The sequence below is a fragment of the Leucoraja erinacea genome, chromosome 4 (assembly GCF_028641065.1).
Source record: "Leucoraja erinacea ecotype New England chromosome 4, Leri_hhj_1, whole genome shotgun sequence".
In the NCBI taxonomy this organism is placed as follows: Eukaryota; Metazoa; Chordata; class Chondrichthyes; order Rajiformes; family Rajidae; genus Leucoraja; species Leucoraja erinaceus.
Window position 1 is genome coordinate 93932271 of NC_073380.1, and position 144179 is coordinate 94076449.

The following is a 144179-nucleotide window of genomic DNA, read 5'->3' on the forward strand; positions in this document are numbered from 1 at the left end:
ACTGGTTGTAGAAGGGAATGGGAGAAAGTTATAAGACAGGTGGGGGCAGGACAAAGTTTCTGGGTGTGTCTCAAGTCTCCAATATCTCCACGTTTACGGATGACACTAAGCTGGGGGGCAGTGTTAGCTGTGAGGTGGATGCTAGGAGACTGCAAGGTGACTTGGATAGGCTGGGTGAGTGGGCAAATGTTTGGCAGATGCAGTATAATGTGGATAAATGTGAGGTTATCCATTTTGGTGGCAAAAACAGGAAAACAGACTATTATCTAAATGGTGGCCGTCTAGGAAAAGGGGAGATGCAGCGAGACCTGGGTGTCATGGTACACCAGTCATTGAAAGTAGGCATGCAGGTGCAGCAGGCAGTGAAGAAAGCGAATGGTACGTTAGCTTTCATAGCAAAAGGATTTGAGTATAGGAGCACGGAGGTTCTACTGCAGTTGTACAGGGTCTTGGTGAGACCACACCTGGAGTATTGCGTACAGTTTTGGTCTCCAAATCTGAGGAAGGACATAATTGCCATAGAGGGAGTGCAGAGAAGGTTCACCAGACTGATTCCTGGGATGTCAGGACTGTCTTATGAAGAAAGACTGGATAGACTTGGTTTATACTCTCTAGAATTTAGGAGATTGAGAGGGGATCTTATAGAAACTTACAACATTCTTAAGGGGTTGGACAGGCTAGATGCAGGAAGATTGCTTCCGATGTTGGGGAAGTCCAGGACAAGGGGGTCACAGCTTAAGGATAAGGGGGAAATCCTTTAAAACCGAGATGAGGCAGGGGGGTGTAAAATGAGGGTAGAAGAAAGAGGTGGCAAGGTGAAAAGTAAAAGTGGCAGGCAGACAAAACCAGGGCAAAAATCAAAAATGGCCACTTCTCAACATAATTGTATAAGGGGTAAGAGAGTTGTAAAAACAAGCCTGAAGGCTTTGTGTCTCAATGCAAGGAGCATTCGTAATAAGGTGGATGAGTTGAATGTGCAGATAGTTATTAATGACTATGATATAGTTGGGATCACGGAGACATGGCTCCAGGGTGACCAAGGCTGGGAGCTGAACATCCAGGGATATTCAATATTCAGGAGGGATAGACAGAAAGGAAAAGGAGGTGGGGTAGCGTTACTGATTAGAGAGGGGATTAATGCAATGGAAAGGAAGGACATTAGTTTGGAGGATGTGGAATCGGTATGGGTAGAGCTGCAAAACACTAAGGGGCAGAAAACGCTGGTGGGTGTTGTGTACAGGCCACCTAACAGTAGTAGTGAAGTTGGGGATGGCATCAAACAGGAAATTAGAAATGCGTGCGACAAAGGCAAAGCAGTTATAATGGGTGACTTCAATCTACATATAGATTGGGTGAATCAAATTGGCAGGGGTGCCGAGGAAGAGGATTTTTTGGAATGTATGCGGGATAGTTATCTAAATCAACATATAGAGGAACCAACGAGAGAGCAGGCTATTTTAGACTGGGTATTGAGTAATGAGGAAGGGTTAGTTAGCAGTCTTGTTGTGCGTGGCCCCTTGGGCAAGAGTGACCATAATATGGTTGAGTTCTTCATTAGGATGGAGAGTGACATTGTTAATTCAGAAACAATGGTTCTGAACTTAAAGAAAGGTAACTTTGAGGGTATGAGACGTGAATTGGCCAAGATTGACTGGCAATTAATTCTAAAAGGGTTGACGGTGGATATGCAATGGAAGTCATTTAAAGACTGCATGGATGAACTACAAAAATTGTTCATCCCAGTTTGGCAAAAGAATAAATCAGGGAAGGTAGTGCATCCGTGGATAACAAGGGAAATCAGGGACAGTATCAAAGCGAAGGATGATGCGTACAAATTAGCCAAAAAAAGCAGAATACCGGATGACTGGGAGAAATTTAGAGACCAGCAGAGGAGGACAAAGGGCTTAATTAGGAAAGGAAAAATGGATTATGAAAGAAAACTGGCAGGGAACATAAAAATTGACTGCAAAAGCTTTTATAGATATGTGAAAAGAAAGAGATTAGTTAAAACAAATGTAGGTCCCTTGCAGTCAGAAACAGGTGAGTTGATCATTGGGAACAAGGATATGGCGAACCAATTGAATAACTACTTTGGTTCCGTCTTCACAAAGGAAGACACAAATAATCTGCCGGAAATAGCAGGGGACCGCGGGTCAAAGTAGTTGGAGGAATTGAGTGAAATCCAGGTTAATCGGGAAGTGGTGTTGGGTAAATTGAATGGATTAAACGCCGATAAATCCCCAGGGCCAGATAGGCTGCATCCCAGAGTACTTAAGGAAGTAGCTCCAGAAATAGTGGATGCATTAGTAATAATCTTTCAAAACTCTTTAGATTCTGGAGTAGTTCAAGAGGATTGGCGGGTAGCAAACGTAACCCCACTTTTTAAGAAGGGAGGGAGAGAGAAAACGGGGAATTACAGACCAGTTAGTCTAACATCGGTAGTGGGGAAACTGCTAGAGTCGGTTATTAAAGATGGGATAGCAGCACATTTGGAAAGTGGTGAAATCATTGGACAAAGTTAGCATGGATTTACAAAAGGTAAATCATGTCTGACGAATCTTATAGAATTTTTCGAGGATGTAACTAGTAGTGTGGATAGGGGAGAACCAGTGGATGTGGTGTATCTGGACTTCCAGAAGGCTTTCGACAAGGTCCCACACAAGAGATTAGTATACAAACGTAAAGCACACTGCATTGGGAGTTCAGTGTTGATGTGGATAGAGAACTGGCTGGCAAACAGGAAGCAAAGAGTAGGAGTAAACGGGTCCTTTTCACAATGGCAGGCAGTGACTAGTGGGGTACCGCAAGGCTCAGTGCTGGGACCCCAGCTATTTACAATATATATTAATGATCTGGATGAGGGAATTGAAGGCAATATCTCCAAGTTTGCGGATGACACTAAGCTGGGGGGCAGTGTGTTAGCTGTGAGGAGGATGCTAGGAGACTGCAAGGTGACTTGGATAGGCTGGGTGAGTGGGCAAATGTTTGGCAGATGCAGTATAATGTGGATAAATGTGAGGTTATCCATTTTGGTGGCAAAAACGGGAAAGCAGACTCTTATCTAAATGGTGGCCGATTGGGAAAGGGGGAGATGCAGCGAGACCTGGGTGTCATGGAACACCAGTCATTTAAGGTAGGCTTGCAGGTGCAGCAGGCAGTAAAGAAAGCGAATGGTATGTTGGCTTTCATAGCAAAAAGATTTGAGTATAGGAGCACGGAGATTCTACTGCAGTTGTACAGGGTCTTGGTGAGACCACGCCTGGAGTATTGCGTACAGTTTTGGTCTCCAAATCTGAGGAAGGACATTCTTGCCATAGAGGGAGTGCAGAGAAAGTTCACCAGACTGATTCCTGGGATGTCAGGACTTTGATATGAAGAAAGACTGGATAGACTTGGTTTATACTCTCTAGAATTTAGGAGATTGAGAGGGGATCTTATAGAAACTTACAAAATTCTTAAGGGGTTGGACAGGCTAGATGCAGGAAGATTGTTCCCGATGTTGGGGAAGTCCAGGACAAGGGGTCACAGCTTAAGGATAAGGGGGAAATCCTTTAAAACCGAGATGAGAAGAACTTTTTTTCACACAGAGAGTGGTGAATCTCTGGAACTCTCTGCCACAGAGGGTAGTCGAGGCCAGTTCATTGGCTATATTTAAGAGGGAGTTAGAAGTGGCCCTTGTGGCTAAGGGGATCAGAGGGTATAGAGAGAAGGCAGGTACGGGATACTGAGTTGGATGATCAGCCATGATCACATTGAATGGCGGTGCAGGCTCGAAGGGCCGAATGGCCTACTCCTGCACCTAGTTTCTATGTTTCTATGTTTCTGTCGAGTGATAGGTGGATATGGTTGAGGGGGGTGGTTGATTGGCAGATGGTTGGACAAAGGCCAGAGATGAACAGATAAAAAGTGTGAGATCAGGATAGAAGAGGTGCAGCATGTGAGGCCAGAGGAAGAGGCAATGAAGATGTTGGTGCACATCCAGGTGGGGCACTGGATAAAGATGTGGGAAGGGGGTTGGGTTTTGTAGCTTGGTTACCTAACATTGGAGATTTCAATTTTCTCTAATATATATGTTACACTATTGTCACACATACTGTACTTCTGCATCTTCTTGCATATGGCGTGCACAGCCTAAAGTTGTCGGTCAACTTGTTCTATTTGATCTTTTGTTTGTGCACGTCGGGTTGATTGCATTTGTTGGAACGGGGTGGACCACGTGAAGGTTGCAAACTCCCACCCCACATACTGTACTGTATATAAGTGAATATAGCACATTTTTCTCATACAGGTGGGACATTTGAAAATTGGGATATATGAGCAAATCAGCAAACCAACAATATTCAAAATTCTTTGATCGTGTTTGATCAGATGCTGAAGAAGGTGGTATCCTGTGAGAGCTATCTCAACTTTCACTTCCAGTAGAGAGATTAAAATGTCCGGTAATATTTGTAATGGTTTCATTGATTCCCATTTCTCTATCTTTCTATCGCTGGTACATTGTACTGCCTGCCTATTGATGTTTTTCATTTTTCTCAGTTGCTAAACTTAGAACTTTAATTGCCCGCTTTTCCTATTTTAAATGGGTAGGTCTTTGCCCTTTTTTGAGTTGTTGTTTTATGTAATTCTGATTTTTGTTTACCTTTCCTTCAGACATTGTATGGCTAAGAGAACAAAGAGGTTGACGGTTCATTCAACCATGTCATTTTATGATGGAGAAGGCTCAATGAAGAAGACGAGGTGAAAAAAAGTGCCCATTTTGGGAAAAAAAGTAAATCTAGTGTTCTTTATAGGTTTGCTGTGGGATTGCAGGACAAGGACAAGAGAATTATTGAGGAATGTGATGTCGAAGATTAGAATACATACAAAAGGATTAGTAAGTATTTTCAATTTAAATTCAGGAGGCCCCCTAAAATTCAGAGTGAGTTAAATGTTTCATTGCGGAACTTTGGGTGGGGTATGATGCAAGAATAAATGTTACTTCTAAATAATTTCCCTTGGTGTCATAGTTTCTTTATTCTGATAGCCAAATCAAACAAGTAACTCTGGACCATAAGTATCAACTAAAGTAAAATGAGGCACAATATGGAAGGAAGCTGCCTCTCACTTGCTGTTGGGGTTTGACATTTAGTTCTGACCTCTAAGACAATTCCATACATCATGCACTACATGATGCAAAACTCATAACAATAGCTAAATGACCTTGCATCACCCTGGCCTTGCATCACATAGATCAAGTTTTTCTCCACACAAAAGTAAGTCAGAGTAACACACCGTCAAGAGTCAAGACTCCAGAGTGTTCAATTGTCATTCAAAGGGGATCAGAGGGTATGGAGAGAAGGCAGGTACGGGATACTGAGTTGGATGATCAGCCATGATCATTTTGAATGGCGGTGCAGGCTCGAAGGGCCGAATGGCCTACTCCTGCACCTAATTTCTATGTTTCTATGTTTCTGTTGTCAAATGTACTGGTATCAGAACTAATAAATTCTTACTTGTTGCAGCTTTTCATGCACCTTAGCCCAATTACAAATCTGTTAATATACAATAATAAATAATACAAACATTTAATTATCAATAATTCAGAGAAACCCAGTCATACTAGTGCAAAATCAAAATATGTATCTGACGGTTGCTGGGAAGAAGCTGTTCTTGAACCTTCAGATCATGGTTTTCAGGCTCCCATACCTTCTCCCCGGTGGCAGCAAGATGACTGCAGGCAGGCTGGTGTGTGTCTTTAATGATATTATCATAGCTTTTGTACCGAGACGGACAAAGAGATCTGTCCATTTTTCGAAAGGAAGGACAAAGGGAAGAGAAAGCATCAACACCAGAAAATCTTTTCGCTTTCAAAATAATGATTTCCCCCTGTTGCTCAATGCACACATGTACTTCAGAATGATCTTTAAGGAAAGTGAAAGGACACATTTTTAAACAGGATATTTTAAGGTTGGGTGGCGCATGTTTTTGGTATCGCAAAAAGTACATCCCATTTAAAAATAGCAAGGGAATTAGTTGGTGTGGTAGACTATATTTGGTTCACATACTTAGCTAAGTTCCAGGATTTGTTGCCCATATATTATTATAACCACAACGTTGTTAATTTACATACAATATATTCCTTTCTGTGTTTTGCCTTTATTGGATATTTATTCATACAGTAGTAAGGAAAAATAGATTACAATCAGATCAGAAGCAATTGGAGGAGTTGCAAAGATAAGGAATGGGAAGTGAGGTGAGCGAGCTTCAAAGACATTTAGATATCTTAAAGATGAAAGGTAATGAAACAGCACAGAGAATGGAAAGTAGGGTCTACAGGTTTACCTTGGATTATCCTAGACTCCACAAATTTGAGATTAGTTTAGTGACTTGAACATTGCCAATAGGAGCAAAAGTATGGAGGCATATTTTTAAAAGTATTTTACAGTTTCCTCAAACATGTTTATAAAGTATTAAGTTATTAGAGATGGGAGGGAATAGAGTACAACTGGATTGGGCAGGTGGAGGGAAAAGCACCTTTGTTTTGGGTTTTATTTGCTATAGCAGACTATAGCTGCAGCATACTCGTTTTGGGGAGTGCATATTTAGAGGGATGGTCAATGATACTTTATTGTCATGTGTACCAATGTACCTTGGGGTGTCAGGTGGTAGATCTCTGCAGGTAACCCATTCTCTGCTAGCCATTGTATTTGTGGCAAGTCAAATTATGTTTATGGACAATGTTTGGCTCTCCCACGCATCAAACTTCAGAATATTTGTGTTTTTGATGATGGCAATGCCATTTAAGGTGTTTGGGTGATGAATAATATTCTCCTTACTTCAGCTAATCAATATCGACCATTCTGAACGAGCAGTGTTGGTGCTGGAGGAACTTAGCGACTCAAGCACGATCTGTGGAGGGAATGGACAGGGGACATTTCAGGTCAGGACCCGTCTTCAGGCATAATGCTTATCAGTGCAAAGTTGATATCATTTGGGTCGTCAGTTTCAATTTAGTTTAGTTTATTGTCACTTGTACCGAGGTACAGTGAAACGCTTTTATTGCATGCTATCCAGTCAGCAGAAAGGCAATACCTGATTGCAACTGAGCCATTTACAGTGTATCAAAGCATTCAATTCAATTCAATTCAACTTTATTGTCATTGCACAAATACGAGTGCAGGTACAACGAAATGCAGTTTAGCGTCTGGTCATAGTGCAAGATAGTAGAAATAAAAATACTGGTTAACAGTGTGTGGACTGTGGATGAATTAAACTGGTACATAGGCAAATAAATGTATACAAATGGGAGAGTATAAAAGATAGCTAGCGACGGGACTGTGAGTTCAGCAGTGTAATGGTGTTATTGAAAAAGCTGTTCCTCAGCCTGCTTGTGCGAGACCTGAGGCTCCTGTACCGCCTCCCTGATGGGAGGAGGGCAAATAGTCCATGGTTAGGGTGAGAGGGGTCCTTGATGATTTTCCCGGCCAGTCTCAGACACCGTTTGCGGTGGAGGGCATTCATGGCAGGGAGCGGGGCACCGATGATGTGCTGCGCGGTTTTCTCCACCCGTTGCAGTGCCTTCCTGTCAGCTGTGGTGCAGCTGCTGTACCATACCGTGAAGCAGGTGGTCAGGATGCTTTCGATGGTACAGCGGTAGAAGTTGGACAGGATCTGGGGGGACAGGTGAGCTTTCTTAAGCCTCCTCAGAAAGTAGAGGCGCTGCTGCGCCTTTTTGATCAGCTTGGAGGTGTTGAGGGACCAGGACAGATCCTCTGAGATGTGTACCCCGAGGAATTTGTAGTTGGAGACGCGCTCCACCTCAGTCCCGTTTATGTGGATGGGGGTATGTCTGCCACCTCTGGTCTTCCTGAAGTCAACGATGATTTCCTTCGTCTTCTTTGAATTGAGGACGAGATTATTATTGGTACACCAGGCTGCCAGGTTCTGGACCTCCTCCCTATAGGCTGATTCGGTGTTGTCCCTGATCAGTCCTACCACCGTGGTGTCATCGGCAAATTTTATGATGGCGTTGGAGCCATACCATATAACCATATAACCATATAACAATTACAGCACGGAAACAGGCCATCTCGACCCTTCTAGTCCGTGCCGAACACATAATCTCCCCTAGTCCCATATACCTGCACTCAGACCATAACCCTCCATTCCCTTCCCATCCATATAACTATCCAATTTATTTTTAAATGATAAAAACGAACCTGCCTCCACCACCTTCACTGGAAGCTCATTCCATACCGCTACCACTCTCTGAGTAAAGAAGTTCCCCCTCATGTTACCCCTAAACTTCAGTCCCTTAATTCTCATGTCATGTCCCCTTGTTTGAATCTTCCCTACTCTCAGTGGGAAAAGCATACTTAGGGACGCAGTCATGGGTGAAGAGGGAGTAGAGGAGAGGGCTGATAAAGGAGAGGGCATGATAAAGCAATATCATTTCCTGCACTGTAAAGCCAGCAAAAGTCCGATCAAGGATATCTGAGGGTCACCAATGAGGTATAGTAGTTCACCACTGCTCTCTGATTGTGGGAGGATGATTCAGTTGCCTAATAACAGCTGGGAAGAAGCTGTCCCTGAATCTGTAGGTGTGCGTTTTCACACTTCTATACCTTTTGCCTGTTGGGAGAGGGGAGAAGCGGAAATGGCCAGGGTGCGACTCATCCGTGATTATGCTGCTGGCCTTGCCAAGGCAGCGTGAGGTACAAATGCTATCAATAGAAGGGAAGTTTGGGTGATGGTCTGAGCTGTGTCCACAAATCACTGCAATTTCTGTATACATTGCCTGGACTCAATATCTAATGCCCCTGTCCCACTTAGAAAACCTGAACGGCAACCTCTGGAGACTTTGCGCCCCACCCAAGGTTTCCGTGCGGTTCCCGGAGGTTTTTGTCAGTCTCCCTAATGGTCAAAAGTGGTTTCCGCTTCTTCTATGTTCTGGTGATTATTACAAAAAAATTCAAAACCAGCCACGACTAAAAATAGGTTGCCGTTTTAGCCGGCTGCGCTGCTAGTTGAAGGTGGTTGCCGGAGGTTGCAGGTGGTGGAAGGTAAGACGTTCAGGTTTCCTATGTGGGACAGGGGCATAAGGTTTTGCAAACGGAACTAAACACAGTCATCATCCATCTGGATCTTACCATGGAGTATCAATCTTTAATGAGGCAGTTGAAGATGGCTGGGTCTTGGACTAAAATGATTCAATATTTCAGCAACAGTCAGCTGTGTTCACCCAGCCAGTGAATAGCTTTACCTCTTGATTCCAAATGTCAATTTTGCTTAAGATCCTCGATACCACACTCATTCAAATACTTTCTTGATATCAAAGGCAGTTTCTCTGACCTCAATACGGAAAATCAACAACTCGTTTGCGTGAGGCTATAATGAGGACTGGAGAGGGTAGTCAGAACCCGACTGCAGAGTGAACAGATTATTAGTGAGGAAATCCACCAAATGTCATTGCGCATGAAATGTAATATTACTTCACTGATTCTCATGAGTGGGTGTAATTGGTGATAATTGAGGCTTTTTGAGGATAGGGTGTACTGTAGCACAATTCCACTTTGTCAGATAGTAGCGAATGTTGCAGCTATACTGGAACGGTTTAGTTAGGTGCAGAGATAGATCTTCAGCAATATATCATTATGCCAAATTGTATGGTAAAAGAGTTAAAACAAGGGTTAAAAGGAAACCAATTACAACCCAGTAAAGGTAGCTTCTTTTTCTTTAAGCGTGGAACAATTATGGTGCTTCCATTTCCATTGTTGACGGATGTCTCTCACCATTGGAATAAGCTGCGAGCTGAGAATTCTCTTCAAGGCATGTAAATGTCTCTGACTTTGGTTGATAAAAATAATATCCAGGTAATCCCAGTATGCTCATTCTCTAGCCACCTTATAAAACCTGCTGCTACTCTCCTTTGGAGACTGAGTTGAAAGCAGGCGTTAGAGAATCACCAAACACCCACTGCAAGCTACTTATAAACACAGCTTTATTTGTGCAGAAATATGCAAAAAGACAGACATTTTATGTGGTACATTTATCAGAAGCAGCAAGTTTGATGATACAACAATATTTAGACATTTTGGTATAAGCATTTTTTCCAGCCGATTTATCAAATATGTAGGACCCTGAATGACAGGAATCCTATTCTGAAACACAGCCACTAGACTGCTGGGTAGAAGCAATTAGCTAAGCTGTATTATCATTGAATGGTAGTGATACCAAGATAACAGCTACAGTATTTTCTCCTCCAACTGAGATTGCACTTGCTTTGCATAAGCATGGAAGATAATTCCCTATTGATCTGAAGGCATATTTCCATTTTAAACCCAACTCAGCAGTATTTTAGCATTAAAGATTCATCGGTGGCTATTTGGAAAGATTATTTTTGAATATCTATTACAAAATATAAAGTGCTGGAAAAACTCAGAGGGTTAGGATGCATCTGTAGAGGGAATAGATAGTCAACGTTCGACCCTATTTTAGATTCAAGAATCCAACATCCTTATGTCTCCATTTGAAAATCTATAATTTAATTTAATTTTGTAAAGAATTCCAATTATAGATATCTTGACACAAATGAAAGTAAAGATTGCACAAGGTAGCTCACGAGCCAACTATTATCACCTGCTCTATTCTTTTACATGAAGTTATGCCAAACTCTTTCAAAGCTGCAATTCCATTGCAAAAATGTAACTAATTCATTTGATGCCTTTGATAACAAAGTCCCGTTGTTTAATTAAAGATGCTTATAAACGTGACGGTAACAGTATAAGATAAAAGTACAGGTATTCCACCAATTTTCCAGCACCCCTGGGTTTCAGAGCCTTTCTGGATTTTCCGTTGTGCCGGACGGACCAACAGAGGTCACATAATGTTCTCCCTCCCTCTCTTTTTCTCTCTGCTCTCGGCCGTTCCCACAGCTTCAGAAACTCGCCACAAAACTAATGGCGGAGAAAGTGACAGCGGTACGGAATGCACATTGAAAGGAACAAGGGTGACAAGGGTTTTTGCAGGATAGATTTGTAATCCTTTATCCTGTCACGAGAAAACCAAGGAGAGAGAGAGAGAGAGAGAGGGAGAGAGAGAGAGAGAGAGGGAGATTGGAAATCTCCAGCTCCAGAAAGGAATTAACCTCAACCTTTCTAGTTTGTGTCTTATTGAATTGTTTAATTGTTTTTCCTGCAACCACCATTTTAAAAGCTCTCTGCATATGTTTAGTAGCGTATGAGGTAAAATAAGCAAAAAGGATCAACGTAGAGATTGAGAGACAAGCAGGATGCACGTGGAGAACTCAAACTGCTGCCACTTGGTGAGTCTTGGAGATGAAGCGAAGAGAGTGGTTAATGCATTTTTGAGGTACTGAGAATTGCTGTGATGCCTATTTGGAAATATTGTTTTTATTTCTAATTTTATTACCCACAAAGTGTATATGTGGTGATTTGGATTACTTTGATAATTAAAATGTCTTGCCTGCAGTCATCATAACAGACAATTTGCTTTAGACTTTGGACATACAGCGTGGCAACAGGGCCACCGAGTCCGATCAGTGATCACCCCGCACAGTAACACTATTCTACACACTACAGACAAATTTCAATTTTTACCAAAGCCGGCAAACCTACAAACCTGTACGTCTTTGGAGTGTGGGAGGAAACCGGAGAACTCAAGAGAAAACCCACGCAGTCACAGGGTGAACATACATACTCCGTGCAGACAAGATGCAGTCAGGCCAGAACCCGGTCACTGACCCTGTGAGGCAGCAACTCTAACGCTACATCAATGTGCTGCCCTGTGATATCTTCCTGTAAAACCCTTATCGGAATCTTTTCAATAAACTCATTTTGTATTGGCAAAGCACTGTAAACGCATTGGGCAACTTTAGCAATCAGGAACCTAGTCCTTCGCGATGCTCATCTCAGTAAACCCAGTAGTTACTTTTCATATAAATACAAGTGCTCTCTTGTAATTGTGTCCAGATTAAAGGAAGTGCTGGACCATCAGCTGCTGGAAAATCAGTGGTACACCTATATTAAGTCATGATTGTGTAGTTAGTATATTTTTTATCTTCAATTTTTGTCAACAATATCCACATTTTCAGCCATTCTTTAACTCGAATGCCTGCTGTGAAATATGAGTATAGCATGAATTGATGTTGGCATTTCTTCTGCAGTCAACTTTTGATCACCATTCTCACTCGGTTTCCACTTTGAATAGAAAGCCACAGTGCTCACTTCATGTCATCTTGAGTAATTAATCACTTACTAGTTGAAGAATCTCTAGGGAAAAGAAGAAAATGCAATCAGTCACACAAAATGGACAGGTACCCCAGGTCAAATATTAACCTATGCACAGAGACAGTTGAGCATTAATAAAAATCAAATACAAATTATAATTAGATTGCTTCAAAAAGGATGTAAAACAGATAATAGATTAATTATTCCCTCTAATATTTTGCCGCATTATGTGCATCAGTAATAATACTGTCCTACCAAAACACCCGCAAACAGTGTAACGCATCCAATCCTGAAAACAGTTCTCTTGTCATCTATTCGACAAATATTTCCATTTTGTGCCTTATCTAGCATTAAAGTCACATGTCTCTGTGGTCGTGAACCCACAGAAAGCAATGTTTTGAGGTACCTGCTATAGGTAGAGCAGGTCCCAGAAGCAAACACTAGGCCAGGAGATGCTGCCAATAACCTGTTTGTCTTTTCATCAATCCACCATGGTGCAGGTGCATTGAATACAGTGGTGAATTTCATCTTAATGGTCTGCCTTCACCAAGAGGTGGCTTCTAAAATATGCTTAAAGGTCTACATTTTCCAGAGTCTTGTTGTGAACCTTTATTGAGAGCGCAGTGTGATTCAGCAGTGGAGAAATGTGTATAATTATAAGCCTCCCCCAACTGATCCGCAATTCCGTGTCCCTCACCATCTTCCAGTCCCCCCTCAAGACCCATCTCTTCACCTCTGCCTATCCTTAGCCCCACGTCCCCCTCCCTTTTCATCTGTGCATGAATTGCCTCACATTGTGTTTTTAATTGAATTATGTCTTTAATTTGTGTACTAGTCATGTCTCTACTATTTATTTCATTCCCCTCACATGTTTTTCCTCTACCTGCTAAATTTTTGTAAGGTGTCCTTGAGACTCTTGAAAGGCGCCCATAAATAAAATTTATTATTATTATTATTATTAACTGCATTTTGCTGCTTGCTTACCGAGGTTTGGTTGGCCTTGGCTATAAAATGTAGTCACAACAGATTAAATAGTTTCCCATGAATTTAGAATTTTGTTGAGGGTGGAATGGAACATTGTGGAAGGACACTTTCCTCAATGACATAGTCTTTCTTGACTCCACTGAAATTTCCTCCATTAATAACACACACAGGTTAGTTTCATAGTATGCATTCCATCATGGAGGAAGCAGGAACTGAACCTTTGTCGGCAGCCAAATGCAGGAGTGTATTCCACATGTCCTATTGATTGATGGCGTCGAACGCTTTGGCAAGTCAAAGCAGACCACATATGATGGATGGTGTGCTCCGTACATTTTTCGTTGTGTTTGTGTGGTAAACATCATGTCCATTATGTTTCCAGATAGACAGAGTCCACATTGTGATTTGGAGAGCAGTGCATCAGCCACTGGGAGAACAGCTTTGCGAAGGACCCAGGTAACTCTGTCCCTAGGAGGAGCTTTCCCAGCAGGAGTCTTCACAATCATCCCCACAGTTGGACTCCTGGAGATCCCATCCATATCCTCCTCTTCCCAGATATAGACAATGAGATTGTAGATTTGCAACTGAAATCCTTCACTGCTGAGGTTTAGGAATTCAACATGCAGGGTATCTGCCCCAAGACTGTTGTTATCTTCTAGTTGGAATGTGGTATTTCAACATCAAATATGACGGCAATTCTGCCCAAATAAGTTGCTGGGAAAGGAAGTCAAGAGCTAGTCGCAGGAGGTCTTTGAAATGTTTCTTCCAGAGGGCTTAGATTGCCTCTATGCCTTGAGTGTGCTGCATCCTTGGATCTCATTGAGGTGGGGTCTTGAGTGTTTGGGCCACTGATGTTCATTTTTGCATCACCAAAGAACCCATGCTTGTCATGGCAGTCACTGAGTTATACACTTGGTGTGGCCCATCATAGTCGACAATAGCATGGTTGTGCAGTGTCATGTCTTGTGGGTTCGAATGTGGTTCACGAGTCCGATGCTCGAGCCACACACACAGGAGCAGTGGGGGCACATGAAGGCCACGGTGGGAAGATTTATGGTTGCAGCCTTCCTGATTTAGGGTTGCAGCCTCTCTGACACAAACGTATCAGCTTTGGCGCTTATCTTTGGAACTGCTGACCACCTTCCTAGTGTTTGTATGCCAGCCAGTCCTATCACTGGCACGGGTGTCCAGTTATTTTGGAGCTAGGCTTGCGTGCTGGCGGTGATTCTTGATACAGTCTTTGAACTATTTCTTATGGTGACCTTGGTTCCTTTGACCCTGTGACAGAACTCCATGCAGGAGTTGACGAGGCATTCATCCATCCGGATCTCATGGCCTGTCTATCGAAGCAGGGCCTTTATGATCATTGTTTCGATGCTTGTGAAGCCAGAACTTCCACGTTGGTCACCCTGTCTTGCCAGCGAATGCCTATGATAGACCGCAGAGAGAGCATGTGGAATTTCTTAAGCTGGTGGATGTGTCTCCTGTACAAGGTCCATGTTTCACACCCATACAGCAAGCTGGAAAGTACTACAGCGTTGTAGACTTTCAGCCAAATTGGCAGCTTGATGTCGTGATGGTTTAACACTCGTGCTCAGAGTCGACCAAGTTCTTGACTGGCCCTGCTGATTCTGGTCTATGTTTCCTTGTCCAGTGAGCCATCTGAAGATATCACGCTGCCCAAGTACTTGTAAGCGTCAACTGTTTTCAGCTGTGTGTTGTCAATGTGTACAGTTGGTGGTGGTGCTGAAGAGCCTGGGACTAGGTTGGTGGAGGACTTCTGTCTTCCAGAGACTGATATTGACCAAACAGCTGTGTCGTTTCTGCAAATCTGGACACGTTAAATTGGAGGTCAGATTCCTTGTGTGCCTTGAGGGCGCCATCATCCACAAAGAGCGCTTCGGTGACAAGGCGTTCAATAGTTTTGGTCTTGACGTTCAGTTGACTTACATCAAAACGAGAGCCGTCGAGTCAGTACTTGATGAAGACCCTGCAATTGAGATCTTGGAGGGCATGATGCAGAACACAGCTGCAAAAGAGGTTGAATAGTACTGGGACGAGAATGCAGCCTTGTTTGACTCCATTGGAGACGTTGAAGGGTGCAGAGAGATCACCGTTTACCAGTACTGATCCCGTCATGCCATCAAAGAAAAGGCAGATAGGATGGGTGAGTTCTCGAGAGCAACCGAGCTTGGCAAGTATGGTCCACAGAGCCTCACGATTGTCCGTGTCAAAGGCATAGAGGTCCATCTTCTGCTCGATGCATTTTTCCTGGACTTGTTTTACCGTGAAGACCATGTCAAAAGTGCTGTGGCCAGGTCCAAAGCCACAATGTACCCCCGGCACGCTTTCTACTGAGACACTGCTGATCAGGCGGTTGAGGATTACTCTGGCCTGTATCATCCCAGCAATGGACAGTGGGGAGATGCCTCGGTACTTGCCACAATCTACTTTGTTGCCTATTACTTTGAACAATGAAACAATGGTAGCGTCCCGAAATTCTCTAGGCATAATTTCAGTCTCCCATATGCTGGTCAGGATGTCGTGAAAGGCATTCAGAGTAACACATTAGGTACTCTCATGGCAAAGAACATAGAGGTGCAACTGAGATTTGGAAGGTGTATTAGGACATAATGATGCTGAACCATTACTTTGGTTTTTGGAAATGGGTTGTCATTTCCCAGACAGAATTTAATAATGAAATAATTAAAATTTCAACTATAAATTAAGATGTGATTTTTTTAGTTTGAGCATAATCCCATTTCTTCACCTTTTTTTAATTTTAAGTCCTGTCATAAAATGTTATAAATTGTTAGTTGGAGGTCTTTTATGTGGTGGGTTGGGGACGGGGGGGGGGTGAAAGGGGGAAACTTTATTTCTTAGTCCCCTACCTGGTCGGAGAGGCAGCATCCCTCCGAGCTGCTTCTTCGCCCCATCCACGCGGCCTACCATCGAGAATGGAGCGGCTACGAGTGGCTACAAGTGCCCCGCGGTCTCCGGGGAGGAGGCGCCGCTCCAGACTTTCCAAGCGGGGGGGGGGTGTGGGGTGGGGTGGGGGGGTTGTGTGGTTTGGTGTTGGGGGGGGGGGGGGGGGGTGGGGGTGGGGGGTGTGGGGGGGGGGGGGGGGGGGGGGTTGGGGGGGGGGGGTGGGGTGGATGGGGGGGGGGGGGTGGTTGGGGGTGGTGTGGGGTTTGGGGGTTGGTTGGGGTGGGGGGGTGGTGGGTGGGGTGTGGGTGGGGGGGGGGGTGGGGGGGGGGAGTTGGGGGTGGGGGGGTGGTGGGTGTGTTGGGGTGGGGGGTGGGGGGGGTGGGGGGGGGGCGGGGGGTTGGGGGGGGGGGGTGGGGGGGGGGGGGGGTGTGGGGGTGGGGTTGGGGGGGGGGGGGGGGGGGGGGGGGGGGGGGGGGGGGGGGGGGGGGGGGGGGGGGGGGGGGGGGAGTGGGTGGGGTGGGGGGTGGGGGGGGGGGGGGGGGGGTGGGGGGGGGGGGGTGGTGGGGGGGGGGGTGGGGGTGGGGGGGGGGGGGGGGGGGGGTGGGGTGGGGGGGGGGGGGGGGGTGGGGGTGGGGGGGGGGGGTGGGGGGGGGGGGGGGGGGGGGGGGGGGGGGGGGGGGGGGGGGGGGGGGGGGGTGGTGGGGGGGGGGGGTGGGGGTGGTTGGGGGGGGTGGGGTGGGTGTGGGGGGGGGGGGGGTGGGGTTGGGGGGGGGGTTGGTGGGGGGGTGGGTGGGTGTGTGCGCTGAGGAATGTTTCACCCGACGCCGAAGTTCCATCTTCACGGCAAGAGGCCCTGAAAATCATCGGACTGGCTGCAAGGCCACAAATGGGCCCCGACCTCGGGTGTTTCACAGAGGAAGAGGACTTAACTTTCTGGTGCCTTTCCCCACAGTGGAACTGTTTGATTCTGCTGTGGGGGGACGTTTGTGTTGAATCTCTATAATGTGTTGTGTCCATTTTATTTTATTTTTTAACCCTTTTCTATGGTTTGTATGGAAACTTATTATCTATTTTATGTAAAGCACTTTTGGTGTCAATGCGAATTGACTTAAAACGTGCTATATAAATAAAACTTACTTACTTACTTACTATCTTTAAATATGTTACAGAAAGTAAATAGATAAAGCTTTTAATTTAGTCTTATTTAGCTTGAATAATTTTTTTGTCCTATGGGTCGTTGGATGACATCTGTTACTGGATGTTACTGTAATAACCCTGACTGAACGTTTCCAACTAAAAAATGCATTAGGAAAGGGGAAGATTTATTCAAGATCAGCACTGGGCAGTTTTGTTCAAGATCAACATTGTTGCTGACTGCAAAAAAACACAGGAAGCATAAGACAGGAGGGCAAGAACTTGTAGTCTTATGCACGAGACTTATATTGGAATGGCGGTAGTAACCAATAGCTTTAAATAGACCTAAACAGTATAAAAAGCCAACTGAACAAAATTTACCATCCATGACTGCTTTCCTGAACATCTTAAGTTGATTCAGGAGGTGATTGAGACACACTGCCACCTAAAATTGATTCAGAAAAGAGAGCACAAAATTAAGTTTTCAATAGTTGGTTACATTTTCTTTCAAACTATTATGCACATCATTAAAATTGAATATTATTTGTAAAATAATCAATACTATTTTAATTACTTATTTCGTCTGCACGAAAAGCTTTTTTTTTTTCTGTGCCAACCAGCATAGATGTATTACGGTGCAGTTTTAGTTGGATGATACTCTCTTCATTAAAGATCCAAGTAGTTGCATTACATCTGATGTGTTATGGACATAATTGCTTATTTCTATATCTTCTACTGCAACTATAAAAAGCCCCAGAAAACAGCAGTTATATCTGCTTCTACTCTTGCTCTTCGCCTACTGCCAGAGATATGATGGGAAATGGAAGAACTCCAGTGGCACTCGAAACGTCACCAATTCCTTCTCTCCAGAGGTGCTGCCTGTCCCCCTGAGTTACTCCAGCATTTTGTGTCTACCCCCGAGTCTATGAGGTTCAAAGCTTGTTTGAAGGTTGTAGTGTTTAATAACTTGATGGTTGTTGGGAAGAAGCTGCTGCTGATCAGCCATGATCATATTGAATGGCGGTGTTGGCCTACTCCTGCACCTAATTTCTATGTGTTCATAGTGGTATCAATGAAACCCTTTCAAAAACACCAATTTCTAAAATTCTTGATGGTTCTTTCAGTCACTGGTTGCAACATTGTGAATGTGGTTAGAGCACAGGAAAAGTGAAAACTTCGGGCTATTTATTCTATTCCTCCAAGTGACTGCCAGTACCCTGTCAGAAGTTTCAAAGGAAGTTTGGGCAGCCATTTGAATATGCAGCCAATCTATTTGTTAGCGATCAGCCAAAACACAATGAAAATGTGTAATGAGAACCTTGAAGGAGTTGGGGGTCGGGGAGGGGGGGGGGGGGGGGGGGGGGGGGGGGGGGGGGGGGGGGAGATCTTATAGAAACGTACAAAATTATACAAGGGCTGGACAAACTAGATGCAGGAAAAATGTTCCCAATGTTTGGGGAGTCCAGAACCAGGGGCCACAGTCTAAGACTAAAGGGGAGGCCATTTAAAACTGAGATGAGAAAAAAAAAGCACCCAGAGAGTTGTGAATTTGTGTAATTCTCCGCCACAGAAGGCAGTGGAGGCCTATTCACTGGATGAATTTAAAAGAGGGTTAGATAGAGCTCTAGGGGCTAGCGGAATCAAGGGATATGTGGAGAAGGCAAGCACGGGTTACTGACTGTGGATGATCAGCCATGATCACAATGAATGGCGGTGCTGGCTCGAAGGGCCAAATGGCCTCCTCCTGCACCTATTGTCTATGTTTCTATCAAGGCTGTCAGTGGTGGCAACAATAGCATATTTTAACTTTTTGCTGCAAAACCACTTTGAAGGTGGAATATAGCACATCACTCTTCCTCCTTCCTCCCCCACTCCACCACCTTTCCACATTGACATTGCTCTGTTTATGTGAATACTGTCATCCTGCTGATATGTTCTAGACAGCTATTTCCCTGTGCCGTTACCTCAGCTAATAATCTGCTGGAGGATTGCTTACAGGACCACTGATACCTAGCAACCCACGAATGCTAATTTTGCGTCATAGTAATAGCATCTTATGCTTCCACAGCAAATGAGCTCTGAAATAAAAACAGAGTGCTTCCTGGCATTTCTCCAATTCTGATGAAATGTTAACTCTGTTACTTTCTCCACAGAATGCTGCCTAACCTGCTGAGTGCTTCCAGCACTTCCTATTTTTATTTGAACTTACACAACCCCAATCTCAACTTCTGCTACAGCAAGTAATCTTTTTGGGGAAGCTGATGCGTTGCAGTGGAAACAAACTCATCAGCAAAAAATGTAGGAAACATTTAGTGGGTTAGTTAGCTTCTGTGGAAAGAGAAACAGTTAATATTTCAGGTTTTAGTTTTAGAGATATTTAGAGATCTATTTAATTCAAATGGAAAGACTCCAACCCTCCGACCACACTCCAGTGGTACTCTGAAACGATATTATGTTTAAATTTAGAAAAAATCAGGAGTGACATTGTGGAACCCTTTGGTTAAATTTGAAAAGACTTGGTGAAAATTTATTCAACACTTTCATACAACATAAATTGCTCCCTCTTTAACCGTTATAAAAATGATTTTACCGTTGTATGGTGGACTTGATGACAAACAGACTTAAATTCTCAGCTCAGATTCTGTTTTGCTTTGCTTTGTTTTTGTTTATTTTGTTTTTATTTTTATTTTATTTTTTTTTCCTTTATTTTTTTTCCTTTAGTTTAGGGGGGTTTTGTTTTTCCTTTTTTCCTTTTCTTTTTGTCTTTTTATCTTGGTGTTTTTTTTCTACATTTATAAGTTTTTTTTTAAAGACTTAACTATATTTAGGTCTATATTCAATGTGTATTTTGACACTGGTCTCATATTAGGTTATACCTGTACCTGTTATTAATGTAATCCTGATCCCTATGTATCAATATCATTGTTATGTTGATCATTATTCTTTTTGCTCTGTTTTTTATGTTTTGTCTCTGTTTTTTGGGGAAAGACAGACAGACAGACAGACAGACAGACAGACAGACAGACAGACAGACAGACAGACAGACAGACAGACAGATAGAGCTAGCTTTTGTCCCTTAATTCTCAAGTCATGTCCCCTTGTTTGAATCTTCCCTACTCTCAGTGGGAAAAGCTTATCCACGTCAACTCTGTCTATCCCTCTCATCATTTTAAAGACCTCTATCAAGTCCCCCCTTAACCTTCTGCGCTCCAAAGAATAAAGCCCTAACTTGTTCAACCTTTCTCTGTAAGTTAGCTGCTGAAACCCAAGCAACATTCTAGTAAATCTCCTCTGTACTCTCTCTATTTTGTTGACATCCTTCCTATAATTAGGCGACCAAAATTGTACACCATACTCCAGAATTGGCCTCACCAATGCCTTGTACAATGTTAACATTACATCCCAACTTCTATGCTCAATGCTCTGATTTATAAAGGCCAGCACACCAAAAGCTTTCTTTACCACTCTATCTACATGAGATTCCAACTTCAGGGAACTGTGCACAGTTATTCCCAGATCCCTCTGTTCAACTGCATTAATCAATTCCCTACCATTTACCATATACGTCCTATTTTGATTTGTCCTGCCAAGATGTAGCACCTCACACTTATCAGCATTAAACTCCCATCTGCCATCTTTCAGCCCACTCTTCCAACTGGCATAAATCTCTCTGTAGACTTTGAAAATCTACTTCATTATCCACAACACCACCTATCTTAGTATCATCTGCATACTTACTAATCCAATTTACCACACCATCATCCAGATCATTGATGTACATGACAAACAACAGTGGACCCAATACCGATCCCTGTGGCACCCCAGTAGTCACTGGCCTCCAACCTGACAAACAGCCATCCACCGTTACTCTCTGGCATCTCCCATTCAGCCACTGTTGAATCCATCTTGCTACTACACCATTAATACCCAACAATTGAACCTTCTTAACCAACCTTCCATGAGGAACCTTGTCAAAGGCCTTACTGAAGTCCATATATACAACCCACTGCTTTACCCTCATCAATTTCCCGAGTAACCTCTTCAAAAAATTCAGAAGATTAGTCAAACATGACCTTCCAGGCACAAATCCATGTTGACTGTTCCTAATCAGACCCTGTTTATCCAGATGCTTATATATATTATCTCTAAGTATCTTTTCCATTAATTTGCCCACCACTGACATCAAACTAACAGGTCTATAATTGCTAGGTTTACTCTTAGAACCTTTTTTAAACAATGGAACAACATGCGCAGTACACCAATCCTCCGGCACTATTCCCGTTTCTAATGACATTTGAAATATTTCTGTCATAGCCCCTGCTATTTCTACACTAACTTCCCTCAATATCCTAGGGGATATCTTGTCCGGACCTGGAGACTTATCCACTTTTATATTTCTCAAAAGTGTCAGTACTTCCTCTTCTTTGAATCTCATAGTTTCCATAGCTACTCTACTTGTTTCCCTTACCTCACATAATTCAATATCCTTCTCCTTGGTGAAGACCGAAGAAAATAAATTGTTCAATATCTCCCCCATCTCTTTTGGCTCTGCAGATAGCTGAACACTCTGACTCTCTAATGGACCAATTTTATCCCTCGTTATCCTTTTGCTATTAATATAGCTGTAAAAACCCTTTGGATTTACTTTCACCTTGCTTGCCAAAGCAACCTCATATCTTCTTTTAGCTTTTCTAATTCCTTTCTTAAGATTCTTTTTACATTCTTTATACTCCTCAAGCACCTCATTTACTCCATGCTGCCTATAATTATTGTAGATCTCTCTCTTTTTCCGAACCATCCAATTTCCCTTGAAAACCATGGCTCTTTCCAATTTTTACTATTTCCTTTCAACCGAACAGGGACATAAAGATTCTGTACTCTTAAAATTTCACCTTTAAATGTCCTCCATTTCTCTTCCACATCTTTTCCATAAAACAAAATGTCCCAATTTACTCCTTTTAAATCCTTTCGCATCTCCTCAAAGTTAGCCTTTCTCCAATCAAAAATCTCAAACCTTAGGTCCAGTTCTGACCCTCTCCATAATTATATTGAAACTAATGGTATTGTGATCACTGGACACGAACTGTTCCCCAACGCATACCTCTGCCACCTGACCCGTCTCATTTCCTAACAGGAGGTCCAGCACCGCCCCTTCTCTAGTAGGTACCTCTATGTATTGCTGCAAAAAACTATCCTGCACACATTTTACAAACTCCAAACCTTCCAGCCCATTCACAGAATGTGTTTCCCAGTCTATGTGTGGAAAATTGAAATCTTCCACAATCACTACCTTGTGCTTACTACTAATATCTGCGATCTCCTTACATATTTGCTCTTCCAATTCTCACTCCCCATTTGGCGGTCTATAATACACCCCTACAAGTGTTGCTACCCCTTTCCCATTTCTCAGTTCCACCCAAATAGCCTCCCTAGACGAGCCCTCTAATCTATCCAGACAAAGCACCGCTGTAATATCTTCCCTGACTAGCAATTCAACACCTCCACCTCTTGCCCCTCCAATTCTATCACACCTGAAGCAACAAAATCCTGGAATATTTAGTTTCCAATCACAGCCCTCCTGCAACCACGTTTCACTGATCGCCACAACATCATACTTCCAGGTGTCAATCCAGGCTCTAAGTTCATCCACCTTTCTTACAATGCTCCTAGCATTAAAATATACACATTTAAGAAACCCACCCTCTCGTATTCTCTGTTTATTGTCTTTTTCTTCTTTCTCCCCTACATTTTGGGTCAGAGTGCTACCCTTCTCTGCCTCCTGCCTCACACACTGACTGCTAGCTTTCCCAATTTGAGTCCCTCCCTTGCATAGCATCTCCCATACACATAGTCTCTACCAACAAAGAGAATAAAAGAAGTTAATGAATAGCAACACCACTATGCACAGGACACTTTCCGAGTCACAGATTTCTTCATTGTATAAATATAATCTCTGGCCCTTTCTCATCATTCATCCTAAATCCTAGAACTCCTTCCTCATCAGCACACTGCAGCCTTTCAAGGTGGTCACACTTCACCACCTTCTCAAGAACCAGTAGGAATGGTCAATAATTGTTTGCCTTGTTGGCTTTGCCCAAATTCCATAAAAATGAAGATAGAAAGCACTTGCATGTTAACATTCTGCTGTTCATATACGAGGCCACCTAAATCTCTCTGATGTGTAGCATTTACAGTGCCCTCCATAATGTTTGGGACAAAGACTCATCATTTATTTATTTTCCTCTGTACTCCACATTTTGAAATTTGTAGTAGAAACAAAAATCACGTGGTTAAAATGCACATTGTCAAATCATTGTAGTAAAGGACATTTTTATACGTTTTGGATTCACCATGTAGAAATCACCAGAGAAGACACCCAGCAACTGGTGATGTCCAAGAATCGCAGACTTCTGTCATTGCATGCAAAGTATATGCAACAAATACTAAACATGACTACTTTCATTTTCATGACATTGCTGTGTCCCAAACATTATGGTGCCCTGAAATGGGGGGGCTTTGTATAAACACTGCTGTAATTTCTACATGGTGAAAGCAAAATGTATAAAAATGGCCTTTATTAAAATCTGACAATGTGCACTTTAACCACGTGATTTTTTTCTATTACAAATCTTAAATTGTGGAGTACAGAGGCAAATAAATAAATGATGGGCCTTTGGCCCAAACATTATGGAGGCACTGTAAAACTCGCTCTCTATTTAAAAGATTTATATTCTCTCGTTTTCTATTCTCAGTTAAATGAATAACTTTACAATTACTAACTTTATAGTTTTTTCCATCTTCTTGCCTGCTCACTTAAATCATCTTTTACAACCTCTGCAAGCTCCTTACACCACACAATCTGAATTATTAAATGAATAACATAGCATGTTTGTTGCAAATCATTTTTCCTAATGATGCCAACTTATTACCAGATCCAATATGCTTGAGGATTTCATTGATCAAATCTTGTGTTCTCCGCATCTCATTGGTCAGTGTCAAAGTTGTACTTTCCTGCTGCTGATAAATATCTGAAACCTTCGACTGTAGCCTTTCAATCTCATCATGTAGTTCCATACTTGAAATGCTTCTGGAAAGAAACGAAAAAATGCTATGAGTTTCTTTAAATCCATGTGTTTTAAATAACAAACCTGATTTTCCAGAGTGCACAATAATTTAAATGAGGCATTGTAAGTTAATGATACATTGTAATGTTAGTGAAAGGTTGTAAAGTAAATAAGACCAGCCTAGCATGGATTATAAAGTAAATGAGTGGGTGAATATAAGATTGCCTTAAAGTGTTGTAGCCTAAAAGAGGTACTGAATTGTTAATAGGGTCGTGCCATGCAAATAGGATTGTGCATGTGTGTTTGAGTAGAAAATTAAAAATGTCACTGGAAAATTAATTGCAAATACAACCTGCACACATTTTGTTGATTGTAGCCAAGGCGGAAACTCTGCCTTTTAAAAAACATTGGGCCTAACTATGCAGTCCTACATCAGGAACCAGGAGATCACCTCCACCTAAGTACTGGAGGAAGTGCTTCATATAAATTTCATGTTAGAATGTGGGCACATTCAGTTAGAGTGTATTCATGATGTGTTGTATGGAAACCGCTGTCAAAACATGGGGGGGGGGGACACAATTTCTTTACGGCCGCACGCGCATGTGCAGACACGCGAGGTTTTGCCGTGGGCCCTATGGCCAGTAACATCCGCAACCGACCTGGCTGGCAATCGATTCAGCAACTTCTCTGACACACAGCAATGTTGGCCTGAGATAGCCTAGATAGCCATTCAGTTCAAGGCCAACGACAACGCACAGGCCTGCCTGCGCAGTGCTGACAGAGGCTGGGCTTCACAACGACCGCTTTGTTTCATGTTTGAACTCAATCTGGAGCCCACCGAGTCCACAGTCAGTACAGTACACATTCAAGGCCGTTAAGAACCATCGGCACCTTAAGAGCTCACAGTGGGACAGGCCCGGGATGGAGAGGGGGTGGCAGCGATAAGCGGCGGTGGCGCGGGCAGTCGCCCTGTTGCTGCCCACTGGAGCAACATAGAAACGACGATGCCCATTGCCTTGCTTCTAGTAATAAACGGGAGCCGGCAGTTCACTACCCACCCCACCCCCTCCTGCCCCAAACCGACCGGTTAGTTATTTAAGTTTGAACTTTAACTTTGCCGTTTGCTTGCAAGTTCTTCAGCTTCGTAACATTTGCTTGGTACGAAAACACTTTGAGCGGGATAGAAAATAATTGAGAATGTTCTGAATAATTCTTGTTTAATCCATGTACCATCCCTAACCCTAATGTACGAATAGGGACAGAAAGTTTCATAGTAGAAAATTTAAAACAAACTATGCACAAATGCAGCAGGACGGCGAGAATTCAGACGGCATTGCTGAACATTTCCCAGAAAATAGAGGTTTTAGAAACAATCCTCAAGATACTTGGATAACATTTTAGGTTATGAGTTACTGATAGAGTGGAACTGTATTAAATTAAACCCTGCGCTGTGCTGTATTTGTGAGGAAAAGCATTACTTTGGAGAATGTCTCTGTCCCCAGTCCAATTTAGACTGCAGACAGATTATTCATTACCTTCGTCTGCCCCGAATGGTGGGGCTTCAATCGGCCTGTTCGTGGGGATTTTCATCACCCGTTCGCGGGAGCTTCAACATCGCTTCGACGCAGCAATTTGACCGCGGGGCGGTGGAAGATCCCGCGGTCGATTTTAAGCTGCGCCGGGCCGGGCGATGAAAAGCCCCGCGAACGGGCCAATTCAAGCTCCGCTCTGATCTTTGCTCCACCAGGACGTCTCCCTCCTCCAATCACCGTGCTCTATCCTCAATCCCACCCTCCTACTTCTGCCTCTGACTGACACCTCCCTCCTCCAATCATCGCGCTGAATCATCATGCACCCCCCCCCCCCCCCCCCCCACCCCACTGCCTGCAGACCAACGTCTCTCCCGTCCAATCGGAGTCCTCGATCATCAGCAGAGATTTATTATTGGGTTTTTTTTCATGGATTTTAAAATCCAGATTACAAAAAATGGGGGGGGGGGTCGTCCCCCACCTCTCAAAACAGGAGGGAGATATGTCTCCCCCACCCTTCGAGCCAGCACCGTGATCAATGTGATCATGGCTGATCATACCCAATCAGTACCCCGTTCCTGCCTTCTCCCCATATCCCCTGACTCCGCTATTTTTAAGAGCCCTATCTAGCTCTCTTGAAAGCATCCAGAGAACCTGCCTCCACCGCCCTCTGAGGCAGAGAATTCCACAGACTCACCACTCTCTGTGAGAAAAAGTGTTTCTTCGTCTCCGTTCTAAATGGCTTACTCCTTATTCTTAAACTGTGGCCCTTGGTTCTGGACTCCCCCAACATTGGGAACATGTTTCCTGCCTCTAGCGTGTCCAAACCCCTTAACAATCTTATATGTTTCAATGAGATCCCCTCTCATCCTTCTAAACTCCAGAGTGTACAAGCCTAGCCGCTCCATTCTCTCAGCATTTCCTCCCTTTTGCTCCCCACTTTGCTGTTGTACCAATGAGGCTATTCTGCAGCTTACAAAAGAGAGATACCTACGACTCTATAAAAGTAATAAAATCAAACATTTAAAAGTCACAAATATTCAGCCATTCATGGAATTATCAGTTTGAAGTGCTATAATAATATTTGAAATCAAATTGTAAAGGAAACAATACTCGTGCATTGTAGAACACTGTTAAATTTGGGGATGAGGGAAAATTTAAGTGAACCTACTCTTCATCAAGATTTTCGCTATGGCCTCTGCCAAAAAATATTTTGCCTCGTCTGGGTCCAGGACTCTGTTCAGGCATTTCCCATTCTTCCTTTTGTAACAAACTTGCAAGATTATCAATATCTTCCTGGAGAGAGAAAGGTCAGAATTAGTTGCCATTGAGAATCATGATTCTGAAACTCAGGTTTAGTTTTGTTTTGAAAGAACCAAGATTGGTTAAATGGGCAGTGGAAGAAACTTGTACTTTTACTTGAATCTGTGCTCTCACAGCCCAGAGACCAGCTAAGCAATTTGGAATAAAGAGTATCCTTCTCTCTTGTGAGATTAAAGACCAAATCTGGAACAGGAAGAGGGGAAGAGAGATTCTGGAGGTGTGCGTTTACACAGTCCTTTCAGGCAAAAGGTACAGAAGTGTGAACTAACACACCTCCAGATTCAGGGACAGCTTCTTCCAGGCTATTATCAGGCAACTGAATCATTCTACCACAGCCAGGGGACAGTGCTGAACTACTATCTACCTCTTTGTTGACCATTGTACTGTGATCGGACTTTGCTGGCTTTACCTTGCAATATACGTTATTCCCTTATCATGTATTTACACACTGCAAATGGCACGATTGTAATCATGTATTGTTTTTCTGCTGACTGGATAGCACGCAGCAAAAACCTTTTCCCTGGATCTCGGAATACGTGACAAAAAACAAAAATAACTCACTTCACTCTCCATTAAATAATGGAACAATTTTGAGAGCATTAATTGTAACTGAGAGCTACATAGAAAATAATTAATTCTGGAGCATCAAAATATCTCATGCAGCTGAACATACAAAGGGTAAAATTTGAGCTTGGAAAGGAAAGGTTTAGAGGGATATGCGCCAAATACAGGCAAATGGGACTAGCTTAGATGGGGCATCTTGGACGGCAGGGCTGAAGAGCCTGTTTCCGTGCTATACGACTCCATGACTTTGGTGGCAATACAAAATAGTTAGAAGCAGATGGATAGCAATCTCTTAGCCTCTCCACTTTCCATCCTCACTAAAGGCAATGCAAAGGATTTTAGGATAAAGTTCCTATCTTACTGTTTAGTATCAGTACGATTTACTATAGATCACATACAGATCAGATGTTTGTTCCCTCTGCATTGTACCAGTAATGAATATTAAACCCAACATAAGAACATGTCCAATTGGACTAATATGACGTGTGTTACTTCCTACGGAAGCTGTTCTTTCAGTTTTTGGGTAAGATTGCCAACATATGTTCACGATATTGCACTGTGGACCACTGCTTAACATAAACTGGTTTGGCATTAGCATAAGAATTATAATAATAATAATAATAACAACTTTATTTATAAAGCACTTTAAACAACTGCAGTTGCCACAAAGTGCTGTACATGAGAACTCATGGACAAGAAGTTATTACAAACCATTAAAAACCGTAAAACAAGGGACTATAAAACAGTAAAAATTAAAAGACATTAAAAGCACTAAAAACAGGAGCAATGTCTCAGCCAGAGAATAAAAATGAGTTTTTAGGGTGGATTTGAAGAAGGACAGTGAGGGGGCCTGTCTGATGTGCAACTATAAACCAACATAATCAATGGTTTCAGTAAGGATTTTTCTTTTTGTCACTGAACACAGACATATTTAGTTACCTTCATATCCCTGAAATATATCACTCTCCAAAAGCATGTTTAGTTGTTCAGGTTATAATCGGGGTAATTGTTTCTCAGAAATGCTGGCACAACTGCATGCAGCTGCTAGCAATTCCTGTATCAGGAATCTCGGGACTTCTGCACAATTGTTCATTCATGGTGAAGTATCAAACATGTTGACAGCTGGTCTTTGGCCAATTCTCCAGTAATGTTAACAATATTAATGATTTAGATGAGAATATAAGTGGCATTATTAATAAGTTTGCACATTAGTGGTGCTGACAGTGAAGAGGGTTGTCTCATGTTGTAACAGATCAACTGGGAAATTGGGCAAAGGAACAGCAGATGCGATGCAGTTTGGTAAGTTAAACCAGGGCACGACTTACATAGTATGTGACAACAAGCACCCTGGGAAGTTTTTCAGAATAGAAAGATCGAGGGATACAAGTAGTGCTTTTTGTTTGTAAGCAAATAAGTGGTGGTGGATACAATTTATAAACACTAGACCAAGTGGGTCCCATTGGGCCCTGTTCACCTAACATAATATTCCACCGCTCACCCCTTCCCTCAACGCAACCCGTTTCCACCACTCACCCGTTCCACCAACATAACCCGTTCCCCCAATGCAATATTCCACCACTCACCCATAGCACCCAACTGCACAATTTCCCCTCATCCCCCAACACTCCCTCCCCCCCGCCCTCCCTTCTCTCTCCCCTCTCCTCCCCCCCCCCTCCCTCACCTCTCCCTCCCTCTACTTTCCCCTACCCTCAATCACTCCCTACCCTCAGTCACACCTCCCCTACCTCCCTCCATAACCCCTCTCCCCTCCCTATTCCCGACCCATTGGCCCCCATTCCCCCAACGCAATATTCCACCACTCACCCGTTCCCCCAATGCAATATTCCACTACTCACCCATAGCCCCCAACTGCGCAGGTGCGGTTCATTTCCCCTCTTTCCCCAACACTCCCTCCCCCTCCTCTTCACCTTCCTTCTTCTCTCCCCGCTCCTCTTCCACTCCCTCCCTTCCTGTCATTCAGTCACTCCCTACCCTCAGTCACTCCCTCCCTCCCTCCATAACCTCTCTCCCCTCCCGATCCCCCTTGATGTCATAGTGAGGTGGAAGCTGATGTTTTTTTTTTAATGGAATTGATGATGCCATTGTGGGGTTGATCACTGCTGACAGGCAGTTCATGTAAATGAGATCCCATTGTGACATCATAGCTGCTAACTGCCACTGCAACTTAAAGTGATTTTTCTCAAAGTGGGGTTTTGTAAAGTTAAAAATGGGAATAACTTGTAAAATATAACATCAATCTTAACGAAACTTGACAAAAACACACCACAGGACAATTGTAAGGTGGTCCCAAATTTGTAACGCTATCATGTTCCGTTTTGGCATAGTTCCGACAGACACGCACACAGAAACACAAACAAGATGACAGTTTTAGTAATATACTAGACCAAGTGCAGACCCGTTGGGTCTGTTCCCCCAACGTGCGGTTGTGAGAGGGGAGGCGGCATGCAGCGTCACACACTAACTATCCCCCCCTCCCCCACCCCCCGCACTCACGCTAATTACCCCCCTTGATCTTATATTAATATTATTAATTTGCTTCTTTTATTCCATAACCACCCTATCTACTGACGCATAGCCCGCAACTTGCAGTCACATCTAGAGAGGGTGGGGGGGGGGGGGGGGGGGTAGTGAGAGTGAGGGCAGAGAGGGAAGGGGCAGAGACAGAGAGAGAGACAGAGAGAGAGGCAAGAGGGATAGGGGGGTGGAGGAGGAGGAGAGAGAGGGAGGGTGGGTGAGGGGGGAAAGGGGGGGAGGAGAGAGAGAGGGAGAGAGAGGGGGGACAGAGAGGGGGTGAGGGGAGAGGGGGGTGAGGGGGGTGAGGAGGGGGAGAGGGGGGGAGCAGGCAGGGGGAGGGAGTGTAAATGGTGGAGGGAAGAGGGTAGGTGGTGTGGAGGGGAGGGGTTTAGGGGAGGGAGGGGGGGGAGTGGATGGAGGGGAGATGGGGCGGAGGAGAGAGGCAGGAGAGAGAGTGAGGGGGGAGGGGGAGGGGGAGGGGGGAGGAGAGAGGGGGAGGGGGGAGGAGGGGGGGGGAGGGGAGAGGAGAGAGGGGGGAGGGGGAGGAGAGAGGGGAGGGGGGGGAGGGGGGAGAGAGCAGGGAGGGGGAGGGAGGGGAGGGGGAGGGAGAAGGGGGAAGAGAGAAGAGGGGAGAGGGAAAAGAGGGGCGAAAAAGAGAGGGGGGGAGGGGGGGGAGGGAAGAGAGGGGGGGGGAAGAAGAGAGGGAGAGGAAGAGGGGGAGGGGGGGGAGGAGAGGAGGGGAGGGGAGGGGGAAGGGGAGAGAGGGAGGGGGAGAGGGGTTGGGGCAGCGGGTGGGGGGAGAGAGGGAGGGGGGGGGGCGGGGGGGGGAAGGGAGGGGAGAGGAGAGGGGGAGGGGAGAAGAGGAGGGGGGAGGGGAGGGGGGAGGGGGGAGGGGGAGGGGGAGGGGGAGGGGGGAGAGGGGGGGGAGAGGAGGGGGGAGAGGAGAGGGGGGAGAGGAGGAGAGGGGGGGAGAGGAGGAGGAGGGGGGAGGGAGGGGGGAGAGGGGGGAGAGGAGAGGGGGGAGAGGAGAGGGGGGAGGAGGAGAGGGGGGAGAGAGGAGGAGAGGGGGGGAGGGGAGAGGGGAGGGGAGAGGAGGGGGGGAGGGGAGAGGAGGGGGGAGGAGAGGGGGGAGGGAGAGGAGGGGGGGAGGGAGAGGGGGGAGGAGGGAGAGGAGAGGGAGAGAGGAGGGGAGGGAGAAGAGGGAGAGAGGGATAGGGAGAGACAGGTGGAGAGAGAGAGAGTGCCTTTTTTACTCAACCCAAACCCAAACAACCATTTGCAGGCAGTGCTATTTTACTTCAAACTATCTATATTTTCATTTTCAAACCAAATTAAGGGTACTCACTGTGCTGTAGACATTTGTTCAGTGTCATTCAGAGCTCAGAATGACAGAGACTAATTGACAGAGCTCCAGCTTGCAGAGATTAATTGAGGCACACCACTTCCTGGTTTTATAGTCCCTCCCCCTCCCACCAGCAGGAGCAGCAGAGAGAATGGGGAATTTTGTAAAAACATTAATATATCTGTCATTTTTCATCGACGGGAAAAATCCTCGGCACACATATGGCGAAGGGGGGCTCTGAGCGAGGTGGCCAAAAATGACGGCCGTAGGTAGCGGCGTTCTCTCGGAAATCGCAGCACAGATGGCCAAAATCCGGTCAAGAAAAAACTCTTAGTAATATAGATAGATAGATGCTTGGCATGTTGCCAGAAACCAAAATAATAATATTCAAGTTTTTAGAGGTACCAGTACGCCGTACCAGTATGTACCATCACAAAATGTTTCCGTGCTGTAATTGTTATATGGTTATATGGTTAAAATGAGCACTGGGTATAAGTACTAATTTGCTGAAGATGGCAAGTTAGGCAAAGTCGTGAAGTAGTATGGCAAGTCTGCCTTCATTGGACAGGGCATTCATTGCAGGTACAAGAATGGAAACATCTTTTTACAGCTGCATGGATGTTGCTGAGTCCACTTGGAATATTGTTTATGGTTCTGGTTGCCATACTATGGAACAGATGCAATTAAGATGGAGAGGGTGCAGAAAAGATTCACATGCATGTTGCCATATTGGATAGTTTGGGTTAAGAGGAAAGAATGGATAAACTGTGACTGTTTTCCCTGGTTCAAAGGATGCCGAGGGGTGGTATCATAAGATTTATAACATCATGATGGGCATAGATAGGGTAGATAGTCAGAGTTTGTTCCCAGGGTAGTGGAGTCTAAAACTAGAGAGTATAGGTTTAAGAAGAGAGGGGAAAGATTTAAAGAAGACTCAAGTGACAAGAGTGGTGGGTATATGGAATGAGCTGCCAAGGAAATTATAGAGGTGGGTCCAATTACAATGTTTAAAAGAGATTTGGAAAGGTACATTGAACTGAAGAGTGATACAGTCCAAATGCATTCAAATGGGACTAACACAAGAAGGCACCTTGGTCAGCATGGATGTTGGGCCAAAGAGCCTGTTTTTGAGTCATATAATTCTATGACTCCATGAGTTGCATCGTCTACTTGCTGAACCTGTACTTGGCTACATGTAGCCCATGTTCAGTGACCGTTCTTTTCAATGAAGAGAAAAAAGTGTGAAGAAGGTAGTAAGCTTCAGGAGTAATTTACAATTCTTTTGAACTAATTGAACTATCTTAAACAAAACTAAGCATATTTAAGTGTTTTCATTTTATTTTAACTACCATTTTAATACAAAATATTTGTATTAATCTGAAAGAGTTTGAATACATACAAGAACTATTTTGATTGCTGACAAAGCCTGGGATCATGGCATAGCTGGCTGTCTACTTTTTTTTCAGCAAACTCTGGGTGATATTGTTTACACCTCGAAGGACTTGTACTGTATAATGCTCTGTCAATTATTTGTCACCAGCTTCATCAAGGAACATGCTGCTTTAAGAGCTGTTCGGTTAAAGTATGGACTTAACAGATGGTTAGAAGGGCTGCAAGTACAAACCAAAGAACTATGAGCCTAACATCGGTGGTAGGACAGATATTGAAGGGGATTCTGAGAGACAGGATCTATATGCATTTGGAAAGGCATGGACAGAATTAGTATAAGAATAGCCAGCATGGCTTTGTGCATGGGAAATTGTGTCATACATTTGATTGAGTTTTTTGGACACCAAAATGAGTGATGAGGGCAGGGTGGTAGATATCGTTTTCATGGGGTTTATCAAGACTGTTGACAAGGTTCATCTGGTGGGGTTGTCAGAAGTTTAGATCACATGGGGTCCAACATGATCTAGCCATCTGGATACAAGATTAGCTCAGTGGTAGATCACAGAGAGTGGCAGCGATTGGTTGTTTATAAGATTGAAGGTCTATAATCAGTGGTGTGGCATTGGGATCAGTGCTAAGTCCCCTGTTGTTTGTTATCTATATTAATGATTTTGATGATCATGCAGGTGGTATGATTAGTAAGTTTACAGATTAAAGCAAAATTAGTGGTAAAGTGGACATTAAAAAAAAAGTAGTCTAAGGTTATAATAACATTTAGATCTTGGAATACTGGACAAAGAAATGGCGGATGAAATTTGCGATGTATTGCATTTTGGGAAGTTAAGGCAAGGCAGGAGATACACAGTAAAAGGCAGAGCCTTGTGTGGGTGTTGTGGAGTGGAGAGAGTTGGGGTATCGTTTATCATTCCCTGAAAGTGACAACAAGATGATGAAGAAAATGTATGGCCTGCATGTTTACATCTGAAGGGGCACTGATTACAGGTTGGGACATAACGTTACAACTATATATTAGTGAGAATGCACTAGGACTATTAAGTGTAGTTCTGATTGACACGCAACAATAACAATATGTCTAAGTTAGAGACAGCAGAAAAGATTCACAAGGGTGTTACCAGAACCTGAGGACTTGAGTTATATTAAGAGACATGATAGGCTGGGACTGTTTTCCCTGGAGTGAAGGAGGCTGAGGGGTGACCTTATCAATGTTTATAAAAATCATGAGGAGCATAGATGGAATATATAATCACAATCTTTTCACAGGGTATGGAAGTCTAAGACTAGATGGCACAGATTTGAAGAGAAAGGGCAAATTTTAAAGAGGCACACAGTGGTGGAGAAATGGAGCGAGCAGCCAGGAGAAATAGTTGAAGCAGATACAATAAAAACATTTAAAAGATATTTAGACCAGAACAAGGATAGGAAAAATTAGTGAGATTTATCAAACACAAGTAACAGGACTAGCTGAACCGAAAACTTTAGTTGGTATGAATGAGTTGAGCTGAAGGATCTGCCTCAATGCTGCTAAACTCTATAAACGAGTAGTGAGCACAGATAATGAGTCGCTTCCAGGAAAGACTGAATGAATGTTAGTTGAAATAAAGACAGCATGAACAAGAGAGACATTATTTGTAATTCCACTGTAACATTGATAAACAGTTAGAATGCTTCTTTTTTAGAGTGTATAGTGATTTTATACAACCATATTATTTTCTGGCCACAATCTGGAACTCTTAAGCTTTGCCCCTTTGATGTAATGAGGATTGGAAGCAGATTGAACTATTCTCTCCCATATCACTCCATCACCTCCCCACCAATTCCCATATCCCCTCATCCCAGACTACATCCGTCCGATGAGCTTTCCATTGTATTCTACAGGTCAATCATGATTTTAGAATACTTATACCACCTCAGAAGACGGTTATTCTAGATCTGTAGGACAACAGTAACCAGTGAGATGTTTCCAACTCCTGATAGGTTCATGGTTGTTTCATTAAAGCCTCCTTTCAATTTCAGGACTTACCACACTGGATTCAAGTGTTCATATATCATACTTTATACAAAATGTCTGAAAATAAACCCTCACCTCACTCCTTCAGTTTGGACTTGAGATTGTTGTTTGTTAACAGCACCCAAAAATACTCAATTTTTCTTATTGCATTTTATGGTTCAGGTTATGGTGCATTTGATTTGACAAAATACAGTTACATCAGAAGATTCTTATTACCTTTATCTGAATGGTGACTTTTTTCAGATCATCTTCTTGATCAATTGTAATATCATCATCGAAGAATATCTCTAATGGTGCACACGATGTCTGTATAAACTCTTGAAATGCATTTGTTTTCTCCTTACTGAGATGGTCTTCAACATACAATACAATACTAGCCTGTTGCATGGCTGCATTAGCATTTGCGTTGTCATACACTCTGAAATAACAAACCATGAGCAATTCACAGATGCTCACCCAGAATATCCGTGACAAATACAAGAAAGCATTAGACAAAAGTCCTCGTTCTCCCCCTAAGGAAGTATAACATCTACCATGTCCTCAATTCTGCTCCCCTCACCTCACCTCACCATACCCACAGTTAGTCATTAGAGGCAACATTCTGCAATAATTCAAAATATCTATTCATGCTGCTACTTTTCAATCCTATCCTTCAAAGACTTGTATTTATAATGTCAATATGTTGTAAAATCTCCCAAGGTAATTCATAGGAGCATCAGTAAACACAGAGAGAAACAAACACATCAGAAGAACACACACATGCATGCACAATATATGCCCCAATAATTTAACCATTTATCCTTTTAAGCTTCAATCTATTTAGATATCATTTTCCAGATGTTTTTTGAGAAAGTCAATTGACCCTGGGAATGCTTTCATTAAATGCATTGGCAGATATTTGGAAAAAAAGTTGATAGCTCTAATATTCCATGATAAATTTGAAACTGTTCCCTAAACTTCCCAATTATTGATGGAATTCAAGTATCCATCTAAAATTTCTATTATATCTTCCCTACCATTTTAAAGTGTTACATTTGTGCCTCCTCATTTTTTTTCAGTCTATTGTAAAGAACTTCAACTCTGACAGACCTTACATAAATTGCCACATCATGATAAGTAGGAAGGGATGGGTGACGTTTTGGGTTGAGACCTTTCTTCTGACTGATGCCAGGGGAGTGGATGGTACATAGATGAGGTGATGTATAGATAAGGAAGTGTAAGGAGTGAAAACAGGACAAAGGGAATGAAGATTAAGTAGAATAGATTATTTTTTTTTTAATTAATATTTTTATTAGAAGCAAACACATATTATAAACATTTCATGTATATCAGTCGTACATTATTAATATTATCAATTGTGCATTGGTTCTGCTTCTAGTTTTTTTTAAAGATAGGAAGTAAGAGAGAAAGAGGGAAAAAAAACACAAATGTTAAGATAAAAAAAAAGAAGGAAATTATTTACTATTAATAAATCTTTGGAGGTAGGTTTGTGGATTATAAAGTATAACTTCTCATCTAATCCTCAGTTCAAGCTTCATTTAGGTTACCGTGCTGAACCGATCTACCCCTTCAAATAGTCAATGAATGGATACCATATTCTAACAAAAAGTTCTTGTTTGTCCATTAAGACAAATCTGCTTCTTTCCAGGTGTAGGGTCTCCGACATTTCCATAATCCACATTTTAATTGTGGGGGTTATAGGGCCTTGTTAGATCATTGTTAGTTGGGAGATGTAACAACAAATCAAACACAGGTAAAATGTAGTTGGAGACAGTAAGACTGGTCGGAGAACTGGGAAGGGGGAGGGGATGGAGAGGGAGGGTAAGCAAGGGCTACTTGAAGTTAGAGAAGTCAATGTTCGTACCGATGGGGTATAAGTGAAATACGAGGTGCTGTTCCTCCAATGTGCGCTGGGCTTCACTCTGGCCATGGAGGAGGCCCAGGACAGAAAGGTCAGTGTGGGAATGGGAAGGGGAATTAAAGTGCTAAGTAACCAGAAGATCAGGCAGGTTTAAGCAGACTGAGCGGAGGCGTTCAGCGAAACAATCACCGAGCCTGTTCTTGGTCTTGCCGATATACTGTATAGGAGAGCACACCTGGAACAGCGGATACAGTAGATGGGGTTGGAGGAGGTGCAAGTGAACCTCTGCCTCACCTAAACAGACTGTCGGGGTCCTTGGACAGAGTCGAGGGAGGAGGTATAGTGCCAGGTGTTGCATCTCCTGCGGTTGCAGGGGAAAATACCTGGGGAGGGGGTGGTTTGGGTGGGAAGGGACGAGTTGACCAGGGAGTTGTGGAGGGAACGGTCTCGGCAGAAAGCGGAAAGGGGTGGAGATGGGAAGATGTGGCTAGTGGAGGGATCCTGTTGGAGGTGGCGAAAATGTCGGATGATTATGTGCTGTATACGATGGCTGATGGGGTGGAAGGTGAGGACAAAGGGGACTATCCCTGTTATGAATGGGGGGAGGGGGAGCAAGAGTGGAGCTGCGGGATATCAAGGAGACCGTAATGAGGGTCGCGTGTATAATGGAAGAGGGGAACCCCCATTCCCTAAAGAATTAGGACATCTCCGATGCCCTAGTATGGAAAACCTCATCTTGGGCGCAGATGCAGCATAGATGGATAAAAAGAAGTTAACTTAAGGGCCTGTCCCACAGGGTAAAGCGCGACCTAACGTGGTCGCTTGAGCCGTACGGCCTCGCAGGGCCGGTCCCATTTCGATCGCCGGAGCCGTATGGAGTTGTGCGGAGCTGGTCCCAACATCGCGCGGGGCTCCGAAAAACTGACACTGTCCAAAAAGTCCGCGCGGCAACAACCTGCCGGCCCGCAGCCGCATTGAGGCCGTACGCACCCCCTCGACGGGCGTGCGCAGCGTCTCAACGCCGTACGCAGCATCTTGATGCCGTACGCAGCGTCTTGATGCTGTACGCCTTCGCTCGAACTTCACGTCAACTCGTACGGGATCACTCGACCTCCGCGTGACACCCGCTTCCGGTTTGGACCCGCTCGCCGCATGCAGTCGCATGCTCATGGGACAGGCCCTTAACTCCCTTCTTCTAATTCACTCTAATGCGTCAATGCTCTCTAGGCTATCACATCCAATCATTTTCTAAGCCTTCCCAGCATGACACCACCATGCAGTCACTAGAACAGAATGGACTGCTCAATTTCACAAGCCTGATTTGTTTGTAACAATTTTTCCAAGGTAACATGCCAGGCCAACAATAGGCCAGCACCGGTAGTTGAGAAAGGTCTGTCCCTGCATCTGATGTTGTTAATTAATGCAAGAGCACACAATATTTATCCATTATCTGGTACTTCTTTGGTCCTTTAGGAAGCCTCATGGAAGTGGGAGGATATATCCTGAATGAAGATGCTATTGAATTCCATTCCTGTCATGCCTAAGGATACATTTTATGTAGGCCATCTTCCATATGATTACACTCTTCTAAGGCTTTATCTTAAAACAGAATACCTGACTGTAAAATCTGGCAGTAAGTGGTTGACGTGAATACGTGCCCTAGATCAAAACGGCACCAGTCGTAACATTCAGGAGAAAATTATCTTTTGACACTAACTCCCAACAGCTTTACCCCCTACCTGCCTGCCCTACAAATAGCTGTGGAAATGCAACTCAATTGACGATGCCCTGTATAGGAACTGCAGATGCTGGTTTATGCCGAAGATAGACACAAAATACACTTTTCGGAAGTGGCGGTGCTATGAAACGGCTGCGGCTCGCCTGCAGTCTGGCTGTTTTCACTTTTTTGTGTTGTTTTTTTTGTCTTGTTTAGTTAAACTTTTGTTTATTAGGTTGTGTTATGTGTGGGGGGATGGGGTGAAACAGGGCTTTCTGTCTCTCCCTTCGGGGGAATGCGACTTTCTTGTCGTATCCCCCTTCTCTTCCCCCGTCTGAGCTGAGGCCTAATGGCGGAGCTGGCGGTCTCCAACCTGCGTCCGACCTTGAGGATCCGGAGGTAGAGCCAGCCAGGACTTACCAACGCGAGGCTAGCCGTCTTCTAGCTGTGGCGGCATTCGGGCAGCGGCACGACTCGGCGCTCCGGTGAGGGCGGACTGCGGCGCTGAGACACTCCCGTGTGGGCGGCCCGGCTCCCGGCTGGAAGGTGCTCCCATGTGGGCGGCCTGGCTCCCGGCTAGAAGGCGCTCCGGTGAGGGCGGACGGCGCGGGGCTGAGACACTCCTGTGAGGGCGGCCCGGCTCTCGGCTGGAAGGCGCTCCCGGGTGGACGGCCCGGTGCGGGGCGGAGACGGTGCTCCGGCGGCTGAGGCGGCGTTCTGGCGGCAGCGACCTGAATCCGGGGCTCGGACATCGTCGGGAGCTCACGGGTCACAGGTTGATGCCTGTTTTCCGGAGCTCCCGTGGCAACAACTGCATCCACTGGACTGGAGGGTGGCAGCTTCGACCACCCCCGGTCCGCGGAGCTTGAACCGCGGGACTGACTTACCATCACCCGGTGGGGTATTGCCTCAGCGCAGAGGGAGAAGAGGAGGGAAGAGACAGCAACCCTAAGACTTTTGCCTCCAACACAGTGAGGAGGTGCTTGGTGAACTCACTGTGGTGGATGTTAATTTGTGTTTATTGTGTGTTGTTTATTATTACATGTATGGCTGCAGGCAACGACATTTCTTTCAGACCGAAAGGTCTGAATGACAAATAAAGGATTCAATTCAATTCAATTCAATAAAAAAAATGCTGGAGTAACTCAGCGGGCGGGACAGGCAGCATCTAGAAAGGAATGGGTGATCTCCTTAGCCACAAGGGCCACATCTAACTCCCTCTTAAATATAGCCAATAAACTGGCCTCAACTACCCTCTGTGGCAGAGAGTTACAGAGATTCACCACTCTCTGTGTGAAAAGTGAGGCACTGTTCCTTCAATTTGCGTTGGGGTTCACTCTGACAGTGGAGGAGCCCAGGACAGAAAGGTCAGTGGGAGGGGGAGTTAAAGTGTTTAGCAACCAGGAGATCATGTAGGTCTAGACGGACTGAATGGAAGTGTTCAGCAAAATGATTGCCGAGCCTGCCCTTGGTCTCGCCGATATATGGGAGTCCACATCTGGAAAAGCGGATGCAGTAGATAAGGTTGGAAGATGCCCTATTGTTCCATAAGTCTCTCTAATTGGTGCTATGGAACTTTGGCAGTTCACAGTTCCATGATACAACAAGGTCAAAGAATAAGGCCAGGCCCACCTATTGTACATCATTTTGACAAACAGTTTAGAGGGATAGTGGCAAAACAGACAGGTGTGATTAGTGTGATAGGGCATTTTAGTCAGCATGGGTAAAGTGGGCTGAAGGGCTGGATGATTCTATGTCTCTGGAAATGATACATAGCCAGGTTAATCAGAAGTTTCTTATTTCTATTTGGTCAATTCCATTGAGAGTTGTATGTCATCCACTACTTTTTCTCAATTTTGCTCACTGAATTTCCTGGAATTAACTGTAATGAACTGTGTTGAAAATAGTTAGCACACTTGTGATGATCTGTTGCGATGTGCTATACCATAACAGGGCCAACTGCTAAGCCTGGTATCCAGTAAACATTCAACAAGACACCATTGATTTGATTAGGAAGACTATCTCTTCTACCCCAATAATCCAGAATCCTATTGTGCTGCTTCTATTGCACCTATGTTCCATATATCTAATAGTACCTCAAAAGCATGCATTTACCCTGTAAATTACCAAGCAATGTCAGAATTTTCGTTGTATACCTTTGGAACGTGTCTGAAAGCAATGCGATGAGAAGATTGATACACAGAATGCTCGACACCCCGAGAAATGTTCCACAGAGCAAATATGCCATTACTGGATCGATGAGATACATCTCATCAAATCCATAATCATCAACCAGAGTTATCCGAAATACAGTGAAAAGCATCTGGGGTATAGTTGCCATATTTGGTACAAGGCCTGTATGCAAGAAAATGTCAGGGACAAAGATTATGTATCAGACAATGGTGTCAACAATTATTTATGTCATGTGTGGCTATTCACATGGCCTTATGTTCTCTGGTCCCTTCCCACTAACATTGTTTTCAATTCCAAAGTAGAAGCTGCCGACACTGCCACAATTTCTGGTGGGTGGGTCATTGGTATTATTTGAGAAACGTTCTGTTCCAACAAAAGGAACTAGTTTCCACTTAAAAGCCTCATGGGAACAGAGCTCCAACGTTCTGAAGGCCCAAAAAGACCTGCAACCCACAATGTGGCCCTAGGATTGGTAGCTGCTCCCCACATGCACGACACATACTCGACCCACTCCTATTCCAAGGGGCAAGTACGAAGGCGAACTGTGATAACTTGGGAACTCATGAACTCATGTCCTTTTAATTCAGTAGAGATCAGAAATACATAGAACCATTATTTCCCTCCACATCATTCCTCTCCCACTTCTCACACCCACTTCAACCCCCTCCCCACTTCAGATAAATTCACTGCCATCCCTCTTATATCCCTACATTTCGACATAAGCATAGATTACAGGTGAGTCATGATTCTATAATGCTTAACAAACATGTAGTTTTCAGTGTACAAGTGACAGGGTTGAAATCCCCCTTTAACGTGCAATGAAGAATACATGTTAATAATCCTCTAGTGAACCATATTCACAGGGAATGTTTGTTTTGAGCCTACACCCTTCTGTAACTTCATCTGTACCTCAAAAAATATTCAGAAACATATACGGTTTGTTAGAAGAGACTCTATTCCTCCCAGGTTCTAATCAAATGATAACATTCAATATTCATGTAATAATCTGCAGGCAAACAAAATACTTACCTCCAAAGATTATCCAAAATGCACATGCGAAAGGAATGTAAAACTCTCCATAAAGAAAAAGGAACTTGAGGAGATCCACAATGATTTTTCCGAGCATCACTATAAAAGGTCCTAGGGCTCTGCGCCAGAAAAGTAATCATGTTACAGGATAAATAAGTATAAATATGTCATAATTTTGTAGGCCATAAACTACGAATAACATTGAAGAAGAGTAAAGAGATCCAATTTATATATATATAATAAACACACACCATTCAAAGTAGCAGCACTAGTGACCAGAGTGTAAGGAAATATTTTTACTTAGGATTGAACAGCGGAGTAACAATAATTACATTACATTTTATTTGGAACTCACTCATGACAGAACTGTCCTAGTATCCAAATATAAATAGGAATTTTAAGGCACAGAGAATGGAAGGAACCAGGGGACTGACAAGGATTACATGAAACCTGAAAGGATATAATGCACGGAGAAAGCGGTTCTGTTCTGAATTTGTTCAATAGAGATTGACAGTCTTTTGCACATCAAGGGAATCAAAGGGTGTATGGGGATAATGCAGAAAAGATTATGTTGAACAATAATCAGACATGAACCGGATGAATAATGGAGCAGATGAACGTTATATTTTTTGCCCCTGACTCCGAGAGAAGCTTTCGAGAAAGTTGTTGCAAAATGAGGGAAAGAGAGGAAAAGTTACAAATATTAATGTTACATAATTCTTTGTACTCATTGCACAACATTTGTCTAATTTTTGCTCCATTTCATGAACAACACCTAAATGACTTAGGTGCTCATTCACCTGTGATAAAAGCTGCCTTGTTCACCTTGCTTTCTTCCTCATGCCCTTCCTTCTGACTCAGCCCACCTAGTATTGTGTACATTGGTATAATATCTTTAAATGCCGTAGTGTGAATGTGTGTCTACATGTGCAGCTGACAGTTGCATGGCAACCTTAGTGCTTGACGGTTCAAAGATTTTGCTTGGAAAATACTTTTGCATTAACAAATGCGTTTCACGCATTTTGATTGACTAGGCAGCAATGACCAGTGCTATTTTGTGTCATTATACACAAGTACAGTGAACTGGCACCTCTAAAAAGTTAAAAACAATTTTTTTACATTTTTAGAAATAAAATTTACCCGCGGCTTGATACTTTGCTAATATTTTAATAAGATAAATGGATGCAGTAGAACCCATGGCCCCACGTTGAAAATTCCCCACCTTGCCTTTTGCATCTTGGAATGAGTGTTGCAAAGTGAGGGGAAGGGAGGAAAAGTCACAGATTTTGGTGTTGCGTCTTTCAAATGAAAATAATAACAAGGGAGTTCCATACCTGATTGCTCGTACATGTTTCATGACTCGTAACCAAAGGAATATTGTTGTTACTGCACAAAGTCGAATATGGGTTGTGTGAATAGTATCACTAGACATTGACAGATCAGCTGCATAAGTTCCAATCAAAGCAAAGAGCAACAGATAGACCAACCAATCAAACAAATTCCTGCGAAAAACAGATAACAGTCATGTCAGTGATGTAAATCACTGTAGATGAACTAAAGAGTGTTGCCAAGAGTCAACAGTGTTTGATTACCAAACTTGCTGCATATTTATAGGCCTATTAATATAATAACAGAACAATAAATATACAATAATCAATAACACAATGGTGGATTTGCAGCCTTATAGCGCTAGAGACCCGAGTTTGATCCCGACTACAACTGCTGTCTTACAGTGTTTGTATGGTCTTCCTGTGACAGTGTGGATATTCTCCAGGTTCTCCGGTTTCCTCCCACATTCCCAAGACGTGCAGGTTTGTAGATGAATTCGCTTCTGTAAATTGTCCCTAGTTTGTAGGATAAAACTAGTGTACAAGTGATCGCTGGTCAGCATGGACACGGTGACAAATGGACACGGTGGGCCGAAGGGCCTGTTTCCACACTGTATCTCTAAACATAATTAATACAACAAAGCAATACTAATGATGAACCAGTCAATGCCCACCATTTTCTGTAGCCTTATTTGCTCCACAGTTTTTGAATTACCGAGTTAGGTTATGATACAACAAGTCAGTGCTATAGTCTGTAGAAGTTCAATAGAGTAGTTGGCAATGTACAAAATCCCCTCAGTCTTTTTATAAAGTAGACGTGTTGTTGAGCTCCCTTCATGATTGCATCATTGTGCTGGGCCCAGGACAGTTCTTCAGAAATTTGCATGTCTAGGAACATGAACTTGTTGACTCCACCGCCGTTCAATCGATGAAGACAAAATTCATGGATCCTCAGCTGTCCCGTCCTGAAGTCAACAATCAGGTTGTTGGTCGTACTAACGTTGAGAGCAAGATGTTGTTCTGGCACAAATTAATTAAATGATCAAAATTGTTTGTCTATTCTGACATTGTTACCTGTTATTCGTCCATCAATGAAGGTATCATGAGCAAATTTAAAGACAGGAATTGTATAGAGTCATATTTTAGTTAGAATTCAATTTAAGCGTGGCCAAGAGTCAACAGCGTTTTTAAATTTCATTTTATTTATTTATTTATTTATTTATTTATTTGTTTATTTTATTAGAAGTTAATACAGCACAAAACAGTACAGTGGAACCTAATTTTAGGTGCCAACTATGTAATACCGTAATCCATTCTATGTACAACCTCTAGTTTTATGTTATAAGAAGGAAGTAAGCAGGACAAGAAAAAGAAAACAATAGAAAGGGGAAAAAGTGGAAAAATAGATGGTAGAGAGTAGAAAAACGTGAAGTGTGTATATAAAAAATAAAAAAAGGAAGAGAGAAAGTGGAAAGTAGAAATAGAAGAGAAGGCCCCTTAAAAGATAATTTTTCAAATCTGTATTCGGAGATGTAGATCTATCCGCGTCATGAACTGAAATCAGCAATCCTTACGGTACCGCTGCATCAAATGATTCCAAAAAGTCGATGAAAGGAGACAAACTCCTTAAGAATTGGTCATATTTATCTATTAGTCGTAGTCTCATTTCTTCAAGGCGTGCTATGTCCATCATATTCCTAATCCACATTTTAACAGTTGGTGTGGTTGTATTTTTCCAAAATTTACGTATCAATTTCTTTCCAATTATTAACCCATAATTAAAAAAAACATTTTGATCTTTATTTAAATTGGTATCTTCTCCTATTATTCCAAATATAATCCATTCCGTTTTGGGTTCTATTCTTGACTTGAAAAGCTTTGTAAATATATCAAATATATCACTCCAAAATTTATTCAACTTTGTACATTCTACAAATGAATGTGTTATATTAGCGTTTTGAAACAAACATTTATCGCATCTGGGAGAGACGTTTGGATAAAATTTATTCAACCTCGTTTTTGAATAATATAGTCTATGTAATAATTTGAATTGAATTAAATTATGTCTTGCATTAATAGAACAGTTATGTGTATTCATCAAATACTTTTCCCATCTATCCTTCGAGATCTTTATCATTAGCTCATGTTCCCAATCTTCCCTTAATGCTTCTGTTGAGGGTGATTCTCTATTTAATATATTATTATAAAAGTATGATATTAATTTTTGTGAATCAGCCTTAATATTCATTGCTTCTTCTAAAGGATCTAAAAATATAATTTGAAATCTATGTGTATATTTCTTCATAAAGTCACATACCTGTATATATTTAAAATATTGATTATCCTTCAATTTAAATTTTAATTTTAATTGTTGAAATGATAACAGTTTGCCCACTTCATACATATCCCCTACTTTCCTAATCCCCAGTCTATCCCATTGTTGATATGTGTTGTCGATGAGAGAAGGTTTGAATGCGGGGTTGTTCAATAGTGGGGTTAGTACTGATAAATTATTTAATTTCAAGGATACTTTTATTTGTTTCCAAATTCTTATTATATTGTGAATAATTGGGTTCTTCTTATATATTATACTATTCAATTTTATCGGTGAGAGCAGGGTCGTTCCTATATCGTGCGGATAGCACTCCTCTTTCTCCATTCTTATCCACTCCAACTGCTGAGTGGAACTATCCAGCCAGTACATTATGTTCTTAATATGCACTGCCCAGTAGTAATATATAAAGTTAGGTAATGATAAACCCCCCACTTCTTTAGATTTGCACAAATGCTTTCGTTGAATTCTATGTGTTCTGTAGTCCCATATAAAATTAGTGATAGTGGAATCTAATTTTTTGAAAAAATATTTTGGAATATATATTGGGATCGCTTGAAACAAATATATTAATTGTGGTAAGAAAGTCATTTTTATAGCGTTAATTCTACTTATCAATGAGAGCGAAAGCGTTTTCCAAAATTTAATCGTATCATTCAGTTTATTTAATAGTGGTATAAAATTGGCACTAAATAATGATTTGTGTCTTCTCGTAATTTGAATACCCAGGCACTTGAATTTTTCTGTTGCAATTTTGAAGGGGAATTTTAGTAAATGTCTCGAATCCTGTGGTTTTAAAGACATAATTTCGCTTTTATTCCAATTTATTCTATATCCTGAAAAAGAGCCGAACTCCTCAATTAGTGTTAATAAGGTGGGTATACTCGTTTGTGTATTAGTAATATATAAAAGGATATCATCAGCATATAATGACATTTTATTCTTTGAGTCCTTGCTGCTATATCCGTGAATATTCGGGTGATTTCTAATCCTTTCGGCCAGCGGTTCTATCATAAGGGCAAATAGCAATGGTGATAAGGCACACCCTTGCCTATTACCCCTTGATAAGTAAAATTTTGGTGATAGCGTATTGTTAGTTAATATTCTTGCCGTAGGTCTATCATAAAGTAGTTTAATCCATCTAATAAAATTCTCTCCCGTATTAAATTTTTGGAGTACCTTGTATAAATACTGCCATTCTACTTGATCAAATGCCTTCTCTGCATCCAACGTGACCACTGAGATATCTTCATTGTCCTCATTATGAGAGTACATTATATTAAAAAGCCTTCTCAAATTATTAAATAATTGTCTTTTGGGTATAAATCCCGTTTGATCCGTATTTATTAAATTGTTAATATAATTATTTAGCCTTCTAGCTAGAATCTTTGCTAAAATTTTCTGATCCGTATTTAGAAGTGATATAGCTCTATAAGAACCCGGTTCATCTAAATCTTTATCTTTTTTTGGTATAAGCGTTATTGTTGCTTCTGCTAGGGTTTCTGGTAGTTTATTTTCAGTATAAGCCTGCATGTATAAATTGAATAATCTTGGTACAATTGACTCCTGAAATCTTTTATAAAATTCATTACTAAAGCCATCTGGTCCTGGGGTCTTCCCATTTTTCAGTGAGTTTATTATTTGTTTTATTTCTTCACTAGTAATCCGTGCTCCTAATTGCTCTTGTTCTAAACTATCCAATTTTGGGAGCTTGCAATTATCTAAAAAATTTGTAATTTTACTTATATCTGTCTTTATTTTGGATGTGTATAAATTATGATAAAATTGGGCAAACCTCTTATTAATATCCTTAGGCAATGTTAGAAACTCACCATTGTCCGATTTAATATTTGTAATCGTTTTTTCCTTTTCTCGTTGCTTCAGTTGCCTCGCAAGTAGTTTATGTGGCTTATCTCCAAATTCGAAGTGTGCTTGTTTTGTAATTTGGAATAATCTTATTACTCTAGCCGATAGTATTCTATTGACTTTATATTTCAATAAAGTTATCTTATTATGTTTATTTATGGTTGGGTCAGTTGCATTGTCCAGTTCTAGTAATTTTATTTTCTGTTCTATCCGCTGAAGTTCTCTTTTATTTTCCTTATTTTGAAAACTTTGGTAAGAGATTATGACACCGCGAATATATGCCTTGAAGGTTTCCCATAATAGCGGTGCAGAAATGCCCGGCGTGTCATTTATTTCGAAAAAAAGTTTTGTTTGTTCTTTTATATACTCATAACCCTGCGGGTTATTTAATATGTGTACATTGAACCTCCAAAAAGGCTTTATACTCGGCATTCCCTCAATTTTAAGTATAAAAGTCAATGGTGAGTGATCAGAAATAATACTATTATTTCAGCGTTTGATTGCCAAACTTGCTGCAGTTTCACAGGCCCAATAATGTAATAATGGAACAATAAATGTACAATCATTAATAACACAGTGCCTCAACATCTGCATCAATGGGGCGGATTTTATCCTTAACACCAGCACTTATACAGGGTAGATAGGAGACGCACAGGTTGATGAGACCATTCTGTGAGTGCAGCCCACTGCCTGCACTAACACTGCCCCTGTGCCACATGGAGCCATGGTGTAGTGCAGGAGGCTGGGCTCCCATTGGAAGTCTTCCAAAGTGGCTCCTGATACAAAGCATACCAACAGGTGGGCACCCGATGATTTAGGGCAATGGAAGATCTGCTCACTTATAATAGCATGAATAGCACTTACCCAAGTTGGCACAAAAGTTATGGGTCGTGCATTCAGGTGTTTATGAATCTTTAACAATGTGATCACTTGTAAATAATAGCCACTTTTACCATTTTCTGGTTGCTTTTTCCCCCAATTACAACAGGAGTGGGCCCTTACTGTCAGCCCACAAATAAATAGCTACTAACTGAAGACAATATTTAATGACAAACTCATGCATATTGTACAACTAGAAGAAAACTTTGGTCGATATCCTTACCAAAAATCATTGAAATAGTGGGGATGCATGTCATCCAGTGCACTCAGTTGCTTCTTAAGATATGACTCCTCCTGCCAATAGAGATTAGTTTAGTTTATTATTACCATGTGTACCGAGTACAGAAAAAACTTTTTTTGTTGCATGCTGTATCAATAAACAGTTCCATCCAATTTAGAGTGGCATGGTGGCGCAACAGTAGAACTGCTGCCTTACAGCGCTTTCAGTGCCATAGACCAGAGTTCGATCCCGACCACGGGTGCTGTCTGTACAGAGATTGTACACTCTCCCCATCACCGTGTGAGTTTTATCCAAGATCTTCGGTTTTGAACCGCACTCCAAAGACGTACGGGTTTGTAGGTAAATTGGCTTGGTATGAATGTAAAATTGTCCCTGGTGTGTGTAGGGTAGTGTTAATGTGCAGGGATCGCTGGTCAACATGGACTCAGTGGGCTGAAGGTCCTGTTTCCGCACTGTAAACTAAACTAAACTAATTAAGGATTAAATTATTAACATATGATGTGTTGAAGGTGAACATACAATTTTGAGCAGAAAATTAAAAAATGAAAATAATCATTCTGAAGATAAAATATCCGATGACATGCTAGTTAAATTATTTAAATAACTTTTTTGAAACATATTTGTTTATCAATCCAATTCTATAAAGATGATTTCCTGCAATCTGTTGGTTTCTCTACAGTTGTGCACAGAAGTCTGATCCATCTTTACAGTGATAACATATTTCAAAATCATTGAATTTTAAGATGTATGTGATCAGTGTGCCAGGGTGAAACATAGATTGATATCCCCCAGATCTCACTGTTCCTTGGTTGAACTAACGGACCAAGTTATTTGGAATCAAACTTTCCGCTGCAAATTATTTAAACGGAATTACATGTAGCCTTTCAAATGTTGAAGATATCATTTCCTGTAGAAAATCCATGATCTTTTGTACCTCTGGCCACCGTGGGTGGCATAAGTTTAGATCTTTCATTATTTCCTGGGCTCTCCACTCCTTCCAGCGAGAAAACTTTGTATTTGAAGAGTGGATTTCGATGAACTCCTCTGCAATCTGGTACACAGTGAGCGCAATGGCTACAGTAGCAATTAAAACTCTCCACCAGTCCTGTATTCATTCAACACAAGTGAAAATTACTAAATAACTAATAATTATGTTATTCCTCAGCTATGAATTTTCATATAATTTATGATATCAGCAGACACAGATTAAATGCTATACCCATGCAAAGCTGTATTACTAATGTTTTCTGATAGGCAATATTACAAAGTGTCAACGAGACAGACATAGAGCCACAGAAAGGAAATGGGCCATTCAGTCCAATTTGTCCATGCTGACCAATGAGCACCCATTCATATTAATCCCATCTCCCAGCACTTGGTCCATTGCCTTCTTTGCTTAAGCAATTCAAATGCACACCTAGACACATACAGTCATAGTCATAAAACAGGCCCTTCAGCCCAACTTACCCATGTTGACCAAGATGCCCCCATCTACACTAGTCACAACTGCTCAAGTTTTGCCCATATCCCTCTAAACCTTTCCTATCAATGTACGTATCCAAATGTCTTTTAAATGGTGTTATAGTACCTGCCTCAATTACCTCTTTCCATCAACCCACCAACCTCCGTGAAAATGTTGCCTCTCTTGTTCCTATTATATCTTTCCACTCTCACCTTAGACATCTGTCCTCCTGCTCTTGAGTCCCTGACTCTGGGTAAAAGAATGTGCATTCACCCTTTCTATTCCCCTCATGGTTGCATAAGATCATCTCTCAGTCTTCTGTGCTACAAGGAATAAAGTCCTAGCCTGCCCAACCTATCTCCATAGCTCAGGCCCCCAAGTCCTGGCACTATCCTCACAAATCGTCTCTGCACGCTTTCCAGCTTGACAACATTCTTCCTATAGCAGTGTGACCAAAACTGAACACAATACTCCAAATGCCGCCTCACCAACAACACGTACAACTGTAACATAACATACAAATTTCTACACTCGAATCTCTGACTGATGAAGACGAATGTACCAAAAGTCTTCTTGATCATCCTATCTATCTGTGATGCCACTTTCAGGGAATTGTATACCTGCACTCCGAGATCCCTCTGCTCTACAACACTCTCCAGAGCCCTACTGTGTACATCCTGGCCTGGTTTGACTTCTGAAAATGCTACACCTCACATTAACCACACCTCAGTTCACTTACCCAACTGATCATGATCCTTTAGTAGTTTTTGCTAACCATCGTCACTATCTGTTCACTTTCAGTTAATTTCATCATCACTTTGATCTATCTGTGCAGCCTAAGTGCCTGCCACACTATCAAAAACCCTGCCAATCATAGTGCCATCCATGCCCCATGCCTTCCGCATCCACATCAGAGTCATTCACATTTATTACAAGCAGCAAGGGTCCCAGCACCGATCCTTGTGGGACAACACTGGTCATGGACATAGAATTGCCAAACAACTCTCTATTATCAATCTCTGTCTCTTATTCCCAAGCTAATTTCCAGTGCAGTTTATTAACTTGTCTTAAATTCCACAAGCTCTAAACTTTTGAACCAGTGTCCCATTCGGAACTATGTCAGTGGCTTTACCAAAATCCATGTAAATTACATCAACTGCCTTGCCCACATCAATCCACTTTCTTATCTCTTTAAAGAATACATTCAAATTGGTCAGACACAATCTGCCCTTGACAAAGCTATGTTGGCTGTTTCTGATTAGCCTCTTTCTTTCCAAATGATCGATAATCCTCTCCCTCAGAATTCTTCCAGTATCTGCCCTACCACCGATGTTAGGATCACAGGTCTAGAGTTACCAGCTTTACCCAGTTGCCTTACGTGAAAAGGGGGGTCAATATTTGCCATTCTCCAGTCATCCGGTATCTCACGTGTCCAGTGAAGCTTTTGACAGTCTCAGTCAGAGCCCCAGCATCTCTTCCCTTGCCTCCCTCACAGCCTGGGATAAATCCCATCCAGTCCTAGGGTTTAACTATCATTAAGACTATGACAGCATTGAGGACACTTCTTTAATTATCAAACCTGCGCTAGACGTCACCTACACCTTCACTGAATTCTCCAATGACAAATTCTCTGATGAAAAGTATTCATTTTGGACTCACCTAAACCTGCTGGCTCCAGGCACAGATTGCCTATGTTGTCCTTAATCATCTCTACCCGTTCCCTGATTTTCCTTTTGTCTTGAATATTCTTGAAGAATTAGATTATAGTTGGATTTACCTTAATCCTGTCAACCAATGATTTATTTTTGTGGTCCCTCTCAGCTTTCTTAATGTCCTTTTTAAGCACCTCTCTACATTTATTGTACTCTTGCCAGAACTTCCCCACCATTAGTTCTCACACCTATCAAATACTTCCTTGTTTCACTTTTGTCGAACCCTCAATATCCCTCACTGCCAGATTCCCTATATTTGTTACACCTGGCTTTCACTCTGGCAAGAACACATTGACATTGACACATGTATGTTCTTAGAAACATAGAAACATAGAAAATAGGTGCAGGAGTAGGTCTTCCTCCCACACTCCAAAGACGTACAGGTCTGTAGGTTAATTGGCTTCAGTAAAATTGTAAATTGTTCCTAGTATGTGGAATGATGCTAGTGTACAGGGTGATCACTGGTCGGTGCAGACTCAGTGGGCCAAAGGTCCTGTTTCCATGCTGTATCTCTAAAGTAAATTAAAGGGGTTCGAATTGTGAATCCAGAGGAAGTAGGTGGAAGGATAGGTGGAAGGATAGTGGAAAGTGGAGAAAGGGGTGCAAATCCAGTTGGGACATAGGGAAGAGTGGGGGGAAACAAAAGTGAGTGGAGGGAGATGTTGGGGGAGGGATGGTGCTTGTATGTTGGTTACATAAAATTGGACAATTCAATGTTCATACTGTTAAATTTTAAGCTATCCAAGCAGAATATGAAGTGTTGTTTCTCCAGTTTGCATGTGGCCTCACTCTTTACAATGGAAGAGACCCACGAAAAAAAGATCAGTGTGGGGATGTGTCGGGGAGTTAAGCCCCTGTCCCACTGTACGAGGTAATTCACGAGTTCTCCCAAGTTCTCCCCTGATTCGAACTCAGAGAATGTCCGTTGCGGGTCCATAGGAGTTCGTGGATGTCTCGTAGCGGCTCGTAATGCTAACGGTAGGTATAAAAAGTAACAATTATTTTCATCACGAGTATTTATTTACTCGTGGACATTTTTCACAGGGATCAAAAAACGTCACGAGTTACCGGATGTCCCGAGTACCTACCGCTAGCATTACGAGCCGCTACGAGACATCCACGAACTTCTACAGACCCGCTATGGACATTTAAAATTGTTAGCAATTGGGAGATCCAGTAGACAGTGCAAGTGTTTGGTACAACGGTTGCCTAGACTATGATTGGTGTCGCCAAGTACAGAATATAAAATACTGAGTACAGACATTGGGACATTATGTTACAGTTATACAAGACATTGATGAGGCCACATTTGGAGTATTATGTTTAGATTGGCCACTCTACTGTAGGAAGGAGATCATTAAACTGGAAAAATTGCAGAGATGATTTACAACCAAGACTTGTGGGCCTGAACTAAAGGGAGAGATTGGGAAAACTTGGACTATTCCTTGGAGCGCAGGGGACTTGGGGTGATTATTTAGAGGTCTACAAAATCATGAGGGGAATTGATAGGGTATTGATAGGGTGAATACTCAGAGCCTTTTCCCAGGGTGGGGGAATGAAGAAGAAGGGGACATAGGTTTATGGTGAGAGGTGAAAGATTTAGTTGGAACCAGAGGGCAACTTTTTCACACATAGGATGGCGGATATATGGAATGAGCTGCCATAAAAAGTACTTGGGGCAGGTAGAATAACAACTTTTAAAAGACACTTGTATAGGTACATAGAAATGAACGGCTTGGGGAGTTATAAAGCAAAAGGATTTGAGTATAGGAGCAGGGAGGTTCTACTGCAGTTGTACAGGGTCTTGGTGAGACCACACCTGGAGTATTGCGTACAGTTTTGGTCTCCTAATCTGAAGAAAGACATTCTTGCCATAGAGGGAGTACAGGGAAGATTCACCAGACTGATTCCTGGGATGTCAGGACTTTCATATGAAGAAAGACTGGATAGACTTGGCTTGTACTCGCTAGAATTTAGGAGATTGAGGGGGGATCTTATAGAAGCTTACAAAATTCTTAAGGGGTTGGACAGGCTAGATGTAGGAAGATTGTTCCCGATGTTGGGGAAGTCCAGGACAAGGGGTCACAGTTTGCGGATAGAGGGGAAATCCTTTAGGACCGAGATGAGAAAAACATTTTTCACACAAAGAGTGGTGAATCTCTGGAACTCTCTGCCACAGAAGGTAGTTGAGGCCAGTTCATTGGCTATATTTAAGAGGGAGTTAGAGGTGGCCCTTGTGGCTAAAGAGATCAGGGGGTATGGAGAGAAGGCAGGTACAGGATACTGAGTTGGATGATCAGCCATGATCATATTGAATGGCGGTGCAGGCTCGAAGGGCCGAATGGCCTACTCCTGCACCTATTTTCTATGTTTCAAATGGGACTAGGGCACGTGGGTCAGCAAGGTCAAATTGGGCTGAAGGGTCTGTTTCCCTTCTGTATGACTCCTATGACTCTATTAAAACGTTTTCTATCAGATAATGTATTTAATTACGTGAATTTAAATTCTCCGGTTGCCTTGGTGAGACTAATGCTCGTGTCTGGACCAGGTTCCAGGACATGTAGACTGACTTCTTAAATTGTATTGCCCCTGTCCCACTTAGGAAACCTGAACGGAAACCTCTGGAGACTTTGCGCCCCACCCAAGGTTTCCGTGCGGTTCCCGGAGGTTGCAGGTGTTTGCAGGTAGTGGAAGCAGGTAGGGAGACTGACAAAAACCTCCGGGAACCGCACAGAAACCTTGGGTGGGGCGCAAAGTCTCCAGAGGTTTCCGTTCAGGTCTCCTAAGTGGGACAGAGGCATTACAGTACACCCTTCCTCAGCCCTTCAGTTTAATAATTCTAATTTTTCAAAACATTTTTAACTGTAACATCTACATTTGGCATATGATTTTATTTTGAATTCTTTACTTTGATTTGAAAAAGAATGATCGAGAAATATTACCAGAACTCTTTCCACATATCCAATGTCTAAAAAGGATAATTAATTCTTTACCCTTAAGACCTATAATTAAAATATCTCAGGATGGATAAAGACATAATGCAAATCATCACTGAGGTAAAAAAAAAAAAAAATTATCTCAGGAAGAAATGAATTTGAAATTCATAACAATCTTTTAACTTGTGGTCAATTAAATAATCATGAAAATTATGGATTTTTGTTATGAAAACCTTCTTAATGGCCTTCAGGAAAGTCAATCCAAGTTTCTATATTTGCTTGGCCACTTTCATATCATTATTGTTGATTTCCAATAGCTTTCAAAAGAAGGAGACACAAGAGACTGCAAATGCTGGAATCTGATGAAGGGTCCTTAGGCAAAATATCGCCTGTCTATTTCCCTTCACAGATGTTGCCTGACCCACTGAGTTTCTCTAGCAGTTTGTTTATTGCCCTTTGAAATAATATGCATGACAAGCCACGCAATTGTAAAACAATTGTAGAAGGCAGCCCAAGTCAAGTCCTATCAGGATTGTGTAATCAATGTAGCCTTTCAGTGCCATTAAAACACCTAGAACACTTGAAAAATATTAATGCCGGATTACATTGTAAATTTACAAAGGATTTAAGAGGGTAAGAAATTCCACTATTTCTAGGAGTGCTTGAATTAGAGTACAAGTCTACAATGGCTGGCAGATTTAATATTGCAAATTTGTTAGAAAGCTTGTACAGTTGTATCTTGGGAGATCAGGAGGATAAATAGTAAATTGCAGGACGAAAATCTAGGTTGCAATTGATAGATGAAATTCTTAGAAAATTGCACAAAGGATCACTTAATAGGGGGTAAACTTTTTTAAACTTGCTCAAAGTTCTGCCCTAGTGAGTAATATGTAAAATTTGAAAGTAAAATAGATGCAAAAGAAGCATTTAAATGTGCAAGGTGTATAACTGCATGGTGACCTTTAGCAACTAAAGGGACTGTCCCACTTGGGCGGCCTAATCCGTGAGTTAAGAAGAGTTTCTTTGACCTTCAAGCTCGAGGGCACTCGCCTGGAAAGCCTCGAGCTGAATCGACCGTTCACATTGAAACCACGAGCTGGATCGACCGAACGCGCACACACACACACACACACACACACACACACACACACGCACACACACACACACACATCGCGAAGGCGGGGGCCAGGGAAAGCGGGGGAGCGCAGTCTGAAAGAAGTATAATAATTTAACGGGCATTTTACCTACCGATAGGTTTTTCTTGGTCCTGAAAACTCCAATGAGCCAATCAAAATGCCTGGTCAGCGAATGAGATTGCCTACGGCTGCCCTTGAATGCCTGTAACTAAATAGCGACTCCACTCCACTGCACTGCGAGTTCAAAAGAATCATGCCGACCAGATTTTACTCGCGGAAAATGTTTCCAACATACTGAAAAGATTTCCGCGACCTAGCTGACGCCACGAGTTTTCAGGAACTTCTCTCGAGCATGAAGGGGAGTTCTGGCGATCTCATAGGACCTCTTAGGACCACGTGTCAACCATGCTGTGAGTTTGCAGGTCAAAGACACTCTTCTAAACTCGCAGATTAGGTCGCCCAAGTGGGACAGCCCCTTTAGTTTACCATCTGGTTTGACCTTAGGCACCACAAAGTTGAGCATTACTGCTTTAAGTCTGTTTACTCGCCCATCAACATCTCAAAACCCACAGAAACTACAAAAAGGGAACCAAACTTATTTTTCAGCAAGAGAGATGTGAAAGTGTATTTTAGGTGTGAAAAATAAATTTAAATTAATAACAAGAGACATAGTGGCTAAGACAGTATTTTAGAGATGGCAACTGTTACTTATCCGTGAAAGATCTTCAAAATTTACATCTTTGAGTAAGAGAGAAGGACAAGATTTCCATTATGTCATCAGAGATATGGCAATTGATTGAATGATCTAACTCGGCTTGTACACGCTAGAATTTAGATGATTGAGGGGGGATCTTATAGAAACTTACAAAATTCTTAAGGGGTTGGACAGGCTAGATGCAGGAAGATTGTTCCCGATGTTGGGGAAGTCCAGAACAAGGGGTCACAGTTTAAGGATAAGGGGGAAATCTTTTAGGACCGAGATGAGAAAAACCTTTTTCACACAGAGAGTGGTGAATCTCTGGAATTCTCTGCCACAGAAGGTAGTTGAGGTCAGTTCATTGGCTATATTTAAGAGGGAGTTAGATGTGGCCCTTGTGGCTAAAGATATCAGGGGGTATGGAGAGAAGGGAGGTACAGGATACGGAGTTGGATGATCAGCCATGATCATATTGAATGAAGGGCCGAATGGCCTACTCCTGCACCTATTTTCTATGTTTCTATGTTTCTAACCACTTTTTTGCTGAGAGGAAAATCATTGCTTGCACTGAAAAGATTTTAAAGCCCTCTAAATTCCTTTATTTTTGATGTCTGAAGAGCCTTAATGACCCCCCTGACACCATCCTACAACTGGTCTGGTATGATGGGTTGCTTACATTCCAGAACTATACTAACTACTCAATAACATCATGAAATGTGGCCAATTGTTGTATAAACCCATCTAGCAAGGACATTGGGCAAAGCCCCCCAAATAGTCATCCCACAATCAAGCTCAATTCCAGACTCTTTCACACATATTGATGCTGAATAATATTTACATATATTGAATTGAAACAAAGCTATTGTACTCACACCAGGTAGTTCGTAATTAAGTTGTTTCACATTAGCTAGTGATGAACTAAGTCCCAGAACAGTCCAAGAAACAATGAAGCAGATGTTAAGGGTCAACATAATTGCTACTCCTCTCCTAAAAAAGAGAGGGAATCAATCCATCAGCTTCCTCTTGTACTCAGACAATTCAGAGAAGTTTCAGCAAATAGACATAGAAATGTTGAAGTCATTATAACGTGTTTATAACTACATAATAAATGTCTCAAGAAGCTTCACAGGGGGCTAATCAGATTAATTACACCAATCCCCAGAACAGTCTACAAGGAGGAGCAAGAGGGGTTTAAGACTTTAATTTCAAGCTCAATACTTGGCTATCTAAAGCATGGGCAGTGGTGGACTGGCCAGGATGTCAGCTTGCCCGATGGCAAGTGGGCCCCTGATGAAGTGGACCCCCTTTGTCTCCTGGCAACCAATATTTTTAGACCCAGTCCGCCACTGGGCATGGCCACCTTGAGTTGGATGACAGAACCTAGGAAGAAATGTAAACCAAAATTTGAATAATATATAATTCCTCAATGTTTATAGAATTGGAGGAAGATATAGATATGAGAGGTCCAAAATGGATTTCAACAAAAGGATGGAAGGTTTAAGATCAAGTCATTTTGGCAGCAAGACTCCAGCAATCTGGGTTCATGACAGTGCTCTGCATGGTTTGCACTTTCTCCCTGTGAATGTGTGGGATTCGACCCGGTGCTCCAGTTTCTTTCACATCCCAAAGACGTGCAAGTTCGTACGATCTTGAGAGAAAATAATGACAACGTGGCAAGAATAAAATGGAATTAGAGTATGATTAGTATGAGCGCTGAGGGTTGCAATAACTATGTGGAGAGGGGAGGCAAAATTATGCTTGCTTGCTGCATGAATGTATGATCCCATAAAGTCATTAACTATGGGGATGACGGAGGAATAATATGAGGTGCAATTTAGATGTGCAGAAGAATTGCATAAAAACCTGTTTAGACAGTGTGATTGATAGCACACTAGCTGTTGGAACACTGGAATAGTTCTCTCTGAGAGGTGATAAAAGCATGAGTGTAGTAGATGAGCAGAGGCACAGGCAGAAGTGGGCAATGCTCAGGGGCTAAAACCATGTTGTCTTGTTGATAAAGAGGATACAAGTTCAGAACCTTAGATCAGAGTCAAATAGGATTCCATGACTGTGACCAGTTAGGTCCTGCCTACGACAATAATCAGCAAGAGAAGTAGAATCGATGATAATTAATAGACTTTACAACCAGAGCTAACAGTTCAGTCTTTACGGTATTTAACTGGAGAACATTACACTTACTTTCCAAAGTGTTGCCATTTAAGTGCAATTAACTTTTGTACGACGGGATGCATAATGAGATCCAATTGTCGATATTGGACTATCACTTCAAGCTGTATCATATTTGCCAGCAAAAAGAAAGAAGCATTTTAGTAACAAATTATCTTAAAAGATTAACATAGCTATTGAATGTGGCGGGTGAAAGATATTCTGAATTATGAAATATGATTGACCTAAATTCATGATACAAATGTAGAATAAATAATATTTCATTTGCTATTTTCTTAACTAAAATCATTACCAAAATATTGGAATAAATCATTAACACTGCTGTGCCCACAATTAAAGATAATGTTTGTGTGAAGCTTTGACAGTTGCATGGGCACTGCATGCACTCTCCAGTTTGTGTGGTGAACTGCAATAACAAGTTGCTAGTTTTAATCTGCACGTGAAATCCTCAGAGTGTAAAGCATCATGCAAATGTTGGACATTTTTTAAGTCCATGAAAGCATGTGAATAAACCTGTATATAGCCATATAACAAGTATACAGCACGGAAACAGGCCATCTCTTGGCCCCACAAGTCCATGCCGAAAATCAAAAGGACATTTTCCCATTAGTTCCCAGACTGATTCCTGCAGGACTCGTACCATAAAGACTCCATTCCTTGGTTTCATCTCTAGAATATGCCTATCTTACAATTTCTTTTTAAATGATACCAATGAACCCGATGCCTCCACAAGGGGTCACAGCTTCCTTTAAAACTGGATGAGCTCATGGTCCACACCGCCACCACTCTCTTGCGTTTAAAGAGTTAGTTCCCCCTCATATTACCCCTAAGAGAAGGCTTCTGTCCCATGATAATTGCTGAAGTCATGGCCTCTCCTAAACCTGTTTCTATGTGTCCGTGATGAAGTGCCTGATTAAGAATTAAACTAAGTTCACAAATACAATAAACATAATTTGGTGTAAGCCATCTGTCCTCTTATACTTGCTCTGGTACTCAATAAGGTCATGCCTGATTAACCACATCAATGCCAGTTTCTGCGCTAATCCCATAGCTCTCAATCAACTAAATATACATAATTCTATCAATCTCTGTCTTGAAATTTACTCAGTGACTGAACTTCCACAGTTCTTTGGTAGAGAATTTCAAAGATTCTTGCTTAATACAATATCTTAATTGGCCATCCCCTTATTTTGAGACTGTAACCTCCAGATTCTGGACACAGCAAGCAGACAAAATATCATCCTGGCATCTAGCCTGTTATCCCCTATAAACATTTTGAATGTTTCATTCTTCTGCAGCTGCGATCATTTAGGCATATTCTGATGAACCCTACCAACAACCCTGCCGACCCTGAAATCACTCCTAATCATCATTTACCGCAGACTTGTAGTTCTTCACCAATTCCCAAGAGGTTTTCTGCAATTTCTTCCATGAAGGTAGATACAAACATGTTAAAATTCTCTGCTATTATATTTAACATCTTCTCTCTCAATTTGTAATAGATCTGCATTGACTTTAGCTAGTCTTTTCCTTTTTACATATTCTATGAGGCTTTTACGGCCTTTATGTTTCTTGCTAGAATTCTCTCACTTTCTGCTTTCCAAATTCATCATCATTGATTTGATCTTTTGTTGAATTCTGCCATTTTCACAATACCCAGGCTTAACTGCTTTTATTTTGGCAACATTATGTGGTCTTTCATCTCACACCATCTTTAACCTCTTTTGACAGTCATATCATGACGACATTTCCAATGGCTTTTTTCCATTTACCTTAAGCATAAACTATGTACTTATTTTTATACGCTGTTATAGCTTTTGTGGTAGTCTCCCAATCCAAGAATGTCAACTCATGCCTCATACATTGTAATTCAAATTTAAGATCCTGGATTCCAATCAAATTGAATGAGTTTTAATGTCTATATGAATTATTTTTGATCTCGGTTCCTTCAAAAATTCCTCACTATAATTAGTCTTTTTTCATTACCAATGCAAGATCTAAGATAGCCCATTTGGAAGTGGCTCTAGAAATTGTGGACACATTGGTGATCATTTTCCAATGTTCTATAAATTCAGATTCAGTTCCTGTGGATTGGAGGATAGCTAATGTTGTCCCACTATTTAAGAAGGGCGGCAGAGAGAAAACAGGGAATTATAGCCCAGTTAGCCTGACATCGGTGGTGGGGAAGATGCTGGAGTCAATAATGAAAGATGAAATAGCGGCACATTTGGATAGCAGTAGCAGGATCGGTCCGAGTCAGTATGGATTTACGAAGGGGAAATCATGCTTGACTAATCTTCTGGAATTATTTGAGGATGTAACCAGGATAATGGACAAGAGGGAGTTAGATAGAGCTCTTATGGATTGTGGAGTTAAGGGATATGGGGAGAAGGCAGGAAAGGGGTACTGATTGTGGATGATCAGCCATGATCACTTTGAATGGTGGTGCTGGCACGAAGGGCCGAATGGCCTACTCCTGCACCTATTGTCTATTCACTTGTTCATTTGTTAACATTATCATCTAGAATACCATTTCTTACACATAATAAATTCATCCTCCCCATTCTTTGTAGTAAATTGATTTGCCCAATCTATATGCAAATCAGAGCCCGTCATGATTATTGTATTATTTTTGTTCCATGCATCCTTGATTTTGGACATACTATTCTCCACACTATCACACTGCCCCTGGCTGCCTCTTCATTTCAAACATACTACTTGTTTTTCTTTGCTAAGATCCTTCCTTTCTACTGCCTTTATCTAATTCTTTATCATCACAGCTGCCTTGCCTAAACTGGTTATGGTATGCCACATTTGAGTTGTATTATAGTTAGACTTTACCATATCTAGGTATGTATGAAAAAATGTTTCTCAATGAAAGAGATCTTGGTGGTCCAGCAGAGGATAGGTTGCAGAGGGAACAGTGAATGATATCTCATTATAGCATCATGTTGTTACCTACGGGTGGAAATACTTGCAAGTCTATGTAAAAGCCAAGAAAGAACAATGTGAAGGGGAGATTTCAGAGGAGAAATGGGTCTAGTTGCATCCACAAAAATACAATGGCGTTCATGAAATAGAATGAAAGAAAAGTGAAAGAAGCTATCGATACCAATAAGAAGAACAACATTTTCAGAGATGCATGAGCTTAGTAAACCTGCATAGATATAAATGCCTTGGATAGATATTGTTGGCTTTATAGAACAATTGAGGATAACAGATGGCATGAAAAAAGAAACCAGATACTTTGGATGCAAAAAAATTAACCTCTAATTGGGTCATTTTTCTCTTATTATTTTAATGACTTACATAATCACACTAAATTTCTCTGTGGACAATATGAATGCATTGTCAGTAACCTACTTTTGAAAAGAAGGCAATAAAGCAGCAGGGAAAAAACTATATTAACCAGAGTGTTAATGACAGTGGGTAGAGGGATTCTAAAATTGTAAATTGCAAATTCTTGTCAGAGCTTATGTTATTGTTAATTCTACTCTATGGTATCAGTAGCATTTTACAATAATTGCCTGAAAGTAAAACATAATTAACTTTTATTTTTATCCTTTCCTAAAATTGTCCTGTAGTTGACTGTTTTTCCGTTCCCCAAGTGAGAGAGAGGTGGTGCAAATGATGCTCTACACCAGCCACTAGGGGATGCACAGGAACAGCATTTAGATTGTGTGATAGACACAAAAAGCTAGAGTAACTCAGCGGGACAGGCAGCATCTCTGGATAGAAGGAATGGGTGATGTTTCGGGTCGAGACCCTTCAGGTCTGAAGAAATGTCTCTTGGTGCGGCAAAAATAATCTAGAATTAAATGTCGACAAAACAAAGGAGATGGTTGTCGACTTCAGGAAGGCGCAGCCAAAGCATACACCCCTCAACATCAGTGGCACCGCAGTGGAGAGAGTGGAGAGCATAAAGTTCCTCGGTGTGCAAATTACAGACAGCCTCACCTGGTCCAGGAACACCACTGGGACCGTCAAACGGGCCCATCAGCGACTGCACTTCCTGAGGAAACTAAAACAGGCCTCACTCCCCACCAACATCCTCAGGACTTTCTACAGGGGTACGGTGGAGTCTGTACTCACGTACTGCATAAATACGTGGTACTCCACCTGCAACTGCTCGGACAGGAACGCTCTGCAGAAGGTAGTGAGGGGAGCAGAGAGGATCATTGGCGTCACCCTACCCTCGGTACAAGAATTGTTCCAGAGCCGTTGTCTGAAAAAAGCTCAGAGAATTGCTAAGGACAAACTGCACCCCCTCCACATACACCTGGATCTCCTGCCATCAGGCAAGAGATATTGCAGCATCAAAGCCCGGACTACAAGACTGCTAAACAGCTTCCTACCACAGGCTGTGAGGCTGCTAAACAGTCACTCTGTACTCACAGTCACTTGATTCTGCGGCTGGCACGGACACTTTAATAACTGGCACTGGCCACTCAAATCAGCTGCCCCGGACATTTTTATGATTGGTTTTACTGTATTTTAACGTTGTTGTTTTACCTGCTTTTAACTATTTATACTGTTCCATCAGGGACTGGATTGTTTTTAGTGTTATTATGTGTGAAATGTTTTAAATTTCATGTGCGATGCTCCGGTATTCCCTGGGAAACGTCTTTTCATTTTGTACTGTACAACTGTTACTTGCAAGATGACAATAAAGGTTGATTGATTGATTGATTGATTGATTGATTGATTGATTGATTGATTGATTGATTGATTGATTGATTGATTGATTGATTGAATCCAATTTCCCATCAATTATATCACCAATCTATACTTGGAGCTATTTTATTATACCCGGATGTGTTTGAGCTTGGTCTATTGCTATTTATACTCCACACTACCTTAACTCTGCCTATCTATTTATTATTCAACTCTCTATTTTTCTCATGTGATAATCTAATTTTGTTTTGAAATAATCAAAGCTTCATGTCTTCACCACTTCCTGTGGCACCTCCAGTTCAAATTCCATTTGGAATATTTTGGAGGACCAAGAACCAAGAACCAAGCATGCCCCATACCAACCAGCATGAATTATAAAAGTGAACTCTAACACTGAATAATGAAAACTGTGGAGTTCACTGCCACAGATGGTGGCGGATGCCGTCTTTCCATATTTTTAAAGTTGTGATTGATAAGTTCCTAATTAGTAAGGATGTCAAAGGTTACAGGGAGAAGGCAGGTGAATGAACCATATAACCAGGGAAAATAGATCAGCCATGATTGAATGCTGGCACTCACTCGATGGGCTGAATGGCATCATTCTGCTTATATCTTGTATTTTAATGAAATTTAATGTTAAATGATACCATTGAACTTTGAAGGGAACTCATTCCACACCGCCACCACTCTCTGCGTAAAGAATTCCCCCTCATATTATTCCCCTGCACTTCTGTCCCTTAATTCTGACGTCATGTCCTCTTGTTTGAATCTTCCCTATTCTGTCCACATCAACTCTGTCTATCCCTCTCATTATTCTGTTTACTATCAGGTCCCCTATTGTTTACTCCACATCTAAAGACCTAACTTATTCAACCTATCTCTGTAACTTAGTTGTTGAAACCCAGGCACCTGACCTCTCTAAATCTCTCTCTTTGTTGACATCCTTCCATGGGCAACCAAAATTGTACACCTACTCCAATTTACCAACCTTGAATAGATTACAAAGAATACTCAATGCTCCATTTATAAAGGCTAGCATCCAAAAGCTTTCTTTACCACCCTATCTATTGAGATTCCACCTTCAAGGAACTAGAGTAGGGAAGATTACCCAGAACAAGCGCACACTGTATTCTTCAAGAATTTACCATGTACGTCCTATTTTGATTTTCCTGCCAAGGTGTAGCACCTAACAGTTATCAGCATTAAACTCCATCTGCCATCTTTCAGCCCATTTTTCCAAATGAAGTTGGGAGGGAAAATAGATCAGCCATGATTGAATGCTGGCACTCAGTGAAGGGGTGAATGGCATAATTCGTTTATCTTGTATTTTAATGAAATTATGTGTTAATAAGTATTGCACTTTGTAGATTGTAGTAAGGGTTTCAAGATTCCCTGCATTTCCGTGCTGGGACTCATTATTGTTTTATCTATGGTTACTCTACATCTGAAGAAAAGGCAGCATGACCTCTCAATCTTAACTCATGCAAACAACTACCAATTTAAACATAGAATAGATACAAAGAAATCAATAATCCACAAGAAAGCCAATAAAAGGCAGCATTAGGATCAGGCCCAGTGAACATAGTGGATGTAAAATATGAATAGGTGATTAATTGTTACATCACGTTTGTTGAATTTAACAATTGCTCTGTGCTCAATTCAATCAGTAAGAAACAACTTTAACAAAATGCTCTCATCAGCAATGCAGCAATACTTACCAATGACTTGGCATGACTGTTGCTGGTCTCTGCATAAAAGATTTTGTAAGAAAAAGAATCACAGCATTAATGACTAAAGTATGACTTTTATAATCGTGAAAGTTAATGCAGCACAAGATATACTGTGTGGCCCTTATTCTTCACCTCCACAGCACCATCTCCTCTGCGCAAAATCTTTAGTCTATAGTTATGAAATGTATAAATTCCAAGCTGATCACTTCTCTTCACTGCTCTGTGTGGCCCTTCACCGCTGTGATCTTATGTTATGACTTTCAAGTATCGACCAGATTAAAAGTTGCACATTATTATTTAGGCAACTCACAGATTTGAAGTTGCTGCTGATATTTCTGCTGATATGTGCCATTGTTGACTATACCGAATTTCCAATATAGTGCCTTGAAATCCAGTGTAGTCAGCATTGGCACAGAAGGACCTCTTCTCAACACATCTCATGATGCCATTTTACAAGATGAATCTTCCCGCCTGGCAGCCAGCCAGCCATTCTCTGAAAAACTAATCTAATGCATTCAAATGAGCCTTAATCAGCAAGCATTACTACAATCCTTCAAATTGAAATTAATTACTGCTGAGAGATTTGAAATCTACGAACTGTCCATAAAATGCATTTTTCTTTTACTTTCCAGATTAACATATTTTGATCATAATTAACTTCTAAGCTGCTATTATACCTCAAGCCACTTTATACTCAGTATGTTCCAAATTATTTCATCGACTAGACTATTCCTCGAGCGTTTAACCTCTCCCTCTCCTCTCATTAATGATGCCTGGGCTTCTAACTCTAAAAACACAGCAAGTTAGAAGCCCTCCAGTACTACAGCAATGTTGTTATTTTGTTCACATTTGAGTATCACTGATGATGTGAATAAAATATTCTAGTATGGGACACCATGAGTCAGCAGGGTCCTGCCCACATATTTAAACCTTCTAACACAGGTGCTGAAATGATCAGAGGGAAGATCCCAAATAAATGCCTTATCACATCCATGGATATTCAGGGCAATAATAGTTCCCCTCACTCTATGTACCAAGATTTGAACCACAAATCTTACAAACCCTCGTGGTCCAATATGTTACAAATCCATTGAAGGATTCAACACTGTACATTATCTCTCATCCCTTAGAATTTTCACAGGCATGGAAAATTGATTTCCTCATCTGGACTGAAGATACATTGCCTTGAAATGGGAGATTTTTATTTCTTTGCTGGAAGGGTACAAAATGGCAAGGAAGGAGTAATTATCCATATCAAATTGTTCAAATGAGTGGCTAGCTGAGCCCTGTATGGATGTTATGAGCTAACCATAATAGGGGCAAGGACGGGGACATTTCTGGCAATGTCAACTGTAATTCTCCATCCCAATTACCCCTGAACTGAGGAGGTAGTTTAGAGTCCATTATACTGGCAGATCAAGCATTATGTGTGGGCCAGCCCAAGCAAGGACAAGGACAAAGGACATTTATTGTCAGGTACACCAATTGGTGTAGTGAAATTTGAGTTGCCATTTGCAGCACACCAATAAAAATAAAACACAAAATTAAAGAACTTAACATAAAACATAAAAACATCCCCCCACACTGTGAGGGAAGGCAGCAAAGTCCAGTCCTCTTCGTCTCGTTCACCCATGGTCGGGGCCTATTTGGGGCCTCCACAGTCGCTGCAATGGCGGCCCGATGTTTCAGGCCCACTCGCCGGATGATGGAGCTCCGGCGTCGGAGGATCACTCTCAGCGGACTGGAGTGTGCTGGAACGGCTCCCGAAGTCCACAGGCCGTGCTGGTCGGAGCTCCAACACTGGCGATCTCGGCGAGAGGTCCCAGGCTCCGCGGTGTTTAAACTCAGCGCCGCCTGCAGCTGGACGCTCCGCAGACCCCACAGCTCCGCGATGTTGGAGTCGGCGGTCTGAGCACTCCAGAGCTTACCACACGGTGACCCGGGTAGGGCATCGCCTGCTCCGGGATGGTACTTCAGCATTGTGCTGCCGCCGAAGCTGAGGTTCTGGCCAGTCCCGGCAGGAAACGCCGCTCCAGTCCCGTTGGTAGGCCGCGAGGAAGGGGCGAAGATGCGGCTCGGAGCAAATCCTCATCTCCGACCAAGTAGAATCTGAGAAAAACAGTTTCCCCCTCCCCCCCACATAAAAAGACTAGACCTCCAAAAAAAAAAAAACGTTTGACACACTAAAAATTAAAAAAAAGGGTGAAAGGACAAACAGCTGCAGGCTGGGCAGCCATACTCACTAGAATTTAGAAGATTGAGGGGGCATCTTATAGAAACTTACAAAATTCTTAAGGGGTTGGACAGGCTAGATGCAGGAAGATTGTTCCCGATGTTGGGGAAGTCTAGAACAAGGGGTCACAGTTTAAGGATAAGGGGGAAATCTTTTAGGACCGAGATGAGGAGAACCTTCTTCACACAGAGAGTGGTGAATCTCTGGAACTCTCTGCCACAGAGGGTAGTTGAGGCCAGTTCATTGGCTATATTTAAGAGGGAGTTAGATGTGGCCCTTGTGGCTAAGCGGATCAGAGGGTATGGAGAGAAGGCAGGTATGGGATACTGAGTTGGATGATCAGCCATGATCATATTGAATGGCGGCGCAGGCTCGAAGGGCCGAATGGCCAACTCCTGCACCTATTTTCTATGTTTACTCGACAGCGCCCCCTCGAACCAAAAAGGACAGTAAATTATTATTTTTTTAAATCCAGAAGATGTTTAAAATTTAAAATGAAAAGAGAACATGCTGGAGATGCTCAGCAGGTCAGTCCACAGAAATAACATTTCAGGTCCCAAAATATCTCTTCCTAGAGATGCAGCCTGCCTGATCTGTTTAGGAAGGAACCGTAGATGCTGGTTTAAACCGAAGTTAGACACAAAATGCTGGAATAACTCAGCGGGACAGTCTTAACCCGGAACATCACCCAGTTCTTCTCTCCAGAGATGCTCCCGCTGAGTTACTCCAGCATTTTGTGTCTATCTTCAGCCTGATCTGGTGACTTACACAGCAAATATCCTTCCCCAAAGAACATTAGTAAAGCAGATGGCTTTTTCAATCAATCTAAGGGTTTCATGGTTCACATAACCAAGAGTAGCTTTTCTTTTTAATTCCATATTTAATTTAATTATTTGAATTTAAATTCTCCATCTGGCATAGTGGAATTTCATTTTTTTTTCTGGATTAATTGACCAGATCTGTGGCTATCGGTCTGGGAACATAACCACTTCGCTACCTTAAAGATAGACCAAACTGTAAGGAAAACAGATTTCCCTCTATGTAAACCAGTTGGATTTTAGTTCATAAAACTAAGCTAATCCATAAGTTAACCAGATGGATGATAATGACAATACAATGGTTTAATGTCAGCCTCACTGACACTTGCTTTTTATTCCAGATTTATTTCATGAGTTGGATTTACTTTCCTTGTCTGCTGTGGTATTTTGCTTTTGGATGTCCAGTGTTTATGGATCTGCAGCCCAGGCTTTTCAAATGTCCAAAAACTTAATCATGAAACTGACTACTAAAAAAAAACATCCCATGAAGGGCTAGGGGAACAGATTGCAGATTTGACACCATAAATAGGGAATCACATTCTGCAAAAAGAAATAAAAATATATTTTTAGATTAGCCTATGATCTGAGAGTTCAGGAAAGCGCTGTCAATTTAGACAATACTCCTTTCAGCAAGAAAAACTGCTGATATCAATGTTTAGAGATTGCTGAAATCCTCGGGCTAATTCACATGGTTCCTTTTATTTGAAAAATATTTGACATTTTCTGCTAAAGATTGTACGATGATTGTTTCAGATACAGTCTGGCATGGAGGTACAGTTTGGGCACTTTGTGCAGTCAAGCATAATTTATCCAAGAAATAATTGTGTTGCTATTAGATAAATTCTGGTTCCTCCATCAGCAGAAGTATTGAACTCAAAATAATATCTTCTGCCGCTGTAAAATTTTAAAAATAAATGATTAATAATTTGTTATAATTTATTAAGTATCAGTCAATGGACAGTTGACACTTCATGAATGCAAGACTCAAAATACCAAAGTGTTACAAAACCATGATAAAATGCAAAGCCTTTCAAATAAATGAAAGTTAATAAGCTGTTATTTAAATTAATTAAATGCAACTAAAATAATCAATGATTGGTTGCACCTATAGATTACAAAACTCCATTCCACCCAGTCAGCAGGGACATAATGGGGGAGAGATATGTCTTTGGCAACAAGTGCTAAGCAGGTGGCGATTTAACCCTCCTTCCAACACCTGGCTTGATTGCAGTTAGGTTTATGGCAACTATTCAATGAAGGTCTGTAATCTGAAGAAGGGTTTCGGCCCGAAACGTTGCCTATTTCCTTCGCTCCATAGATGCTGCTGCACCCGCTGAGTTTCTCCAGCTTTTCTGTGTAACCTCTGTAATGTGACTGTTATTGCAGGAGGTTAGGCAATTGTCTAACATGTTCAGCAACAGATGTCCCTTGATAATTATGGCACCGTATGTTGCAAAATACATTCACATGAGTCCTAGGTATTCAGCTGAGTCTCAGGCTGTTTGTGCATATCAGGCTATAAATATTATGTTTCCCGAGTTGATGATGAGTCAGCTCACCTGAAGGACGTGGTACCAGCATGTTTAACATTAAGTACTGCTTTCGATTAGGTCTGTCCTTGATAAGAAACTGATCCAAAGCTGTATATGCCTATGAGATATGCAAAGAAAGTTACTTTATACACAGTATGTTCTGTCGTTAAATAGAAGTCCTTATTCTCTTTCTCTTATTTCTTTCGGAAGATGAGAGTATGTCAGTGCAAATCCATGGACAGCCTAATCTAACTTGGTACCCAAAGATAGTTACCTGTGTACTCTTTAGCCATGGGGTGGTGAATCTATAGAATTAATTGCCTTGGACGGGTGTGGAGGCCAAGTCTTTGGGGTATTTTTAAGGCGGAGTCTGATAGGTTCTTGATTAGTAAGATTGTCAAATGTTACAGGGAAATGGCAGGAGAATGGGGTTGAGAGGAAAAGATAGATCTGCCATGATTGAATGGTGGAGCAGACTTGATGGGCTGAATGAACTAATTCTGCTCCTAAGTCTTATGAATTATAGACCTATAAACAGCTCACAGACTGTGAACATCAGTTGGCCATTCTAAATGCATACATTTATCAATAAGGGCCACTAGAGACTGCAGGGAGATTAACAGCTAGTGTAGCACTTTCTTGCCCCCTGACTGATTGCAGAGCAAGATACCTAAGTAGTAGCCATTCTAAACTGTCAATACCAAGTGCCATCCCAAGTGATGGATTCCTACAGCTGCAATTTGCATTGTAGAAGAAAAACAGCAGAGGATCGGAAGAAATTAGAAATTAAACAAAGCTGAAAGAACGTGATTGCTAGGGGCGGTTCAAAGATTGTAAGGGAAAAAGAAACAGATGCTCTCATTGTTAGCTGGGTGAAAATGAGAAGCTGGTCGCACAGCTAACAATGGCCTATTTCCTTTATCATCATTACAGTTTTGGTCTCCTAATCTGAGGAAAGACATTCTTGCCATAGAGGGAGTACAGAGAAGGTTCACCAGACTGGTTCCTGGGATGTCAGGACTTTAATATGAAGAAAGACTGGATAGACTCAGCTTGTACTCGCTGGAATTTAGAAGATTGAGGGGGGGATCTTATAGAAACGTACAAAATTCTTAAGGGGTTGGACAGGCTAGATGCAGGAAGATTGTTCCCGATGTTGGGGAAGTCCAGAACAAGGGGTCACAGTTTAAGGATTAGGGGGAAGTCTTTTCGGACCGAGATGAGAAAAACATTTTTCACACAGAGAGTGGTGAATCTCTGGAATTCTCTGCCACCGAAGGTAGTTGAGGCCAGTTCATTCGCTATATTTAAGATGGAGTTAGATGTGGCCCTTGTGGCTAAGGGGATCAGGGGGGTATGGAGAGAAGGCAGGTACAGGATACTGAGTTGGATGATCAGCCACGATCATATTGAATGGCGGTGCAGGCTCAAAGGGCCGAATGGCCTACTCCTGCACCTATTTTCTATGTTTCTATGTTTCTATCATTACTTATTCATATCTTTCATTCATTGTTCTTAATCCCTCTACATCATCGTCAATATCCCCATTTCATTTTCCCATGACTTTCAGTCTGAAGAAGGGTCTCGACCCGAAACATTAACCCATTCCTTCTCTCCAGAGATGCTGCTTGTCTTGCTGAGTTACTCCAGCATTTTGTGTCTATTATTCATCTTGCAATTTTTGACTGATTGTTGTTGGGGACAAAGTTCCACTTGGATCTTGTGTGTTTAAAAGAAAATGCCTTGGGAGTCAAGGCGCAACGAGGGACATGCACAGTAATCTGGTGTTTGAGGAGCAGACTGGAGTGTCCTTGGAGCAGTGAATGCTTCCAGCAGCTCAATGGGACAGCAACATCCTGGCACTGTATTAGAATTTTTGGGCAAGCAAATATTAAGCAAATGTTTCAAAGTACTCACAAGTTGAGGCATGTTTGCGGCCATCAATGTTAAACATAATTGACCTGTATTATCATAAGTTCCTGCATCTGCTTCAAACTGCAGTAATAGTCTAGCTGACTCGGTTCGATCTGAAAGGATGTAGAGAAAAATATAGTGACTAGAAGCATGTTAGGTGGAAACAGTGAATATTACAATGTATTTATAATTTAAATGCTTCCCTACTTTGAGTGTGAGCGAATGAAAGTGTGCAGATGGTTTGTGTTGCCAGCACGAACAACTATATTACTCACAAAGACCTGGGAAGCAGGGCTGCTGATAGCACTTTTCAAATTGAGTTCATTAGGTATTAAATTGCCTGCTGCATATTCACTTACTGATTCAGAATATGTCAGGTACACTGTTTAATTACACTTTCTTTAACAATCCCATTTCTATGGGCTCTTAATGAGAGCCCTCAGGTTACAAGCATTTGGACCAAACATTTGATTGAATTAAAGGACATGAAAGCTACATAATTCCTGATATTTATCTCTATCAGAATGGAGTTGTTACTTGTGCTCATCCACTCTTACAAATTTCACTTGGGCTCTGATCCATTCCCGCAGCAAGGAAGAGGCAAGTCAGCGAAATAAATAACCAAACAAATAAATAAATAAACAAACAGGTAGATAAATAAATAAATAAATAATAAATTGGATGGGTATATGGACGGGAAAGGAATGGAGGGTTATGATCTGAGTGCAGGTAGATGGGACTAGGGGTAAATAAGTGTTCGGCACGGACTTGATAGGCCGAGATGGCCTGTTTTCTGTGCTGTAATTGTTATATGGTTTATATGGTTAACAAAGGATAGACTGATACATGTGAGGAAAGTGGTCTGGGAAGAAAACAGACCAGTTTGAGCTCCTTTAGCAACTGACAAATCATTGCAATCTTCAATGGGAGAACACCATGAAAATCAATCAAATGAAAGTGTTCAGAAAATAAATATTATCTCCTTGCAGCTAGCAGAGCCAATGGTACATTCAGTTTGTTAGTTTGGGGATCATGTCCAAGATACCAATGTAATAAAAATAAGTTGCACATCTTACCAAGGTCTGTTGCCAGTTGTAAAGGTGTTCGTTGTTTATAGTCTCTAGCATTTATGTCAGCGCCATGTTTCAACAGACAGTTCAAGGAACTTGCAGCATCATACTTTGCAGCGTAGTGGACTGGTGTCTGAATCATTCCAGTTGTCTTTGCTTCAATGTCCACTTTAAAAAGGGCAATGACAATTACCATATAACCATATAACCATATAACAATTACAGCACGGAAACAGGCCATCTCGACCATTCTAGTCCGTGCCGAACACATAATCTCCCCTAGTCCCATATACCTGCGCTCAGACCATAACCTTCCATTCCCTTCCCGTCCATATAACTATCCAATTTATTTTTAAATGATAAAAACGAACCTGCCTCCACCACCTTCACTGGAAGCTCATTCCACACAGCCACCACTCTCTGAGTAAAGAAGTTCCCCCTCATGTTACCCCTAAACTTCAGTCCCTTAATTCTCAAGTCATGTCCCCTTGTTTGAATCTTCCCTACTCTCAGTGGGAAAAGCTTTTCCACGTCAACTCTGTCTATCCCTCTCATCATTTTAAAAACCTCTATCAAGACCCCCTTAACCTTCTGCGCTCCAAAGAATAAAGCCCTAACTTGTTCAACCTTTCTCTGTAACTTAGTTGCTGAAACCCAGGCAACATTCTAGTAAATCTCCTCTGTACTCTCTCTATTTTGTTGACATCCTTCCTATAATTAGGCGATCAAAATTGTACACCATACTCCAGAATTGGCCTCACCAATGCCTTGTACAATTTTAACATTACATCCCAACTTCTATACTCAATGCTCTGATTTATAAAGGCCAGCACACCAAAAGCTTTCTTTACCCCCCTATCTACATGATAGTTGCAATTGTATGCAAACTCTTCATGTGCAAGCCACATTAACTTTGCAGAATATTTTGTTCTATGCAGCAGAATAACCATCATATTGGTGAACCATCACAAGAATTCAGAAATAGTAATCAATTGACTGTGGAAACTAATTAATTGTGACTTTAAAGCAGAACATCTGTATAGATGAACATCGATGGAGATGGAGGCCTCCTTGGACTGGCCTTTGGCCCCATCGCAGGGCGTGGACTTACATCGGAGTCGATTCCTTGTCTGGGATCGCTCCAACAGCAGCCTGCGGTCTTTACATCGGGAGCTCACAGTCTCAGGAGAGGCCGTGGATGTCGGAAGCTCCAACATCACGGAAGGTTTGACCAGCCCCGATGAGAGGTTCGATTGTCTGGTGCGGGGGAACTGACATCCCCCCCCGATGCAGGAGCAGATCACCTCGACGCGGAGGGCCCGCCTCCGGATACGGGAGTCAAGATCATCCCTTCAACGGAGGGCTCGAGGCCCCTGTCCGCGGGAGACCAAAGGGAAGAGATTGAACTTTTTTCGCCTTCCATCCCAGTGAGGAATGTGGAGGTGTATCTCTGGTGGATGTTTATGTTAAAATGTGGTTTGTGTGTTCTGTTGCTTTTTATTTGTATGACTGACCTCTCAATAAAATTCCTCGTATGTGTCACATTGGCTAATAAAGTATTATTGTGATTGGATAACAGGTCTACTGCACAACTGATAGTCTACAGGGCATGGATGAGCAAGGCATGTTAGGTTTCACAGGTCTGGTTTTTGCTCATACTATGTGGCCATCCCCGGCAATGCTGGTGTTTTTTGTCCATTGCTCCTGAACTGAGGATGTAGATGAATTAACTGCATCAGTAAGTTTGGGATTAGACCAGGTAAGGATGGCACTGCCGGACATCAATGAACCAGATGAGTGTTAACAATAATGTGGTCGTTTCATGAATCTAAAGAGGGATCCAGATCCAAAATGTCATCGATCCAATCCATCCACAGATGCTGCCTGACCTGTTGAGCTACACCAGCACTTGGCTGATAGTTTCATAGTTACTTTTCTGTGGCATTTGATTTCTGAATCAGTGGTCCAAAACCCTTGTGTAGGCACTGAAACACTACTTCTCCATACCACATATAGATATCAGACTATGTGTTCCTCTGATCTGCCATCTTTACTCAAAGGAATTAGACAGTGCCCATGTTTAGAGGATGGACCCATCAAGGTTTTCTCAGCCAACAATCAGGGAAGGCATCACAAAATGTGAACAGTGCTAAAACCAGGTGTCTCAATAGAATGACTAATGAAACAGTTGGGTCAACATGCACACATCTTCACCATGGTGTTGATGACATTCTAGAGGAAAAAAAATCTCCCTCTGCTTCCACTAATCATGTACACATTGTAACTATATTATTACCACTTGTCCAGATATAAGTCTTACCATCACAGTCCAGAAAAAAGTCGACCATTTCCGAATAATCAATAGCTGCAGCCACATGCAGTGGGGTAACACCATAGTTATCAGGCATGTTAACATTGGCATTCTTCTCGATCAAAAACCTGGCCACATCAGGGTGCCATGTTCGGGCTGCCTGTTGACACAGACATGAAGTGCAATGAGGTCATAAAGCAAATGCAGGCTTAAAGCAACAATGAGTGGGTCCTTGCTGAAGTCTAAGAAGATGTTATGCTGACAATATGATGAACAAGGCGATCCTTGACATACAAGGTTCAGCTCTCATTCGGTTAATTTCAACTGAAATATTAGCGTTATTTGCTGGAACAATATACTTTAAGATCACAAGGTATTTATGCATTATTGAGGTGATGGTTAATGATCATGTGCCCTTGCCAACTTATAGGAGTGGTTAAGGCTGACATAGTAAATCTAATTGAAATCAAATTGATGTACATGTTTCATTTACATTGTTTTTTGTTATGTCTGAATGTGCAAAAAGTGTATGTGATGTATTAATACAACTGATAAAAGTAATTAAAATTAATGTAATCCATAAAGGATTTTCCAGAATTTTTAAATTGCAAATATCACAATAATTCCAAATTAAAATACTGCAGATGATGGAAATCTGAAATAAAACAGGAAATGCAGGCAATGTTAGGCAGTGTCCACGGGGATAAAAAACAGAGTTAACAGTTCAATTCAACAGATTTTCATCCAAATGGTTGAAGGATTAAAGAAAAAAGTTTCAAGATGCAAAGAACAAGGATGCAGAGGAGGGAATAAAGTGGCAAGTCAGTGGAAGGAGAGGAGGACAGGAGATAGCCAGCAAGAAATTGAATGACAGAGCCAGATATTTCCCTCTCTCTCTGGCTCCATCACCTATTTCCTCACACAATCAAGTCTTTTGTTCTCCACAAGACCTAGTTTGCTCCTACCCTCCTCCCTTTATCTGCATCTTAAAATTTGTCATATCATTAACTGTTCCCAGTTCTCATGACAGCTCATCAACTCACAACATCAACTCTGTTTTTCGCTCTGTATAGACGTTACCTGATGTTGACCATCTCCTGCATTTTCTGTTTTATTCAGTTATTGTTCACCACGATCATATGTTCGGAGCAGAATTAGGCCATTTGGCCCATCAATCAAGTCTACACCATTCAATCATGGCTGATCTATCTCTCCCTCCTTACACCATTCTCCTGCCTTCTCCCCGTGACCTCTGACACCCGTACTGATCAAAACATTCTTCCTCGTCTCCATCCTAAAAGAACGTCCTTTAATCCTGAGGCTAGACCTCTAGTCCTGGTGGAACCATCCTCTCCACGTCCACTCTATCCAAGCCTTTCACTATTCTGCATGTTTCAATGAGGTCCCTCCTCATTCTTCTAAACTCCAGCGAGTACAGGCCCAGTGCTGTCAAACACTCATCATATGTTAACCTACTCATTCCTGGGTTCATTCTTTCTTGTAAGTCTCCTCTGGACCATCTCCAGATCCAGCACATCCTTCCTCAGATATGGAGCCCAAAATTGCTCACAATATTCAAAATGTGGCCTGACCAGCGTGAGTATAGAAGCTGGGATGTAATGTTAAAATTGTACAAGGCATTGGTGAGACCAAATCTGGAATATGGTGTACAATTTTGGTCGCCCAATTATAGGAAGGATGTCAACAAAATAGAGAGAGTACAGAGGAGATTTACTAGAATGTTGCCTGGGTTTCAACAACTAAGTTACAGAGATAGGTTGAATAAGTTAGGTCTTTATTCTCTGGAGCGCAGAAGGTTAAGGGGGGACTTGATAGAGGTCTTTAAAATGATGAGAGGGATAGACCGAGTTGATGTGGACAAGCTTTTCCCTTTGAGAATAGGGAAGATTCAAACAAGAGGACATGACTTCAGAATTAAGGGACAGAAGTTTAGGGGTAATATGAGGGGGAACTTCTTTACGCAGAGAGTGGTAGCGGTGTGGAATGAGCTTCCAGTGGAAGTGGTGGAGGCAGGTTCATTGGTATCATTTAAAAATAAATTGGATAGGCATATGGATGAGAAGGGAATGGAGGGTTATGGTATGAGTGCAGGCAGGTGGGACTAAGGGGAAAAAAAAAAATTGTTCGGCACGGACTTGTAAGGCCGAGATGGCCTGTTTCCGTGCTGTAATTGTTATATGGTTATATGGTTATAGAGCCTCAGCATCACAAGCCTGTTTTTGTATACAAGCCCTCTTGTAATAAATGCTAGCATTGCATTTGCTTTCCTTATTACTGATTTGACTTGTAGATTAAATTTTAGGGAACCCTGCACCAGCATTCCCAAGTCCCTTTGCACCTCCGATTTCTGGATTCTCTCCCCAGATAGAAAATAATCTTCGCCTTTATTCCTACGACTAAAATGCCTGACTCCACACTTTGCTACACGATATTCCATCTGCCACTTCTCTGCCCACTCTCCCAACCGGTCCAAGTCCTTCAGCAGAGTCCCGGCTTTCACTACACTACACTACCTGCCCCTCCACCTATTTTGGTATCATCCCCAAACATGGTCACAAAGCCTTCTATCCCCTCATCCAAATCATTAATATACAACGTGAAGAGCAGCGGCCCCAGCATCGAGCCCTGCAGAACTCCACTAGTCATTGGCAGCCAACCAGAAAAAGCGCCCCATGTATTGCCACTCTTTGCCTTCTGCCATCCAGACAACCTGATATCCATGTCAATATCTGCCCTTTGATACCATCGGCTCTCATCTTCCTTAGCAGCCTCCCGTGTGGTTTCTGAAATTCTAGGTAAACAACATCAACTGGTTCTCCTTTGTCTGTCCTGCTGTTTACTTCTTCAAAGAGTTCCTGCAAATGTGTCAGACAAGACATCCACTTCACAAAGCCACGCTGACATCGGCCTATTATAGTGTGAACTTCTTAGCACTCCGTGATCTCATCCTTTATAATGAACTTTAAAATGTTACCAACCAGCCTATAGCTGTGAAAGCAATTGACAAATGCCAGATGTCATTATATAATCTTAGGGTAATTTAAGAAAAGTCAATGGGAAGAAATGTATTTTTGATTGCTTGTACTAAACTGTATAACAAGTACTCCACTGTCTCCACATGCAATTGGAGCCATTGAATGTAGCGATATGAAAGACAGTTAGTGAAAAAAAATGAAATTGCACTCACAACTAATTAAATCATATTGCAGAACTAAAAGTTGCTATTAAAATCGACTTTAATCTGTTATTTTAAAGACAGGGAAACTCACAAAATGCTGGAGTAGCGTAACAGGTCAGGCAGCACCCTGGTGAACATGGATAGAAACATAGAAAATAGGTGCAGGAGTAGGCCATTTGGCCCATCGAGCCTGCACCGCCAATATGATCATGGCTGATCATCCAACTCAGTATCCTGTACCTGCCTTCTCTCCATACCCCCTGATCCCCTTAGCCACAAGGGCCACATCTAACTCCCTCTTATATATAGCCAATGAACTGGCCTCAACTACCTTCTGTGGCAGAGAATTCCAGAGATTCACCACTCTCTGTGTGAAAAATGTTTTTCTCATCTCGGTCCTAAATCCTAAAAGATTTGCCCCTTATCCTTAAACTGTGACCCCTAGTTCTGGACTTCCCCTACATCGGGAACAATCTTCCTGCATCTAGCCTGTTCAACCCCTTAAGAATTTTGTAGGTTTCTATAAGATCCCCCCTCAATCTTCTAAATTCTAGCGAGTATAAGCCGAGTCTATCCAGTCTTTCTTCATATCAAAGTCCTGACATCCCAGGAATCAGTCGGGTGAACCTTCTCTGCACTCCCTCTATGGCAAGAATGTCCTTCCTCAGATTAGGAGACCAAAACTATGCAACACTCCAGGTGTGGTCTCACCAAGACCCTGTACAACTGCAGTAGAACCTCCCTGCACCTATACTCAAATCCTTTTGCTATGATTGCTAACATACCATTTGCTTTCTTCAATGCCTGCTGCACCTGCATGCCTACTTTAAATGACTGGTGTACCATGACACCCAGGTCTCGTTGCATCTCCCCTTTTCCTAAGGTGACATTTCAGATTGACGAAGGCTGAAGTAGGGTCCTGACCTGAAATGTCACCTGTCCATGTTTTCCAGAGATGCCACCTGACCTATTGAGTTACTCCAGTATTTTATGTCTTTCTTTAGTATGGCAGCATCTGCAGTTCCATTTCAAAGACAACGTACGGTTTTGAGTAAAATGCGTTTTCTAAAAAAGGAAAGCCATTAAGTTCCCTTTACCCCGTGTAAAACACCCTGTCCATATCTGTCAGTGGAATTAATATCTGCTCCATTTTCCAGCAATGTGTTCAAGCGCTCCAGGTCAATCTAAACAAGGATTACAGACATTTCTTGATTATCAATATCAACATTGCCAAATATAATTATCAGAAAGTTACAGTACATGCAGAGTAATGAATAAGTAGATAACTCATTGCCTTGTGTTTGGCAGTTTTGAAATTAATATTTTTCTCCATCTTGTTAAAAATGCTATATTTTGTATTTATATTATCTTGCATATGAAATTCCGTTAGACCCTTCACATAGTTCAAAGTGCAATAAACGTTGCATTCACACCCATAAACCTCCCAAACAACGGGCTGGGAAGCCAAATGTCCTCCAACCATCACCACAGTTTAGGTGACGTTTTTGATTGGCAAGCTGATTACTAATAATACTACCGTTATATTTTTGTGATACACATTGTCCAATGCCACCTCTCAAACAACAGTCACTGTGCTCATTTCATACTCAAATTGTAACAAAAAGACTCACAACTATATACTTTTTACCTAACAGTCCTATATTGCACATCCAAACTGTTTAAAGTATCCTGATGTTCAAGTATTAATATTATTATTTCATTTATGAGTTTCTCGTTCGGAAATGATTTCATTCCAAGTAAGCTTTTCTGATACTCACAATTCTAGACATGTTTTAATAGTATTGACAGATTAAAAACAAAACAAAATGCATAAACTGTGAACCTGCCGTCCAGGCCATCATTCAGGGTATTAATAGAATCAAAGCAATAATTGAAACGGTCACATAACCTAGTAAAGTAATAAATTAGTTATTTTCTATTATATCAAGAGCCAATGGCTTGGTCTATACTAGATTGTGCTTTACCCATTGCACTATTAGTGGAATATTTTTAAATCAGTGTTGATCCCTTGCATGTGGATGAGAAGGAAATGGAGGGTTATGGTATGAGTGCAGGCAGGTGGGACTAGGGGGAAAAAAAGTTGTTCTGCACGGACTTGTAGGGCCGAGATGGCCTGTTTCCGTGCTGTAATTGCTATATGGTTATATGGTTATATGGTTGATGAGATGGCCTCTCCATAATGATATTATTAGCAAACACCAAATGCTTTCAGCATTGAAACACTGAAATATTCTGCCACGGACCAAAATGAAAAGGGATAGACACAAAATGCTGGAGTACCCAGGCAGCATCTCTGGAGAGAAGGAATGGGCGACATATTGTGTCGAGACCCTTCAGAGAAAAAGGGATAACCGCCAGCACCCAAGGAGCTAGAAATGTAAAGTCTGTGCGTTGTGGGGCCAATGCTGCCTCATACAGCAAGGAGGCAGGCAGAGGTCTGCAAGACCCCTAAGGTGTTGAATGAAGTTCCGGGACTGCTGGGCTCCGCAGGGTGTAGAATGTATCCTCAATAAGGATTGTATCATAATTGTATAATAGTTTATTATGAATATATGTTTGTATTGTATTATGGTGGTGGGGTCTGGCTTGTTTTATTGTAGTGTCAATATTATTTTTTAATAATTTAATAAATTTTTTGATTAAACAAAAAAAAAGAATAATAAAAAAGGTGTTGAATGAAACTCGGGCAGGTTAGCCAATACAAATTAAGCCTTTTGGAAAAATATCTGAAGAATAAATAATTAATATGGAAGGCAAGTTCTACCTAATCTTATTTAAATAAAACTGTGGCAGATGTAGAAAATCTGAAACAAATGCCAGAAATGCAAGTTCTAACGAAGGTTTCACTGATCAGAAATGGTGGCTTTGTTTCTCTCTCCACGCATGCTGCCTTGTCCAATAAGATTTTTGAGAACTTTCTGCTTTTGTAACATGGGTTAAAAACATGGGTATGTTTTTCATGTGATACTTGATCCACTAAGTCTGATTCACCAACTAAAAGTACAACATAGACACATAGAAACATAGAAAATAGGTGCAGGAGTAGGCCATTCGGCCCTTCGAGCCTGCACCGCCATTCAATATGATCATGGCTGATCATCCAACTCAGTATCCTGTACCTGCTTTCTCTCCATACCCCCTGATCCCTTTAGCCACAAGGACCACATCTAACTCCCTCTTAAATATAGCCAATGAACTGGCCTCAACTTCATTTTGTGGCATAGAATTCCAGAGATTCACCACTCTCTGTGTGAAAAATGTTTTTCTCATCTCAGTCCTAAAAGATTTCCCCTTTATCCTTAAACTGTGACCCCTTGTTCTGGACTTCCCCAACATCGGGAACAATCTTCCTGCATCTAGCCTGTCCAACCCCTTAAGAATTTTGTACGTTTCTATAAGATCCCCTCTCAATCTCCTAAATTCTAGAGAGTATAAACCAAGTCTATCCAGTCTTTCTTCATAAGACAGTCCTGACATCCCAGGAATCAGTCTGGTGAACCGTCTCTGTACTCCCTCTATGGCAAGAATGTCCTTCCTCAGATTAGGAGACCAAAACTGTACGCAATACTCCAGGTGTGGTCTCACCAAGACCCTGTACAGCTGCAGTAGAACCTCCCTGCTCCTATACTCAAATCCTTTTGCTATGAATGCTAACATACCATTCGCTTTCTTCACTGCCTGCTGCACCTGCATGCCTACTTTCAATGACTGGTGTACCATGACACCCAGGTCTCGTTACATCTCCCCTTTTCCTAATCGGCCACTATTCAGGTAATAGCCTATTTTCCTGTTTTTGCCCCCAAAGTGGATAACCTCACATTTATCCACATTATACTGCATCTGCCATGCATTTGCCCACTCACCCAGCCTATCCAAATCATCTTGCAGCCTCCTAGCATCCTCCTCACAGCTAACACTGCCCCCCAGCTTCGTGTCATTTGCAAACTTGGAGATGTTGCATTCAATTCCCTCGTCCAAATCATTAATATATATTGTAAATAGCTGGGGTCCCAGCACTGAGCCTTGCGGTACCCCACTAGTCACTGGCTGCCATTCTGAAAAGGACCCGTTTACTCCTACTCTTTGCAACCACTTGGATGCAACCACTCGGGTACACTGAAGACATTTCTTCCTGCCCTAAAGGACCCAATGTGATTAGACCAGATGCATAGGATCATTTTAAGGCCAGAGCTGTGAGCTCTGATTGATAATAGGAGAAGTTGATGGTGTTGTGAGAAAGCCTAGCTCTCAAAACTCTGTCGACAGCTACTACCATTCGTGAAATCCATCTCAGCTATTCTCATATTCAGAAACATTAAAAAACTGAATATGAAGATAATATATATTTTTTTATAATAAAAGTAACAAAAATGATTCAAAATGATTAAATTTATGCAAATAAATTAAAATAATTTAATAAAGAAGTTTACCTTCCCTTTTTCTTTCATTGCCAGAACCCTACAATTCTCTGAATGGAAATATGGGGAAAATAAATTACACAAAAAATTATTAGGGAATAGATTGCTTATTCAGCTAGAACAGACTCAATGGGCCGAACTGCTGTCTTTCAAATTGTAAGGAAAGATGATGATCTCTTATATTGATGGGCTCTAGTTATGCGGTTCCCATTGGTGAAAATATTCTGTCTGGATCCCCTCTATCAAAACATTGCATCGTTTTGAAGACTTTATATTGGGATTCCTCAACCTTTGTTCAAGAGAAAAGATATTCAGCCCGATTTAAACTTACAAAATTCTTAAGGGGTTGGACAGACTAGATGCAGGAAGATTGTTCCCGATGTTGGGGGAAGTCCAGGACAAGGGGCCACAGCTTAAGGATAAGGGGGAAATCCTTTAAAACCGAGATGAGAATAACTTTTTTCACACAGAGGGTGGTGAATCTCTGGAACTCTCTGCCACAGAGGGTAGTTGTGGCCAGTTCATTGGCTATATTTAAGAGGGAGTTAGATGTGGCCCTTGTGGCTAAGGGGATCAGGGGGTATGGAGAGAAGGCAGGTACGGGATACTGAGTTGGATGATCAGCCATGATCATATTGAATGGCGGTGCAGGCTCGAAGGGCCGAATGGCCTACTCCTGCACCTAATTTCTATGTTTCTATGTTTCTATTATCTATTCCTGATATGTACACTCTTGCATTCCTGATATCCTCCTCGTAACATCCTGCCATTCTCCTCAATGAAAATGCGCAGTGAAATACCACAATCTAATGAGGACAGTCAACTCCCACAGAGGGTGGCCTTTAGTGAGCCAGTGGTCATTTTGTCTGTTGTTAATGGCCAATACACAAGGAATCAGTCAGGTTGTTCAACATTCTGTCCTTCTCTCATTTTAACTGTAAAGCTAAACGAGCTGGGCTTGATTAAGACAAGAAGAAAGATTGTTAACCTTAGGAAAGAACATATTTCAATCATGTTTAACGGTTCTATTGCATCAAAAACATTTTCCAACATATAACATGAAATACTTTGACAAGTGAATCGTCAAAATACCTGGCTGTCATTGCCCCTCTTTGATATTGTAATGAAATACTGAAGGAAAGCTACAGTGGGTGAAGCACTTGTGCTTTTGTGTTCAGCATTTGCTTCTGCAGGTTGATTCACTGTTGGAATTTGGTGTGTTGCATCTGTATTTCTCTTCAAGCCAATGTATGTGGCAGAATCCGTTGATTCTGGAAATCAAATGTAAAGATTAAACAGTATCTGTTTTCTTCATGATTGTCATAGCAATGTAGTATAACATTTATGGTGGCCCTGGTGCATCTGGTCTACAAAGCAAGATCAGAGTGTATTTGTGGAATGGGTATATTTATCATCCACATCCAATTGCCCCTCAACTCAGCAGCTTAAGAATCAACCACATTAGTGGGCCTGGAATCGCATGGAGTCTGAATAATACAAAGTTTACAGATTTCCTTTCCTGCAGGACAATAGTGAGAAACATCAGGGTTTTTGCAGCAACAATTTAGTAGTTTCATGGTTATAGACATAGACAATAGGTGCAGGAGTAGGTCATTCGGCCCTTCGAGCCTGCAACTGCCAATCAATATGATCATGGCTTATCATCCAACTCAGTATCCCGTACCTGCCTTCTCTCCATACCCCCCTGATCCCTTTAGCCACAAGGGCCACATCTAACTCCCTCTTAAATATAGCCAATGAACTGGCCTCAACTACCTTCTGTGGCAGTGAATTCCAGAGATTCACCACTCTCTGTGAAAAATGTTTTTCTCATCTCGGTCCTAAAAGATTTCCCCCTTATCCTTAAACTGTGACCCCTTGTTCTGGATTTCCCCAACATCGGGAACAATCTTCCTGCATCTAGCCTGTCCAACCCCTTATGAATTTTGTAAGTTTCTATAAGATCCCCCCTCAATCTTCTAAATTCTAGCGAATACAAGCCGAGTCTATCCAGTCTTTCTTCATATGAAAGTCCTGCCATCCCAGGAATCAGTCTGGTGAACCTTCTCTGTACTCTCTCTATGGCAAGAATGTCTTTCCTCAGATTAGGAGACCAAAACTGTATGCAATACTCCAGGTGTGGTCTCACCAAGACCCTGTACAACTGCAGTAGAACCTCCCTGCTCCTATACTCAAATCCTTTTGTTATTGTTAGAGATTGTAGAGATTAACTTCTACTTTATATCTAAAAATCTAGATTTTAATTAATTTATTTATTTATTTTATTATTATTTTTATTTATTTATTTTCTTTATTAGAAGTACGGTAAATTACAATCCTACACAGCACATATATCTTAATACATTTTTTGTACCGCTTCTTTTTTTTTTTTTGAGCTTTAAGAAAAAGGTAGAAGTAAGGAAAGTAAAGAAAGTGCAAGAGAGTCGTGCAGTGCAAGAGTGTTGGGAAAAGAAAGCCCCTTAGGAAAGAAGTTAGAGAAGGAAGTAAAGTGAGAAAGTAGACCCTAGAAAAGAAAGAAAGAGAAAATAGAAACAATCGCTCTATTATAACATTAAACTCCGCAGAAAGGGGACTACCAATCAAGTCTGTTTTTGTTATTTTACCTCCCGTTACCAGGTCCTGATACCACTTATTTATATATTTGTTTTTTTTAGATTACTATTGCACCTCATACTTGTAATAGGTCCAGAAACATAGACCACGTCTTTTGGAATTGGTCTGCTTTACCTGCTAGGAGGAATCTCATCTCTTCCAGATGTAATGTTTCAAACATATTTGATATCCACATTTTTATTGTTGGTGTCGGCGCATTTTTCCAGAATTTAAGTATAAGCTTTTTTCCCATTATTAGCCCGTAATTAAATAAATTCCTCTGAAACACGTTTAATTCAGGGTTATCTTCCGATATTCCGAAGATAATCCATTCTGGTTTTGGTACCAGTTTTATTTTGATCAATTTTGAAAAAATATCAAATATTTCATACCAGAATTTTTGGATTTTTGTACAAAAAACAAAAGAGTGCGCTATGGTAGCTTCTTGACACAGGCATTTATCACAGATTGGTGAAACATTAGGGAAGGTTTTATTTAATTTAGTTTTTGAATAATATAATCTATGTACTGTTTTAAATTGGATGAGCGTATGTCGTACGTTGATCGAGCATTTATGCACCTGTAGTAAATGATTATCCCAGGTCTCTTTTGAGATTTTTATAGCTAATTCTTGTTCCCAATCTTTTCTAATTCCATCTGTTGTGGGTATTTCTATGTATCTATCTATTATCTCACTGGACGCAGAAAAAGTGTTTGATCAAGTAGAATGGGATTATATGATTAAAGTATTGCAAAAATTCCAATTGGGAGAAAACTTTATCGCATGGATAAAACTATTATATAACAAACCTACGGCTAGAATATTAACTAATAATATTTTATCCTCGAAATTTGAACTATCAAGGGGCAATAGACAAGGATGCTCATTATCACCGCTGTTATTTGCTTTGGTAATTGAACCCCTTGCTGAAAAAATAAGAACACATCCGGATATTTATGGTTATAATACAAAATACTCAAAGAATAAAATATCCCTATATGCCGATGATGTACTACTGTACATCACAAAACCACAAATTAGTATACCAAACATATTAAATTTAATTGAGGACTTTGGATCCTTTTCAGGTTATAGAATAAATTGGAACAAAAGTGAAATTATGTCGATAAAACCAAAAGACTCAACACATCTTCGGAAATTTCCCTTTAAAATAGCTACAGAAAAATTCAAATATTTGGGAATTGAAATTACTAGAAATTACCAGGATATGGTTAAAGCCAATTATAATCCCTTACTCAAGAAATTGAATAATCTGATTAAATTCTGGAAAACACTTCCGATGTCCTTAATAGGCAGAATAAATGCTATTAAAATGGTTTTCCTACCACAAATTCTATACCTATTTCAGTCAATACCTATATATCTCCCAAAAAAGTTTTTCAAAAAATTGGACTCAGACATTACAAATTATAAATCCCATAGAATACAAATAGCACACCTTAATAAACGAAAAGAGCTGGGGGGTTTAGCGCTCCCTAATTTTATGTATTATAATTGGGCAGTAAATATTAAAAATATGATTCACCTGCTGGACAATTCTGCACAGCAGGCGGACTGGATGGTAATGGAAAAAGGGGACTGCTCCCCGAGTAATATAGGAGCGACCATCCTCTCACCAATAAATTTGAATAATAAAAATTATAATAAAAATCCAATTTTACATAACACAATAAGAACATGGAAACAAATAAAACAGAATTTAAAATTAAGAAACCTATCTCTTTTAATACCAATAGTCAATAATCCATCGTTTAAACCATCAGTCATAGACAAATCATTTATACAATGGGAAAGAATGGGAATTAAAACGCTCGAAGATCTGTATGAATTGGGGAATTTACTATCATTTCAACAACTACAACTGAAATATAATTTGAAAAATAACCAATATTTTAAATATCTTCAAATTTGTGATTATCTGAAAAAACACACAAAAGATTATCATAATATGCCTTCCGACTTATTGGATGAAGCAATGAAGACCAAGGCGGAATCAGCTAATTTAATATCGTACCTATATAATATCATTTTAAACATAGATTTTAATTTATGATTTGAATTTAAAGTCCTCAGCTGCCATGGTGACATCTGGGTCAACGGGCCAGAACTATGCTGCTGGTGCAGTAGCTTATGCATTGATATGGAAAGTACAGAATTTCATATCCAAAAAATGCATAAAGTATACTGCGAGTAAAGTAAAATATGGGAGTCTTCTAAAAGTCAGTGGAGGACAACTGAATGAAGGCATGAGTGGCAATATGTTAAAGGCATGGTTGGTCGAGGATCTGAAAATATGGTTATGGAAAAATTTACTGATGTAACTTCAACAGCCAGTACATTTTGACTACAGAATTCCCAACTAGTGCAGTTGAAGAGGTCTTTGCCTGCAACATTGATACCAAAATAACAATAAAATTCATCTGTAACTCCCAAAGAAAGGAAAAAATAGAATGTTCATTATTGTTTCAGCTGCTCAACAAATTATATTCCTATTCAAAGTCTGATCTTGGATGTGGGTGTGTGTTTGTTTGTGTGTGTATTTGTTTGTTCATGTGTAACAGCCTATTGCACTTTATCTGCTTATTTATGTGTATATTGAACTGAACTGTTCTGTATTTTTGCTTACAATATTCTGTTGTGCTGCAGCAAGCAAGAATTTCATTGTCCTATCTTGGACACATGACAATAAAATCTCTTGACTTGACTTGTAATCACACCTTCGCGAAGAAACGACGCGGTAATGGTAACATTTTTACAAGTTCCGGTAGAGATTTTTCCCGTGGAGTCCAAAACCACATCTGAAAATTTCAGGCTTTATTTCTCGACATTACTGAAAATGTTTAAAAATACTTTGAATTTAAAATGTTTTTTACTTTAAAATCATTCCTCACAGCCTCCAACACACTTTGATATAAAATTGCAAGACAGGAACACTCTGACCTTTTCAGCTCAATGGCATCTCAAATCAAGTGCACCTGACATTTCAAACAATGTTGCCATCATAGCTCCTGGCAGGACAGGATGGGGAGGATCAAGGTATTGCAATTGGGGATTGGGATTTTATTTATTATCTCCAGTGCTGTGGGAGGCTCACGAGCTATGATCTTTGCTGAGGAGTGCTTGAATCTTACCTTCGGCAAAGGGTTGAGTTGGAGGACCAGGCCTCCCGTGGGGGCTACGGGTAGGGGATGCGGGTGCGATGGGGGAGCAGACCTAACGGGTCTGCACTTGGTCTAGTATAAATATAAAAATTGCATTTGGAGTTTGAATTAAGGTAAATCCCTACTAAGACATTTAGGTATCCAGCTAATTTTCAGTTGGAAAATAACACAATACTTCCAGCCAGTTAAGGCCTTGAGCACAAGGGTTTGAACCTCTGAACATCTGATTCTCTTCACATTGCTACCACTCCGCCAAGCTGTAAATAAAAATACATTCTAAAAAATTGGAGGATGGAAGCAATGGAGTGACAGAAATGGTTTAGAAGCGAGGGAAGCAGAACGCTAGAGAGTGAGGGGACACCACAGAAAGAGTGAGAGAAAATGAAAGGGCAAGAGAGAGACCAAAATAGAAACGAGAGACTCCATTCCAATGTTTCAACGGGTCCCCCTTGGTCTAGTTACTTTCTGAAATTTCTACCGGTCTACCTCTCAAACAATTCCCAGCCCCCCCAGCAAACATCAGGGGCAAAATTAACTTTTCACCAAAGGCATAAAATGGACAGTAATGGAATAGGTCCACTGCTGGATTTTTCCAAATTATGTCAATGGATTATAAATCAATGGAACAGTCTCCAAAACAACTGAGTGACTGGGTACCGCTAATTACATTCCCAACTTAAGTAAATAAGTACAAAGGATGAGGATTTTTATTTGTGGTTCTATCCAGTAATCCTGCACACACGTTTGGTCCTGGATCCATTAGCAGTTTCTGTTTGGCCATGTGCCTATAGCACGAGTGCCAGCTCAATCCTGGCTGAATGCCCATCCATCTGCCCACATTAACATGGCACACTTTCTGCAAACTCTCCACCCCTTCCCCCTCCCCAACCAGGCCAGAGAGAAGATTCTGCCCTGACAGAACTCCCTTCCAAAGAGAAGACGCCTATAGTTTCTAGAGCTGCTTCTTCCCTCCCTTGGCTTCAGGGACTCGAGAGGGAAATTTGCATTACATCTGAGCACTACCAGTGCTGCATTGGATTTAGAAAATAAGTGCAGGAGGAGGCCATTCGGCCCTTCGAGCCAGCACCGCCATTCATTGTGATTGTGTCATAGCTAAACATAATTTTAATTTCCGCAGATATAAGTGGGCAATTGGAAACTAATCAATTTACTTGCTTCAAAAATGTTATAAGCCCAGCTATTGCACAAAGTAATTTTGAAAGACCTTAAATAGGCAACATGGTGGACTTCCATGGTCAGACAGCTCAGAAGATCATTGTCTGCATCACAGCCACCAGCCCCGGTCAGTTTCCACCAGCTTTGAAACACACGGCATGGAAACAGGCCCTTCGGCCCACTGGGTCCATGCTGACCATCGATCACCTGTTCACACTAGTTCCATGTTATCCCTCTTCCACATCCGGTGTGGAAGAGTGGAAGCTTTGACTCGAATTTCAGCAAAAGTAAAGTTGCACTACCTAGCTCAGCGTCAGTTTTAAATGGTATGTGTTGACACGGAGCCCGTCGTTGCCGGTTGTAGTCACTCCACTTGTCTTCCACACAGTCCAAATCCCCTGATCCAGCTGCTGCAACTTCATCCTTTGCTTGTACGTTCTGCGGAGAAATAGTCAAAGTATGTGTTTACTGATTGTTACAATGCAAATTACAAGCAAACGTCTTCCAGCACTGAGTCAGCATTACACAGACTTCAGAACTTCAAATTTAGTTTCAATAGGTTCAGCGCGAAAATTTAGAGACATTGCCATATTTCACACAACATTCAGTATTCAGTCTCCCCATTCTTCTCTTTTGTTCAGCTCCCAGCACCTCACCCAAGTTGCCACTGTTGCCTGTAGGGTTTTTGATCAAAACTTAGTCTGATCCTCGTCTATTCACAGATGTAGTATATGTGCTTTCACACACATAGGGTAAGATTTAGGACCCAAGAGCCTTTTCTCTCTTCCCACCAAATGAGACGGGGTTGCTTAGGGCAGTGGTTCCCAACCTTTTTTAGTTCATGGCCCCCTTGGGATCTTTAATTTTTCTGTGCCCCCCCCCCCCTGACATTATTAGCGGGGGAAAAAAAATAAAAAAAATGGCCCCCTTCATTGAACCTGTGGCCCCCTAAATCCCCAAATTTTTCTGTGGCCCCCCTGAAATTTGCCATGGCCCCAGGTTGGCTTTGACTTTGACACTGACATCGGGGGGGGAAGGGTGCAGTGGAGAGATAAGTTTTTTTGGCCTTCCATCACAGCGATGTGATGGATGTTTATGTAAATTATGTTGTGTCTGGGGTCTATTTGTTTGTAATGTATGGCTGCAGAAACGGCATTTCGTTTGGACCTCAAGGGGTCCAAATGACAATTAAATTGAATCTTGAATCTTGAATCACTAGTTTAGGCCACAGAGTAAGTCAGAAATCTTTTAAACATTTTTTAAAATGAATTGACATTCAATCTCACTTCCTCTTAAAGTGGCAACAAAGGTTTTTGAATCCATATTACAATGGACACTACTATCAGAGACAGCTCATGATTTGGTTTCCGTCATAATAGCTGTCCCTCGAAAGGATGTGACTGGATCAGCTCCAGCCATGTTTTAGATATCAGCCGTCTACTCGAGCTTCATGGACTGCTCATCGCCAACAGCAGCAGGCAATGGCACGTGCTAGAGCCCCTAACCCTCCACCAATCTGCCAATAATCATCACGCACATTAAAGACATTTGCACATATCTGCATTGAGTTCATGTTGTGTCTGTTTTAGTGGAGCCCTCCTGTACGAGTCAAGTACGTATTACTCTACACATCACCAGAAACAAGGCGGTGGCTGGAATCAAGCCATAGGTTAATCGATAGATTAGAGTGAAGCTGCTTAGACATGCAGCACATAAGATTAGTACGTGAATTAGCTTCCCGAGCGCAAAATCTACAAGGCCTGATAACATACGGCCTGCATCCTGTGGACTAGAGACAGCTGCTCTCCTAATCCAGCTCCTTCGAGGGGCTGTGACTGTGTCACCAATGTGGCTGATTGTCCACACATGCGCAATCACAAGAGAAAATCTTTTACCTAATCAGGACAATTCCTGCTTTATCAAATCTCTTCCCAGTTGCAGGTAAAGCGATGGTGGTCATAATTACTGCCATCAGGCAACACAAGGGTTTTGGCCTGAAACGTTGCCTATTTCCTTTGCTCCATAGATGCTGCTGCACCCGCTGAGTTTCTCCAGCATTTTTGTGTACCCTCATCCCTATAACCTGTTCAATGATGCTCAGTTTCCTTCTGGATTCAGCCTGGCATCTGACGTGGACACATACGAGGAGAGAGTAGCTGCCGTCAACATCATTATAAGCCAATGTATATCAAAAATATGCTCGACGACTTATTGCTTGTCCAGGACCCATTACAGGAGTTCCACGTCTTTAAATGCTTCAGCAATTACTTTCACTCATCACAAGATCATGCATGGATGGACTGATGTTTCCAGTGTCTATAACTCCTCTGACACTGAAGGGGCTTCCAAGCAGTTCAGCATAACATTCAGGCTTAGACTGATCAATGCCAACATTCGTGCCGGGTGATATATACCACAAGCAGACAGGACGGGTCTCCACCCTGACTTTACACTGGGTAACCTCAAAGCACCTCACATCAACATTTTGGTGTGAAACAGCAGTATAACTGGACTGGCCAAGTCAATACCTTATCCAGAAGAGCAGGTGAGAGTGGAAATACTCTGACAAGTTGCTTATCTTTGATTAGTAGGGGTGTCAGGGGTTATGGGGAGAAGGCAGGAGAATGGGGTTGAGAGGGAATGATATATCAGCCATGACTGAATGGCGGAGTAAACGTGATGGGCTCAATGGCTTTACTCTGCTCCTATAACTTATGAATTCATGACTACATGATTCATTAGCAATGTATGAACCTTATAACTTCACTGGCAGGAGCAGGGCTCAAATGAAGGGCTTAATTGAACAGTCATCATACCTTTGGATGAATACAGCTTAAAGAACCCCTAAAACACCATCGATGATAAATCAGTTTGCTTACATCATGCTCTTTGAAATTAAACAGCATATTCAACCTTTTATCATTTGGGCTGCATATGTGCAATCTACTGAACCAATTCACCACGTTTAGCAGTTGCACCTGGGTTAGGCTCGATGCTGTAGCTTGCAGAGCCCCTGCCTCACAGTGTCAAAGATCCCGGTTCGATCCTGACCCCAGGTTCTATCTGTGTGGGGTTTGGATGTTTTCCCTATGACCGTGTAGGACTGGAAGGTTAATAGGTAGCTGTAAATTGCTCCTTAGTTGGATTAGGTTATCCATAGTTGATGATCAGTGTGGACTCGGTGGGCCAAATGGCTGGGTCTCTCTATATCAATGGGATTTCCTTCCTTCACCTCTGCCACCATCACGGAGAATGGAAAATGTAACGATAACATGGGAAACTTAAACATTGCCTTCCTGATACCACATCATCAAGGCTTGGATGCACATTAGTATTCCATTATCTTGTTAGTATCCAGAGCTTTGCTGCACAGGAACAGTATCAATGTCTTGTACAGTGCTCTAGGAGAAAGATATACACTGAAGGAAATGAAGAAACCTTTCTAAATCACCTTTCTAAATCCAAAACACAACATTAATGAAAGAACATTGACCTGAACTGTTATCGCTGTCTCTCCCTATCTCACCCCCACAGATGCTGCCTGACCCACTGAACATTTCTCACGCGCACTGACTTTACTGAAAAATTACAACCATCTGATAATGTTGTCTTGATGATCATTTTGCATTGAAGTCACACTGTGTGGAATTAATGGTAAAATGTGTCAATGCCTTTTTAACAAGTTAACACCTTTGTTAAAGTTGCATACACATATATCATATGGACACATTAACACATTAATACAGAGTTTTTTCATTAACATATGTATGGTATTTCATTTTTCTTTCAATGCCAGTAAAATATGCTGAATATATGCTAAAATATATCTCTCTTATGCTGAGAGAATGGAGCGGCTGTGCTTGTATACTCTGAAGGATAAGAGGGGATCTTATTGAAACATAAGATTATTAAGGGTTTGGACACGCTAGAGGCAGGAAACATGTTCCTGATGTTGGGTGAGTCCAGAACCAAGGGCCACAGTTTAAGAATAAGGGGTAAGCCATTTAGAACTTAGATGAGGAAACGCTTTTTCACACAGAGAGTTGTGAGTCTGTGGAATTCTCTGCCTCAGAGGGCAGTGGAGGCCGGTTCTCTGGATACTTTCAAGAGAGAGCTAGATAGGGCTCTTAAAGATAACGGAGTCAGGGGATATGGGGAGGAGGCAGGAACGGGATGCTGATTGGGGATGATCAGCCATGATCACATTGAATGGCGGTGCTGGCCTACTCATGCAACTATTGTCTATTGTCTATTGTCTAAAACAATGTTAAAATAAACAGCAAGTGGAAAAGCATATAATCACAATTTAGACCATAGAGAGATTTAAGAACGGCATAGAACCCATTTGGAAAGCAAGCCTATGAACTCACAGGATGCTTTCCCACTTAAACACATGAATGTACTAAACATCCAAGCTATTACTTATTTGCCTGTCATTTTTTACTTTAATAATATAGCCTTCTTTTCAATCAAACCATGTTTATCAACAATAATCCTAATTGTCGAGATAAAGGCTATTAAGGGTAACAACGATGGTAAAACAAGGAAACATATTTATGACGCCTACTCAATTAAACTGTTGGGTGATTAGACCTGGCCTAATTACACCAGCCCAGTCCCATGTTAACTGCATCAAAGTAAGCAAATGCTTTTGATGCTAAACCTCCAAGGTATCTTATGGAAAATGTGCTAAAAGCCTTCAGGAAGTGCTAAGGTTGGCAGTACACAGACATAATATAGAACACATGAAAACAAAGCACCTTCTTTATTTGATTCAAGGCGCCTGGGTGTTAGCAACAAGTTTAACATTTAGAGCAGTCGTTGCAAAATTGATGCTGATGATAGGTGATTGTTGTGGCTTTTGGGAGACTGGTGGACCAGACTCAGGCCATGGCTGTTGGTGCCCTAGGTGCAATTCACATGTACATACCTCCGAGAATCAGGGTTGAATACTTTTGCTGGCTGTTAATTGATCAGTAAAAGCTACAAAGGTAGACAAAAATGCTGGAGAAACTCAGTGGGTGCAGCAGCATCTATGGAGTGAAGGAAATAGGCAACGTTTGGGGCCGAACCCCTTCTTCAGACTGATGTGAGCTACAAATTGGGGTCCACCTTGCTCTCTCATCTTGTCCGAACATGGACCCAAATGATGTCCAATGCTCCCTGCTGGATTCAGCGGGCAAGCCCTTTTTAATGTGGAAATCAGACTCCAATACTGTATTGTTAACAGAAGACAGGTTGCTTGTTTTGGTTGGATCTGCGCACAACCTCATAATCTACGAAGGAAGGAGGTGAAGCAGTTTGCCAAATACAAATTGTCAAATTTGTTGAACATGTTCACACCACCCTCCCTGTAAATACCCATCCTGCCCTATCTTGTGACCACCCTGGTGAGATTTCCACCCGATGCCTGGAAATGGCTGTGAGCGATAGGCAGTACAGAGGTACGGAAATCGGGAATCTTGTGCCCTGGTGATGAAAGACCCTTTGCAAGACCACGCTCTTCACATTTTATAGAATGTTACTCCTTCAAAACACATCAGGAAGAGCCAAGAATGAGAGGATTTTGGTATCGTACGACCGTGTTTGAAAGCATAGATGTAATGAGGTTGCTTTTAGTTGTGGTGAAGTCAAACCAAAGGGCTATAAATACAATATATTAATCACTACCGCTGAAATGCTTGGGGCCAACAGCAAAGGCAATCTCAAATAGTGCATGGGAGAGAATAGAATTACAGGATTTGTGGAAGTGAGTGAAATGAACTATGGTGGGATGAGGATTGCAGAGCATTGACCAAATGAACCAAATAGCCTACACAATTAATGATGTAGAATTACAAAGAATTTGTAATGATGTTGGTAGGGACACAGATATAGTTGTACTGTGGGTACACAAAAATGCTGGAGAAACTTAGCGGGTGCAGCAGCATGAGCAGTATGGAGCGAAGGAGATAGGTAACGTTTCGGGTTGAAACCCTTCTTCAGACTGAATAGTTGTACTATATTCTATTAACAACTGTATTAAGTTCACTTTCTGGTGATCTACACACAGTTGCATTCAAATCATTCTCCCAACGCACACTTCTTACTTGCTGAGAAAGTAGCTTCAATTGAGACAAGCAATGAGAAATGCATATGAACAAATAGATTATATTGTTCAAGAAGGAACTGCAGATGCTGGAAGATCGAAGTTACACAAAAATGCTGGAGAAACACAGCGGGTGCAGCAGCAACTATGGAGCGAAGGAAATAGGCGACGTTTCGGGCCAAAACCTTTCTTCAGACTGATGGGGGGTGGGGGGGAGAAGGAAGGAAAAAGGGAGCAGGAGGAGCCCGAGGGCGGGGGGATGGGAGGAGACAGCTCGAGGGTTATGGAAGGGGAGGAGACAGCAAGGGCTAGCAAAATTGGGAGAATTCAATGTTCATGCCATTCGGACGCAAGCAACCCAGGCGGAATATGAGGTGCTGTTCCTCCAATTTGAGGTGTTGCTCACTCTGGCAATGGAGGAGACCCAGGACAGAGAGGTTGGATTGGGAATGGGAGGGGGAGTTGAAATGCTGAGCCACCAGGAGTTCAGGTAGGTTATTGCGGACTGAGCGGAGGTGTTCGGCGAAACGATCGCCCAACCTCGGCTTAGTCTCCCCGATGTAAATCAGCTGACATCTAGAGCAGCGGATGCAGTAGATGAGGTTGGAGGAGATACAGGTGAACCTTTGTCGCACCTGGAACGACTGCTTGGGTCCTTGAATGGAGTCGAGGGGGGAGGTGAAGGGACAGGTGTTGCATTTCTTGCGGTTGCAACGGAAAGTACCCGGGGAGGGGGTGGTACGGGAGGGAAGGGAAGAATTGACAAGGGAGTTGCGGAGGGAGCGGTCTTTGCGGAAGGCAGACATGGGGGGAGATGGGAAGATGTGGCGAGTGGTGGGGTCACGTTGGAGGTGGCGGAAATGGCGGAGGATTATGTGTTGTATTTGCTGGCTGGTGGGGTGAAAGGTGAGGACTAGGGGGACTCTGCCCTTGTTGCAAGTGATTATATTGATGTAATTCCTATTCAATTTTAAATCGGAAAGATTTTTCAACACATTTTCAGAGTTCTTGTTTGCAGCAGTTGCCTGCCTGTTCACTGGAAGCGACTGGTTGTAATTGTTTTCTCTCAAAGGACTGATCCCTCATGGTTTAAAAAAAACAACATGAGCTTATTGGTGCTTTTCAGTCACCCTCATATTTAAAAACCCACTTCCTTGTCATAAACCTTTGGTGTTGCCTCCCAACATCCCCTCATCGATCCACCATTCATTTTACTAGCTCATGCTTATGTGAAGCACCCTGCAATGTGTTGCTACCACACATGTCCTTGGAGGTGCCGATTATGTACTCCCACAGACAATAATCTGGGCTGCTGTGCTCCCCAGGACTCTTGTTCTCCATTGTCAAGTACATAGGTTATAGGAGCAGAATTAGGCCATTCAGCCCATCAAGTCTACTCAAAGCTATACAAGGATGTATTCACACTTAGCTTTGCTCACCTAGTCTTTACACCTCAATGGTCAGAAGGTGTTTCAGGTCTGCTATCACACTGGCCCCTAAAACAAAACAAACGAAAAAACTGCTGGAGGAACTAAACAGGTCAAGCAGGTTCTGTGGAGAGAAATGAGTAGACAAGATTTTGGGGGTGGACATTTCTTCAGACTTATTTCCCTCCACAGATGCTGCCTGGCCTGCTGAGTTCCTCCAGTAGTTTGATTTTTCACTCCAGTTTCAGCGTCTGCAGTCTCTAGTGTCTCCATCAGTGACCACTTCACCACTGGAGTCGATGGTCTACAAACAGGACCACCAGCTCAGTCTGGGTCCAAAGTTCCCTGCTCAAAACTGAGCTCACAAAACACAAATCGCAATGCATCTATTAAATCTCAGAGGGTTAGGTCTCGGTTCCAGGGACTCAAGAGGATTAGGACATCTGGGTACCATTCGAGAGAATTATTATTGTCTATGCATCTGTCACATGCATGTGGATAAATGTGAGGTTATTCACTTTGGTGGCAAAAACAGGAAAGTAGACTATTATCTGAATAGTGGCCGATTAGGAAAAGGGGAGATGCAACGAGACCTGGGTGTCATGGTACACCAGTCATTGAAAGTAGGCATGCAGGTGCAGCAGGCAGTGAAGAAGCGGTAGGTGGCGCGCGCAACTCTGCAGCCCGTCCGCGTTTTTATTATTTTTTGTCTATGCTTCTATGTAGTTTTTTTTATTTTTTGTTGGGGTGTGTGTGGGGGGGGGGGGGGGGGTGGAAGGGGGGGGGGAGGGGGGGGGTAACTTTTAAATCTCTCCCTGCACGGGAGACCTGACCTTTTCTTTGTCGGGTCTCCGTTGTCGTTGGGGCTGCAACGAGGAGCGGCCTCCAACAGGAAGACCGGGGACTCTGGTGCCGACGACTCACCTCACCGTCGCGGAGCTGGCCGAGTCCAGAGCGGGTGGAGCGGTGGTGGAGCGCTGCTGCTGCTGCGGCCCGACCTCCGGAGATTCGGAGGCTGCAACTGCGGGTCTGGCGGACGGCGGCACCGGGAGCCCGCGGGTCCCTGGAGGGAGACCGCTTTTCAGGGCTCTCGCAACGGCGACTTCTCCCGCCCGAGTTGCGGGGTCGAAGAGCTCCTGGAGCGGGGCCTTACAGCACCGCCCCGCGCGGCTGGAATGGCCGCGGGACTCTGCGAGCGCACGCCGGGGTCTCTAACATCAAGAACCCGGTATGCGACCTTGCATCACCCGGCGTGGCTTTAATGGCCGCGGGACAATCGCCATCGCCAGCCGGGGGCTTTGACTTTGACTCTGGCATCGGGGGGGAGAGTGCAGTGGAGAGATAAGTTTTTTTGGCCTTCCTTCACAGCGATGTGATGGATGTTTATGTAAATTATGTTGTGTCTTGGGTCTATTTGTTTGTAATGTATGGCTGCAGAAACGTCATTTCGTTTGGACCTCAAGGGGTCCAAATGACAATTAAATTGAATCTTGAATCTTGAATCTTGAATCTTGAGAAAAGCGAATGGTATGTTAGCATTCATAGCAAAAGGATTTGAGTATAGGAGCAGGGAGGTTCTACTGCAGTTGTACAGGGTCTTGGTGAGACCACACCTGGAGTATTGTGTACAGTTTTGGTCCCCTAATCTGAGGAAAGACATTCTTCCCATAGAGGGAGTACAAAGAAGGTTCACCAGACTGATTCCTGGGATGTCAGGACTTTCATATGAAGAAAGATTGGATAGACTTGGCTTGTACTTGCTAGAATTTAGAAGATTGAGGGGGGATCTTATAGAAACTTACAAAATTCTTAAGGGGTTTGGACAGGCTAGATGCTGGAAGATTGTTCCCGATGTTGGGGAAGTCCAGAACAAGGGGTCACAGTTTAAGGATAAGGGGGAAATCTTTTAGGACTGAGATGAGAAAATCATATTTCACACAGAGAGTGGTGAATCTCTGGAATTCTCTGCCACAGAAGGTAGTTGAGGCCAGTTCATTGGCTATATTTAAGGGGGAGTTAGATGTGGCCCTTGTGGCTAAAGGGATCAGGGGGTATGGAGAGAAGGCACGTACGGGATACTGAGTTGGATGATCAGCCATGATCATATTGAATGGCGGTGCAGGCTCAAAGGGCCGAATGGCCTACTCCTGCACCTATTTTCTATGTTTCCATGTCACCGCAAACCCTTCAACTCACACAGTCTAATGGACAGACTCTCTTTGGGACATTGACCCCCATGCCTCTCTATCCCAGTTGCAGGAGGGATCAGGAGTGTCAGCACAAGGGAAATTAAATACTATGTTTAAGATGTTTATTGCAATGACCTACCTACAGTGAAGGGCGAAAATAATCCTCATTGGATACACCAAATTTATTGTGAAATAATTGGAAACTGGAAAAAGGAATTATGAATTTGGATGTCCGCCTGCAAGACTGGAAGTAAAAGGAAGCCATGCACACAAATAATAAAAAGCCCCGTATTTACAGTATCTTGTTAAATCCAGCCATGAACATAAGTGAACGCACTGCACTGAATTATATACATGCCTCCATAATCCCCAATACTTGGAACGAGTCCCCCCCTGGTTGAATAAACTTGAACAATTCACAGTGACCCCTTATTTGTTCTTTGGGGTCCCGGGATTAATAATAAAACCGAAGGGATTGATATGAAATGAGAGACACCTCTGAGTCACATTTAACCATAACTACTCGACTTCCAGCAACAGCGAAAGAAGTAGGAAAAATGATTAATGGCTGAAGGACAAACAGACAATTCATGTTTTAAAGTTGCCAATGACACAGAAGGAAAGATCACATGAGTCAGAAAGGAATGGGACACTATGAAAAGCAACAGCTGCCTACTGAGGATCTGCCTACTATGGCTCTGGTCCCAGTACCCGACGAACTATGGGCAAAGCATAAGAATCATGTGGGATGAGTGTATTCAGCCCCTGAACATAAACTGACTATAAAAAAGGGGAGCTGCTTTGCCATGAATTAAAACAATATTGGCCACAGAGGCTGAAGAAGGGATAGCTATAGTCTTTATGCTTGACATGATTGTCTTTATTGCATTGAGCACTATCAGTGAAAATGCAAAGTCTGTGTAATAGATCCCGAAAGTGTGAAGACATAAAGACGTATTATTCTGTCATCCATAATGACAGAAGCCGACACCTTTACAGTAATTGAACTATGTTCAGCCTTTTACCCCATATACCTGCATAAAGACCGATAGCCTATTGTTCAGTGGCTTTGCCAGCAGTGGTGGAATAACATGCCAGCCTGCTTACACGCTGTAACAGCGAAGGACTACAATTATAGAATGTTAAGCAGTGAACTAGCTGCTGTAAGGTAAACAAGCTTCTTTATCTGATTATGATTTTGGGTTTATGCCATAACCCCTTACGAGCTCAAGGACAGATTCAAAACCAAATTACAATCAGACACGTAATGCTTCTAGTTCATGGTATCTTGTAACATTGATCTTATGGATGTTAATCTCTTAAAGAAGCTATAAACTAATCTGCAGATCCCACAGTCATGGATAAATGGCATGAAGCAATTAAAGGGGAAATTTGTATAAGAGTTAACGGTAACAGACTGAAACGTATGAATTCTAAATATTACTCTTCATTTTTTATATAAACTCTGCACAAAGATAGTTGACAGCTCCTTTCTCAATGCTTGATCATTTTTGTACGTAATCATGTTAACTGTTTTACAACTATAGTATATTAAAAATCTTTCTTACTATGAAATAAGTTTGATCATAAAGATCAACAAAGAGGAACCTGTATTATAATAAGAAGAGTGTTGTGCCTAGATCCCTGATGAATCCTCTAATATAATGACCTTGCTACCCACATTTCCCATGTGAAATCGTGAAAATCCATAAGGTTGACAGTGACATGCATGCGTACAATGAAGTAAAATGGGAGATGCTGGCCATTCAGTTGGCTTGATGGACTTTGGAATACTATATTACACTTCATAATTTTATTAATCATCGCTCTAAAAATGTATTGTTAACTGCTTGCGACCATTATGTACCTACCGGGGATTGGGAATGTTATCATAAACTGATTAAAAGGAAGGAAGGTGGAAGTTAAAAAAGATTTATACTTACAAAATGGATTCAGCTGAAAATAAGACAAGCTGTCACCTTCTTCTATTCAATTGCGAAGCCAGCAAAATGCACTAACCTTTGCTTTCAGTACACTAACAAGGCTAACAAACTGTTGATGTTCATTTTCCAATAACAAAAGCGAGCTAACAAGCACAGCTTCATGAAGGTCTCCTCTATAATATAAACATTTAGAGATATTCAGATTCTTGGCACTAACCCTTGCTCTATAAGATTATAATGCGTGTCATAAGTAGAAAAAAAAACAAAATGCTTGTTCTGCAGAAATATAGCCTTCTCATATAACCATATATGGCTAAATCTTCCTTTGTCAGAAGAACCTGTCAATCTTTAGAAGCAAGAGGCTGTACTATGCTCTGTAGATAAGGTATTGCTGAATCATTGATTATTGGAGTATATATATTGCCTCTTTGGGTGGGGATGAGAACTGTATAGTCTGTAATCTGCATACAGTAAAGAGTTTACCACACCCGCCTGGCCAAATAAAGATTGTACTGCTTGATTAGTAATTTTATTTGCATTTTTATCTGTTCAAGTACATTGAACCACAACAGAATGGCCTTGTTCTGTACTGTACAACTCTTTCACTCTCTGACTTCACTCCCATTGTCCAGCGTGTGTGTGCGGCACAGAAATGAAGCTGGTTGAGCTGCTACCTCACAGTGCCAGAGTCCTGGGTTCGATCCCGACGTTGGGTGCTGTGTGGGTTGCGTTTGCGCCTTCTTCCTGTGACCCCGAGCGTTTCCTCCAGGTGCACTGATTTCCTCCCACATCCCAAGGAGTGTGGGTTTGGAGATTAATTGCCTTTGTAAATTGTCCTTAGTGTGTATGGAGCCGATAAGAAAGCGGGATAACAATAGACAATAGGTGCAGGAGGAGGCCATTCGGCAATTCAATCCAGCACCGCCATTCAATGAATGAATGAATGAATGAATGAATGATGATGAATGAATGGATGAATGAAAACTTTGAATCAATGTGATCATGGCTGATCATCCACAATCAGTACCCCGTTCTTGCCGTCTCCCCATATCCCTTGACTCTGCTACCTTTAAGAGCTCTAAGAATAACATAGATCTAGTGTGAATGGGTGATCAGTAGTCGGTGTGGACTTGGTGGGCCGATGGGGTCTGTTTATATGCTGTATCTCTAAACAAAGTTATACATACAAGGTACAAGGAAGAATACAAGGAAATAATCAGTTTATTGGTGAAAAGTCAAACTATTTGACATGAAGAATCCTCCCAATGATAAGCAGGAAGTCATAATAAAAAAACAAATTTCTATCCTGAAGCAAAGCTAATAGCTAAAGCTAATATGGCGGTGGAAAAATAAACACTCCTGATGTTCTTGCACTGTAATAGCAATTAGGACGACTAAATCTTCAATGTACAACAGCTTGCTTTTATATAGCATTATCAATGCAATAAACCAGAAGATAAAAATTTGAACTAGGCCGTGAGGACAGTTTATCAGAAAGTGGCTAAATAGTAGGTTACAAGGTGCATTCTTGAGAGATGGAGAAAAAAATCGAGTGATGCAGCAGGTGAGAGATATGCAGTTGAACATTACAGCACTTAAAAACGTCTCAGACAGCAGTACAAAAGTAAAGAAATGCTCAATGATTCCACCTGATGTGCAGTGAATTTCCAGGATTTTGTGTTGTTACTACAGGATTTAAATCAGACCAATGGGAGAAAGCATAACAAGAGGATTTCAGTATAGAAGTAGAGAGGTTCTCCGGCAGTTGTATAGGGCTCTGGTGAGACCACATCTGGAGTATTGTGTACAGTTTTGGTCTCCTAATTTGAGGAAGGACATCCTTGTGACTGAGGCAGTGCAGCGTAGGTTCACGAGATTAATCCCTGGGATGGCGGGACTGTCATATGAGGAAAGAGTGAAAAGACTAGGCTTGTATTCACTGAAGTTATGAGGGGGGATCTTATAGAAACATATAAAATGATAAAAGGACTGGACAAGCTAGATGCAGGAAAAATGTTCCAATTGTTGGGCAAGTCCAGAACCAGGGGCCACAGTCTTAGAATAAAGGGGAGGCCATTTAAGACTGAGGTGAGAAAAAAACTTTTTCACCCAGAGCGTTGTGAATTTGTGGAATTCCCTGCCACAGATGGATTTAAGAGAGAGTTAGATAGAGCTCTAGGGGCTAGTGGAATCAAGGGATATGGACAGAAGGCAGGCACGGATTATTGATTGGGAACAATCAGCAATGATCACAATGAATGGCGGTGCTGGCTTGAAGGGCCGAATGGCCTCCTCCTGCACCTATTTATTTAAAAAAAAACAGAATTAAGGAACACAGACACCAATTTAGGGAACTGGAGGAGGTTGTAGAGAGTCATAGTCATACAGCTTGGAAACAGGCCCATCAGCCCAACTTGCCCACTCCGACCAACATATCCCATCTATACTAGTCCCACTTGCCTGTGTTGGGCCCATATCCCTTTAAATCTATCCTATCCATGTACCCGTCTAACTTTACGATAGCACCTGCCTCAACTACTTCCTTCGGCAGTTGGTTCCATATACCCACCACCCTCTGTGTAAACAAGTTACCCCTCAGGTTCATAGATACATAGAAAATAGGTGCAGGAGTAGGCCATTTGGCCCTTGGAGCCTGCACCGCCATTCAATATGATCATGGCTGATCATCCAACTCAGTATCCCGTACCTGCCTTCTCTCCATACCCCCTGATCCCTTTAGCCACAAGGGCCACATCTAACTCCCTCTTAAATATAGCCAATGAACTGGCCTCAACTACCCTCTGTGGCAGAGAGTTCCAGAGATTCACCACTCTCTGTGTGAAAAATGTTTTTCTCAAAAAACTAGCATCTGCTCTGGGAGGAAACCAGAGATCTCAGAGAAAACCCACTCGGTCATGGGGAGAAAGTAGAAACTCTGTACAGACAGCACCCAGTGGTCAAAATCAAACCCTGGTCTCGGCTTCTGCAAGCGCTGTAAGGCAGCAACTCTACCGCTGTGCCACCGTTCCTCTTAAATGTTTCCCTCTCACCTTAAACCTATGCCCTCTGGTTCATGATTCCCCAACGCTAGGCGAGAGACACTGCGTTTATCCGATCGATCCATTCCTCTCACAAATTTGTACACTGCTTTGCTGAACTCCATATATACAACATCCACAGCTCTGCCCTCATCGACCTTTTTGGTCACATCATCAAAAAACTCAGCTCGATTCATGACATATGACCTCCCATGTACAAAACAATGCTGACTATTTCTTATTAGGCCTTGTCCGTCTACTGTAAATGCATGTATATGTTATCTCTTAGAATACTCTCTAGTAATGATGGAAGGAAGTTAACAATAGGTTTGAAAATAAAGAAGAGGATTAAAAAAACAACAATGGCGGTGATTAACAGTTCTTAGTTTTCGTAATACAATGCTGTCACTATTTAACTATTCTGTCCTAATTTACCCGGTTTCATGACCTCATGGATGATCCCTCTACATTCCATATGCAGAACAACAGAAACAAGCTCTTTGCAAATAGATTTCATAATTTTGTAACATAAACGTACACCTTTGTTCCAACACCCAATAGCATTGTGCTCAATGCTTATGTAAAAATGATTTTAATAAAGCAGGTTTATTATAGACAATAGACATTAGGTGCAGGAGGAGGCCATTCGGCCCTTCGAGCCAGCACCACCATTCAATGTTGTCATGGCTGAACGTCCCCAATCAGTACCCCGTTCCTGCCTGCTCCCCATATCCCCTGACTCCGCTATCATTAAGAGCCCTATCTAGCTCTCTCTTGAAAGTATCCAGAGAACCTGCCTCCACCGCCCTCTGAGGCAGAGAATTCCACACTCACAACTCTCTGCGCGAAAAAAATTATTTTGATAATTCAATGTGAAATACAAATATTTTCAAATATTGACATCAAAGATTTGAAATCATTAAAACCTTCTATAATCCAAGACACTAGAAACGGCAGATGCTGGAATCTTGAGCAAAATACACAGCACTGGAGGAACTCAGTGGGTCGGACAGCAACCATGGAGGGAATAGACAGACAACATCTCAGGTCGGGACTCTTCTTCAGACTGATGGAGTAGGGGAAAGAAGGCTGGAAAAGAGAGGTTGGGGGTAGGGTATAGTTTGACAAGTAATAGGTGGATACAGGTGAGAGGGACAAATATTTGGCATGAAAAGGAGACAAAAGGGAATCAGATAAGAAAAGAAGAGGAGGAGTGAGATGTAAATCCAGAGGGAGGCAGATGGGTGGAAGGGGACAGGAGGGAGTAGAAGGAGGGAATAAAGAAAACATGTTACTAGAGATAGGGAGAAATGCAGGGTGATTGGTGTGGTGGGAGAAACAGGTGTGCACCAGGAGGGGATGGAGTTGGGGGAAATAGAGAGGAGATGGTGGCCAATTAGGAAAATGGGAGATGCAACGAGACCTGGGTGTCATGGTACACCAGTCATTGAAAGTAGGCATGCAGGTGCAGCAGCCAGTGAAGAAAGCGAATGGTATGTTAGCATTCATAGCAAAAGGATTTGAGTATAGGAGCAGGGAGGTTCTACTGCAGTTGTACAGGATCTTGGTGAGAACACACCTGGAGTATTGCGTACAGTTTTGGTCTCCTAATCTGAGGAAAGACATTCTTGCCATAGAGGGAGTACAGAGAAGGTTCACCAGACTGATTCCTGGGATTTCAGGATTTTCATATGAAGAAAGACTGGATAGACTCGGTTTGAACTCGCTAGAATTTAGAAGATTGAGGGGGGATCTTATAGAAACTTACAAAATTCTTAAGGGGTTGGACAGGCTAGAAACATAGAAACGTAGAAAATAGGTGCAGGAGTAGGCCATTCGGCCCTTCGAGCCTGCACCGCCATTCAATATGATCATGGCTGATCATCCAACTCAGTATCCTGTACCTGCCTTCTTTCTCCATACCCCCTGATCTCTTTAGCCACAAGGGCCACATCTAACTCCCTCTTAAATATAGCCAATGAACTGGCCTCAACTACCTTCTGTGGCAGAGAATTCCAGAGATTCACCACTCTCTGTGTGAAAAATGTTTTCCTCATCTCAATCCTAAAAGATTTCCCCCTTATCCTTAAACTGTGACCCCTAGTTCAGGACTTCCCCAACATCGGAAACAACCTTCCTGCATCTAGCCTGTCCAACCCCTTAAGAATTTTGTAAGTTTCTATAAGATCCCCCCCTCAATCTTCTAAATTCTAGCGAGTACAAACCGAGTCTATCCAGTCTTTCTTCATAAGACAGTCCTGACATCCCAGGAATCAGTCTGGTGAACCTTCTCTGTACTCCCTCTATGGCAATAATGTCCTTTCCTCAGATTTGGAGACCAAAACTGTACGCAATACTCCAGGTGTGGTCTCACCAAGACCCGGTACAACTGCAGTAGAACCTCCCTGCTCCTATACTCAAATCCTTTTGCTATGAATGCTAACATACCATTCACTTTGTTCACTGCTCGCTGCACCTGCATGCCTATTTTTAATGACTGGTGTACCATGACACCCAGGTCTCGCTGCATCTCCCCCTTTCCTAATCGGCCACCATTCAGATAATAGTCTACTTTCCTGTTTTTGCCACCAAAGTGGATGACCTCACATTTATCCACATTATACTGCATCTGCCATGCATTTGCCCACTCACCCAGCCTATCCAAGTCACCTTGCAGCCTCCTAGCATCCTCTTCACAGCTAACACTACCCCCCAGCTTCGTGTCATCCGCATACTTGGAGATGTTGCATTCAATTCCCTCGTCCAAATCATTAATATATATGGTAAATAGCTGGGGTCCCAGCACTGAGCCTTGCGGTACCCCACTAGCCACTGCCTGCCATTGTGAAAGGACCCGTTTACTCCTACTCTTTGCTTCCTGTCTGCCAGCCAGTTCTCTATCCACATCAATACTGAACCCCCAATACCGTGTGCTTTAAGTTTGTATACTAATCTCTTATGTGGGACCTTGTCGAAAGCCTTCTGAAAGTCCAGATATAACACTGGTTCTCCCTTATCCACTACTAGTTACATCCTCGAAAAATCCTATAAGATTTGTCAGACATGATTTACTTTTCATAAATCCATGCTGACTTTGTCCAATGATTTCACCACTTTCCAAATGTGCTGCTATCCCATCTTTAATAACTGATTCTAGCAGTTTCCCCACTACCGACGTTAGACTAACTGGTCTGTAATTCCCTGTTTTCTCTCTCCCTCCCTTTTTAAAAAGTGGGGTTACATTAGCTACCCTCCAATCCTCAGGAACTACTCCAGAATCTAAAGAGTTTTGAAAAATTATCACAAATGCATCCACTATTTCTGGGGCTACTTCCTTAAGTACTCTGGGATGCAGCCTATCTGGCCCTGGGGATTTATCGGCCTTTAATCCATTCAATTTACCTAACACCACTTCCCGGCTAACCTGGATTTCACTCAGTTCCTCCCTCATTTGACACCCGGTCCCCTGCTATTTCTGGCAGATTATTTATGTCTTCCTTAGTGAAGACAGAACCAAAGTAGTTATTCAATTGGTCTGCCATGTCCTTGTTCCCCATGATCAATTCACCTGTTTCTGACTGCAGGGGACCTACATTTGTTTTAACTAATCTTTTTCTCTTGACATATCTATAAAAGCTTTTGCAGTCAGTTTTTATGTTCCCTGCCAGATTTCTTTCATTGGCTAGATGCAGGAAGATTGTTCCCGATGTTGGGGAAGTCCAGAAAAAGAGGTCACAGTTCAAGGATAAGGGGGAAAACATTTTTCACACAGAGAGTGGTGAATCTGTGGCATTCTCTGCCACAGAAGGTAGTTGAGGCCAGTTCATTGGCTATATTTAAGAGAGAGTTAGATGTGGCCCTTGTGGCTAAAGGAATCAGGGGGTATGGAGAGAAGGCAGGTACTGGATACTGAGTTGGAAGATCAGCCATGATCATATTGAATGGCGGTGCAGGCTCGAAGGGCCGAATGGCCTACTCCTACACCTATTTTCTATGTTTCCATGTTTTTATGTCTATATGGGGGAGAACTACTTGAAATTGGAGAATTCAGTGTTCGTACTGTTGTAAGCTACCCAAGCAGAATTTGAGATGTTGTTCTTCCTGTTTGTGTCTGGTTTCACTCCAGCAATGGAGGAGGCCAAGGACAAAAAGTCAGTGTGGGAATGAGATGGGGAGTTACAATAGTTAGCAACTGGGAGATCCAACAGACCTTGGCATATAGAGAGCAAGCTTCATGAAATTGTTGCCTCTTCTATGCATGGTCTCGTCAATATAAAGGGGACCACATCGAGACCACATTGAATGCAGTGGCTGAGATTCCTTTCTCAAAACCTTTCTGAAAGCTGTTTTGTCATAATAAACACAAATGATAATTGTGTTCCACAGCATGAAATCTGACTCCACTATTAATGTTTCACAACCTGTGCCACACATGCAAATGAAACACACTAGTTTGACTTTTAACAACTCAGCTGTTTTCTGCACAAGAAACAAAAGCAACTGTTGGGACTAAAATTTGTTCATAATGTAATAATGCTAGATCATAGATCTTGCAGATAAGGAATACCATCCAGAAGCATTGAGTAGCGGTTTCATTCAATTTTCAGCTGGCATACAAATGCTTCACTCATGACAATTCCTAGGCCACACTGCACCATAACATTTGTCGCTTATCCATCAATAACTGCTGCCTCTGCATAGGTTAAACACTTTACAATCTCACAGCACAAGGCAAACCAGAATAATTCAGAAATAGTCGTGTTGCATTACATGAGTCTTTTGTTTATAATCTGAAGTCACACATTTTTCACACAGAGTGGTGAATCTCTGGAATTCTCTGCCACAGAATGTAGTTGAGGCCAGTTCATTGGCTATATTTAAGAGGGAGTTAGATGTGGCCCTTGTGGCTAAAGGGATCAGGGGGTATGGAGAGAAGGCAGGTACAGGATACTGAGGTGGATGATCAGCCATGATCATATTGAATGGCGGTGCAGGCTCGAAGGGCCGGAGGGCCTACTCCTGCACCTATTTTCCATGTTTCTATGTTTCTAAAGGAACAGAGGGAAATGTGAATGAGAGAGAATAAAAAAGTAAATAGCGAACTCAGGGTGGTAGATGAGCTTACACATGAGGGCAAATGAGTATGGTGACAGGGGAGGGGTGGAAGATATGGCTGTACCCAGAGCTGGGGGGGAGGGAGTGGCACGGGGAACAGCAATGTTCATATCACTGGGTTGTAACCCACCCAAGCTGAACTGTTCCTCCATCAAAAATAGATATATTGTTATCTTGAACAGTTAGAAATCAATGGCCATGCTTTCTCAGGAGCGCAACACTTTGAGTCATGAAGAGAGAAAGCAACATTTACTAGAACAACATCTGAGAAGCAGCTACGCAGACAGTCAATAGACAATAGACAATAGGTGCAGGAGTAGGCCATTCGGCCCTTCGAGCCAGCACCGCCATACACTACAATCATGACCGATCATCCGCAATCAGTACCTCGTTCCTGCCTTCTCCCCATATCCCCTGACTCCGCTATCTCTATCTCTCTTGAAAGCATCCAGTGAATTGGCCTCCGCTGCCTTCTGAGGCTGAGAATGCCACAGATTCACAACCCTCTTTGTGAAAAAGCTTTGCCTCATCTCCGTTCTAAATGGCCTACCCCTTATTCTTAAACTGTGGCCCCTGGTTCTGGACTCCCCCAACATCAGGAACATGTTTCCTGCCTCTAGCGTGTCCAATCACTTAATAATCTTATATGTTTCAATAAGATTCCCTCTCATCCTTCTAAATTCCAGTGTATACAAGCTCAGTCGCTCCATTCTTTCAACATATGACAGTCCCGCCATCCCGGGAATTAACCTTATGAACCTACGCTGCACCCCCTCAAAAGCAAGAATGTCCTTCCTCAAATTTTGAGACCAAAACTGCACACAATACTCCAGGTGTGATCTCACCAGGGCCCTGTACAACTGCAGAAGGACCTCTTTGCTCCTATACTCAACTCCTCTTGTTATGAAGACCAACAAGTCATTAGCTTTCTTCATTGTTTGCTGTACCTGCATGCTTACTTTCAGTGACTGACGAACAAGGTCACCCAGATCTCGTTGTACTTCCCTTTTTCCTAACTTGACACCATTCAGATAATAATCTGCCCCCTGTTCTCCACCAAAGTGGATAACCTCACGTGTATCCACATTAAACTGCATCTGCCATGCATCTGCCGACTAACCCAACCTGTCCAAGTCACCCTACATCCTCATAGCATCCTCCTCACAGTTCACACTGCCACCCAGCTTTATGTAATCTGCAAATTTGCTAATGTTACTCTAAATCCCTTCATCTAAAGCATTAATGTATATTGTAAATAGTTGCGGTACCAGCACCGAGCCTTGCGGTACCCCACTAGTCACTGCCTGCCATTCTGAAAGGGACCCATTAATCCCTACTCTTTGTTTCCTGTCTGCCAACCAATTTTCTATCCATATCAGTACCCTCCCCCCAATATCATGTGCTCAAATTTTGCTCACTAATCTCCTAAGTGGGACCTTATCAAAGACTTTCTGAAAGTCCAGATACATTACATCCACTGGCTCTCCCTTGTCCACTTTCCCAGCTACATCCTCAAAAAATTCCAGAAGATTAGCCAAGCATGATTTTCCCTTCCTATATCCATGCTGACTCAGACCGATCCTGTTACTGCTATCCAAATATGCCGCTATTTCATCTTTGATAATTGACTCCAGCATCTTCCCCACCACCGATGTCAGGTTAACTGGTCTATAATTCCCTGTTTTCTCACTCCCTCCTTTCGTAAAAAGTGGGATAACATTAGCTACCCTCCAATCCACAGGAACTGATCTTGAATCTATATAACATTCGAAAATTATCACTAATAGAAACATAGAAACATAGAAATTAGGTGCCGGAGTAGGCCATTCGGCCCTTCGAGCCTGCACCACCATTCAATATGATCATGGCTGATCATCCAACTCAGTATCCCGTACCTGCCTTCTCTCCATACCCCCTGATCCCCTTAGCCACAAGGGCCACATCTAACTCCCTCTTAAATATAGCCAATGAACTGGCCACAACTACCCTCTGTGCGTCCACAATTTCTAGAGCAACTTCCTTAAGTACCCTGGGATGCAGACCATCGCGCCCTGGGGATTAATCAGCCTTCAGTCCCATCAGTCTATCCAACACCATTTCCTGCCTAATGTGAATTTCCTTCAGTTCCTCCGTCAACCTAGGTCCTCTGGCCACTTGTAGCTGGGAGATTGTTTGTGTCCTCCTTAGTGAAGACAGATCCAAAGTACCAAAGTTCAACTCTTCTGTCATTTCCTCGTTTCATATAATACATTTACCTGTTTCTGTCTTTAAGGGGCCCACATTTGTCTTAACTAAATTGTTCCTCTTCACATACCTAAAGAAGCTTTTACTGTCCTCCTTTATATTCTTGGCTAACATATCTTCGTACCTCACCTTTTTGGTTATCATCTGTTGCTCTTTAAAAGTTTCCCAATCCTCTGGCTTCCCGCTCATCTCTGCTATGTTATACAGTTATTTATACTGCCCTTGACTTCCCTTGTCAGCCACGGTCGCCTCTTACTCCCTTTAGAATCTTTCTTCCTCTTTGGAATGGACTGATCCTGCACCTTCTGTATTATTCCCAGAAATACCTGCCATTGTAGGGACAGGATATTCCCTAGGACATTGAGGGAAGTTAGTGTAGAAATAGCCGGGGCTATGACAGAAATATTTCAAATGTCATTAGAAATGGGAATAGTGCCGGAGGATTGGCGTACTGCGCATGTTGTTCCATTGTTTAAAAAGGGGTCTAAGAGTAAACCTAGCAATTATAGACCTGTTAGTTTGACGTCAGTGGTGGGCAAATTAATGGAAAGGATACTTAGAGATAATATATATAAGCATCTGGATAAACAGGGTCTGATTAGGAACAGTCAACATGGATTTGTGCCTGGAAGGTCATGTTTGACTAATCTTCGTGAATTTTTTGAAGAGGTTACTCGGGAAATTGATGAGGGTAAAGCAGTGGATGTTGTATATATGGACTTCAGTAAGGCCTTTGACAAGGTTCCTCATGGAAGGTTGGTTAAGAAGGTTCAATTGTTGGGTATTAATGGTGGAGTAGCAAGATGGATTCAACAATGGCTGAATGGGAAATGCCAGAGAGTAATGGTGGATGGTTGTTTGTCAGGTTGGAGGCAGGTGACTAGTGGTGTGCCACAGGGATCTGTGTTGGGTCCACTGTTGTTTGTCATGTACATCAATGACCTGGATGATGGTGTGGTAAATTGGATTAGTAAGTATGCAGATGATACTAAGATAGGTGGGGTTGTGGATAATGAAGTAGATTTTCAAAGTCTACAGAGAGATTTATGCCAGTTGGAAGAGTGGGCTGAAAGATGGCAGATGGAGTTTAATGTGATAAGTGTGAGGTGCTACATCTTGGCAGGACAAATCAAAATAGGATGTACATGGTAAATGGTAGGGAATTGAAGAATGTAGGTGAACAGAGGGATCTGGGAATAACTGCACAGTTCCCTGAAAGTGGAATCTCATGTAGATAGGGTGATAAAGAAAGCTTTTGGTGTGCTGGCCTTTATAATTCAGAGCATTGAGTATAGAAGTTGGGATGTAATGTTAAAATTGTACAAGGCATTGGTGAGGCCAATTCTGGACTATGGTGTTCAATTTTGGTCGCCTAATTATAGGAAGGATGTCAACAAAATAGAGAGAGTACAGAGGAGATTTACAAGAATGTTGCCTGGGTTTCAGCAACTAAATTGCAGAGAAAGGTTGAACAAGTTAGGGCTTTACTCTTTGGAGCGCAGAAGGTTAAGGGGGGACTTGATAGAGGTCTTTAAAATGATGAGAGGGATAGACAGAGTTGATGTGGATAAGCTTTTCCCACTGAAAGTAGGGAAGATTCAAACAAGGGGACATGACTTGAGAATTAAGGGACAGAAGTTTAGAGGTAACATGAGGGGGAACTTCTTTACTCAGAGAGTGGTGGCTGTGTGGAATGAGCTTCCAGTGAAGGTGGTGGAGGCAGGTTCGTTTATATAATTTAAAAATAAATTGGATAGTTATATGGACGGGAAAGGAATGGAGGGTTATGGTCTGAGCGCAGGTAGATGGGACTAGGGGAGAATACGTGTTCGGCACGGACTAGAAGGGTCGAGATGGCCTGTTTCCATGCTGTATTTGTTATATGGTTATATGGTTAATGTTGTTCCACTATCATCCCTGCTTGGGTCTCTTTCCAGTCATCTTTGGCCAGCTCCTCCCTCATGGCTCCATAGTCCCCTTTGCTCAACTGTAATACTGACACCTCCGATTTTCCTTTCTCCCTCTCAAATTGTAGATTAAAACTTATCAAATGTTGGCACAACCTCCTAATGGCTCCTTTACCTCGAGTTCCCTTATCAAATCCAGTTCATTACACAACACGAAATCCAGAATTGCCTTCTCCTTGGTAGGCTCCAGTACAAACTGTTCTAAGATCCCATCACAGAGGCACTCCACAAACTCCCTTTCTTGGGGTCCAGTACCAATTTGATTTTCCCAGTCTACCTGCATGTTGAAATCACCCATAACCACCGTAGCATTACCTTTACGACATGCCAATTTTAACTCTTGATTCAACTTGCACCCTATATCCAGGCTACTGATTGGGGGTCTGGAGATAAGTCCCATTAGGGTCTTTTGACCCGTACAATTCCTTAGTTCTATCTAAACTGACTCTACATCTCCTGATTCTATGTCATCCCTCGCAAGGGACTGAATTTAATTCCTCACCAACAGAGCTACGCCACCCCCTCTGCCCACCTGTCTGTCTTTTAGATAGAGGTATACCCCTGAATATTCAGTTCCCAGCCCTGGTCCTCTTGCAGCCATGTCTCAGTAATTCCCACAACATCATACTTGCCCGTGTCTAACTGAGCCTCAAGCTCGTCCACTTTATTTCTTATACTTTGCGCATTCATCTACAACATTTTAACTTTGGGATTCACCTCCCCTCTCACAGTCAAGGTCACTATTGACCCTGACCTTACTCTCTTATACCTTCTCGAAATTAATTCGGGAGTCTTTTGCAACTTTTCCTGTACTCACTTCGCCTTTAACTCCCTCTATATTCCCAATTTGTCAATCCCTGCCCCCTACTGTTTAGTTTAAACCCACACGTGTAGCACTAGCAAACCTGCCTACCAGAACGTTGGTCCCCCTCCAGTTAAGGTGCAACCCGTCCCTTTTGTACAGGTCTCCCCTACCCCAGAAGAGATCCCAGAGGTCCATAAATTTAAATCCCTGCTCCCTGCATCAGTCATGAGAAGCTATGGTTGTTCTATTTACTGCAGGAAAAATTCAAGGGGTACATTAACAATTTTGATAGAACGGACAAGAAGAAGGATTGGACAGGATAGTTGGAGCAGATCCAAAAATATATATTTTTAATAGGCATTAGAGAAATATATGAAGATAAAAAAATTGCAGGGTTACGGGGCTAATTGGATAACTCTTAAAAAGAGCCTAAACAAGCACGACAATCCTAATCACGATCATCTATAATATAAATGAGCACCTGAGATAGTTTCTACTCTATCTTAATGGGAACAGGTCACTTGCTTTGCGATACTGCAATATTAATATTGCAATCACTGTTTGAAAGTGTGATGGGAGCAAATACAGTGTACACTTCATAAACTAAATTGGCCAGATTTCAAAAAAGATGAAAATCGGAATGCTACTGATGAATGGGGTATTGGGATAAAGTGGACAGCTTGGGCTAGTCTACAAGTGCTGGTGTTTGTGTGCTTATGAGTGTTTGTTATGTATATATGCGCAAAGTATTTTTGGTACATCGATAATATTTTGCTACAGTGCTTGTAACAACAGAAGAGATAGTTCGTGATCAGACTTGCCCAGATTAAGACTCTCATCTGCAATTAATAAAGTACATGAGGCAGAAACATGAGAAATAAAAGCTACCAACGGCATGCATCTTCCTTACATGATTTCCCAAGCTGGTTATTTGGAAAGGAAGCTGTTGTTGTTACCCGTTTCCCAGCTACTTACCTTGAGAAACCACTTGAGGAGCGGGACAGCGACCTCAGTCAGTGCATTTAACAATACGGGGCTCAAGGTACTAAAGAATATTTCACCCAAAGAAGAGAAGTTACCTGTGACTTGGAAACTGCGGGCACATTTTCAAGAACTAGCGGCTGGACTTGATTTGATCTCTTCAGTGACATTACACTTTCCCGCTGAAATGTGAAAATGGAAAAGAGTGAATTAGTATAATGACTGATCAAAGCCTGCTTTTTAAACTCAAAAAAACATAAAATACTCGGAGAGATTTCCTTTGGCTTTCCAAGTACTGTTCACCGTCGAAACATTACAAGGGATAGATTCACAGCAAACTGCCAAGAAAATCAAAGAGCTAATTTTTGAAGAAGGTAACCATTCGGAAAATAGCAATAAAATAAAAATCTGAGAGAGACAACTATTGTTAAAATAAATTCCGAATAGTTGTTCCCATTATTTAAACATGCCCCCCCCCCCCCCCCCCCCCCCCCCCCTCCCCCTCCCCTCACCCCCGGCCCATTGTAATAAGTTATTAGCAGATAGTTTTACTAATGTTGCTAGTCACACTCAGCAAGTCTGCAGCTCAGATACCAACCTGTGATGTAGGAATCGACAATGTGGACTGAGCGCTACTCCTGATGTTACTATGATACTCCCACACTTCCCGCCCCTGGATGCGTGCATCGTTTAAACAAACGTCGTCTTAGATGCAGTAAGTTTGTCTTGTGCCCACCTCACCTTTATCACTGGATAGTTCTGTCCTTGTTTATGCATTATGGCTGTTTATTGCCATGATAGCCAGCTTTGATTAAAATATTGGTTTTAAGTTTGATGATGATAACATTTCGAAACATAATTTCTTTCTCAACTGTATGTTTAGAGAATTATTTCATTTTTATGATATTTGGCTATTATGTGCATCAAAGTTGTATTTATAACTAAAACAAGTACCATAAATTAAATGTTATATATCAGTTAAAGTTGAAGGACTATTTTTTTTTTAAATGACCAACATGTTTGGTATTTGGAAGGTCGAACATTAATCCCATCTGAACATGCTTTGTTTTATAAACGTGGGTAATTTATTCTCTGTTTAGGTTCATGGACAGGTGTAAGTGGTTTTTTCAGTGATGCTCTTGTGGCGTTTTGAACTGATCTTTTATTTATACTTTTTTTTATTTATGAGGGGAAAATCAGGCGTGACAGTGGAACGGAACACACACGCTGGGGGCATCAGCTTCCCCGCTGGCTGTTACTGCCTTGATTTAAAGGCAGACACGAGAGAGTGCAGATGCTGCAATCTGTAGCAACTAAACTCCAGATTACTGGAGGAGCTCAGCTGGAAGAGCAGCTTATGTGTGTGTGTGTGTGTGTGTGTGTGTGTGTGTGTGTGTGTGTGTGTGTGTGGGTGTGTGGTGTGTGTGGTGTGTGGTGTGTGTGTTTGTGGGGGTGGGGGGGGGGGTGGGGGGGGGGGGGGGGGGGTGGGGGGGGGTGGGGGGGTAGTTAGGGCAGGAGTTGTCCATGATTTGAGTCAAAACCTTACATCAAGCTGGGAATGGAGAGGCAAGTTCCTCAGAATCTTTTCAGATGTTTAGAGAATTATTTCATTTTAATGATATTTGGCTATTATGTGCATCAACGTTGTATTTATAACTAAACTTTCATAGCAAAACTTTCACACCATCGAGAGCATCCTTACCAACTGCATCACAGTATGGTATGGCAACTGCTCTGTCTCCGACCGGAAGGCATTGCAGAGGGTGGTGAAAATTGCCCAACGCATCACCGGTTCCTCGCTCCCCTCCATTGAGTCTGTCCAAAGCAAGCGCTGTCTGCGGAGGGCGCTCAGCATCGCCAAGGACTGCTCTCACCCCAACCATGGACTGTTTACCCTCCTACCATCCGGGAGGCGCTACAGGTCTCTCTGTTGCCGAACCAGCAGGTCGAGGAACAGCTTCTTCCCGGCGGCTGTCACTCTACTCAACAACATACCTCGGTGACTGCCAATCACCACCCCCCCCCCGGACACTTATTATTATTTATTCAAATCATTTGCTATGTCGCTCTTCCAGGGAGATGCTAAATGCATTTTGTTGTCTCTGTACTGTACACTGACAATGACAATTAAAATTGAATCTGAATCTGAATCTGAATCTCTGAATCAAAAGGATTTGAGTATAGGAGCAGGGAGGTTCTACTGCAGTTGTACAGGATCTTGGTGAGACCACACCTGGAGTATTGCGTACAGTTTTGGTCTCCAAATCTGAGGAAGGACATTCGTGCCATAGAGGGAGTGCAGAGACGGTTCACCAGACTGATTCCTGGGATGTCAGGACTGTCTTATGAAGAAAGACTGGATAGACTTGGTTTATACTCTCTAGAATTTAGGAGACTGAGAGGGGATCTTATAGAAACTTACAAAATTCTTAAGGGGTTGGACAGGTTAGATGCAGGAAGATTGCTCCCGATGTTGGGGAAGTCCAGGACAAGGGGTCACAGCTTAAGGATAAGGGGGAAATCCTTTAAAACTGAGATGAGAAGAACTTTTTTCACACAGAGAGTGGTGAATCTCTGGAACTCTCTGCCACAAAGGGTAGTCGAGGCCAGTTCATTGGCTATATTTAAGAGGGAGTTAGATGTGGCCCTTGTGGCTAAGGGGATCAGGGGGTATGGAGAGAAGGCAGGTACGGGATACTGAGTTGGATGATCAGCCATGATCATATTGAATGGCGGTGCAGGCTCGAAGGGCCGAATGGCCTACTCCTGCACCTAATTTCTATGTTTCTATGTTGCTGGATCCACTGAGTTCCTCCAGCAGTTTGCTGGCAGTTACTTGTTTTTCTTAACCAAGGAAGCATTTATGTCTAATTTATCATCTTGACATGGCCCTAATACAAAGCTGTTTCCATAATTCATTGCACAAACGATATCAACAACAGAAGGAGAGTCAGTTTGAAAGGCAGATAGATGAGAGCATACAGACTTATTATAACATTTCAGTATAAAACTAATGAGGTTGACTATTACTTTTGTTTTTGGAAAATTAATACTGACCTCAAAATCAGGTTGGGATCATCCCTCTGGAAGAGCTGACCACACTGGGTTGCAAGTATCTGCTAGTCTATGGCAGCAATCCTCATGTTATAGGTGTTGGGAGACGCACTGAAGGTCAACCAACATAAAGGCAAGGAACTGCAGATGCTGGAAATTTGAGCAAAAAAGCGTGAGGTGCTGGAGTAACTGAGCAGGTCAGGCAGCATCTCTGGAAAACATAGATAGGTGATGTTTCAGGTCAGGACCCTTCTTCTGAGTCTGAAGAAGGGTTACAACCTCATGGGCCTGTCTCACTTAGGTGACTTTTTATGGGACTGCAGGAGACTATGCAGTCGCCACATATTCGCCACATGTTCACGGGTGGTTGCCGGGTAGTCACCCTCATGGTCGTGAGGAGTTCCCGCATTCTGGGAACTAGTCGCGACCTCATTATGATCGCCGCTAATTTTTCAACATGTTGAAAAATGAGTGGTGACCAGAATTAAGCCGCCATGGAGAGTAGCGAGAATTCTCGTGCCGTACGTGCAGTGGTAGTGGATTGCCAGGAGGTCGAAGTTGGTTGTGGGTTCTTGTAGGTTGTAGCCGGTGCTGACCCGTGAATTTCATTTGCTCATTCGAAAAAAAACCCATAAGCAGCAGTTTTCAGAACCAAGGATAACAGATCGGTAATGTTAATGTCCACCGAGCTTCACAGCCCTGTATCTCTGTCTTCTTAAAAGTTGTCTCCACTCCTTCTCGCCCCTTCTCCACCCTCTCCCCCGCCCCACCCTCTTTTAAAGGACTTACATGACCCTCACCGTACACTGTGTTTTCACCGTCTGAATTACAGCGCTTCCTATTCATCGCGGTGTGTGTCTGCATCACATCGGCTTTGCACCGTGTTAATTTCATTCAGACAGCGCTTCCCCCGCTTGCCCTGTCCCCTGCCTGCATAATGAGCTGATGAAGGAAGTGGTATGTGTGTGTGTGCGTTCCACTCTGACAGTCGCCGGCAGTCGCCTGAAAAATAGCCTATGTGGGACATAAAGTTTGCTTATCTATGTTCTCCAGAGATGCTGCCTGACCCGCTCAGTTACTCCAGCACTTTGTGGGGATCTTTTTGCGTGTGGGCTTTGTGGGGAAGGAACCACCACTGTGCCACTGTTCAGTTTTTAGTTTTGTTTATTAATGGCATGTATACCCAGGTACAGTGAAAATATGTTTTTGTTGCGTGCTATCCAGTCAGCATAAAGTGAATACATAATTGGAATCAAGCCGATACAGGATTAAGGGAATAACGTTTAGTTCAAGATAAAGTCCAGTGAAGTCTGATTTAAAATAGTCTGAGGGTCTCCAATGAGGTAGATAATAGGTCAGGACCTCTCTCTAGTTGGTGATAGATTGATTCATTTGCCTGATCACAGCTGGAAGAAACTGTCCCTGAATCTGGAGGTATGTATTTTCACACCTGTAACATTGGCCCGATGGGTGGGTTGAGGCACGTTCTTGATCATGCTGGTGGCCTTGCCAAGGCAGCGCGATGTGTAGATGGAGTCAGTGGAAGGGAGAAACAAAGAACTGCAGATAGACACAAAATGCTGGAATAACAAAATGCAAGAAAAATGTTCCCAATGTTGCAGGAATAATGTTCCCAGTGTTGCAGGAATAATGTTCCCAGTGTTGCAGGAAAAATGTTCCCAATGTTGCAGGATAAATGTTCCCAATGTTGCAAGAAACATGTTCCCAATGTTGCAGGAAAAATGTTCCCAATGTTGCAGGAAAAATGTTCCCAATGTTGCAGGAGAAATGTTCCCAATGTTGCAGGATAAATGTTCCCAATGTTGCAGGAAACATGTTCCCAATGTTGCAGGAAAAATGTTCCCAATGTTGCAGGAAAAATGTTCCCAATGTTGCAGGAAAAATGTTCCCAATGTTGCAGGAAAAATGTTCCCAATGTTGCAGGAAAAATGTTCCCAATGTTGCAGGAAAAATGTTCCCAATGTTGCAGGAAAAATGTTCCCATTGTTGCAGGAGAAATGTTCCCAATGTTGCAGGATAAATGTTCCCAATGTTGCAGGAAACATGTTCCCAATGTTGCAGGAAAAATGTTCCCAATGTTGCAGGAAAAATGATCCCAATGTTGGGCGAGTCCAGAACCAGGGGCCACAGTCTTAGAATAAAGGGGAGGCCATTTAAGACTGAGGTGAGAAAAACCTTTTTCACCCAGAGAGTTGCGAATTTGTGGAATTCCCTGCCACAGAGGGCAGTGGAGGCCAAATCACTGGATGATTTAAGAGAGAGTTAGATAGAGCTCCAGGGGCTAGTGGAATTAAGGGATATGGGGAGAAGACAGGCACGGGTTATTGATTGGTGGCGATCAGCCATGATCATAATGAATGGCGGTGCTGGCTCAAAGGGCCGAATGGCCTCCTCCTGCACCTATTTTCTATGTAACTCAGTGGGACAGACAGCATCTCTGGAGGGAAACAATGGGTGCGGTTGGGGTCGAGACCCTTCTTCAACAATCAGTCTGAAGAAGGGTCTCGACCCGAAACGTCACTCACTCCTTTCCTCCAGAGATACTCCCTGTCCCGCTGAGTAACTACAGCATTTTGTGTCTATCTTCGATTTAAACCAGCATCTGCAGTTCCTTCCTGCAGATGCTGGTTTATACCAAAAATAGAGACAAAATGATGGGGTAACTCAGCGGGATAGGCAGATTCTCTCAAGATAAAGGATGAGGGACATTCCCGAAGTGTCATACACATGGAGTGATACAATGTGGAGACAGGCCCTTCGGCCCAACTTGCCCACACTGGCCAATATGTCCCACCTAACTGCATTTGGTCCATATCTCTCCAAACCTGTCCTATCCATGTACCTGTCTAACTGTTTCTCAAATGTTGGGATAGTCCCTGCCTCAACTACCTCCTCTGGCAGATTGATCCATACATCCACCACACTTTGTGTGAAAAAGTTACCCCTTAGATTCCTATTAAATATTTTCCCCTTCACCTTAAACCCATGTCCTCACCCATCCTTTTTCTCCAGAGATGCTGCCTGACCCTCTGAGTTACTCTGACACTATGTATCTATCAGTGGAAGGAAGGTTAGTTTGTGCGGTCTAGGCTATGTCCACAACTCTGCAATTTCTTGCGGCCTCAGGTGGAGCTGTTCCCGAACCATGCTGTGTTGCATCCTGATAAAATGATTTCTACGGCGCATGTTTAGTAGTTGGTGAGGGTTGTTGGGGACATGCTGAACTTCTTAAGCCTTTTAAGCAAGTAGAGGCATTGGTGTGCTTTCTTTTGCCATTGCATCGATATGGCTGGCCCGGTACACATTGCTGGTGATATTTACACCTAAAATCGCGCAGCTTTCAACCATCTCCATTTCGGCGCTGTCAATGTACACCCGGGTGTGTGTACTCCTCCAAGGGGCTAGTTCCAGAGGAGAAGCCCCTCAAATAACTGAAGTTTATATAATCCCAGGGAGCCCCTTGAGTGCCAATTGTGACATGTACACATGAAAATGTGTGAACACTACCAGTGGCAGACTCGGTCTAAAAATATTGGTTGCCAGGAGACAAAGGGGGCCCACTTCACCAGGGGCCCACTTGCCATCGGGCAAGCTGACACCCTGGCCAGTCCACCACTGAAACTACTAATGTGCAAAACCAATAATATGTCAACTGTATAGACTGAATGACACTTTGAATGTAATGATCCATGCCCTGTGTGTTTTCTTTTTCATGTATTGTTATTATAAATAAAGTTTATTTTTTAAATAAAAACTTAATATATAGTTTCCAAAACTGAAATATCACCAAAAATTTGATTGAGGTCAAGTGCGAATTATGCCATCTCCAACCATTTCCATGGATAATGGCAATGAAGTGTTTTTTAAATGCATTAGTGGTTTGCTGAAGTGGACATGCTTCACCAAGGTCTTGAAAAATATTCTTGTAGTTTAATGACAGAATATACCACAACTGGGGAGCAGGAATGTTCACAGGTTTGAATGAATAATCAATTGCTGGAAGATTCTGTGGAGAGAAAACAAACTTAAAGCACACGGTATTGGAGGTTCAGTATTGATGTGGATAGAGAACTGGCTGGCAGGCAGGAAGCAAAGAGTAGGAGTAAACGGGTCCTTTTCACAATGGCAGGCAGTGACTAGTGGGGTACCACAAGGCTCAGTGCTGGGACCCCAGCTATTTACAATATATATTAATGATCTGGATGAGGGAATTGAATGCAACATCTCCAAGTTTGCGGATGACACGAAGCTGGGGGGCAGTGTTAGCTGTGAGGAGGATGCTAGGAGGCTGCAAGGTGACTTGGGTGAGTGGGCAAATGCATGGAAGATGTAGTATAATGTGGATAAATGTGAGGTTATTCACTTTGGAGGCAAAAACAGGAAAGTAGACTATTATCTGAGTGGTGACCGATTAGGAAAAGGGGAGATGCAACGAGACCTGGGTGTCATGGTACACCAGTCATTGAAAGTAGAAATGCAGGTGCAGCAGGCAGTGAAGAAAGCAAATGGTATGTTAGCATTCATAGCAAAAGGATTTGAGTATAAGAGCAGGGAGGTTCTACTGCAGTTGTACAGGGTCTTGGTGAAACCACACCTGGAGTATTGCGTACAGTTTTGGTCTCCTAATCTGAGGAAATACATTCTTGCCATAGAGGGAGTACAGAGAAGGTTCACCAGACTGATTCCTGGGATGGCAGGACTTTCATATGAAGAAAGACTGGATAGACTCGGCTTGTACTCGCTAGAATTTAGAAGATTGAGGGGGGATCTTATAGAAACTTACAAAATTCTTAAGGGTTTGGACAGGCTAGATGCAGGGAGATTGTTCCTGATGTTGGGGATAAGGGAGTGCCCATTTCTCCAGGTCCTGGGGGGGGGGGGGGGGGGTGCGGTGTCCACCCCCACGCCGCCCCCGCTGGGCCCACACCACCCCCGCTGGGCCCCCTGCTGACCCCCGCTGGGCCCACGCCACCCCCGCTGGGCCCACGCCACCCCCGCTGGGCCCACACCACACCCGCTGGTTCCACACCATCCGCTGCTGACCCCTGCTGGGCCCACACTACCCCCGCTGGGCCCACACCACCCCCGTGGGGCCCCACACCACCCCCGTGGGGCCCACACCACTCCCGCTGGGCCCACACCACCCCCCTGGGCCCACACCACCCCTGCTGGGCCCACACCACCCCCGCTGGGCCCACGCCACCCCCGCTGTGCCCACGCCACCCCCGCTGGGCCCACGCCACCCCCGCTGGGCCCACACCACCCCCGCTGGGCCCACACCACCCCCGCTGGGCCCACACCACCCCCGCTGGGCCCACACCACCCCCTCTGGGCCCACACCACCCCCGCTGGGCCCACACCACCCCCGCTGGGCCCAGGCCACCACCGCTGGGCCCACTCCACCCCCGCTGGTTCCACACCACCGCTGCTGACCCCTACTGGGCCCACGCCACCCCCGCTGGGCCCACGCCACCTTCATCTTCATCCACTCCGCCAGAAAGAGGGGGGCCTCACTCCCCACCAACACCCTCAGGACTTTCTACAGGAGTACAGTGGAGTCTGTAGTCACGTACTGCATAAATACGTGGTACTGCACCTGCAACTGCTCGGACAGGAAGGCTCTGCAGAGGGTAGTGAGGGGAGCAGAGAGGATCATTGGCGTCTCCCTACCCTCGGTACAAGAACTGTTCCAGAGTCGCTGTCTGGAAAAAGCTCAGAGAATTGCTAAGGACAAACTGCACCCCCTCCACATACACCTGGATCTCCTGCCACAGGCTGTGAGGCTGCTAAACAGTCACTGTGTACTCACAGTCACCTGATTCTGAGGCTTGGCACGGACACTTTAATAACTGGCACTGGCCACTCAAATCAGCTGCCCTGGGCATTTTTATGATTGGTGTTACTGTATTTTAACGTTGTTGTTTTACCTGCTTTTAACTATTTATTTATACTGTTCCATCAGGGACTGGATTGTTTTTAGTGTTATTATGTGTGAAATGTTTTAAATTTCATGTGCGATGCTCCGGTATGCCCTGGGAAACGTCTTTTCATTTTGTACTGTACAACTGTTGCTTGCAAGATGACAATAAAGGTTGATTGATCGATTGGGATGTGGAGGGGCAGAGAGAGAGGGGAAGGGAGGGGAGAGAGAGATGGGGGAGGGGAAAGGGGGATTATCTTTAGTGAGATTGCAAAATTAAGGCAGGTTTTAGAGTTCTCCTCCATATGAATAATTTTAAACAATATCAAACAATTGGAACTGCTTTCTTTTCCTTGATAATAATACTGAAAAATATGAATTTCATAATTTGTGACATAAATATACATTTTAATGGGATCATTATATACAGATGTAACATTTCCATTTCGAGATCGGGGGGAGAGGGTGTGAGGGGTTGGGGGCAAATATGCGTCAAGCCGATAGCCTAATCGTTAAAGAGTTAAAAGGTAGCCTAATCGATAAAGTGCTGAGAAGAGGAATCGGAGCTGCTAAGGAAAGGTCCTCTGAGAAGTTGAGGAGCAAGTTCTCAGCTAGTGACTCTTCTTCAGTTTGGAAGGGCATGCAAGAAATAACCAGCTATAAGAGGAAAGCCCTTTGGACAATCGTCAACTGACGCACGACCTGAATGAATTGAAAATCAGAAACGTAACCCTGGTACCCATTACCCAACAAACACAGCCAGACCCCAGTCTGCAAAGAATGGACCCTGCACCCACTCCTTCCCATTCACCACCTCGCACCTACTTAAGGCAAGACTCCAGTAATGAAAAGAGTGGATCCTTTCCCACCACCACCAACACTTCACACCCAATTACTAATTTTTAACCAGTACCTGCAAAGATGCACTGTCCCTGCCTGCTTCAAAGTTTCCACTATTGTCCCTGTAACCAAAAAGGTAAGGATTACTGGTCTTAATGAAGGCAGGCTTGTCGCACTGACCTCTGTAGTCATGGAGACTGTTGAAAGCCTTGTGCTGGCCAAGCTGAAAAATATCACAATCCCTCTGCTGGACCCTCTGCATTTTGCATATAGGGCCAATAGTCCTGTGGATGATGCAGTCAATCTGGGCCTACACTTCATGCTCCCGGGGACCTATGCGAGGATTTTGTTTGTTGATTTTAGCTCTGCATTCAACACCATTGTGTCAGAGCCACTAAGCTCCAAACTTTCTGAGTTGACTGTGCCTGAACCAGTTGGTGGATCACCAGCTTCCAGACAGACAAGAAGCAGCATGTGAGATGGGAAAGAATATCTCAGACCCACAAACGCTCAGCATAGGAGCACCGCAAGATGCGTACTCTCCCCTCTCCTCTACTCCCGCCACACCAATGACTGCACCTCCACAGACACCTCTGTCAGGCTTCTCAAGTTTGCGGATGACACAACCCTGATTGGACTGATCCAGGATGGGGATCTCTGTACTCTTTTCAATTTGACATCTTTCCTATAACATGGTGCCCAGAACTGAACACAATATTCTAAATGCGGTCTCACCAACGTCTTATACAACTGCAACATGACCCCACCACTTCTATACTCAATACTCTGACTGATGAAGGTCAAAGTGCCAAAATACTTTTTGACCACCTGATATACCTGCGACACGGCCTTCAAGGAACCATGCAACCATCAACCATTCCTCTGCCCACTTGGCTAATTGATCCAGGTCCTGCTGCAATCTTTGACAACCATCTTCACTATCTGCAAAACCACTAACTTCTGTATCATCAGCGAAGTTGCAAACTTTCCCTGTTCTGTGACGTTTCACAGAGTGCTGGAGTAACTCAGCGGGTCAGGCTGAGTATGGAGGTTGGGAGGTCCTGTTGCAGTTGCATAAGAAGGTGGTGAGGCCGCATTCAGAGTATTGTATTCAGTTCTGGGCAACATGTTATAGGAAAGATGTCATCAAACTGGAAAGGGTACAGTAGAGATTTACGAGGATGTTGCCAGCACTAGAGGACCAGAGCTATAGGGAGAGGTTGAGTAGGCTGGGACTCTATTTCATGGAGCACAGGAGGATGAGGGATGATCTAATAGAGGTGTATAAAATCATGATTTGAAGAGATATGGTTGAGTCTTTTGCCCAGAGTAAGTGAATCGAGGAGCAGAGGACATAAGTTTAAGGTGAACGGCAAAAGATTTAATAGGAATCTGAGGGGTATGTTTTTCACACAAAGGGTGGTAGGTGTATGGAACAAGCTGCCAGAGGAGGGAGTTGAAGCGGGGACTGTCGCAACATTTAAGAAACAGTTAGACAGGTACATGGATTGGACAGGTTCGGAGGGATATGGATCAAACGTGGGCAGGTGGGACTAATGTAGATGGGGCAGGCAGGGCCGAAGGGCCTGTTTCCACACTGTATCACTCTATGGCTCTATCTATCTTTCCCTCTCAAACACATTCTCCTGCCTTCTCCCCATTACCTCTGACACCTGTATCAATCAAGAATCTATCAATCTCCTCCTGAAAAATGTCCATTGACTTGACCTCTACAGCTGTCTGTGGCAATGAATTCCAAAGTTCACCACACTGTGACTTAAGAAATTGCTGCTCATCTCCTTCCTAAAGGAATATCTTTTAATTCCGAGGCTGTGGCCACTGGTCCTAGACTCTCCCAATAGTGGAAACATCCTCTCCACATCCACTCCATCTAGGTTTTTACCAGGCTGGGACAGACGGCAACAGCTTCACACCATGTCCCAAAGCTCGTGTCCTGTCCTGCATCACCCAAGGCAGCAGAGACATTATAGGAGAGGGAAAGCACCGTAACAAAGTAGCTCACTATGGTTTGGGTAACATTCAGGAATGTCTATGCATGCCACATCATGAATATTACTGGAGAACGGTCTTGACCCAAAATATAATCTCCAGAGATGCTGCCTGACTCACTGAGTTACTCCAGCACTCCGTGACATGTCATCTATCCATGTTCTCCAGAGATGCTGCCTGACCCGCTGAGTTACTCCAGCACTCTGTGAAATGTTGCTTATTCATATTCTCCGTAGATGCTGCCTGATACACTGAGTTACTCCAGCACTTTGTGTCTATTTTCCCTTCACCCATCTGCCCAAGCCCATTCTCGTCCCTCCTTTCCTATGTTCCTTTCCACCCATAAACCTCTCTCTGCCTTTACATTTCACTCCTCTTTCAAATCTACTCTACTTATCTACATGCATTTTTCTTCTTAACTTTTTAGTCATTGTGGAAACAGGCCCTTCAGCCCAACTTGCCCACACCAACCAAAGTGTCCCATCTAAACTAGTCCCACTCACATGTGTTTGGCCCATATCCATCTAAATCTGTCCTATCCATGTACGTGTCCAAATGTCTCTTAAACATTACGATAGTCCCAGCCTTAACTACCTCCTCTGGCAGCTTGTTCCATACACTCAGCACCTTTTGTGTGAAAAAGCTATCCCTCAGATTCCTGTTAATTTCTGAAATATTGGTCATAAATTTGGTGCAAAAATTCTCAAAATAAGGCTCAGAATGCATCAGAGAGCATCTAAAACCCCAGAGCTTCCAGGGCCCTTAAGTGGGCCTTGGACCCTGGCATTGAGGGACTTCACGCTTTGCGCTCATGATGTGCGTAGCGCGCACACTATTTCACATTAAATTTTTTGTAATCCTGTCATGCCACCCCCCTTTTTGGAAAGCTTTGTACGGGCCTGTACTATCTTAATGATTTCCATGCAGAATGCCTTTCAAATGGAAGTCTGCTTGAAAGGCTGATTTGAAAGGCTTATAGAGATGCATAAATTCATGTGAGGCATAGATCGGGTAAGCGCAGCCCAGCATGGGGAAATCGCGAACCAGAGGTTTAAGGTGAAGTGGGAAAGATTTAATAGGAATCTGAGGGGTAACTTTTTCACGCAAAGGGTAGTGGATGTATGGAACAAGCTGCCAGAGGTGGTAGTTGAGGCAGGGACTATCCCAACATTTAAGAAACAGTTGGACAGGTACATGGATAGGACAGATTTGGAGGAATATGGACCAAACGCGGGCAGGTGGGACTAGTGCAGCTAGTGTATCAGACTCAGACAGCTGAGAAGGGATAAATTCATGACAAGGCTGGAGAATTTGTGATGAGACTGTGAAAAAACATTCCATCCTCCTCCACTACCAGAGTAACGCCACATGATAAATGAAGATATACCACCTAAAGTTCCACTTGGTTACCCTACAAATCAACTGCAGGCACATTGAATTCTCCAATTTTACATAAACACCACCCTTCTCCTTCTCGTCCACTTATCCACCCCATTTTGTAACAAGTGTGTCCATGCACACACTTCTCTTCCACTGTCCCCGTCAACCAGTTCCTTTTCCCTTCTCCTCCGGCTCATCGCCCCCCTCTACCTACTTGACTCCCCCAGTTTCTCTTTAGCCGCCCTTTTTTCTTGAAATGTGGGTTTCTAACAACATGCAAAAACCTTATGTTTTCTTTCTGCACTGCCCTCAGGGACACAGGGTACAAGAAATGATCTGCTTTCATAACTGAATTAAGCTCTTGCTCTGTTGATGGTAGACAAAAATGCTGGAGAAACTCAGCGGGTGAGGCAGCATCTATGGAGCGAAGGAAGGTGACGTTTTCGGGTCGAGGACCTTCTTCAGACAGATTTTTCCAGCATCTGCAGTTCTTTCTTAAACACTGACTCTGTTGATAGTAATTTGGCCTCTGAGCCAGACAGCTGTTGGTTCAAGAGCCATGCTGAAAATTTGAGCATTAAATGCAAGACTGGCCCTTTGGTTTAAAACAGAGGTGGTACTATATTGCAGGAGAAACCTTTAGCTAAAACGTTAAACTAAAGGCCACATCTGCTCCCTCAGGTATATTATCCCCAATAAAAGATTTCCCTGGTGCCATGGCCAATATTTATCTCTCAATCAACATCACGAGTAGATTAGTGATGTTATCCCACCTACTGGGAGCTTGCTGTGCACAAATTGAAGGCTGCAATTCCGGCATAACAACCGTGACTACATTACAAAAGTACTGCATTGGCTGTGACATACTGAGGTCACAAGACACCATGGAAAAACACACTCTTATTGATTTATTGGTATAGCATAACCTTTTTAATTTTGTCAACTACGGCTCGATGACAACCAAACATGGTCTAGTTTCAAAGATGCTGTACGTGCCAAATTTGCAGATAACATTAAATCATAGGGTGGAAAAAACAATAAAATCTGATGAAACAATAAAAGAAGGCTTCTGATAATATTTGCAAGTGAGTAATACCATTAAAATTAATGAGGTCTATCGGATTTGTTTCCCCTAGCGTGTGGCAGTTATTATGTTCTCAACTTTCCTTTCCCAATGTGTAAAGTTTTGCACTTATCTGACTAGAATATAATTTGCCCATTTGCAAATGTTGTCGAGGGCCTTCGGTAACCCTGTGGTTGTTGTTTAGACTATATTACTGCTTACCCACTTCCAATTTAATATAGAGAGCACCACTGCCCCAGTTACACCATTTCTGAATCTAGATTATTTATATCAATCTAAAGCAATATGACTACAGAAATGATCTCTGGGACACTGCAAATCTCCCCAGACTAACATAATCCCCTGTTGGTTCTTGCCCCACAGTTACCATAACGTGTAAATAAAAATTCAGGCAGGTTTTGTTGCTTCAGATGAGGGTTGCGTGGATCACTTCATTTCAGAGAAGAGGCATGAAGAAAATTGATCAGACAGCATCTGGGAGAGAAATGGGCAGACGCTTTTCAGGTGTTAGGCAAAGCTTTTTTCTCAAATCTCATATACTTACCACATGATGAGTCAACAAAGAATAGTAAGAATCAATTGAATTGTGTGAGTTAAAATTAATTGCAATGGAACTAACAGTTGGCAATCTCCCCGCGATTCTGTAGATTTCCCCTCGGAACTTTAATTACCTCCTACATTCCATAGATGTTATGATGGATTGACTGGCTACTGTAAATTACCCCTAGTGCAGTTAGATGGCAGGAGAATCAGGAGGAGTTGATGGGCACTTAAAGTGACAAGGGAATAAGTGGGAGACTCTAAAACAAATACAGAAAATGCTGGAAATGCTCAGCTGGTCAGGCCACATTGGTCGGAAGAGAACCAGAATCAATGTTTGAGGTCAAAGATCAGAACTCAGAAGAAGGCAACAGTATAATAATAATAATAATAATAATAATAATAATAATAATAATAATAATAATAATAATATATTTTATTGTCATTGCACATAAGTGCAACGAGATTTGGTATGCAGCTTCCATCCGATGTCATAACTTAAATAACTGATTGATACAAATACATCGATAGATGCTCCTGAACACAACATCAGTGATATAACCTGGGGTCATTGGGTGTTTCGGGTCTTTCAACATCAGACACCCTCACCCAGGCGACCCAGCCATGGTTGATCAGACCACGATTTGTGTTCAGGTGGCATTTGCTCCTCCCCATGGACCTCCTCTCCTGATCCAGAGCCATCTCGAGGCCTTCTCCGCTGCCTCTGTGGTGTTCTTGATGGCCCTTCTCCTCGCCACTCCGTTGATGCCCAGTGCACCCAAGGCTTTGTAGAGCGATTGCCCTGCAAAACCTCTGCAGTCAACCTCGATGGGCATACACCTTGCCTTCCAGCCCTGCTTGCGGCTGTCTATGACCAGCTCTTCATACTTGGCCATCTTCCTCTCGTGGGCCTCCTCCAGACGGTCCTCCCACGGCACTGTCAGTTCCAACAAGACGATGTTTTTGGTCGCCTCTGAGACCAGGAGGATATCTGGCCTCCGGGTGGTCGTGGCAATGTGCTGTGGGAACTTCAGCTGTTTCACCAGGTCTACAGAAAGCTGCCGGTCCTGCGCAGTCGCCAGGATTCCTGACTGATTCCTGGCTGCTGTAGTTCTTGGCAGCTGCACTCCGGCCTTCACGAAGGTGATCATCTGGGTGGTGGGGCGTTCTCTTCTGAAGCTGATTCCCATGCTGATGGCGTCTGCAATGGGTTTGAGAACCTGGTCGTGACGCCATGTGTACCGGCCCTGCCCAAGAGCCTTTGGGCAACAGCTCAGGATGTGTTCAAACATCCCCTTGCCTGAGCATTGCAGGCAATCTGGAGATTCCGCTTTGCCCCAGATGAAGGGGTTCGATGGGCTGGGCAGGACATCATACACTGCCTGGACCAGGAACTTGATGCGCTGTGGTTCAGCCTGCCAGAGCTCAGTCCATGTGACTTTTCGGTCCATGGCCTGCTCCCACCTTGTCCAGGCTCCCTGCTGCCTCAATCCAACTGCTCTGGTAGACCTCTCCTCCTCCACCACTGCCCTCACTTCCTCCTGGACCAGCCTGCGCCTCTCCTTCCCCTTGGCCTTGTCAAACTGGGGAGATGGGAAGATTCCCAGGCCTGCTCTTCCCCGAGTCACTGCTCCCACCAGGACTCTGTGGCGTATCCGGGACTCTGCTTGCAGCACGGCTTCGCCGGCTCTCCACTTCCTCCCAGTTTTCACCTCCACCCCTGCTTGAGCCACCTTGGGGTCGCTGGAGTCCCTGTACAGCATCACCTCTCTGGCCCGAGTCACCTTGAACTCCTCCTCCAGGGACTTCAGGGGCAGCTGGAGCTTGGTGTTATTTCCGTAAAGGGCGATGCTGCTAAGGCTCCTGGGCAGTCCCAGCCACCTCCTGGGAAAGCTGCTGACTTTCCTCTCCAATCTCTCTACGATGGATATTGGGACTTCATAGACAAGCAGTGGCCAGAGTATCCTTGGCAGGATACCATGCTGGTAAATCCATGCCTTGAACTTGCCGGGAAGCCCCGACCGGTCCACTGCTCTCAACCAGCTCTCCAGCCCCTGACAGGTTGCCTGGACAGATGCTGTATCCTTCAGGCTGCTGTTAAAGACCTTGCCAAGATTCTTCACTGGCCTTTCGGAAACAGTTTGGATTGGTGTCCCTTCGATGCTGAAACGGAACCTGTCCATGACTTTGCCCTTCTTCAGCACCAGTGACCTTGCTTTTCCTGGCTTAAACCTCATCCTTGCCCATCCAATAAGTTTCTCCAACCCCTGCAGGATCCACCTGCCTCCTGGCACTGACTCAGTGGTGACAGTCAGGTCGTCTATGAAGGCTCTGATTGGTGGTTGGCGCATTCCTGACTTGGTCCGAGGGCCCCGGCACTCTGGCCCAGCAGACTTGACGATCATGTTCATCGCCAAGGCAACAAGGATCACAGAGATGGTACAGCCTGTGATGATCCCAACCTCCAGTCTGTGCCCCTCTGATGTTACTGACCCTGATGAGACTCTCATGCTGAACTGGTTGTAATAGTCCAGGATGAGATCTGCCACTTGGCCCGGCACATGATGTACATATATTTAGATACCCCGAGAAACAAGATTTATAAAAAGAACAGTAAAACAGTAAAACTGTCAAAACAGTCTAAATTGCAAATGTGTCTGTGCCGGGTCATGTGCGACGTGACCATCCGAGGGAGACAGTTCATGGGGGATGGAGGGCCAGTTCAGAGCCGCTATAGCTCTGGGGATGAAGCTGTTCCTGAGTCTGGAGGTTTGGGCGTAGAAGGCCTTGTAACATCTGCCGGATTGTAGTAGTTCGAACAGTCCGTTACAAGGGTGTGAGGAGTCTTTATGGATGCTGACGGCCTTCCTGAGGCACCGTGTGTGGTAGATGCCCTCCAAGGCTGGTAGCTGTGTCCCAATGATCTTCTGCGCTCTGTGGACGACCCGCTGAAGAGCTCTCCTCTCCGCCTCCGTGCAGCTGAGATACCACACAGAGATGCCATACGTTAATATGCTCTCTGTGGTACAGTGGTAGAAGGTTGTCAGCAGCTGTTGGGGCAGACCAGTCTTTTTTAATGTTCTCAGGAAGAACAGTCGTTGCTGTGCCTTCTTGACACCAGCGCAGCGGTGTTGATGGACCATGTGAGGTCCTCTGAAATGTGAGTGCCCAGAAACTTAAAGCTGGACACTCTCTCCACACTGTCCCCGTAGATGGAGATTGGGGCGTATTCTCCATTATGGGACCTCCTGAAGTCAATAATCAGCTCCTTGAAGGTGTTTCGTGACAGGTTGTTATCTGAGCACCAGTCCGCCAGGTTCTGCACATCCGCTCTGTATTTTGTTTCATCACCTTTGGTGATCAGCCCGATCACTGTTGAGTCGTCTGCAAACTTGACGATGGTGTTGGTGTCGAATGCAGGAACACAGTCGTGTGTGAAGAGGGAGTAGAGTATGGGGCTCAGTACATAGCCCTGTGGTGTGCCGGTACTCAGGGTGATAGTGGAGGACAGGTGCGGGCCCAGTCTCACTGCCTGCGGTCGCTCTGTCAGGAAATTCAGGATCCAGTCGCATATCGACGAGCTGAGGCCTAGCTGGTGGAGTTTGGCGGTGAGCTTGGTGGGGATGACCGCATTGAAGGCAGAGCTATAGTCCATGAAGAGCATCCTCACGTACGTGCTAGGAGCTTGTTAAACTGCAGGGAGGATGAGGGTGTGGAGATGGATAAACTGTAAACAAGGTTTGCCTGGACAATGTGTGACTGGGAGTAGTTAGAGAGTGAGACTAGAGTCATAGAGGCCCTTCAACCCAACTTGCTCACACCGACCAACTCGTCCCATTTACACTAGTCCTACCTGTCTGTGTTTGGCCCATATCTCTCTAAACATGCCCTATTCATGTACCCATCTAACTGTTTCTTAAATGTTGCAATAGTCCCTGCCTCAACTACCTTCTCTGGCATCTCGTTCCATACCCCCACCACCCTTTGTGTGAAAAAATGACCACTCAGATTTCTATTCAATCTTTCCTCCTTCACCTTTAACCTTTGCCCTCTGGTTCTCGATTCCCCTGCTCTGAGCAAGTGACTGTGTGTTCTACCCAATTTATTCCTCTCATGACCTTATACATCTGTAGATGATCACCGCCTCATCCTCCCCTGCACTCCAAGGAATAGAGACCCAGCCTGCACAACCTCGCCCTATAGCTCAGACCCTCGAGTCCTGGCACCATCCTCGTAAAAGATCATAGACACAAGAATGTAGGAAGTGTGAATTGTAGAAAGCATGCCCGATTAAAATTATGCCAAACTTGTTTTCACGACTAAAATAAATAACAATGGTAAGTTTACAGCCAGTAAATCTGGTTGAGTGCCACCTAAATCTTACATTTGAGGTAAAATCCTGAATCGGTGGGCATAGTAAGGTCTGTGATTAATCCAGACAGTCCAGCGAAAGAAAGCTCCATGCTAGCATTTATTTCAAGAGGGCTTGTATACGAAAACAGCGATGTGATGTTGAGGCTCTATAAGGCACTGGTAAGGCCGCATTTGGAATATTGTGAGCAATTGTGGGCACCATATCTGAGGAAGGATGTGCTGGCTCTGGAGAGGGTCCAGAGGAGGTTTACAAAAATAATCCCAGGAATGTGTTGGTTAACCTATGGTGAGCATTTGTCGAGACTGGGCCTGCACTTGCTGGAGATTTAGAAGAAACGTACAGAATAGTGAAAGACTTGGATAGAGTGGATGTGGAGAAGATGTTTCCACTAGTGGAAGAGTCGTGGTTTAGAGGTCATAGCCTCAGAATTAAAGGACATTCTTTTAGGAAGGAGATGAAGAGAAACTTATTTAGTCAGAGGGTGGTGAATCTGTGGAATCCTTTGCCACAGAAGGCTGTGGAGGCCAAGTCAGTGGATATATGTAAGGCAGAGATAGATAGATTCTTGATTAGTACAGTTGTAGGAGGTTATGGCGAGAAGGCAGGAAAATGGGGTGAGGAGGGAGTGGTAGATCAGCCATGATGGAATGGCGGAGTAGACTTGATGGGCCGAATGGCCTAATTCTACTCTTATTCATTCTGACCAAGCAAAATTATTTCTGATGTAAAGCGATCATGGGTTGATAGCATGAAGGCTTTTGAATGTCTAGATCTTCCTCTGTCCTGAGTTCCCCAGTCCACTGTACCCTGAACCATGTTGATTCTTCCAACGTGGTCGATGGCATATTCGTTCACTCGGCAGCTGCCATCCACCTCATCGGCAAGGGACAAACTCACCTCTGATCTTCAGGAGTCAAGTGTGTTCAATTGCCCTGAAAATGGTATCATGAAATTCGTACGTGCAGCAGCATAACCGGCCTATAAACACAGTATTCATTAATAACATAGTAAACAAACAAACATTCAATAAATTAAAATCCCTAATGTGTGTGCAAAAAGCCTGAAATCCTGAGTGCAACTAAGATGGTTCACAGTTCATGGTTTAGCTAGGGTTTTGTAGTGTTCAAGACCCTGATTGTTGTTGGGGAAAAGCTGTTCTTGAACCCGGTTGTGGCTTTCAGACTGCTATACTTTTTCTCAATGGTAGCGGTGAAACTAGAACATGACCAGAATGGTGCAGGTTTTTGATGATGCTGGCTGCCTTTTTGAGACAGCGCCTCCAAAAGATACCTTTGATGGTGGGGAGGTTCAGTAGTTTAGTTTTGTTTTGAGATATAGTGTTTGAAACAGGCCTTTCAGCCCATCAGGTCCACCCCGACCAGTGATCACATGTACACTAGTTCTATCCTATACACTAGGAACAAGTAAACTAACCTACAAACTTGCACCTTTGGAATATGGGAGGAAAGCGGAGCACTCGGAGAAAACTCATACCGTCACAGTAACACATGTGGTGTAACACAGGCAACACAACACCCGTAGTAAGGATTGAACCCTGGCCTCTGGTGCTGTAAGGCAGAATTCTACCAATGCATCACTAGCAAAAATTTGTATTGCATTGGCCGGGAATCGAACCCGGGCCTCCCGCGTGGCAGGCGAGAATTCTACCACTGAACCACCAATGCAAGTGCTGAAAACAGTAGCCATGATGAATGTAGTAGCTCTGATGATGAATAGAAAATTGGTTGGTAGACAAAGAGTAGGGATTAACGGGTCCCTTTCAGAATGGCAGGCAGTGACTAGCGTAGGGTACCGCAAGGCTCGGTGCTGGGACCACAGCTATTTACAATATACATCAATGATTTAGATGAAGAGATTCAAAGTAACATTAGCAAATTTGCACGACACAAAGCTGGGTGGCAGTGTGAACTGCGAGGAGGATGCTATGAGAATGCAGGGTGACTTGGACAGGTTGGGGGAGTGGGCAGATGCATGGCAGATGCAGTTTAATGTGGATAAATGTGAGGTTATACTTTGGTAGTAAAATCAGGAAAGCAGATTATTATCTAAATGGTGTCAAGTTGGGAAAAGGGGAAGTACAACAGGATCTGAGGGTCCTTGTTCATCAGTCAATGAAGGTAAACATGCAGATACAGCAGACAGTGAAGAAAGCGAATGGCATGTTGGCCTTCATAACAAGAGGAGTTGAGGATAGGAGCAAAGAGGTCCTTCTGCAGTTGTATAGGGCCCTAGTGAGACCACACCTGGAGTATTGTGTATAGTTTTGATCCCCCTAATTTGAGGAAGGACATTATTGCTATTGAGGGTGTGCAGCCTAGGTTTACAAGGTTAATTTCTGGGATGGCAGGACTGTCATTTGCTGAGAGAATGGAGCGGCTGGGCTTGTACACTCTGGAGTTTAGAAGGATGAGAGGAGATCTTATTGAAACATATAAGATTGTTAAGGGTTTGGACACACTAGGGGCAGGAAACATGTTCCTGATGTTGGGGGAGTCCAGAACCAGGGGCCACAGTTTAAGAATAAGAGGTAAGCCATTTAGAACGAAGATGAGGAAACACTTTTTTCACATAGAGAGTTGTGAGTCTGTGGAATTCTCTGTCTCAGAGAGCCGTGGAGGCCGGTCCTCTTGATACTTTCAAAAGAGAGCTAAAGATAGCGGAGTCAGGGGATATGGGGAGAAGGCAGGAACGGGGTACTGATTGGGGATGATCGGCCATGATCACATTGAATGGCGGTGCTGGCCCAAAGGGCCGAATGGCCTACTCCTGCACCTATTGTCTATTGTCTATTGAACTGGGCAGTTTCCACCACTTGTTGTATTTTCCTTTTTTCCGAGTCATTCAAAGTGCTTGACCAGGGCATCATGTAACCAGTCAGTGTGCTCTTCACCATTCACTTGTAGAAGTTCAAGAAAGTATTTGTTAACATACTGAATCTCTTCAATTTTCTAAAGAAGTACAGACTTGATGGGCTTTCAGATAAAAATGAACGTGAATATAGTTTGCCTTTTAAAAACACATTTAGAAATCACAAATTTAAAAAAAAAACTATTGATTAAAATAATTGCAAACCACTTGTATTTGCATAATTTTGAAATCCAAAACAAGCATTTAAACTCATGTCCCAGCCATTGCTCAAGAGGTTGGTGCTTAGTCTTTTCACATGAGACCTGCTCCCTCATTGATGTTGCTCCTCGCTTTAAACGTGCCACAGATTATTATTCTGTAAATCCAAACAAGTCAAATTGGGAAGTATGTTTTAGTGTGCAATAATAGACAGCGATGGTTAATTCATTACAAAGTGTTTCATCCCAAAATTCACTTTGGTCTTTGCAGAAAGTGGACTTTATGTTTTTGTTTTGGATCTCAAACAACAGGCTTTTTACATTAATATTAACGATAGGTTGCTAAGGAGGAACTCAGTATCCAATTAATAACATTGGGTGCAGCCAGCATTAAAGTGTAAAATTAATCCAGAAAGAGCAATTAAATAGTATTTATACTAATATAGATTTAGTAAATAAAATACTTCACTGCATTGGCCGGGAATCGAACCCGGGCCTCCCGCGTGGCAGGCGAGAATTCTACCACTGAACCACCAATGCAAGTCTTGTTTAAACCCCTTCACTATTCTCCTATATGAAGAACCATACAGGAAGTTTCATTTTGTCTTTTTGTTACAGGGTAATCATTTAAGATTCTGAATGCCTACATTTTACACTACACCAATATTTTAAAATGATTGTTCACAAACTAGAGCGCTCCCAGATGCTGACACTCACTTTAAGTTGTTGCCGGAGTTTGCATTTATCACACCAGTAGCTGAGCTGCACTGAATTCTGCACCCGAGAATAAGACCTCTTGCCGATCAAGACGTGGCAGGCTGCTAATCCTCAATTTGCAACGCTCTGTAAATGTGCAATGTGAATGCCACTGATCCACCGAACAGTCAAATAGTCGTTTACCTGTTTAACTCTGCTGATAATACACATTGAATCATAGTTCCCTTAGAAACGCACGTTTTTTTTAAATGTAAACGCCAGCGCAGGTACAATTTATCTAGATATTAATTTATAATCGCTTCTCTGCATACAATGGGCTGAGAAATAGTCTGCAGTGAAATAGCTTCTGAGCATATTAGCAGTAATTTTAATGCTGGCAGGATTCAATTATCCCAATTGCTTTGCACATGGGTAAGGTCGGATTTTAGAGAGTGATTGCCAGGGAAACATACATTTTGAAGCATATTTTTTAAATTGCAAAGATGCTCAAAGATATTAATTTTCCGCTAAGAATGTTATAGTCAGCGTGAAGAAAATCAATAATGAGAGTTTCAGAGATTTAAAATAGCATGTCTTTGTGAATGTTGTAGTATTAGAACTAGGGAATATTTGTCATAATATATATGTTTAATTCCTCTGTGTTCCCATTGCACTGCCTTGCGGTTTAACATATTACATTTAGCCACAGCGTTGAACAATCTCGATGTTTGTTGGTTTAATAAGATTCTGGAAAAGGTGGTCAGATATTCAAATGAACAACAAGCCTATTTTATTAAGTAACATAAATTGTCAGTCTCCATGCCTTGCTGTGGCTTTCTCCACAGAGAGACAGGCGCCCTGGAACTTCCCACATTCGCATCACCACAACAATACCGAGAGCAAACGCATAAAGCCTTCCTAAAGGTGGTACAACCTTAAAACAGCAATAAAATACTTGAGAGCAAAAGGCATAAAGCCTTCCTAAAAAGGTCTTTTTTGTACAACCTTTCAAAACAAGGAAGGGATATCACCCTATAGGATCTTTGCTTAAGTATAGAAGCAGCAAACTGTTTACCCTGTCAAACTGCAAAATACTTGACAAAAAGTCAAGTTGATCACAGCGATACAATGATAAGGAAACAAAAAACACAATCCCCACCACAGCATTCACAAAGGCACACAGGTCTCCTTTTTGGTGGCACCTTTCAAACAAGGGAAGGACAAGGATATCCAGGTAAGTCCCCAGAGTGACCACCCACCGGAGACCGCGGCAAGGTGTAGGCCGCAGGCTTGAAGATTTAAGTATAGAAGCCGGAAATGTCTGAAACGTTTTTTTACCCTGTTCTTAACTTGCATATATTATTTATTCTGAATAAAGTTTATTCCTGGGGGAAAAAATCACAACAGTCTGAAGAAGGGACCCAATCCAAAATGTTATTTGTCCATTTCCAGACCACAGGGGGAGGCGACCTGAAAAAGTGTCTCCATGGAGTTTGTAAATTCTCCCCCCCCCCCCCACCAACACCCCCACACAAAAACACACTAAGACCTAAAAACAGTGTGGGGTAACACGCTGCTGACAGGGCTGCTGCCAGTGCAGCGCCCCCACCGGTATATTATTTATTCTGAATAAAGTTTATTCCTGGGAAAAAAAATCACAAGTCTGAAGAAGGGACCCTATCCATTCTGAAGACCTAGAGGGAGTTTGTAGGTTATGACCTGTGTGGGTTTTCGGTAAAATTGTAAATTAGGTCACATGGCTTCGGTAAAATATATTATCACGTGTACTGTATCCATTTTACTGTTCCATTATTCTATGTTCGCTCTCCTGGGTGAGATGCTAACTGCATTTTGTTGCCTCTGTACTGTACACTCCACAATGACAATAAAGAATCTGAATCTGAATCTGAAAGTGTTAGTACAGGGATTGTTGGTCTGCGCGGACTCGGTGGGCCGAAGGGCCTATTTCCGTGCTGTATCTCTAAACTAAACTAAATCAAAGTAAATTAAATTTCCCTCCACAGAAGCCGGTTGGCTTACCGTGTTCCTCCAACAGTATGTTTTTTTACATTTAACATAGCTGTCCTTTCTGTAAAAGATATATACACAAAATACAGGAGTAACTCAGTGGGTCAGGCAGCATCTCTGGAAAACTTTGATAGGTGATGTTTTGGGCCAGGATACTTCTTCAGTGTGTATATGCTTTAATTAGACACAATTATTTCAGGTAATTGGATCGATTGATCATGCATCCTGATTTAGTCCTAACTGACAGAGGCTCTCCCAGAGCCTGCTCTCACTCTGATATTCTCACTAGTCAGGGCTGGTGTGCACCCTTCAGTAACTCCACGTCTGCTGCCATTTCTTGCCTTGTAGAGGGAGCACATGTTCATCTGATATTGGACACTCTCCTTTGCCATAGCATGCTGTGCGCCAGGGAGTGGAGAGTCATCACTGCCATCTGCCCCTCGTCTGGTGTCGGCTTTCATTTTCCCTCTGCCTGCAACTCAGGAATGGCAGATCTTTGTACCTGTCAGCTTTCTGCCATGTCTGCTTGTCTTCTTACACATTTTAGCTCATGCCGGTTCCACTGTTCTGAGAATAGTAGTTGCAAAGGAAGATAGGGGCGATGAATGTGCGGGGGGGGCAGGGATTCCGATTTCTAGACCATTGGGATCTCATATGGGGCCGAGGCGACATGTACAAGAGTGGTGAGTTGCACCCTAACTGGAGGGGAACCAGTATCCTGCAGAAGGGTCTCGACCCAAAACCTAGCCCATTCCTTCTCTCCATAGATGCTGCCTCACCCACTGAGTTACTCCAGCATTTTGTGTCTACCATGGTACGCAGGTTCGCAAGAACTACATGGGTGGGTTTAAGCTAGATTGGCGGGTGGGGGGGGGGGGGGGGGGTGGGGGGGGGTGGGATCCTATACAGGACCAAGGCAGGTGAGGGCCTAGAAGTTGGTATGGAGGGTGATGAGGGAAATATAGTGTACATAATAGGCAGGAGCAGCTGGGCTTGTACACTCTGGAGTTTAGAAGGATGAGAGGGCATCTCATTGAAACATATAAGATTGTTAAGGGCTTGGACACACTAGAGGCAGGAAACATGTTCTCGATGTTGGGGGAGTCCAGAACCAGGGACCACAGTTTAAGAATAAGGAGGAAACCATTTAGAACAGAGACGAATAAACACTTTTTCTCACAGAGAGTGGTGAGTCTGTGGAATGCTCTGCCTCAGAGGGCGGTGGAGGCAGGTTCTCTGGAATCTTTCAAGAGAGAGCTAGATAGGGCTCTTAAAAATAGCGGAGTCAGGGGATGTGGGGAGAAGGCAGGAACGGAGAACTGATTGTGGATGATCAGCCATGATCACATTGAATGTCGGTGCTGGCTCGAAGGGCTAAATGGCCTACTCCTACACCTAGTGTCTATTGTCTATTGATAAAGGCAGGAAGCAAGGAAGAAATGCTGGTTTAAATTGCATTTATTTTAATGCAAGAGGCCTGATGGATAAGGCAGATGAATTTAGAAGATAAGGCTGGAAAAGAAATGGCAAGTGATAGGTAGATAAGGGTGAGAGGTTTGATTGGCAGATAAGTGAATAAAGGCTCGAGATGGAAAGGAGAGAAACTGTTGTAAGAGAAGGGAAGTGAAATGTGAAGCTGGAGGATGGGATCCATATAGTTGGTTCGCAACATTCTACATGAAAAGCTATATTAGCCATTATTTCTCTCCAGACATGCTGCCTGTCCCGCTGAGTTTGCGTCTATCTTCTAAGCACATGACTTGTTGATTCATGGACATACTGCAGGGAACCAGGCCTTTCAGCCCAACTCAAGGCAAGATGTCTACCTGAGCTAGATCCTTTTGGCCCATTTAAACCATTTCTGTCTGTCTACATGGTTTTTAAGTGTTGCAATTGCATGGGCCTCTCCAGCTTCTTCTCGCAGTTTGTTTCATAAACCCACCACCCTCTGTTCGAAGAAAATCTGTCCCTCATATTCCTTTAAAATGTTGTCTCTCACCGTAAACCTTTGCACTCCAGTTTCAGACTCCCCTACCCTGAGATAAAGACTGTGACCATTCACCTTATCTGCCCCTCAGCCTCCTACACACCAGGGTAAAATAGTCCCAACCTATCCAACATCTTCATGTAACTCAACCTCTCCAGTCCTGGCAACACCTTCATGAGCCTTTTCTACCCGAGACATTTTTGACTTCCAACAGAAGACCATTGTACATTGTACTGAGGCAAGCCAAATCGTCACTGGTTGTCCTTGCATCTTTAGTTTAATGTAGTTTAGTTTAGTTTAGAGGCACTGCCTGGTAACAGGCCCTTCCTCCACCCACTGGGTCTCTGCTGAACAAAAACCAACTGTACCCTAGTTCTATCTGAAACACTAGGGACAATTTACAGAAGCCAATTAATCTACAAACCAAAGGGTCTTGACCCAAAATGTCATCTATTAATTTTCTCCACAGATGCTGCCTGACCCGTTGAGTTATTCCAGCATTTTATGTCTATCTTTGGTGTAAACCAGCATCTGTAGTTACTTCCTACACAACCTACAAACATGTGGGAGGAAACCGGAACACCCAGAGTAAACATATGCGGTGAATATACACATCCGCTGGCTGTTCCACAAAACTGACATTGGTTGACATCAGCAACATTTTTTGCGTTGAAGATGTCCAAGTACAACTCATCTCGTTCATTTCATGAACCTTCAATGTTCTTGTCATCATGCTCTGTTTGCAGCAATGATTTTTCAACCAATATTTTCCCATATACAAAGTGATTTTTTCACATCACTCCAGTGGCTGTGCACGGTTCTTACAACAATTACCTTGACTGCACTTTCCCTTTCCTTACTGTTGTTTCGTGACTTCTTCATAAACAATTCCTGCTGTTCGTGTTGATAACACCAGTTTTGTATGCCTGCACACACTTTTCTACAATTAACTGACTCCCTCAGGCATGACTTCCAGATTTCACAATAAACATCTCTATGCGAACAATTGTAGCTCCTCATTCTATGCAATGAAGTAGTGTTCCATTTTTAGTTTATCTGATTGTAATCTATCTAATGCCTTTCTCAGAGTTTTAATTGAGGGTTTCTTGGCATGGGTCAATTTTCTTTCCTTGTAACTACTGCAGTTGTATAGGGCTCTGGTGAGACCACAACTGCAGTATTGTGTACAGTTTTGGTCTCCTAATTTGAGGAAGGACATCCTTGTGATTGAGGCAGTGCAGCATAGGTTCACGAGATTGATCCCTGGGATGGCCGGACTGTCATATGAGGAAAGATTGAAAAGACTAGGCTTGTATTCATTGGAGTTTAGAAGTATGAGGGGTTATCTTATAGAAACATATAAAATTATAAAAGGGCTGGACAAGCTAGATGCAGGAAAAATGTTCCCAATGTTGGGCGAGTCCAGAACCAGGGGCCACGGTCTTAGAATAAAGGGGAGGTAATTTAAGACTGAGGTGAGAAAAAACTTTTTCACCCAGAGAGTTGTGAATTTATGGAATTCCCTGCCACAGAGGGCAGTGGAGGCCAAGTCACTGGATGGATTTAAGAGAGAGTTAGATAGAGCTCTAGGGGCCAGTGGTGTCAAGGGATATGGGGAGAAGGCAGGCATGGGTTAATGATAGGAGACGATCAGCCATGATCACAATGAATGGCGGTGCTGGCTCGAAGGGCCGAATGGCCTCCTCCTGCACCTATTTTCTATGTTTCTAAAACAAGAAAATACATACTTTATTTTCATCCTTTGGTTTCTCTTCCATCGCCATCTGAATATACAACGTGAACTCTCCCTTGCGCTGTCTCCATACTTTGGACAAGTTATTTACCTGG

General features: G+C 42.8%; 1 protein-coding gene and 2 non-coding genes across 3 annotated transcripts; all 3 read right to left on the reverse strand.

The window, feature by feature from the left end:
- Nucleotides 1–11050: 11050 nt before the first annotated feature.
- LOC129696067 (uncharacterized) lies at nucleotides 11051–96942 on the reverse strand. The gene is made up of 18 exons (XM_055633475.1): nucleotides 96817–96942; nucleotides 89816–89951; nucleotides 83634–83812; nucleotides 79200–79286; nucleotides 74913–75063; nucleotides 72599–72760; nucleotides 71526–71635; nucleotides 69636–69726; nucleotides 49426–49596; nucleotides 44058–44193; nucleotides 43180–43347; nucleotides 41846–41964; nucleotides 40780–40978; nucleotides 35262–35463; nucleotides 27035–27159; nucleotides 24200–24357; nucleotides 17652–17715; nucleotides 11051–12269 (listed from the first exon to the last, which is right to left on the reverse strand). The coding sequence occupies exons 1-17, from the start codon at nucleotides 96940–96942 to the stop codon at nucleotides 17678–17680; spliced, it is 2358 nt and encodes a 785-aa protein (XP_055489450.1). The 3' UTR covers nucleotides 11051–12269; nucleotides 17652–17677.
- A 39206-nt stretch (nucleotides 96943–136148) lies between these two features.
- trnag-gcc (transfer RNA glycine (anticodon GCC)) lies at nucleotides 136149–136219 on the reverse strand. Its single transcript has one exon. It is a non-coding gene; the product is annotated as a tRNA-Gly (tRNA).
- Nucleotides 136220–138089: 1870 nt separating this feature from the next.
- On the reverse strand, nucleotides 138090–138160 carry trnag-gcc (transfer RNA glycine (anticodon GCC)). The gene has a single exon. It is a non-coding gene; the product is annotated as a tRNA-Gly (tRNA).
- Between the last annotated feature and the right edge of the window lie 6019 nt (nucleotides 138161–144179).

Coding starts and splice junctions, on each gene's coding strand:
- LOC129696067 (XM_055633475.1), bottom strand. CDS start 96,942: ATGGAGAACAAGAGTCCTGGGGAGCACAGCAGCCCAGATTATTGTCTG. Junction 75,064..79,199: donor GACAGGGTGTTTTACACGGG/GTAAAGGGAACT, acceptor CTGTGTCAACAG/GCAGCCCGAACATGGCACCC. Junction 71,636..72,598: donor ACAACTGGCAACAGACCTTG/GTAAGATGTGCA, acceptor ACATCCTTTCAG/ATCGAACCGAGTCAGCTAGA.